The sequence below is a fragment of the Cricetulus griseus genome (assembly GCF_003668045.3).
Source record: "Cricetulus griseus strain 17A/GY chromosome 1 unlocalized genomic scaffold, alternate assembly CriGri-PICRH-1.0 chr1_1, whole genome shotgun sequence".
Lineage (NCBI taxonomy): Eukaryota > Metazoa > Chordata > Mammalia > Rodentia > Cricetidae > Cricetulus > Cricetulus griseus.
In genome coordinates this window covers 78034756-78178934 of record NW_023276807.1, presented here as the reverse complement: position 1 = coordinate 78178934, position 144179 = coordinate 78034756, and the positions used below count along the sequence as shown (strand labels likewise).

Genomic DNA, 144179 nt, shown 5'->3' with positions numbered 1-144179 from the left:
ATAGCAAACTGAAACTCCATATCAACTCAAGCTTAATCCATCAGAAGCCAACTATCTTCTAACAAGGGACTTTCGTTTTAAACAATAAAATATTTTGTCTCCTTTTGGAAGAGGGGTAGTTGATACAAAGCCTCACACTATGTAGCTCTGTATGGTCTAGAACTCAACATATAAACCAGGCTGAATTTGAACTCACAGACATCCTCCTGCCTCTGTCTCCAGAGTGCTGGGATTAAAGGTGTGTATCACCATGCCAGACCCTTTCTTTGTCTTCTTTCCATAAACACCTTACAAAAGTTTTCCCTGGCAGCCCTTCACCCTCAGTGATTTGTGATCTGTGCCACAAACCTTTCCTCAAATAAATCCTTCACAGTCTGAATGCATCTGAATCTATCTCTAAACACAGCAACCAAGTTTAACAAATGATAAAAACTAAAACCAAAACTTTCCATAAGAAAACACCAGGAGACTGGATAGTTGTAAACTTCAGTGCCTTTAGGCTTACAAACAAAAAGATGAGAAAATACCAAGTAAATTAGGCCAAGTAAAATTAAAGGAACCTTGACAACTGAGTAGGAGAGTGATCCCTGTCTACCTAGTGTCTGTAGGTGTTAGTCCATGGAAGTCCCTATTTTAAGCGATTAAATGTAAATGATTTGCTTAAGAAACTACGCATGTTTCCTCATGTTGTGGTACCAATCCCACACATGCTTATTGATGATGATAATGGTGGAAAGGGGGGGAGGAGAGCTCTAAAAACAGAACTGCCAGACGCGAATGCTCAAACAAAATTTACATATATATATATATATATATATATATATATATATATATGAAAATGAAGGTAAAAGAAGCCATGGGCCTGCCCAGCACCATTAGGACCAGGTGAGTGAAAGAGACCCACATGCCTGCCTGAGGCTGCTTGTCCTGGGAGAGCAGAAGAAATGACCGGCCTGCTTGGCACCTTGTGGAGCCAGGTGGTTAGGTACCATTGTGGTAAGCAAATATATGGTGGAGTATGGGAAAAAGAAAGAGGCTGGCAGAATGGTTTGTATCCTGTAGAGCAAGACAGATATGAAGAGGCAAAGGCAGTGAGGAGTGGGCTGAGGTGGATGGCCTGCTTGCCACCCAGATCCATGGTGATGTCCAGGCCTAGCCCTACGGCACTTGTGGTCTGTGTTAATGTCTGTGGCTATGTTATCATTGAAGGCTGTGAGGATTGAGCTAAACAGAATTGGTCCTGCCCCTGCTAGCTGAGGTACTAGAGAGAACAGGCCCTGCATCTGCTCTGGGCAGCAAAGTACAACTGGCTATGGTGGTGTGAGTGCAAGTGAGCCGGGCACCAAGGGCAGGAGAGTAGAACTGGCCCCACCCCTTGCTACCTTGCTGCCTTCGGTGAGCTAGGCTAGCAATGTCGGAGAGCTCTCCCTCATCGTGAGGATGAAGGAGAGCTGGCAGGCTGACCAACCCAGCTACCACCCAGGCCGAGAACCAGGGCTATGAGTTAGTCACTCCAACATCCAACCCAGCATGTGAAGAAATGGGATGTAGGGAGAGACCCCGATACCTATACCGATAACCACGCTCAACTGGGCATGGTCACAGGTAGGTAGAAGGGTAGGATAAAGGGTGAGGAGGAGCTGGGCTCACTCTCTCTTGGGGGTTCAGCCAGCTCTTGGAAGCATCTGGGACAGGACTTCTCGGAGTGCCAAATCTGGTTACTGATTCCTCGTGTGAGTATATCTTCCCAATAAATTACCAGTTAATAACCTGTCACAGGTTCAATCTTGTTCCTCATCATCAGGTCCTGCAGATCCAAAGATGCAGGGTCTCCATGACACAGGGCCACAACAGAATATCCAAGAGGAGTACCGGTGAGGGCCCAGTATCTTCAGTGTAGCAGAAACCGGAGATCTCAAACCAGACCAATAAACATTTGCTAGTAAATATGTATGGACTAAAGGGCATACTGTGTGCCCCATTGTGTTACATACACTACAGCTTCCACAAGATTTTTCTTTTAAATTTTATTTTATTCTGGAGGGGAGGTTGCAAGGGCAGACATGAAGGGACAGGAGATGAATGGGATCAGGATGCATGATGTGAAATCCACAAAGAATCATAATATATATATATATATATATATATATATATATATATATATTTTAGTCATATATATATGACTAAAAATACAAAAAATAGTAAAAACGTTAATGCTCAATTTTAAGGACTGTTTCTTCCATTTGTTTATCTGGTATTTGTGGAGTGTAGTTGGGGTGAGGCTGTGCAGCCCTTTTCTACAGGGTTGAAGCATTCTATCCTTCAGGGACGCTCCTTCATCCAGAAGGGAAACAACTCAGAAAAGCTTCAGGAAGTCCCTGAAACTGATAAGATTCCCTATGCCCCTTCCTCCCAAGAATAAACAATAAAGACTGCTGAGAGTCACTCTCAGACAAGCCAAGCTGCAAAGATTCTGAGACCAGACCACAGCTCCCTGGAAGAAGCAAACAATACCCTAGCTGCCTGGAAGAGGTTCAGATCAACTTTGGTCACTTGGAAAGAAAGCACTCCAAGTGTTGAGCTGCCTGCAGGTGGTGCAGTGTGCTCTAAATTCCTAGCTTTCACAAGTTGGGACTGGCCTTCTTGATACAAGCTGCCTTCAAGTCATTTCTGTTCCTTTTGGTAACTTTTCACCTATATTCTTTTAAGTAATGCTGATAAAACTCATTCCTTTACCAAGTTGGACTTCACTGGTATGTGTACTTTGATCAATCATGGGCTCTCAATATGGGGTAAGTAGACATGTATGTTGTGTCTCCCCAGTAAGAGTCTTTGATATGATATATGGTGTGAGGGAACTTTGGCAGATCCCACAGTGGGGGACAAACACACCATCAGGCAGAACTTACATGGGAAGGAAGTTTATTAGGGAAGGGAGGACAATGAGGGGAGAGAGAAAGAGGAAGACAGAGAGACAGAGTCCTGCCTCCTCAGAGAAATGGCAGAAAAGAGAACAAAAGTAGGCAAGCTTGTCTCTAAATAGGACCTTTGCACCTGCATACAGAGCCAGGGTACTGCCTGCCATGCAAGCAGGAGTGGCACATTCTACCAGGTGCCCAAAGGGTGGGGTCAGGTTTGCCTGGATGATAACAGTCTTGTCACCCAATGGGGAAAGGTGTGGCTTGCATATATGCTCTGACCAGCATTTGAGGATCGGAGGCTAGAACTCTGGCATCAGTCTGAGCAGCAAGCACCTTTGCCTGCTGAGCCATATCACAGCCTATCCTAAGCCTTGTTTTTATAAGTGATGTCTATAATAACCACAGAGAAGCTTTAATTTACATACAAGCATTTCAGAACATTCCACATAACCTTGGATACATAGGATTGTATGTATGTATGTATGTATGTATGTATGTATGTATGTACAATCCTATGGAAACATAGGATTGTAATGAAGGTTAAGAGAGACAGAAAAACTAGGACCTTTGTATACAGTAGTTCATCTGGTCCCAGCAGCTTTGCCTATCTGCTGAGCAGCTGCTTCATTCATGTCCCAGACACAGTGAGTGCATTTCAGCACAAAACCTTAAGTTACTCCAAGACCACTTAAGTGTGGATCAACGTTATCAAGTTATGCGACTAGTCCAAATCCAAATGTATGATTTCCTTCCCTCCTGACAACCCCTTGGGTCAAATGTCAAAAGGATCTAGAAAAAAGAAAAAAAGATAGAGGACGATTTTCACATTCTCCCTTGGCAAACTTTGAAATGAGCCTACACAGAAAATCAGTTAAAAGACATCTTTATTCTGTTAAGAAAACAGAGCAAGTTTAAGGAGGAAGAGAAAATGTTAATGTCATCTGAAATTCCCTCTAGCATCATCAACCCAGAACAACTCCCAAAGTCTCTTCCAGATTTCAATGCACATTAATTACAACTGTCAAACATAGTTACTATGAACTGTAATTGTCTAAGCTCATTTGACTGAGCGTGCAGTGCAGGGTTGGCAAAGAGGACTTGTGCTCAATCGCTGCTCATTCATGTTGACTTGAAAGAACTGTTTTGTTTTGTCAAAGGGAACAACATCCAACTATCCTAAAAACAGTTAACCAAAGGTGAACGTTTAAACAGCAGTCCAATGTTGTTCATTTCTTTGGAAACCAACACAAGTACAAACACTAATTAAAGTCTATTTTCAGAGGACTCTGGTCATTGCAAATCTGTAAAACTTTCTCCAAAACAGTGTGTGACAAGGCGTGAAAGCATGAGGACTGTGATCAGCAAGGAAATACATGTGTAGGAAAAAATGACAACTACTGGTGCCAGCAAACCAGTTCAAAAAGTAACAAAGCAACCACTAAAGTGGTGATTGGCAGCACCATGGCACAGAGAGTACCAAGAGGATATAGATATTACACGCAGCTGTTACAAGACTTGGGAAATAGGCCAGTGCCCACTTTGGGACAAATGCCTTTCTGATTCTCTTATTGAACTGAAGAAAAAAATGTCATACCAAGGTACACACACACACACACACACACACACACACACACACACACACAACACACACACACACACACACACAAAGTTTAAGGGGACTTTAATTACCCTTTATCTTTCAAAAAGAATAGAGCAGCTAGAATGATCCAGGCAATACCTGCTGTTTCCTGTCTTAAGGTGGAGGCTTTCCGCTAGCCTAAAGGTCAGAGCTACCTGCTGCTTGCTTGGTTCTCTAGAAACAAAAGCTATGCCTTCCATCTATACCAGCAAGGCTGGGCAACAATTAAAAACAAGGAAACTGTCCTAGCCACTGTTAGGGTATCCTTCCAAATGGAAATTGCTGAGCAACAGAGGTATCTAGTCACAGTCTTCTTAATGAACCAACAAAATAAAGAAGAGCTGTGTTTCTGTATCCTGTTTTCAAATAATTAAATTTCATTTAAAATTGAAAAATGAAGCAAAGAAGCTCAGTTTTATATACATTTGCTCTTCACTGCTGTGAAGGTGAACACACCTCTTCATCTCTATAATGACATACCTGAGGCAGGTTTCCCTGTAAAGAAAAGTGGCTAATTAAAAGCTGCTTTTGCAAGTTCAGAGGCATCACACTGGCAATGGCCTGATTCAAGAAAGGGCTTTTTTATCTGCATTATGTCACCATAGGAGTACACATGAGGAGAAACACATCTGAAAACAGAAAAGCAGAGAGAAGGTAGAGTCCCACATTTCCTCCCAAAGGCACATCCCCAGTTGTCACTAGGTCCCATCTCTGAAAGGTGCCATACCATCTCCCAATACTGCCAACTTGAGGGTCAAGCTTCCAATGTGTGAGAATTTAGGAGACAAACAACATCTAAACCAAAGAAGTTCTCTTTCTTGCTTGTTCCAGGAATGTAATCCATATTCTGGATAGTACAGCAAGTTGCCCATTATGTACATAATCTTTGTGAAATGTAATGCAATTGGCATTGTTGCATATACACACACTTGCCATGTGTTATTTGTGATTGTTATACACTTTTGAAATGATTCCAAATACTTGCATAGTTTTGGAGATGATGTTTTGTTTTGGAGTGTAGTCTCTCCTCCCTTTGAGAATATAACATCTTATCAGATCCCATATGTGAAAGCCTGCAATGAACTCACTGTCTTCTGGGAATATTATGTCAAATTTTACCGGATTTTCCATATGTGAGTTACTGACCGCAGCCACTGGACCTCAACTGCTAAGGGGCCAGGCATTTGCCTGACATTGATGGCAAAGCTGCACTCTGCCAGCTGTTCCTAAAAATGGAGAGCATTCCTTGTGACAGGCTACACTCTGGGATCAGCTTTTGTAAAACACTCAACTCAGGCTCAGCACTCTAAGGTTTCCCACACCAGCACCAGAAATGCCCACTAACACCAAGGGCCTCATGCCAAATCTCTAAGATAGTCAGACTGCTACTCCTAAGAATCACAACTACAAAGCCACATCTGAAACATTTTGTTGCTTTGTATCTGAATCCACGTCTCCTCTTACAAGGACACTAACTCCACCAGCACCTACTCTGAGGATCTTATTTAACCCTATTCTAAATTCAGTCATACTACCAAGGCTTCAACATGAATTCCCAGGGGTAAGTGACATTCAGTTCTTTGTCCCCCATAATTATCAACCTACATGAGTCTTCTACCATTCATTGCCCCCTACATGGCTTCACAAAGAGGTAAACTAGCAAGTAAAATTCTCTCAATCAAATATGCCTGTTTTCCTCCAAAAGCTTTTCTCAAGAACTGCTAAAGGCACACAGCAATGCTGCTATCTGGTGATGGTGCTGTTTCTCTAGTAGATTCATTCTTCTAGCCTCTAACATAAGTTCCTTCTAAACATCACACACCTTCTCTCCTCCCCCTTACTCGCAGCTACTGTCCTGGCCTCAAAGAGAGGAACCTTCAAATTCATCTGCATCTATGACGAATCTTACACTCTCTCCCTCCTTTTATATGCAAAACAGCATGTTTAATGAGGGTTTTTGCTAAGATATCAAAATCTTCCTTGAGCCTCCAAAACTGAAAACAATTAGTGACCACTGCTTCTAGTCAACTTTGGCTGTCAAATTGACATAATACAGAATCCGAAGGAGTCTCAATTGGGGAATTGCATCTATCAGATTGGTCTGCAGGGAACTTTCTTGATTGCTAATTGATGAGGACCAGGCCCCTGCAGATGGCCCATACCTAGGCTGGTGCTATAAGAAAGCTAACACACACACACACAGAGAGAGAGAGAGAGAGAGAGAGAGAGAGAGAGAGAGAGAGAGAGAGAGAGAGAGAGAGAGAGAGAATGTGTGTGTTCTGTAGACTATACATTTACACCGTGTGGATATATGTCACTATGATTGGTTTAATAAACAAGCTGACTGGCCAATAGCTGAACAGGATAAAGTAGGCAGGAAAGTGAAACTGAGAACGATGGGAAGAAAGGCAGGGTCACAGGAGTTGCCAGCAAATACAGAGAGAAGCAATATGGGATGCCATACTGAAGAAAGGCACCAAGCCACGTGGCAAAGCATAGATAAGAAATACAGTGGGTTCATTTAAATATGAGAGTTATCTAGTAACAAGCCTGAGCTACTGACCAAGCATTTGTAATTATTATTAAAGTCTCTGTGTTTGTTATTTGGGAGCTGGCTGGTGAAAAAGAAACATCCACCAACATGTGGTGCCCAAACATTTGGCAACTACATCCACATAAAACCTGAGAGGCTTGGGAAAGCATTCTAGACACACAGAAACGGAGACAAGACAAGTCTTGTGTCTCTCATGCTGGCCAAGATACAGAGAGACTAGTATCCTAGCTGTTACCTGATGGCTTGAGCCACCAGTGCACCATGAGATAAGATGCATAGAAATCTTCCTAAGTTTCTTATGCTGGTCATGAGCTAAGCCAAGAGTGGGTTCCCATAGTCCCACACATTGGCCGTGAGATATGTCGAGTGGCCAGTTCCATGCAATCTCTAAAACCAGCCACAGTACCAAAAAAAAAAAAAAAATCTCCTGGCAACTGTCTGCTGGAGGGAGCCAGCCACAACTTGCCATGTGCTACAGCCATGTACTAAGCTGAGCAATTCAGGCAGCTGGCATAGCAGTTTAAGATTCACCACATAAGAACAACAACAACAACAAAATTCAGATGCTTGGTAAAACAGATCCAGACAGAAAAAAAAAAGAAATGGGTTACAGTGTGATAAATATATATATATATATATATATATATATATATATATATATATCTCAGTATATATATAGTGTGTGATATATATAAGTATATATATGTAAATATATTATATATATATATATATATATATATATATATATATAGGCTTGGGAAAGAGAAGAGGAAGATTATACAGTCATAGACTTAAAAAAATGTTTCAAAATAATAGAATCCTTAAAAGGGGAGTAAAGTAAGATGGAAAATACACAGAGTCTTGATACTGTATGTTATTATGTTGTCTGAATTTTTTGACTCTTGAGGAAGGAGCAATAGCTACTAAGAGACATTTGATAAAAGCTGGTGGATTAATCCAATCTATAAATTTTTAAAATGCCTTGACTTCAAAATGGAAGTCAAAAGATAGGCTATTTTGGGAAGGATTTTCCCACATTTATTTCCACAGAAAGGGCTGTGGATTCATTCAAAGTTAAGTGTGATCAGGTTTGATGAAGGAAGACCCCCTGAAATCCTGACTAGAGACATAAAGAAATAAACCTAAAAGAACTACAAGACATGTGATATATATATATATATATATATATATATATATATATATATTACTGCTCAAACACATAACAAAAAATCATCTTTAGCTAATTTGTGTACAATGCACAGTCTGTACTTGTATTAATGCAGATATGTATGTTACCTTTGAAAGTTTATGTGTTTTCAGAACAAGGGACTAGACATCAATAAAAATGGATGGCCCAGGTGATCCAACATCCAAAACAGCTTCAAGGATGCTGGCTGAGATGATACAGCCTCAGAGAGAACTATAGATAATACTTAACCATTATCCTACATTTTCTCAGGGCCCAAAGATACAAATGCCTCCAAACAACAGGAAGTAGTCTAGAGAATGATGCCCACATTCCCAAAAGATGGGTTATAGATGTTTATTATGATTTAAGTGGGTTTGGTTACAAGTTGTTATTGGTAATGGTCAGTAACAAAAAGCTGAACAAAGGAGATTAGATTCAGGGATCTTGTTCTGCAAAGAAAAGGGGGGCATATAGAAATAATAGATTAAAAGGTAGATTACTGAATCTACTTTAATCTAAAAAAAACAACTATTAGTCCCAAAATATTTTATATAGGTACAGATTTTGGTTTTATTGATACAAATATAAAGTTATTTTGACTATATGTATGTTTCTACTCTTATTTGGGGTATTGTGCTTTTATGCAAATCTTTTAAAATGTAATGTATAATTAAAAAATACAGGTTAGTAGTTAGTCATCTATAATAATCAAACTTGTAGTCATATTAGGTATGTTTTCAAGGTTAAACAGATATAGATAGATAGATAGATAGATAGTCAGTCTTCAAAGACTTCAAAGACCCAAAGAATATGGCATTTAAAATGTTTTAATAAAATAAGGCGTTTTTTTTTTTTTGACGGTGAGAAATGTCTGCTCTTAGCAGCACCAATTTACTTCAGAGAAGATAACTGGCATAAAGAAACCTCCATATGGAGGTTTTTTCTTTATGGCAAAAGCTAGCCATTTGGGCAAGGAAACTGCCCTTACCTCAGTTACTAACAGTATACTGTCCAAACTGGACCAACAGGATGCAAAAGAAAGCTATTGCCAAACTGTGCCAAGACAATGTAGGACAGTCCTTCAAAATTTCCTGCTTCTCAGAAAAGTCTGTCAGATATTCTAGGCCTATAGGCCAAAGTTGGATGCACCAGTGTCACAGAAGAACCTAGGGTGACTGTCCAGGCACCCAGATGTCCCTGATGTTAGGTAACATTTTACCCTTCTTGGGTCTTTCATGGAGTTGAAGACTAGATAGTCATAGTTAATGTCTTCTTTAGTTATGACAAAAGGTAAATTGGGTATAAAACTTTAGAGTCACAAAGATAAATAATAGAGTATTTCTAAATTTGCCAAATATAAACGGAATGGATATTATAACTGTAATGCTTACTTGATAGCTGCTTTTTTGTTCTATATAATTTTACTATGTTAAAGTTAAAACCTTCCTATTTAATTAGACAAAAAGGGGGAAATGTGGAATATTCCTTTATACTGTGTGAATATATGTGTCTGTGATTGGTTTAATAAACAAGCTGACTGGCCAATAGCTGAACAGCCAAACTGAGAATGATGGGAAGAAGAGGGGAGGGTCAGAGGAGTCACCAGCACACACAGAGAGAAGCAAGATGAGGATGCCATACTGAAGAAAGGTACCAAGCCACATGGCAGAGCATAGATAAGAAACATGGATTAATTCAACTTAAGAGTTAGCTAGTAACAAGCCTAAGCTATTGACCAAGCATTTGTAATTATTATTAAAGTCTTTGTGACTGTTATTTGAGAACTGGTGGGTGAGAAGGAAACATCTACCAACAGTGTTCCTCCATAGTTTCTGCTTCAAGATCCTTCCCTGAGTCCCTGCCCTAACTTTCCTTAATGAAGGATTGTGACCTGGAAACATAGGTGAAATAAATCTGTTCCTTCCCAAGTTGTTTTTGGTCATGGTGTTTTATCACAGCAACAGGAAGCAAATTAAAACACCACTCCCAACATTCTATAAAATACAAAATAGTTGACAGACTCCATAATAAATTCTCAGCACCCATGACAGCTGAATGAGAACATTAATGTTTGCAATGGGATTAAGGAGAACTAAGAAGAGCTGCTACCCTCCCTAGAAATAATGTGCTATTCTACCCACCCCACGAGGGAGACAGGACACACCCAACTATCCCCACACTCAGTCAAACCAAGCAAGAGGCTGGAGAGAACGACTAGAAGAGAAAGGAAAAGGTCAACATTTCCCTCAGATTCACTCCTTTGTTTATCGAGTAATAGCCCTTTCTCTGTTGTCATGAGACAGGAGCTTCTGGAAAGCTGGTATATGCTCCAGAACTGGAGTACTCTTGTCATATGTTTGAGTCCATTTTGATATAGTATTGCTGATTTCTTTTGTTGGTGGTGATGAGGTCTTTTTGTAACATAGGCTGACCTGGAACTCCCTATGTAGCCCATTCTGGCCTCAGACTTGCATAGATCCCCCTGCCTCAGTCTTGTGGCTGCTGGGATTACAAGTGTGCACCACCATGTCCAGTTGGGATTGCTGATTACCTATAAATTTCTTTTTTTTTTTTTTTTTGGTTTTTCGAGACAGGGTTTCTCTGTGGCTTTGGAGGCTGTCCTGGAACTAGCTCTTGTAGACCAGGCTGGTCTCGAACTCACAGAGATCCACCTGCCTCTATCTCCCACGTGCTGGGATTAAAGGCGTATGTGCCTTGGTGTCTACATGTCCATATCCACACAAATATACACAAAAATTTAATTTAAATATAAAAAATGGAAACTAGTAATTGCTTCTTGCATAAAATACGAACAGCAAAGACTAACTAGACCTGCTTTAACTGACAGCAAAACGAGAGGCAAAGCATCAGGCATACTAGCCTTATGTCTATAATACCAGCATTTGATAGACAGAGGCAAGATGATATGTTAAATAGGCACTGTAGCCTGTTGCCCTGGGTTTGAAACTTAACATTTCACTCTTTTTTGCTTATAATAAGTGAATGATCAGGAACAATGAAATCCATCAATGACTACTTCCTGTTGACACTGGGGTGTGGTAGTTGGGGACCTAAACAGCTAGAATGTTGACTAAATCCAGGAAGAGCAGCTGTTTCCCTTGTCCAGGTTTTTGAGGAACTTCTGGAACTAGGAACAGTGTTAGGCAGCTGCTGGAGTAGTGTGTAGTCTTTAATTGATGGGAAATCTGCTGGAACAGATATGTATTAGTGCCAGACCATAAAGTTATTTTTTTTTTCTTTTAGGTGTACATTTGAAACTTCCAGGCCCAGGTCCATGGTCCTGGTAGCTGGGGGAAGGGAGTCCCAAGACCAGGAAAGGAAAGAGTTCCCACCCAGTCAGGAACTGGCAAGTGGGGAAACAGGCTACTGAGAATGCTTATCTGGAGTCCATTTAAGAGGTGGATCCGCCGGGCTTTGGTGGTGCACGCCTTTAATCCCAGCACTCGGGAGTCAGAGGCAGGCGGATCTCTGTGAGTTCAAGGCCAGCCTGGTCTCCAGAGTGAGTGCCAGGATAGGCTCCAAAGCTACACAGAGAAACCCTGTCTCGAAAAAAAACAAAAAAAACAAAACCAAAAACAAAACAAAACAAAAAAAAGAGGTGAATCCAAGTCCATTGCCTGAAGCTTACAAAAACCTTAAGTTTACAAAATGTTTCCAATATGTTAGCAATGCCATTGTTTGCAATCTGTATTGAAATTTATATTGTAGAAAAGTCAGTTAACTGGTATCTGTAAAACAGTTGGAATAGGGCTGGAGAGATGGCTCAGAGGTTAAGAGCACTGACTGCTCTTCCAGAGGTCCTGAGTTCAATTCCTAGCAACCACATGGTGGCTCACAACCATCTGTTATGAGATCTGGTGCCCTCTTCTGATGTGCAGATATATATGGAAACAGAATGTTGTATACATAATAAGTAAATAAATAAATAAATAAATAAAATCTTTAAAAAAAAAAAACAAACAGCTGGAATAGATTCATGCCTTTGAATCCTAGCAAGAGCTACAGCTTTGGGTTAAAAATCTGAACACTTTTTCCTCTGTCCAGAGGACAGGTTACCATGCGTCTGCCTGGGGAAAGGGCAGGGCATCTGATTAAGCACTGAGGCCACCAGACTGACACATAGGAGGGAGGGCACATGTGCGGAGCACACAGACATACAGGCAAAGACTTGGAGGCATGAGAAAAAGTCATACAATGCAAGGGAGCACGTTCAGTTTATTCGGAGTATTATTAAAAGGATATAATAAGAAAATTGATAAATTAAAGTTCATAAAAACCAAGTAGAAAATGAGATGTGTAAACACCATGAGAAACAGGTCACTACTGAAATTTAGTCAGATGAAGATACATTGTATTTGGGATTCAGAAAGCTACCTGGCTATGATGAGATTTTTTTTTTTTTTTTTTGAGACAGGGTTTCTCTGTGTAACAGTCCTAGCTATTCTGAAACTCGCTCTGTAGACTAGGCTGGCCTCGAACTCACATAGATCCCTCTGCCTCTGCCTCTGCCTCTTGAGTGCTAGGATTAAAGGCATGTGCCACCATCAACTGGCAATTTTTTTTAAAGATTTATTTATTTATTTTATACACGATCTGCATGTAGGACTTTATGCCAGAAGAGGGCATTGGATCTCTCTATAGATGGTTGTGAGCCATCTATGTTTTACTTTAGTAAAATTGCCACATAGAGCACACAGTGGTATTATTTTAATGTAGTTTAATTTGACTATGAAAGAAAAAGAGAAAAGGGGACATAGGAAACACTGCTAGTGGATTTAGATGGCATTCTCTCTAATATTCTCCAAGAGTCATAGAGAAACTCCTTTTAAATTAAACTGAAGCTGTGGAACATATTTAGCTGAACTATACATACTTCTAGGACATGAAAACCTCAGAAAACAGCTTCAGTTGCTACAGCCACAAGAATTTAAATTTTTTATATTTCTGGCTCTATACTAACCTAAAGCTGCCTAGCATAAACATACTGTGGGAAAAAAAGCTCTGCCACAGATTTCAATGCTTGCAATTAGCATTTGAGTTTATGACTCAATTACTACTATACTAATTATTTTAGACTGACATAAGGAAGCAAAGATAGACTCCTTCATCCTTTTTTATGCATCTCTACAAAATTTACAATTGGAAAAAAGCTAAATTATTCAAGGGGTTCTCAAAAAGGGGCTGGTTTGTTTTGTTTTCTAGTGTATGTATTATGATATTTATGTGTATGCAAGTTTGCATGTGTATGGATACACGTGTTTGCAGGTGCACAGGCATGTGGAAGTCAGAGATTTACATCAGGTATCTTACCTAAATGACGCTCCACTTACTTTTTTGAGTCAGGGTCGCTTGCTGAACCTGGAGCTCTCAAGCAAGTCTAGCAAGCCCGCTTGGCCGGTGGATTCAGTATGAGCCTCCAAGAGGTGGAATTACTTACAGGCAGCTGTCATTGGGTGAGAAGATTTCTTCCCATGCCCTTCCATAGATATGAACCTAGTCCTTAATTAACGAAACCAAATAATAATGGGTTGTTCAGTCCTTATTTATTGTTACATATATTTATTAAACACGCTGTTCTAAGACTTCCTTTTAAACCGTGGTAAGTTATTTAAAGGGATTTCTTTAATTGTTTTTAATTTTTTTAAGTATTTATTTTTCACTGGTAAGAACATAACAGAAAAAAAGCTGAACAAAAAACTCATTCGGGTGATTTGACCCCCTCGGGTCTACGTAGTAGGCCTCCAAGGCTGGCCCCTGCGGTATGCACGCCCCGCTGAGACGGAAGCTCACTAGGCTCCGCCCACACGCGGACTGGCCAATGAGACGCCGCTCGGGCCGCGCGCGCAGAGTGTCATGGCGGCCTGCAGGCAGTGCTGCTCGTACCTGCGGCTCCGGCCGCTGCGCTGCCGTTCCCTCGCTCCCCTCGGCCCCCTCGGCTGGCCGGGGCGGAGTCGGGCACTCACCTATTTGCAGGTGCGAGCGCTGTGGAGCAGCACCGGGTCCCGAAGGGTGGCTGTGGACCTGGGCCACAGGTAAGGAACGGCGTGAGTTCGCGGACTTCCAGCCAGCTTTGGTAGCCAAATCTCCCAGGGTGGGACTAGAGCTGCCTGGGTCTCTTTTAACCTTTCTGCCCCAAACCTGAGTTCGAGATTTCCTTTTCCGGATTTGAAGCCAGTCTTCCTGGGCCCTCTCCCCTTTCCCACGCTGCCCGCTGGCTGCCCTTTGCTTCTTGATCCAACCCCTAGTGGACTTCCTTCTGAGTCTGATCCTGCCTGTGCCCCTGACTGACATCCTTTCTCACTACTTTCCAAGATCTCGGGCTCTCAAGTGGGAACCCTGCCAGTGAGTGTGTGCCCAGCTCAGTTCTGCCAAAAGCGAGGCCAAAGTGAGAAGGGACCGTCGTTTTGTTGAATACCAGTTATATGATGCAAACAGTCCTGTTAAACTTGTAGTGAAGGTACTATTGCCTTCATTTTGTAGTTAAGACAACAGAGGGTCAAAGGGATAAAAATTTTCTGAGAATTACACAGACGAGAGAGAATGAATGAATGAATGAATGAATGAATGAATGAATATCAGAGTAAACATACTCCCCCCTAACCCCCCTGCCCAAAGCTCCACTTTCTGTGGCAGGCAGCCGCCGCCTGTCCTTCATTGGCATCTTTCTACTCTTCTCATCCCACTATGTCCTACTCTGTTGTGTCATTCTTATTTTTTTTTCCAGAGTGTCACATGGTTTGACATATTAAAACTTTAAAGCTCTGACACTTGTTCCCATAACTCCCAGTCTCAAACCTCAGAGACCACCCATGTCGTATAGATCCTCATGCATTTGGAGTGGTTTTTGTTGTTGTTGTTGTTTGCTTTTTGTTTTATTGAGGCAGGGTTTCTCTGGCTTAGGAAGCTGTCCTGGAACTACTCACTCTGTAGACCAGGCTAGTCTCGATCTCACAGAGATCCACCTGCCTCTGCCTCCTGAGTGCTGGGATTAAAGGCCTGCACCGCCAACGCCCAGCACATTTGGAGATATTTTATACATATAATATTGAAAAGTAAATTGGCAAGAAGCAAAGTGAACAACAACAAAAGAAAAACCCCATAAATTTAAGTTTTCTTGGAAAAGTACATGTTCCCCGAAACATAATCACCCCATCTTTCTGTATCAGAGTTCATGGAGTAACAATACATTCACACTGTTCCAGTTCTGTTAGCCAAAATTTGCCAAGTAGTTCCAGTTTACTTTATGCAAGCTGGCTTTTGGCAAACACAGTTTCTTTTATTCCGCTGGCAGTTACTAATATCAATTCACAGATTACATATTACACCCCACACAGTAAAAATAACTGTTTTAAAAAAATAACTGTGTTTATATACAGGGTGACTACAGAATTAATGATGCTGCATAGTTCAAGGCATTGAAAAAGACTTACTAGACTAAAGGAAAAGAGCTAAGACAGATGGAGAGAGACTATGGCCCGAAGTCTCAGTTGTACAGGTGCTGAAGCCCCATAGGGCCAGAGAGCTGAGGGTCATAACTGAGTCCAAATAAGTGCACATATAGATATGTAGGCCTATGACAGTTTGAGCAGGGCATGCCAGCCAGCTCAGCTGAAGCCTTAGGACATTCACTCCTCTACTGACAGCAGACCAATGGGTTCACCACTAATGGTGTTAGATGTCCTTTGGGGTCCAGATTAGAGTGTTTCACCCTTTGTTGGTTGGCTGAGTTTGATGAGTTCTTACACACCTGTACCCGTGTGTTCATATATATGTTCTCAATATATTTTGATAAATTTATAGGTCATACCTTTTTACTTTTAGAACTAAGTTATTTACACACCCGTGCCTTGTAGACAGTTCTAGACAAGAGCTGGTGTCTACTTGCAGAAGATAATCTTGCCTCTGTATTTGAGCTTTTGATGTCACTTCAAAAAACACATTGTGTAATCCAAGTTTAAGGCAGTTTACTCCTGTTTTTTTTTTTTTTTTCCCAAGAGTTTTGATTTTTTTCTTTTTTTTTTACTCAAAAGAGCTTTACCCAAAAGGAACAGTGTCTATTTTGAGTTTGTATTTTTGTATGGAGTATGTGGCTATCCAGCCATCTCCATACCTTTGACTGAAAAAGACTCTTCTTCCACCATTAAATTGTCTTGGCACAACCGTTGAGCATGAAAGTAATTATTACTAGTATTATTATTTATTAAGTTTTTAAGTTAGCATTAAAAATACTATTATTTATCAGAAGATAGAAGTCTTCATTATTTTTTTGTTTTGTTTTGTTCTTTTTTTGTTTTTTGAGACAGGGTTTCTCTGTGTACCTTTGGAGCCTATCCTAGAACTCAACTCTGTAGAACAGGCTGGTCTTGAACTCACAGAGATCCGCCTGCCTCTGCCTCCCTAGTGCTGGGATTAAAGGCATAGGACACCTCCATCCAGCTGTCTTTATTATCTTTAACATAGCATACAAAACACTGTTATATATCAACATGAAAGTCTTTGTAGTCAATATTCAAAAGTGTCTGTTTTTTTTTTTTTTTCCAGAAAGTAATGGGGAAATTAGGAATCCTGTTTTCTCCCTGACATGCTTTTCTTTCCTCCAGATAAGTCCTTTGCCTTGGTTTTCATCATCTTCAGGCTACACTTTCATCTCCTTTGTGCTTTTGATGATTACAAACCCTGCATACTTTGCTTTTTTTTTTTTCTCTGAAGTGGGGGTGGGGACTTAGAGCCTTTTTTTTTTTTTCTGGATTCTCTAATTATTTTTACTAAGCTAAGACGTGTACTGGTATTTTTTTTTTTTTTTAAACAGAAAATTAGAAATATCCTCTGGAAAACTGGCAAGATTTGCAGATGGATGTGCTGTGGTACAGGTAAGAAATCAGTCTGTGTTTTAAAGTGACAGTGGCTGGGTATCTTTGTGCCATCATAGGTCATCATATGGTATTGGGAATTAGTTCAGATAACACTTTTTCTGTGTCAGAACCATGCTACACTAGCAAAGTCAGTGTTGGGTATATTAAATGGCCTTTAAGATCTCTTCCAACATGGACTTTCTTATATTCTGTTAATAAAATCTATTATGCTTTTTCTAGAAAAGGTGTTTTTATTATGCTTTTCATATTAATTCTTGAAGATTTTTCTTTATAGTCTAAAATTCCTCATAGACTGAAAATGTTATTCATTGATGTGACCAAGTTCTTAGCCATTTCTGCATGTGAAAACCCCAGTGAGTATTCTAATACTGATTATGATCAGATAGAAAGGTTCAAGATTGCACTGGTTATAATCATATGAAATAAGAGCTCTTTCTTTGAGCCAGGCTTGGTAGTGCAAGCCTTTAAACCCAGGGCTCTGGACCTCTGTAGGCAGAAGTAAGTGGATCTCTGTGAGTTTGAGATCCATATAGTGAATTCCAGACCAACCAGGGCTACATAATGAGACATTATTTCAGAGTGAGAGAGAGATCTTTCAGTGACTTTATTTGGAGTAGGGATTCATTCAATTGCTGTTTATACAATGTCTGATTTTAAAGAAATTTACTGGTATTTTTGTGTATGTTCAACCAAGTCAGGCGACACTGCAGTGATGGTTACAGCGGTCAGTAAAACAAAACCCTCACCTTCCCAGTTCATGCCCCTAGTGGTAAGTATTTGCTTATCTGTCTGTAGATTTTGTAGTACCCTATCAACTGTCTGAAGGATTGCCCTTACATGTCTGAGACTCTGTCAGTTAAGAGGATGTAAAGTGATGGCCAATAGTGAGCTCACATAACTTGTCAAGCCTGACAAGCTCCGTGAATTTGTGCAAGTGTGTTGATATTAAGGAAGCAATGATTCATTGTCTTCATGGGTTTTCTTATAGTTTGAGTGTGCAGCTATATGTTAAGTGAAGAATTCATTATTAGGATTTTTGTGTCTTTCTAATATAAGCAGAAGGCAATATGTCTCACCGGGCTGATACACAAAGTGGGGAGGAAGGGGCACTATTTGACTGGATGAAGGTAAGCTACTTTAGAAAGTAGTGAGACTTGGCAGTCACCTGACTGCTAAGTGAATATTTTTTTTCATCAGTTGGTTGAAGCACTCTATATACTCTTCTTCCCCTGAGTGTTTAAAAGAATGCTAAAAGCAAATTATTATCGACTTGTCATCTAGAATATGTTGTCAGCAGCTTCAGGAAAGTTGGAGCTTATGTAGCAGTTCTTGGGATGTGAGTCTTAGTGCTTCATTACTATTGCAGGTTGACTACAGACAGAAGGCTGCTGCAGCAGGTAGAATCCCCACAAACTACCTTAGAAGGGAGATTGGCTCTTCTGACAAAGAAATTCTCACAAGTCGAATAATAGGTAAGAGGAGGCGCTGCCTCTCCAGTGTACCGTTGTTCACATCTCTTCTTTTCCATCTCTGCTCTACAGGGTCTCCTAAGCTCCCTTTCATTGTATGACTATCACTGGCTACTAATTACTATCAGATGCATGCTGCATGAGAAGAAAAACTTGTTTCTTCACTACCAAATCCTTATACCTAGTGTAGAGGCATTCATTCAGTAAATACTGACTAAATGAATCTGTTAAGCATTTGAATTCCCTGCCTTTTCTCTGTTAAATCTATCCCTTGTGGCTTTTTATTTTTTAATTTTTTTTGTTCAATATAGTAACTTCTAAAAGCATTGTATTTGTTACCTATTGAAGTATGTCTATCATCTCCCACGTCTTTCTTAAGAAGGAAGAGGCTTGAGTGGGTGGGTGGGTGGGTGGTGTGGTGATGCTGGTGGGTGGTGTGAGGGCAGATGGTAGTGGTGGGTGGTGGTGGGCTGATGATTGGTGGGAAAGATGATGGTGAGTGACGGTGTATTGGTGACGGTGATGGTAGGTGGGGGGGTGGTATTGATGGTGGTGTGTGGTAGGGGGTGGTCGTTGGGGGTAGTAGTCAGTGGTGGTGGTGAAAGTCTGGATTATTGACATGCTAGGCAACCACTGTAGTACTAAGTAACGTCACCAGCCTAATAATTTTCCAGCTCTTTGACATACACAAATATTATGGGATCATTTGTAGTCTACAGCTTTTCTCCTAATAATTGCTAGCCTGTACATATTTATATGTATTCCTCAGACATAGTAAACCAAATGAAATGTTTTCTATTCGTCTGCTGTTGGTCTTCAGCCTCTTCCTCTGCTCTATAGCTAGGTAATGGTCTGTATTAATGAAAGTGTTGATGCTTACCTGTGTTTTACTTAACACTTGGTCTTTTTGTTTGTGTCTGTGACATATTCAACAGCTGTCTATTAGTTCAGTAGCTTTTAATTCTAAAGCAGCTCTGTCAGAGTCATTTAATATTTTTTTCTTTGTTTTGACAGATCGTTCAATTCGACCTCTCTTTCCAGCGGGCTATTTTTATGATACTCAGGTAAATTCTGCTTTGGCTTGTTATCATATATTATGGTTTTAAACTATTTAACCCCTATAACTCTTTCTAAAGAAAGCTTTATACTTTAAATCACTTTAAAAGGAAGTACTTTGAAAAACTGTATGTGATTAGTGTCATTTTGAGCTAATGCCTAAATTGTGAGTAGGAGTAAGGAACTGTTGGGAACACTCTAGGAAGTTTGGGTGAGAATCTAAAAGGCCCTGTATTAGGAAATAAATGAGTGTATGTAAAAGACAGTGTGAGCCCAGTGTTGGTGACACATGCTTTTAATTCCAGCACACGGAAGGCAGAGGCAGATAGATATCTGTGAGTTCAAGGCCAGCCTGGTCTACAGAGCCAGTTCCAGGACAGCCTCCAAAGCAATACAGAGAAGCCATCTCGAAAAAACAAAAAGACAGTGTGATGGGTAGTAACCAGACTAAATGGCTGGACTTTGTAGGTTACATTTATAATAGCCCATTAGGACTATCAGCATAACTGTTTGTTTTGATTTTGTAAACAAGATTTAAATCTCTATAGCTCTGACTGGCTTTGACCTCTGTATAGCCTAGGCTAGCCTCAAACATGTGGTAGTCTGTCTGCATTGGCCTTCCAAGTGCTGAGATTACAGCAATGAGCCATCATGACCAGTTTATCACAACTAATTTTAATAACACATCTTTATTTGTAGGTCTTTTGAACTTCTATTATATTTTAATGCTTTTAGAATATTCTTTTCTTTCCTTGAGGTGATCATGTGTTTTAGTGAGGTATACTTAATAGCCATTTTATTTAACTGCACTAAATAAGTGTACCTTTGAGAGGACATCAGAGCCCCAAGGAAATTATTCTTTTAAAAATTTAACATGGGTACATCATTGCAATACACACTGATAATAATACAAGTCCATAGCTATCATTTACAGAATACTGTAGCATACCTAGTACAAAAGCAATTCCTTAGGAAGATGAAACAGAACTGGACATGTAACTTGGTAGTAAAAAATGAAGCCTTGTGTTCAACAATGCTTGGTAGCCATGTGCATGCCACATTCCCTTAAGAAAAGAAAATGAGGAAACTGAAGTTTTAAATACCTAGTGTCAAGGATTTAGTTATATGATAGCTAACTTTAAGGGATTTGGATATTGATCACATACCTCTTATATTTTAGGCCAAGTTATTATTTAAATCATAATCTGCCAACATCAAGGGGCTGTTGTTGTCTGTATGTCTAATTTGTTTCCCTTGTTGCCAGGTTATTTGTAATCTGCTAGCAGTAGATGGTATCCATGAACCTGATATCCTAGCAATTAATGGTGGTAAGTATAAGAACACCAGCTAAAATGATCACTGTTAATTTTTTTTAAAGCAATGAAATACTGTAATTTCAGTTGTTTTTTTGTTTTGTTTTGTTTTGTTTTTCTCCTTTTTAAAGCTTCTGCAGCCCTCTCCTTATCAGACATTCCTTGGAATGGACCTATTGGTAAGTTACAATTTGAAAGTATGAGCCCCTACTTATATTCTCTGAATAACAATGAACATATCATTGTGCTGATTTATTACTTCCTGGGAAGCTGAACTAGACAGCAGTCTAAGATCTCTTGCAGGTCTTTCAGGCATTTCCATCCTTGCTTTAGGTTTTGTTACCACTAACACTGTTACAGTGCTATTGATTTTATGGCCCTAGACTTCTTAGTTTCCTTTCTTTACAGTGGGGACTGGCTACAGTATATACTTTTTCAAGATAAAACAAACATGTTTGTAACTTACAGCTCCTGTAAGTGCTAACCATACAGTCTACTAAAGATTTAAATTTGTAACTTTCAAGTGTTCTCAGTGCTAGCAACTGGGCTAAGCACTGAGGGGAAGAGACTGATGTTTATTTACAAAGAGTACTATTATAATGGCACAGACAAGGTGCTTGGGAAATGATATAGAAGGACAGGTTGTCAAATAGGGCTTCTCAAAGTAGCCAGTGTGGAAGTGAAACCAGTGGGGGAGGGGTGCAGGTATTTGCTTTGGATGGAGTAGTCTGGATATAGAGCATCATCAAAAGATGTGCAAAAAAATTTGACTTGAGGGATTTAGAGCATCCCACTGAGCCTGCAAAGAAGGATGAGATAGGGTGCTCTCTGGGCTTCATCAACATGGGAGAGGTTGTCAGAAAGACAGTGGGTTGAAGCTGCTATTGGAATAATATTGTAAACACAGCAAGTTTTAATTAAATAATTGCTAACATTTTACTATGTTTTAGGGGCAGTACGAGTAGGAATGATTGATGGAGAATGTGTTATTAACCCAACAAGGAAAGAAATGTCTTCTAGTACTTTAAATTTAGTAGTTGCTGGAGCACCTAAAAGCCAAATTGGTAAATAATTTAAATATATTCATTCTGGATTTTATTTTAAGTTGTACTTCTTTTGTTATTTGTGTCTTTTGTTTTTCATTTAAAAATATTCTATTTATGAAAGGTTCTCAGTCAGTAGTTGTTCCCTTTCTCTCCCTAACTAGTTATGTTGGAAGCCTCTGCAGAAAACATTCTACAGCAGGACTTCTGTCATGCTATCAAAGTTGGAATGAAGTATACCCAGCAGATAATTCAGGGTATCCAGCAGTTGGTAAAAGAAATTGGTGCTGCTAAGAGGACACCCCAGAAGATATTCACCCCTTCACCAGAGATTGTGAAATACACTCATAAGTAAGAACACCTGTGCAGATGGGTGATTGTCAGTGGGTTCAGTTTCCTCTAAGGAAATGCACTTTATATTGCTTTCATGTAGCCCTTTCCTGCTTTAAGTCATTACCATAAATATCTATCTGATGCCTACAGGAGGATAAACCCAGCATACTGCATAAACTTAATCCAAACATAAATTTAAATCTCAAGTGAAAAGGAGAGGCATTTGTTGTTGTTTAAAAATTAGTTCCTTTAGGCCTCTGCACTCCAGGGAGCCTCTGGTGGTGGATTAGTATTTTTCCCTGGTGCAAGAAGGGACTTTGAGAGCCCATCCCACGTGAAGGGTTACACTCTGGCCCTGGACACATGGGGAAGGGCCCAGGACCAGCACAGGAAGATTTGGTGGACTTTGCAGAGCCCCCGTTGAGGGCCCTACCCTGCCTGGGGAGTGGTGGGTGGATGGGGTGGGGGGTAGGTTGGGGGTGGGGGAGGAGGGATGGGGGTGAGGGGAGGGAGAGGGAGAAGGGACTTACATGTGAAACAAGCTTGTTCCCTAACTTGAACTAATAAATAAATAAATAAATAAATAGATAAATAAATAAAATCAGTTCCTTTGCTGGATGGTGGTGGCATATAACCTTTAATCCCAGTACTTTGGAGGCAGAGACAGGGGGATGTCTGTGAGACGGAGGTCAGCCTGGTCTACAGAGCTAGTTCCAGGACAGCCAGAGCTGTTACACAGAGAAACCCTGTCTCCAAAAAACAAACAAACAAAAAACCAAAATCAGATCTCTTATCTTTTCATATCCAGGGAAAGGAGAATAAAACATAGGATATTTGAATGTCTAGGAAATCGTTGAATTTCTCAAAAAGAAGTGGATTTGAACCAGCCCTATGCCCAGGGCTGAGACAGTGCCTGGCAGTGCTGAGAATAGAGAGGCTCTCAGCACATATGAGTGAATCTGAGTTGGAATTAGATGAACAGTGAAGAGGGGGCATAGTGCCATGTGAGTGGTTTGCCTGAAAAGTGGAGAAAAATCTCTTCTGGGTTATAAAAAGTATGCGGCAGTGACACGCAGCAACACTTAACCTTTCTGAAGTACTAATTATTTAGTTTGTAGTTCATTGTTGTTTAGTATTTGTTTCAGTCATAACTTCATAGTTCAATTAGTGTTTTGCTAACATTTATTTTATACTTATAGAATCACCATGGAGAAACTCTATGCAGTTTTTACAGATTATGAACATGATAAAGTAGGTATACCTTAAATTTGTTTGACAGACTTTTGTTGTAACTCATACAATTGTGTTTGTGCATGTGAGTCTTTTATGTCTTTATGAACTCTCTGGCCAGGACTGGGGATGAGGCTCGGTGGTAGAACAGTTGTCCAACATTCATGAGGCCCTGTGGTGGGTTGGCAGCACTGCAGAGAATAAATAAATCTCTAACAAAACATTAATAAAGCAATTCTCCTTTGAGAGCTCATACCCACGTCCTATGTGTGTCTTGCATCCTTTCTGGTACCTTCATAATCGCTCACATTTCTTTTATACAGCTAAGTCAAACCCTACCTGTTTGTTTGTCTATTCTTTTGTTAATAATTTTAAGGAAATGTGCAAATATAATTTAAATTAAATCAGATTTTAACCTGTAAGGAAGGTTATTGTTCTTACAGTGTGCTATTTGTGTAGCATTGAAAATGGGAAATGAGAATGTTTCATATTTATACCCTAATATCAATGCTGTTATAGATTTCTAGAGATGAAGCAGTTAACAAGATAAGACTAGATACAGAGGAACAACTAAAGGGTAAGTTCTATTTTCATTTTTAAAGAGGTTGAAAGAAAAACATTGATTTGCTTTTTAAAAACATAGACTTGTTTTCAAATATCAATGGTAAGATCTTGAAAACCTCAATTACTCTGTTAGTTCCTCAGTTTTATCTTATATCTGTAATGATGATAGACCATGTGGTGACAGTCATGTTACCTTCTAGAAGTGTGGCTAACACTTGACTTGAGTAGACACCTAGTAAATAATGAACGTAAAATGTTCCTTTCTTCTCTGCTTCAGGATCTTAATGTGCTAGTCCTGTAGCCTACCATTTGAAAACCTAAAAAATATTCTTTAAAATTCTTGAGTCAAAAAAGAAAAAGCATCTGGGCACGGTGGTGCACACCTTTAATCTCAGCAATCAGGAGGCAGAGACCGGAGGATCTCTATTGGTTCTAGACTGCTCTGACCTGCATAGTTCCAGAACAGCCAGGGTTATATTGAGAGAACCTGTCTCAAAAATCAAGAAAAAGAAAAGAAAGGAGAAGAAAGGAAGGGAAAAAGAAAAGATTACAGGTTGAGGATATAGCTCAGTGCTAGAGTGTTTGGCCAGCATGCATGAGGCCCTGTGTTAAATCCCCAATACTAAAAACAAAAAACATTTAACAATAAATTCTTGAGACTATCACCTGAAACATTATAATACCAATACTATCTGATTTATAGATATTGAATGAGTAAGTAATTTGCATCTATACCTGGCACATAGCCACCGTTTAACATGATGCTATTGCTGTTATTCCTCACATTGTCTGGAATCACAAGGGAGCTAACGCTCCACAAATCACTAAGCAGAGTATCTTACTGTATAACATCATTCTTGTAATAACTGAAATATGAGGAAAGACTGACATATAGTTCTTCATAATTTTCCACCAAGAAAAAAGTGCCCTCTTGTGGTAGTGCTTATCAGATTTTAAAATAAAAATTTTAATGTTGCATTTATGTTAATGCCATTACTTGTAATTATCTCCAAATACATTAGGCATTTTTAATTCTTTTTATCAAGAATAAGAAATTATGGTAAGCAAGATGGCTCAGTAGATAACAGTGCTTGCTGTTATCTGGAAGCCTGGAAACCTGAGTTTGATCACTGGAATTCACATAAAGGTGGAAGAAAAGAACTGATGCCATGCAGTTGCTCTCTGTCCTCCACAAGTATACCATGGCATGCCTACCATACACATATATCATGCTTACATACACAGTAATCAAACAATCAATATGTTTTTTAGAGAATAAGAATTTAATCAGAGGTGGTGGTTCAGGCCTGTAATCCCAGCACCCAGGAAGCTAAGGCAGTAGTATTGTGAATTCAAAACCATCCTGGGCTATACAGCAAGACTCTGTCTTGAAAAAGCAAAACTAACAGAAGTATTCTGACCTGGGAGTGTGGCTTCATAGAAACCTGCTTCTCATGTGTGAACCGTGGGTTCTGCCCAGCCCAACCAAAAGAAATGCTTGTTGTATGATGAAGATATGTCTTTCAAATTACTTTAAAGTTAAGTGCATTGCTTAATAAAGCAAGAGACTGGTCCATGGTATTAGCTGAAGGAAATGCAATGACATTTAAAAGCATAAGCCTGTGAGGCAGGCAGATGTATATCATGTCACAGCTGGATGGTCTCTAGAAATGTGCTGTGTGATCTCAGGCAATGGGTTCTTTGTTTCTTTTTCTTATGGTCCTCCACTTGCTAGGCAAGCAGCCCATCACTAACCTTCAACCCCAGCCCCACTTTACTTCTATAAGCTTTTTCTTTCTTCCCTTTTTTACTAATAATAGACTTTTCCTTATAAGCTGTTATGATTGTTAGAGGCAGTCCAAGCAAAACAAGCCTGTAAAGAGCCTGGCTCAGGAAAATAGTTGGTCAATGGTAGCTAAAAAAGGCAGCTAGTAGGGGGCTGGAGAGGTGGCTCAAAGGTTAGGAGCACTGGCTGCTCTTCCAGAGGTCCTGAGTTCAATTCCCACTAACCACATGGTGGCTGACAACCATCCATAATGAGATCTGTTACCCTCTTCTGGCCTGCAGACATACATGGAGACAGGATGTTGTATTCATAATAAATAAATAAATAAATCTTAAAAAAAAAAGGCAGCTCGTAGGGATTTGTAATCAAAGAAAATTGTTTCTCAGTTTGCAGATTAAATATCCACAAAGCAAAAGATAAATGAAGGCCAACTATTAGTTAATCCTCTTCATAATACAGGTATTGATCAGGTAACATGACAGTACCGGAATGGATCATCACGTGTCCTTCTGGTAAAATACACAAGCTAAATTCCTACGACTGGCATCAGAGCTTTTGTTTAATGTTCTTTGTTTGCCCCAGAACTAAGTGTTCCAACATCTCCCTTGGTTTATCCCCACAATACTTGATTTCATGCTGAGAACTTTGGAGAACTTATCTTCCCAAAGGATAAGTGTTTGATTTGTTTTGATTTGTCTCTTTTCTATAGAAAAATTTCCAGACGTCGACCAATTTGAGATAATAGAATCCTTCAATGTTGTTGCAAAGGAGATTTTCAGAAGTATTATTTTGAATGAATACAAAAGGTAAACATATCCTCCTGTGGTAGCACTGAAGCAGGTGCTGTGCCTGCAGGTTGCCTTGAAAGCAGCAGCTTACTTAAAGGAAGGAACTGGGGTGCACTCTATAAATGAGTACCTGTTGAGGGAACTGGTGTTCATCTTATAAGTGAGCACATGTTAACAAGTAGATGGATTCTGTGGCTGTGGTTCTCTCTTGATGTACATACAGATCACAGCTCCAGACGATGACTCAGTGGACTTAGATTGGAACTCATCTATTTATATTACTGTTTACAGTTCTAACAAGTTACTGTATGCAGCTAGTGTTGAGAACTTAATGGCAGATATAAAGATTGTTTCTAACTTCCTATATGGCTTTACTACTTTATTATAGGTGTGACGGACGGGATTTGACTTCACTGAGAAATATAAGCTGTGAGGTAGATATGTTTAAAACACTTCATGGATCAGCATTATTTCAGAGGGGACAGACACAGGTAAAATATGTTTGAAAGTTACTTGTTTAATTATATCTGCAATGTAGATGCTATAAGTTGGGGTGTGTATGTATGTATGTATGTGTGTGGTGTATCCTTGTTTGAAATCAAGGAATCTCTTGTTTTTTTTATAACCACATTTGTTTGGAAAGCTGGACTGTGAGCTTCTACTGTCTCCACTCACTCCACATCTCTCCATAGGTGCACTGTTATTATAAATGTGTAGTACTGTGCCCAACTCTTTTTGTTTGTTTGGTTGGTTGGTTAATTTTTTTTTCTTGGTTTTTCAAGACAAGTTCTCTCTATGTAGCGTTAACTGGCCTGGAACTCACTCTGTAGCCCAAGCTGACTTCTAACTTACAGAGATCTACCTGCCTCTGTCCTGAGTGCTAAGATTGAAGGCATATGCCATCACTGCCTGACTTTTTGGGGGGAAAGGGGAAGACGGGCAGAGTCTAACTTTGTATTGTGTTTTATTTTGTTGTGATAGTGACACTGTAGCCAGGCTGGTCTGGAACTCACAACCTTTGCTTTCTGAGTGCCTAGAGTACAGACATGCATCACTATGCATAGCCTCAATATGTTTTGTTTATTTTATTTTTCTTTCTTTTTTTTTGTGGTTTTTTTTGAGACAGGGTTTCTCTGTGGCTTTGGAGGCTATCCTAGAACTCGCTGTTGTAGACCAGGCTGGTCTCAAACTCACAGAGATTCACCTGCCTCTGCCTCCCAAGTGCTGGGATTAAAGGCGTGCTCCACCACTGCCTGGGATTTTGTTTTTCAAGACAGGGTTTCTCTGTGTAACAGCTCCAGCTGACCATGGAACTCACTTTTTAGTCCAGGCTGGCCTTGAACTCAGAGAGATCCACCTGCATCTGCCTCCCAAGTGCTGGGATTGAAGGTGTGTGCCACCACCACCTGACTCTCAATATGTTTATTGATATCATTTAAATAGTTTTAAGGCAGAATTTCAATTTAGTATACATTTTTAACACATAGAATTTTTGTGTATAGGTTCTTTTTATTTGTTTTGTTTTTGGAGTCCCTCTGTGTTGTTTGTGCTGTCCTGGAGCTCACTCGGCAGCATAGGCTAGCCACAAACTTGTGTTCCTCCTGCCTTGCTACTCTGAGTGCATGGCTTAACCTGATGCCTAAAATGTTTGATTTAATATGTTTAAATGCCATGATTAAAAGAATTAACATATTGGTACAGACCCATAGCTCAATGCTAGGAACCTCCCTATCACGTGAGAAGCCCTGGGTTCAGGCCCCAGCACCATAAAAAGAAAGTACACAAGCTTGATAAACTTTCAGCCACCTCCAAAAGTATTCTCCTGTGTCTTTGTAACTCCTCCTTCTTGCTCTTTCCCTCCAGGAAACTGCTTTTGTTGCTGCAAGTTTACTTCATTGTCCAGGGCTAGTGGGTATTTTAACTTTTGTTTTAATATTAGAACTAGCACAAAACTAAGTTACTTATTCTCCTTGTTCTAGGGTATATTGTCATTGTTCATCCATTCACGATCCTTGTTTGCTTTCTACAGTTACTGTGAACCTGTCATACTCTTTTTTTTTTTTTCTCCACATAGATAGATACCTGTTCTCTGATATTTGCATCAGTCCCACTGTTCACTTGTTCATTTACCCCTGTGTGCTCATTGCTTTCTGGAGGTATAATGTTTGATTTCTCTCTTTCTCACATTAACCACTATTTAAAACCTAGTACGTACACAGTTATATGTTGTTGCTTTCGTTTGTATTTCCCTACTTCCTAGTGAGAATCTCCTATGTAGAACCAGTGAGTGGAATCCCTATCTGAGCCACACCCAGGAAGACTGCACACCCTATTTTCATGCAGATCATCTAGAGTTCTGTGACCTGAGAAACTGGTTCAGATCAACTTCTGTCTTTCTGTCCAGATTTCTTGACCAGCTTTTGGGTTAATTTATTTTTTTATTCTTAATATTCCGTACAGTAATTATCTGCTGTTTTGCAGTTATGTCTTAGATGTTTTGTATGTTAATCCTTTTCAGTGACAAACCACACTGTATGCACATGACTTCATCTTTATCTTCATTTTACTTTTATTACAATAGCCTCTAGGTGTATAGAGTTAGCCTGTAAAATCTCGAGTTCTGATGTGGTTACTCCATTTCCTTTTTCCTTTTTTTTTTTTTTTTTTTTTTTTTTTTTTTTTTTTTTTTGAGCGTCATTCCTTACTCCCAGAGTGACAAAATTATACACCTATTATTTTCTTTCTTTTAACTTTAAGGTATTAACTATTAAATTTAGACAGTTAATTTATCTTAGAATGTATTGCTGCGTATGGGTTAGAGTTATTTTTCCCACTAGTTTTTGATAATAACTTATATTCTAAGTTTATAAATACATTTTTAAACTATACTTTCTTCATTGTTTTGTGGATTTTCTGGGCCAATATCAGTTTCATGGTACATTGGTCCTTCATTTGAATGTGAGAATTAGAATTATGTCAGTTTCAAACAGTCCTTCTAGAATTAAATTGGAATTGCACTGAATTAAATATATTCATTTGAGAAAGAAATGGTAGTTGTAGTTTTACAGTTTGAATCAGTGCTTACAATGAAGATAGTGTCTCACCTTTGATTCATTTCTACCTGTGTCTGTCAGTGAAACATTAAAGATAGGTCCAGTTAGATGTTCTGGATACTTCTGTTACCTCTTCTCACAGTCTCTGCTGTTTAACTGGAGAGTGTGGTCAATTTATGCTCAATGTAATGACTAATGTGACCATATTTATGTCTGTTACTTCATTATTTGTTTCTCTTTGACACATCTCTTTTGTTTCCCTGTTCCTCCTGTCACCTTGGGTGTTTACTAGAATTCTGTTTTAGTTTTCTGTTTGCTTCATCGAGGCACCTATCATTATTTCTCTGAGGTAATTAATTACAGGGATGGTAAAATCTTTGGTTTCTCTGAGTCTTAGAGTTAAAATAAGGAAACTTTTGGGCCATTTCCATGGATTTTCACCCCTTTGCATCCTTTATGCTCTAGTTGTGTTGAGTGACATCTATATGTGCCATACGTCCACACGGCAGGACTATAGCTTTTACTTTGACCAGTCATATGCATGTAAAAAAAAAAAGAAAGAAAGAAAGAAAGGAAAGAAAGAAAGAAAGAAAGAAAGAAAGAAAGAAAGAAAGAAAGAAAGAAAGAAAGAAAGAAAGAAAAGAAAAGGATAGTCTTTTATTTTTATGCTGAACCACATATTTGCCATTTCTGGTATTCTTAATACCTTCAAAAATGTGTCAGTGCTACATCAAAGAAGAGTGTTCCTCCTGGAGTAGTTTAGATCAAGAGTGAGCCTAAGTTTGAATTCTCCACTTCCTGTGTCTTCCATCTGCCACTCTTGTCTGTTTCCAACAATGTACTTTGCTCTATACTTATTGAACAGCACAGAAAACATGATATGGGAAAGGAATGGAGAATCTCTTAATCAATTCATTACCAGAATTCACAAGGGAAGAAATTACATCCATGGTTGCCACATACAGTTATGGTGGGTACTTGTTTTCTTTAAGGTTGCTTTCAGCCTATTGGCCGCTGTTAGCAAATGACTATCATAACACACACACACACACACACACACACACACACACACACACACACACACACACACACACACACACAGACACACACACACACACAAAATTCTGGAAGACTCAGAAAGGAAAGACAACGAAGGCATAGTAAGGTTGATTACATTGTTTTCTTTCTTTTTTTTTTTTAAAGAGCTCTGGTAGTTTTATTAAAGGAGGGCTTTTCTGGTTTACTACTTCTCACTAGTCTGTTCTGGCATGCTTCTAATAATACCAGAGTCACCTGGGTCAATGATAGCCAGTGTGCATACTCTGTAGTATTTTCCACATGCTGTGCCCAATTCAGTGTTGTTGCCACTGTCGTGATGGACACCGGTTTTAGCCAACATGGCATAGTATTCTGTTTCAGATTTCCTTAAAGCCAGGCAGTTGTTGTCGAGGATAACCAATTGACTTTGCCCTGCCTGATCATCTTGAACGTCTGTTTGTAGCCCAGCATGTACTTCCCACTTTTCATAACAAGCTGGAGCCTAGAGTTGATAGACTCCAGGGACTTTTTGTCTTCTTTGCGGCCACCATCTTCCTGCCTTAGGTGTGGCACAGCCTCCAACCAAGAGCGGCCACCAAGATGGCTGGGGAGCAAGAAAGGAAGGACTACATTGCTTTCTTAAGGGCTAGTTAAACAGGCTGAATGCATGGTAGAGAAACAGATTGTGTACATAGTTTTAAATGGTCTCAAGGCCTATTATAGACTTGATTGTAAAGTTGAACAGAAATTCAGTTTCTGAAGACGAGGTATTTTCAGAAAAAGCTATTTTGACACCTGGAGATCTGAGTTTTCAGTAATATTTCCATCATTCTGACCAGACTAACTTTAGATAGACTCTTGTTTCTTTGCTAATCTGAAAATGCCTCTGTTTATTATATTTAGTTTTTTTTCTTGATGTAGAATTATGAATTGATTGTGGTGGGGGTGCTTTTTCTTTTTTGAGCAGTTAAAGATGTATTTATTGTTCTTTATCTTTTATCTGATAAGGACTCACTCAAACCATTCCTGTATATTAATGTTTTTATGTGAGTGCTGTCAAAATATGTTCTTTATCTTTGCATTTCAGCAGTATATGAAAAGGTGCTTTTCTTGGAATATGTCATACTTAGAATTTCAATCTGTGAATGTGTCCTTTCATTAAGCCTGACAAGTTTCAGCCATTATTTTTTCAGATATTTTTCCTGCGTCACTTTCTCTCCTGGAATTGCAAGTGCATGTGCCAGACTCTTTCATATTATCCTACAGGACCTGTGAATATGTTCCCTTCAGAGTGCATGACTTCCATTTTCCTTTTCATCCCCTTCTTTGCTCTCTCCATGTTTAAGATTGATCAGGGGACCATGCTACTTAAGTACTCTGCCAGTGGGCTACCACCAACCTCTGGATAATTTGTATCTGTCGGTCTTTACATTGTCTGACTTGGTCATTTATTCAGTGCCCTCCCGAGTAAGTCTAGCTGCAAGAAGTCTTTGGTGTTGATCCAGATTTCAGCTGAGGATCCTGCTCCATTCTGTGTCTTTTCTCTTGGGGTGTTTCCTGCTTGCTGCTGATGCTGGACCTTGGGATGATACACTGTGAATCAATGTCCAAGCTGTGTTCTACATCTGCAAAGATTAACTTTTCTTTAAACAGGCAGTTTTTGTTTGTTTGTTTTCAAGACAGGGTTCCTCTGTGTAACAGCTCTAACTGTCCTGGAACTAGCTCTGTGGACTAGGCTGGCCTCAAATTCAGAGAGAGCCACATGCCTCTGCCTCTTGAGTGCTGGCATTAAAGGTGTGTTCACCACCACCGCCGGGCTTCAGGCAGGTTTTTTTTTGACTGAACCTGTGTTGAGGCTTCTTTTATGGAATAACATTGTTCTTATGAATGTCTCTTCCTCTCTCTCCCTCAGCAGCCCTAGTGAGCTATACTTAGGCTATGTTAACACATGGCCTTTTGGATTGTTGAGATTTACAATCAGCTTGAATGTTTCAGGGTAAATGTATATTTACTGTAATAACTGCTATTGCTAGCTTTATGTTGTATGTATTTATATATTACACCTTTTTTTCTCTTAGAAGAATTAAGTTTGCCAAATAATTTTAGTTTGGGGCTGGTATGCAAGGCCCTCACTTCAGTCCCCAACACACACAGAAAAAAAAAAACCCAAAAAACAAATTAATAGATCAACAAACTACTTCTGAGTGTTTGTATGTATGTATACTCATACCTGAACATTTCCTTTTGATTTTAATCTTTGTTGTTACTATTTTAAAGTTTAAGGAATATTTTGTTCTTTTCTTAGGTGTTCTGTACTGTTACATTTGATTCATTAGAATCCAGTATTAAGTCAGATCAAATTCTGACGGCTATAAAGTAAGTTATATTCTATGTTACATTTTGTGTTCTTTCAATAAATAGTCTTTTTTTGTGTTCACTAGTTCTTTATTCTATTGTCATCACTAGCAAACCCTTAAAGGGCATTGCTGTTCTGTTTGTTTGCTCTTTTGAGATAAGGCCTCAGTCTATAGCCCAGGCTGGCTTCGGGTTCATAGCAATCATCCTGCTTCAGCCTTCTGATGCTGGAATTATAGATATGAGCCACCATAGCTAACTTGGTTATTACTTTTATAGCCTGAATCTCTGCACACTTCACTTTCTGTCTACATAGTCAGAATTGCAAAGAATACTTCTCTGTTGGTGGACCATATTTTCTTCTAAATAGTTGGTTTGGAACACATTTGCAAAACATTCCTTCTGTAATGTGATTGTATTTAGCTTATGTCCTTAAAAACATTCCCCAGGACCAACTTCCCAGGTAATCTTGAACAAGGTTTGTATTACAAAAGAGTGAACAAATACATAAGAGTGAAATCCTGGGTGCTAAAAATAAGCCAGAGACTATTGATGAAAACTGTCTGGTCTCAATTGATAATGTAATTTTGTGCTCCCCTCCTGTTTCTACAAACTCAGCAGTAAAACTGTTCATCTGCTTAAGGTAGTGTCTCCACCAGCCCCACTGCATCATGGTCCTGAGACTCATAGCCTTCCTACCTAACTGATAGGAATAACCCCTAAAGTTTTCAGAATTGCTACCCTCACCCACCCACCCCACCCCACCCCCCGTTTTTCGTGTGCATAATAAATTAACAGTTCAGAGATGTTTGTAGCTCAGTTGGTAGAGTGTTTGCCTAACATAATCAACATCCTGGATTCAGTCTCCATCATCACCTGAATCAGGCACAGTGGTGCACATTTGTATTCAGAGCACTGAGGAGGTAGAGGCAGGAAGAGCAGTAGCCCAAGGCAGTCCTCAACTACATAGCAAATTGGAGGGCAGACTAGATACATGAGACCCTATCTCTGAAGAGCACTAACAAAACACTTTTTTTTCTTTTGAAGAAAAATTGTTTCCACAATCAATCTAGAATTCAATTTTAAGTCCCAGCTGTAGGCAAACATCTCTCCCAGTCACTCAAGGTGCTGACGCAGGAGCATTGCCTAAGTGAGGGGTTTAAGACCAACCTGGACAGCATAGCAAGAGACTATACAAAACCAAAAAAAAAACCCTTTCATCCTCTGTTCTTCAAGTTTTATGTTTCAGACCAATACTCATCAATACTCAGTTGTTTTTCTGAAAGCATAATAAATCATTTTTAGTGATTTATAGAAGTAAATTTGCTTATGTCCTTATAATGTTTTTAATATTATTCCTTTTTCTTGTAGTGGGGTAAAAGATAAAAATTTCATGCTGCACTATGAGGTGAGATCATTTTTCCCCCAAACATTTTTATTGTGAAAAATTTCTAGGATCCATCAAAACTAAAAGAACTTGATTTTGTGCCCACTCCCTTGGTCTTCCCACTAACATTTTATCATTTATATGTGAAGGCTGATTTAGCAATTATTTTATTGCTTAGAAAAGAGATGTAGATGAGTAGCTTTCCAGTCAATAACGCCCTGTTCCCAATCCCCACATGGTGGTTTATAACTACCTCTAACTGCAAGTCCAACACCTTCTGGCCTCCACAGACATCAGGCACACATATGCACAGACGTGCAGGCAAAACAATTATATACATAAGCTAAAAATAAATAGAGATTTAAAAGAAATAAATTTCCAACCCTCCAATCTACTTACACAGTACAAAGAACTAATTTTAGTAATGTAGTACATTGTTTGTTTCAGACATCTTCCAGACAGACAGATACATGGATAGATGATAGATACATAGAAGATAGATAGATAGATAGATAGATAGATAGATAGATAGATAGATAGATAGACAGATAGATAATATACTTTTTAGAACAAAAGTGGGATTCTATTGTCTTGTAATTTGTTTTATTTTGGTACTGTATCTTAGGCATCTTTCCATGTCACTTATGTGTGTGTGTTTTGTTTTGAAGTTTCCTCCTTATGCAACCAATGAAACTGGCAAAGTTACTGGTATGAATAGACGAGAACTTGGGCATGGTGAGTACAATTTTCAGCTTGTGTTGTATTCTTAGAGAGACTTAGTGCATTTTGCTCATCGTTTTATATTCTGATTTAGGTGCTCTTGCCGAAAAAGCTTTGTGTCCTGTTATTCCCAAAGACTTTCCTTTTACCATAAGAGTCACATCCGAAGTCCTCGAGTCAAACGGTACGATATTAAAGTGTTTCTTTCCTAGAGAAGACTAGACTTCCTGAAGCAGTCTTCACCTTTCTAAGGCTGTATTGCCATGATTACTACTACAGAGTCTTAGACCTGCTGTAAGAGAAAATATGTTAAGTTGATCACACCGTTGTCTTGAATCTGTTCTTAGTAGCTAAGTTTTGGTTTTGGGGTTTTTTTGTTGTTGTTTTTGATTTTTGAAACAGGGTTTCTCTGTGGCTTTGGAGGCTGTCCTGGAACTAGCTATTGTAGACTAGGCTGGCCTTCAACTCAGAGATCCACCTGCCCCTGCCTCCTGAGTGCTGGGGTCAAAGGTGTGCACCACCAATGCCCGGCATCAGCTAAGTTTTGAAAGCTCTTTAAAAACAAGTTATTTCTCTTTTTTGCATGTATTACAATACACTTAATTTGGGTAACTTTATTTCTTTGCAAACAAGCAGCAGAGCAAGTTAAGCTTGGAGAGGGATCCATTAGGCAAAGGATAGCTGCCACATATCAGAGATGAATAATAAATAACTGAACACCAAGAGAGAAACAAGGCTAAAAGGTCAAAGTTTGATAAAACCAATTAAGTCCGTGAGTAAAGACTAGGTATCATCACTGAGGTGGAATAGGCAGGATTCTTCAGGGCTAACAGTCATGTCAGGTGGTCACAGATTTCAAGGCAAGACCAAAGTTAACTCAGAGTCTAAATTGAAGACTTTTCTGTTCTCCACTAGTGGCAACTGGACTTCTGGTGCAGTGAAAGAGCACAGAAATGCAACAGAAGTATTACTACTCCTTCTGGGAAGTTTCCTGTGTTCAGAATCTCTGCAGCAAAACTGCACAATAGAGTGCTTCATAATAATGGGGGTCCTGCCGGGTGTTGGTGGCGCACGCCTTTAATCCCAGGCAGGTGGATCTCTGTGAATTTGAGACCAGCCTGGTCTACAAGAGCTAGTTCCAGGACAGCCTCCAAAGCCACAGAGAAACCCTGTCACGGAAAACCAAAATAAATAAATAAATAATAATAATGGAGATCTTATGCAATACTCATTAGAGAAACTAAATTTATTTAAATTAATTTAAGTAACTACTTGTTGGCTAGTGACTACCATATTGTACCATGTTGCTATATACTTTGTAACTTAGAAGAGATTGACTTAAATGTTTTCATGTTATTTATTTATTTGTTTATATATTAGTGTGGGTAGACTTGGCAGAAACTTGCATATACAGCCGCACAGAGACCAGAGAAGAAAATCATATCTCCCGCTCTATCACTTACCACCTTATTCCTTTGATAATGGTCTCTCACTGACCCTGGAGCTAGGCTGGCAGCCAGCAACCACAATGACCCTCCTGTGTCTGTACCTCATGGCACTAGGGTTCCATGTACATACAGCCACACACCCAGCCTTTTATTGTGGGTGCTAGGGATCCAAACTCAGGTACTCATACTTAACACAGCAAGCACTCCTACCCAGAGTCATCTCTCCAGCCCCTTAAGTGATTTTACAAAGAGGGAAGAAAAGACTATTGACTGTTTATGTTCAAGTGTAATATATTGTAAGGAAATGACACTAGTTGTTTTCTGCATTTTAAGAAATCAGTATATTACAAGTGATTTTTTTTTTTTTTTTTACCTTTTTTCCTTTTCCAATAGGGTCATCTTCTATGGCATCTGCATGTGGTGGAAGTTTGGCATTAATGGATGCAGGTAAAAGAATGTCTCAAAACTTAGTATTTTACATACATACATACATACATACCTACATATATTTCATTAGCATAGAATATAAGATTTGTTTAAATTAGATTTAATAAGTCAAAATCAGATGATAGATTACCAACCCAGGCCAGACACAAGATAATTACAAACATCAGAAAGATACTGGCTGAAGTTCTTATTTTCAACTAAAATACTGAATGTTTGTAATACACTGAAAATTATATACTTGCCTTAGTGACCCAGTGAACTTTCTCCCCTTCCAAAAGTGGAGACTTTCCAGAATTGATTCTAGTCAATAAAGCAATTTCAATTAGTAAACAAAACCATTAGAATACATAAGACTAGCCAGATGTTGGTGGTGCCTGCCTTTAATCCAGCACTCGGGAGGCAGAGGCAGGCGAATCTCTGTGAGTTCAAGGACAGCCTGGTCTCCAGAGCAAGTGCCAGGATAGGCTCCAAAGCTACGCAGAGAAACCCTGTCTCAAAAAACAAAAACAAAAACAAAAACAAAAAAAAAAGGATACATAAGACAAAGCAACCCTGTAATCTTTAAGTCAGTGTACAGTAGCCACAGAGAGAGTAGTACTCCAAATGTGCCAAAGAAAAACAGTTCACATTTATGCATACGCTTCCAAGAGCAATATCTGGCAAACAGTTACAATGCTACTCAAAAAGATAGGGCAGAGGCACTCAAAGGCACTAGAGAGGATACACAAGGATTTCTCTAAGTTGTCAAATTCTCAACACAGATAAGAAATGCACAAAGGAGGTTGTCTTAGTTAGGAATTCTATTGCTGTGAAGAGACACCATGACCAAGAAAACTCTTATAAAGGAAAAAATCTAATTGGGTGGCTTACAGTTCAGAGGTTCAGTCCATTATCATTAATGGCGGAGAGAATGGCAGCATGCAGGCAGACATGGTGCTGGAGAAGGAGCTGGGAGTTCTACATCTTGGTCCACAGGCGGTAGTGGGAGACTGTGTAACATTACTGTGTACTTACTATGTCACTTTAGCTGGCATTGGACTCAGAGATCTGCTAGTCTCTGCCTCTGGAGCAGCTTGAGCATATAAGAACTCAAAGCCACCCTCCAGTGAATGACATACTTCTTTCAACAAGGCCATACCTCCTAAGAGTGACTCCCTAAGGGTCAGACATTCAAACACATGAGTCTCTGGGGGCCATGCTTATTCAAACCACCACAGAGAATGAACCAAAGAGGAAATGAAACAGTGAGTATATGCTAATGTTACTTAGAAACATTAGCACTTAAAGCAGGCCAAAACTAAAAGTGCTAATGAACTTTTCCTGGTTCTAGTCAATAGAGGTTACCTCAAATATATTACAGTTTTCTATTGTTCGGCTTCATTTATTATTTTACAAATCTTTACTATGTGATACCTATAAATCAAGCACTGATCTAAGTTCTTGGGACATAGTGGTGAGCAAAACAGTCTTTTGTGTTCATAGAGGTTACATTTCTCAGCCAAGTCTCATATTTAAAAAAAAAAAAAAAAAAATCTAGGCTTCATGTTTTAATTCCAGCATTCCAGAGGCAGAGACTAGCAGATCACTGAGTTCAAGGCCAGCCAAAGTGACATAGTAAGAGCCTATCTCAAAAGAACTCTGGAAAATACTATTTGGAACATAAAAGACTACACTCCCAACCCCCTGCCATCCCTGAGAGTTATGTAGTTCAGGGTAACCTAGAACCTGCTATGTAGACAAGGCTGACCGGATTACAGAATATGCCACCATACCATACAAAAAAAAATCTTAAGACTGTGGACAAAAATCCATCCAAGACAATGGACTCCTGATTCTCTTGCCTCTACTTCCCAAGTCCAGGGATTGCACGCATGAGCCACACCATGTCCGCTTTAAGCAAATTTCTTTGAAATGAGTTGAATAGGTTAATAATATGAGCACTGAATCTCTAGGAACAGCATATATACTGTGTCTATATAAGAAAAGAATCCATCATGGCAGGCAGAAGCATGGCTGCAGGAACAGAAATCTGAAAGAGCACATCTTCAACTGCAAATACAAAACAGAGAGCAAACTGGAAATGGGGCCAGTTTATGAACTCCCAAAGACTGCCTCCAGTAAGGCTAACCACCTCCCAAACAGCACCATAAACTGGGGGCCAGGTGTTTAAATACCAGAGTCTATGAGGTTCATCCAAACCACCCAAATGTCCTAAACAGTTTTGGACCCCCAGCTTGGGGCTAGAGTAATGGCCCATAGATTAGGAGCATATACTAGTTTTGTACGGGACCCAAGTTCAGTTTCCAGCACCCACTTTTGGCTTATAACATCAGCTCTGAAGGGTCTGCCCCCCCAAGTATAGCACACTCATACACATGATTAAAAAAATCAATCTTTACTATAACAAATCTCCAGCTTGCAGGTATAACTGAGTGATGCAGTGCTTGTTTAGCATGCAGAAGCATTTGCTTTCAGCATCCCCATCACCATAACAAACAAACCTGAGAGCAGGTTATGGAGAGCTTAAAGGATTCTCTTTTCTAGTTTTATTAATTTAAAGAGATGGTATTTCAGTAAAGAAATCTAGGAAACAGTTTGTCTAGGCAGACCCAGGCCCTGGCCAAGAGATCCAGGTGGAGGGAATAGGCAGATAAGATACTATTGTAGGAACTACTAGTAAGATGTCTCATTGATTAAGAGCACTTGATGCTCATGCAGAGAACCGGGATTTGGTCCCAGGACCCCATATGGTGACTCATAGTCACCTGTAACTTGAGTTCCAGCGAATCCATTACCCTCTTCCAGCATCCGCTGGCAGCAGGCGGGCACACACCTGGTACACTGACATACATTTAGGAAAAACGTTCATATACATAAAGTAAAATAAATAAATCTTAAAAAAGGAAAGACATCATTGCAGTAGTAGTTAAAACCAAAAGTATAGATAAGATAGCTTGGAGAGAATGAGAAGAGCTATCCATCACATTCCTTTGTTCTGAAATAAATTCCAAGTGATCAAAACTTTAAAGAAAAGAGAGAAAACAAAAGGTTTTATCAAAACTTGGAGAAGAAATGTCTTTGTAAGTAAAATCTAGGAACCATGATTTCATAAACTATAAAAATTCTACTCCCCCCAAACCCTCAAAGTTATCAAAGTGAACAAGCAAAGCAATAACACATTTTAATGTAATAGCAATCCACTGCTTAAAATGAAAGAGCTCCTATAGCATTAAGAGAAGAAAAGGTTTTCAAGAGTTCATACAAGTCAGTACAAAAAGACAAAGCAGAATAAAATTGTGCCACATTAAATAAATCAAAAAGAAACCAACAAATAATATTTCTAAAATAACCATTTTTACTTATTCCAGTTAGCAAAAATAAAAAAGTGGAGGGATTAACAAGAATTATCAAGTAGGGGCTGGAGAGATGGCTCAGAGGTTAAGAGCACTGGCTGCTCTTCCAGAGGTCCTGAGTTCAATTCCCAGCAACCACATGATGGCTCACAACCATCCGTTATGAGATCTGGTGCCCTCTTCTGGTGTGCAGATATATATGGAAGTGGAATGTTGTATACATAATAAATAAATAAAATCTTTAAAAAAAAATTATCAAGTAAAACTTGAAGGGCTAGAGGCAGAAAGAACAGGAGTTCAAAGCCAGCCTTGGCTATGTAACAAATTCTAAGTCATCTTGACCCACATGAGACCCCGTATCTAACACACACAAGCACACACATTAAAGCATAGGTCTTTAGAAGGTAGTTTGACAGTTTGAACAAGTATAAAAGCCCACGCCCTTTTAAGCCCTTTTAACTCTCCTATGGCATATCAGAATAGATGCTCAGTTTGGTGCATAGAGGCCTGATGATGGAAGTTTGATCCCAGGATCCCACAGAGTTGAAGAAGAGAACAGATCTCTAGAGTTGTCCTCTGATCTCCACATGCACACAGTAGAACACATATGTCTGCAGCACAAATTCTAATTGGTATTATTAATAAAAACCCAGAGACAGATATTGGAGTTAAAGCTGAAGATCAGAGAAGCAAAGCGGTACCAGCCACCAGAGAGTTCTCACCTCTACCAATGCTCAGACCAAAATGGCGATCCTGTCCTCAGACTGTATCTCTAGACTGCATCTGTCTCCACCAAACCTCAGACTACACTGAGATCCTGTCTCCTCCCACCTTATATTCCTCACTAATGCTGAGATTAAAGGTGTGGGATCCCAAGTGCTGAGATCACCTTTGTGTGAGTGCTGTTTCTCTTTTAGACAGATTCAGTCTTGTGTAGCCCAGGGTGGCCTTGAACTCACAGAGATCCCTCTGTCTTTGTCTCCTAAGTGCTGGGATTAAAGGTATATGCCACCATTGCCTGGCCTCTGTGGCTAACTAGTGTCGCCAGCTTTGTGCTCTGATCTTCAGGCAAGCTTTATTTGTTAAATCATAAGCAAAATATCACATGTGTCTATACTTACATACACAACATAAAGTAAAAATTTAGAAGTTGTGTTTTATCTGGGAGTGGTGTGCCCTATCTGCAATCCCAGTGCTTTTGAGGCAGAGGCAGACATACCTCTGTGAGTTCAAGGCTAGCTAGGACTACACAGTGAGCTCCTGTCTCAATTTAAAAATTGTTTTATATATGGGAGCCATGTGTGGAAGTACGTACTTCATATTGTAACCATAGCACTTGGGACATTATGGTAGGGAGATTGTGAGTTTGAGACTACCCAGCTACACGATAAAATCTTATGTTAAAATAATAAGGAAAACATGTACTTTAAGTATTTATTCATTACATGTATGGGGATTGGTATGCAATAGGTTTGCTACTAGATAAAAAGAGCAGGGTATCAGATAATGCATATATCATGTTTCTCATGAATAAGAATTTAAAGATTGTGTTTACAATTACAGTTAGTTGTATACAGAAATTCTCTAGAAGGCTCTTGTAATAGTACTGCCATGGGGAAGTAAACCAAAAGGTTCCGGCTTAGAAAATTTACCAAAAATAGAGTTCAAAGAAGGAACAAAAAGCAAAATAGCAGAGTATAGATAACTTAAGAGTTTGCTCTCAGGTTTTTGCTAAATATAGTTATTATCTGCCTCTTTACAAGTCATTATTAAAGGGTCGAAAAGAAGTGAGATAGGACCTTTTCAGCTTGATTTGCTGACTCAGAGAACATTATCGCCTGATATTAAAATATCAACAGAAGAATTTCAGCATGTTTCATGCTGCTACATGCATTATTCACAAACCTTTTGGTTCTTTTTTTAATTATAGGGGTCCCAATTTCATCCGCTGTTGCCGGTGTAGCAGTGGGATTGGTTACCAAAAACAATCCAGAGAAAGGTGAAATAGAAGATTATCGTTTGCTGACAGATATTCTGGCAAGTATATTCCCAGTTTGAAATATTTACAAGTGTATTTAAAAGTACATGCTTAGACCAGTCATGGTGGCATATACCTGTATAGGCTGAGACCGAAAAAACAGTAGTCTTAGTCTAACCTAGATTACTTATCAAGTTCCAGACCAATATGGGCCATGTGAGACCCTGTATCCCCACACACATACACAAGAAAAAGAAACAAAGACAAATATAGAAGCCTTGGTCTAGAATAGTGATTCTCAACCTGTGGGTCTCAAAACCTTTGGAGGGGTGCAAATGACATTTTCACAGCAATCACTTAACATTGTAGATATTTACATTGCAATTCAAAATAGTAGCAAAATTATAGTTACAAAGTAGCAACAAAAATAATCTTATGGTTGGGGTTAGCACAATATAAGGAACTGTATTAAAGGTTCGCAGCATTAGGAGGGTCAGAACCACTGTGTTAAAGGGTTGAGTGTTAGGGAGGCTGAGAACCACTGTGTTAAAGGGTCACAATGTTACCACGTGTGAAAACCACTGGAAGAATGCTTGTATTTGAGTAGAGATGCAGTGTTTATTTTCTCTGTTTGCCATGAATTTTAAAGGATATGTATTACTATATACTTATCCAGAATAGCTCCCTTTGGGATAATTCTAAATTAATTTTTATGTATTTATTAGGAACAGGCATGAGCTAAACATAAGATGATATTTCCAATGACAAGCTTTGTGCACTGGAGCAGCAGCCAAGCAGCAGAGGTGGCTCTTGCATTTAACATTAGAGGATACAGCTTACTTCCAGACTAGCACTTGAAATTCTACAGTGACTATGGGTGAATTTTGGTTGTTTAAAACTTTACCATAATTTCTTGAATTGTTGAAGGGAATTGAAGATTACAATGGTGACATGGATTTCAAAATAGCCGGTACAAATAAGGGAATAACTGCATTACAGGTACCATCTTGTTTCATTTTCTTAAATATTTAAATGGTAGTTGGCCATTATTTACTTACTTATTTATTTGGCTGTTCTGTATTAGGCTGATATTAAATTGCCTGGAATACCAATTAAAATTGTAATGGAAGCCATTCAGCAAGCATCAGGTAAGTCAATGTTATGCTGTTCCCATTTTTGTCTAGTTTGTAATGGCACCTATAGCTTCCACTAAACTTAGTGTAGCTGACTGGAAGAATGTTTGCCTGTGATGTATTGGTTCAGATCCCCAGCACCATCAAAACGGGAAGAGTGGGGCCCTGTAACTTAACATGATCAAGTATTAATTATTGACCACATGACAGACAGACTACCCAAATGAAAGAACAGTAAAATTTTCATTTTTATAAAGTAAGCAACTTTCTGAGCTAGGAGTTTGGAGAAGTGAATGAGGAATAGAAGTGACTTTTTAAGATAATTGGAGTATGAAGAGCTTTCAGTACTGAGCTAAAGTTTTGATTGTACAACAGAAAAACTGAGATTGAAACTATTACAGATCACACTTACTCGATGGAATTACAATTTTTATTCTGTTGCTATTTATTTCTTCTAGTGGCAAAGAAGGAGATATTACAGATAATGAGCAGAGCAATTTCAAAACCTCGAGCATCTAGAAAAGAAAGTGGACCAGTCGTAGGTAAGACATTAAAATTATTACTGATAGCTTGATAAACATTAATGTTTAAACATTTGTTACTATTTTAAACCTTTTTTCTCTTAACAAAATAAAAATATTTAAGTACTTTTATTACTAAATACTTGCAAAGAAAATTCTTTTACAATCATTCATTTATGTGTGTGTACATGTCGGTGGGCAGCGCAGGCCACACTGTGTATCTGGAATCCGAGGCTAACTTGTGGGAAATTGATTCTCTTCTTTCACAGTGTTAGTCCTGGGAATGAACTCAGGTTGTCAGGCTTGGCAGCCCAGGCCTTGACCCACTCAAAAGATTTAAAATGTTCTTTCCATATAGAAATGGAAAAGTGAGAACATATATGCTTACTCGGATTTAAATATTATACTATGTATACAAGTATTAAAACATTACAATAAATACTTAAAATTTCTGTGTTCTCATATATCACTTTGAAAATAAATGTGTTTATATCGAAAGAAAACCAAGCTTTAAATTTGAGAACTTACTTTTGAACGTTTTTTTTTTTTTCAGTAATTTTAATCACAACAGATTTCTCCTATTTCATAATGAAAGATTTGTACATAGGTTCATATATCTTTGGCTTCTTTACATCATTGTCTGTATTACGTTTCAGAAACAGTTAAGGTTCCATTATCAAAACGAGCAAAATTTGTTGGACCTGGTGGATATCACTTAAAAAAACTTCAGGCTGACACAGGTAAACATTGTCTAAAGTTTGGGGGTATTATTAAATGCCAAACCATGTTTGCTATTTCATCTCTAATGTGTTACTCCAAAAAATAATATTTGAGAGATAAGAGAAAGATCAGAAGTTCAAGATGTCTTCCCTGTGAGTTTTCTGTGCAATTCTTTTGTAAGTTAGCAAATCTTTATATTTATTTATTTTCTGATTTGTCAAGACAGGGTTTCTCTGTGGCTTTGGGGGCTGTCCTGGTAGACATGGTAGACCAGGTAGACCAGGCTGGCGTTGAACTCATAAGATCCACCTGCTTCTGCCTCCCAAGTGCTGGGATTAAAGGCATGGGCCACCACTGCCCGGCTGTAAATTAGCAAATCTTAATACTCAACTATATTCAAGAAGGATAAAGCAGCATGGTGGGGCATGCCCATGATCCGAATATTTGATGACAGCCTGGAGGACAAACGTAGCAAGACCCTGTCTCAGAAAAGAGAAAAGATGACAAAAATCCATCATACTCCTTTCACATTTAAAATTGAACATTCCCAAATAATTTTTAGTTTTTGTAACTAAATAACTTGGGTTGTTAAGTACCCCTACCTGTGTAGTATATGCAGAGGCCAGGTGCATTCAGGGGCAGAGGTGGGTGCCTCTCAGTGAGTTCAAGGCTAGCAAGGTATGGGTCTACATATTGATTTCCAAGCCAGCCAGCCATGCCCACATTTATTTGAGACTTTGTTTCAAAACAAGCAAGTGAAAACAAGAGCATATGCAGAAATGGTCACATTTCTTCTAGAAGCAGTGTTGTGATGACCTAGTAGTTAGTTTGAGCTTGTTAAAAGACAAGAGACAGAGTGGTCTTAACCATTGTTAGGAGTGAGAGACTGAAATAATTCATTCTAAAGAATGAAAATAGTAAATTATGATGAAAGTGTTCTGCTATAATTTCTAGTCATAATTAAAGGCCTTAAAAATAAGCCCTGCGGGCTGGAGAGATAGATGGCTCAGCAGTTAAAAGCACTGGCTGCTCTTCCAGAGGTCCTGAGTTCAATTCCCAGCAACCACATGGAGGCTCACAGCCATCTGTAAGAGATCTGTTGCCCTCTTCTGGCCTGCAGGCATACATACAGGCAGAACACTGTATACATAACAAATAGATTTTTAAAAATAATAATAATAAGCCCTGCTTTGCTAGGACGTAGTTCACTGTTATATCCACGGGTCCTAGGAATATGCCAAGTACCTGGCAGGACAGCAGTGTGTGTTTCATGGCATGTGACTCACTTGGAGACAGTCATAGACACAGAAACCCAACCCAGCTGCTTCCAGGTTCCTCCCTGTTCCTACATTCACTCTGTAGATTAGTCTCCTTTGGCATGAGCTTGATTTACATATTAAGTTACCTCTCTTTTGTTCCTCACACCACTCACCATGATGCTGGCTTTATTCTTAAGGTGTAACAATTAGTCAAGTTGATGAAGAAACCTTCTCTATATTTGCACCAACACCTAGTGCAATGCATGAAGCAAGAGACTTCATTACCGAGATTTGCAGAGATGATGTAAGTATAGATCTTAGGATAGATTTTCCCTATTTTTTTCCTGTTATCTTTATTAACCTAATGATTTATTTTTCACTTTACAGCAAGAGCAACAATTAGAATTTGGAGCAGTTTATACCGCTACAATAACTGAAATCAGGTAATTACAAATAAAGAATAGGTTTGCTTTTTACTGCAAACCCAGATTCAATTTGTATTTAGATAAATGTCAATAACTGTGTGTGTGGGGGGGAGAGAATTTATATGTAGATGGGAATGACTGTTTTCTCTCTTTATTCTTATGAGTGTGGATGCTTGTCCTGCATGTATGTCTACCCACCATGCAGTGAGTGCCTGAAGAGGATGTTGAATCCCTGGGGATTAGAGTTAGATGGTTGTGAGCCACTAGGCAGATGTTGGGAATCGAACCTGAGTTCTCTGTAAGACCAAGAAGTGCACCTAACCACTGAACTCCCCTCCAGCCCCCTTTTTGTGTTTTGTTGTGTTTATCATTAGTTATATATATATATATGTGGTGTTTTGCTTACATGTATATCTTGCATCATGTGTCTGGGGCCTACAGAGGCCAGAAGAGGGCATCAGATTCCCTTGAACTACAGTTACAGACAGATATGAGCAACCATGTTGGTGTAGAGACTCAAACCCAGGTGCTCTGGAAAAGTAGCCAGCCCTCTTAATTGCTCATCCACCTCTCCAGCCGACTCTGAACTTTTGATCCTCCTGCTTCCACCTCTGGAATGATGGGGGGTGTGCACCACCATGACTTGTTTTTATAGTGCTGGGATCCATGGGCATGTGGGCCCTCTACATCCCTAACCTCATGTAATTTTGTGTTTTAAGCTAATTTTATTTTCTGTGTCACTGTAGTTTTCAGATTCTTCTGCCAGAATTTTTTTCTTAAACCAAATTTTTTACCATATTTTCTTTCTTTTGGGGGGGTGGGGGGGAGGTTTCGAGACAGGGTTTCTCTGTGGCTTTGGAGGCTTTGTAGCTCTGTAGACCGGGCAGGCTGGCTTCAAACTCAGAGATCTTGGCTTCAAACTCACAGAGCTATGCCTGCCTCTGCCCCTCTGCCCCTCTCTGCCCCTCTCTGCCCCTCTCTGCCCCTCTGCCCCTCTGCGCCTCTGCCTCCCGAGTGCTGGGATTAAAGGCGTGTGCCACCACTGCCCGGCCTGTATTTTATTTTTAAACCACATTTTCTACCAATTTTATTTTCCCCAAAAACTAACAAATTAATGTTTCCTTTTTATGTTATTGTTTCTATAGCTATTATTTGATATTTAATTAGCACATATTTTCAAGTCACTTTCAACCTCAAAGTATTTTTACCAGTTGAAATTATCTCAAAATGCTACTGCCTAAAAAAAAAAAAAGGAAGAAATTATTTAGAATATTTCTTGAAAGTTTTTCAAGACTTAAGGAAAGAGAATGAGATTTAACATTATAGGTGAAAACTAAGCAATAAATTGATTGTTTTCAGACCAGAGAAAAAAGGAAGAGAACTTTTCACAGCCGTCCAGTCATAGCTCCAGTTCCAGGAGATCTGGTGCCTTCTTCTGACCTCCACAGGCACTAGGCATACATGTGGTGCACAGACATACATACACTTACAGGCAAAACATTGATGCATGTTAAATCTAAAATGATAAAATGATATAAATTGTAAAGAGAAACATAGGTGAATATGTATTCTAATAACTTTTCCTTTATCTTTCTTGGTTATTTGAGTCACAAATATTTAAATATAGAGCAAATGTGACTTATTATTAGCGCTCTTATTATGTATGAGGTCCTAGGTTTAATCTCAAGTACTTTGAAACAGGAGAGGGAGGGACAGAGACAAAGAGACAGAGGGGGAGAGGATATGAGAGAAGGATATTTGTTATATAAGAAGCCAGGCCTAGTGGTGCACAGCTTTGGTCCCAGCACTCAAGATGCAGGGGCAGGCACATCTCTGTGAGTTTGAGGATAGCCTGGTCTACATTGAGTTCCAGGGTGAGAGAGAGACAGAGACAGAGAGAGACCGACACTGTCTATAATGTAGTCTAGAGTTTGGTTTGACATCTTGTTTCTGTTAAAGCATCAGTTCTTCTGTTTGTCAGTACAAGTACTTACTGTTTTAACTAAGCTGATGTCTTTTTGTAGAGACACTGGAGTAATGGTAAAACTGTACCCAAACATGACTGCTGTGCTACTTCATAACACACAGCTTGACCAACGGAAGGTAAAAGGACGGATGTGTGTCTGTGTGTGATGAGTGTGCACTGTGTGAGTACAAATGCATATGCTGAATAGAGGAAGGTATAAGGTGTACTATGGGACTCCCCATCTTATTCCCTTGAGATTTGGTCTCTCACAACCTGTAGTTTGCTATTCCTCATCTAGGCCGGTGGCCAGCAAGCTCCAAGGATCTTCCCTCTCTCATTCCCTACAGCACTGGGGTCACAGTTACATGGGTAACTCTTCCTGGCTTTTTATACAGATGCTGGGAATTTGAACTCAGGTCCTCGTTTTCGTGCAGGTGTCCTCATCTTCTGAGCCATCTCCCCAGCCCAGAACTTGATTTTTTATAATTGTTAAAAATAATTACTACTAAAATTACCTAAATTGTTGAGAATTGTGTATTTTGCCTAGTAATAGTTTACCAGCCACTAATATTTGCAATAATGAAATGTAAAGAAATAGAACAGCTCTTTTTAAAGGACTATAGTTTGAATATTCACTTATCATGCTTCAGTTATTCATATGAAAGGACATTCTTAACATATTAACATTATTGAGTGAGCTTCGTCCCCAGCCCATGTTTATCAGTTCACACTAAATAGACATTTGAAGGGCTATACACTGCCGTGGTAACAGTAGTTATCTACATATAGTTTTGGGTGGTTTTCATTTTCTTCTGACTATATTTGTTGTTTTCAATCTTTGTAATTAATAAATTTCATTAGCAAAATAAATATAGCTGTTCACTTGGGGAAAGGTATTTACTTCTGTGGTTACTTTAATTACATATAACTAATTATTATTATTATTATTATTATTATTATTTTAGATTAAACATCCCACTGCCCTAGGATTAGAAGTTGGCCAAGAAATTCAGGTACTTGTGTTCAATATATTGTACTTCAAGTTCCAATTAGTAATTTTGAAGGAATAGAATAAGAATTCCACCTTTACAGTTGTGCAGCTGTGTAGACTGCCATTTGGAGATAGACTTGATAACATGATTAAAAGCCCTGTCATCTTTTAGCAACTGAGACTTTGTACTTGACTTTAAATATTTCTAAACTTACTTACAGTAATGTTGCTGGCGTCTAGAATTCTAATAATAAAACTGGCCCTGTCTTGTAGTCCTTTGTCATTAATAGAAGTTGTTGCTGATCTGGGAGTGTTTAGGTTATACCTGAGTAACAAAGGCCACGAGTTTACTCCCAGTCTGGGCTCCTATTGTTTAAGTAGCTCTGGGGAAAGATGAGGACCATGATAGCATCCCTCCACTAATACTTGTGCTTTACATCCAAGGGGACTTTAAGCCTGTTGTATTTCCCCTTGTTTGCCTTCTTCATGGAAAAGTGTGCTCTAGTGCAATGGTCCCTGAGTAGTAGAGAAAATACAAAGCCCTTATCTGAACTGTGACTTGGTCTTACAGTATAGGGGCCTAGAAATCATAAAAAGACACAGTTTATCAGAAGACACTAATTTGAAAACTAAATGTCTGCTCTCTCTTTTTTTTTTTTTCTGTTTGGTTTGTTTTAGAAAGTAGCTTAAGGTAGCATTAAACTCAGGCCTCCTGCTGAATGCTGGGATTACAACAGGGAATTATGCTTTGATTCTTTTTGTCTTTTTATAACAGTTAACCAGATATTGAGTGTGTCTCTACTTATTACTGAGCTGTGCTTTTATTAGAAACATACAAATATTAATTACTGCTTTATTTGTACAATGTAAATTTAAATGCCTTTGAAATAACATGTCAACTTTAAATTGTTTCTTTTACATAGGTCAAATACTTTGGCCGTGATCCAGCTGATGGAAGAATGAGGCTTTCTAGAAAAGTACTTCAGTCTCCAGCTATAACTGCTGTCAAAACTCTAAATGATAGAAGCAGCATTGTAATGGGAGAGCCTATTTCACAGTCATCATCAAACTCTTCCCCTTGACTCTTTTTGGAAATGGTATTCAACAATGATATTCTGCAAAGCATATTTTAACAGTTCTGTCTAATGTGTAGATTTATATATAATTTAAATATAATTATTTGTTTAATACAAATAAAATGCTTATTTCTACAGGTAGATTTTTCTGTCCCACCAGCCAGCTCCAAAATCATGACATGGAGACTTATTATTAATCATGAAAGCTCTGCCGATAGCTTAGGTTTGTTTTCAGCTACCTCTTACAACTTAAATTAACCTGTTTTTATTAATCTATGTGGTACCTGAGGCTCATTCACCTCGTCTATATACTGTCCGCCCTGCTTCCTCCATGTCTCTCCACTCTGCCTTTCTTCTTCCCAGCATCCTCTGTGCCTGGTAATCCGCCTAGCTATTGGCCATTCAGCTCTTTATTAAATTAATCCAAGTGACACATCTTCACAATGTACAAAAAGATTATCCCACAACACATTTCATGTGCCTTTTTTATTTCAGGAGCAACCTACATTTGCTTTTTTTTATTTAGATTATAAATCAGTAAATATTTATTAATGAAAGTAAGCTATTTTTATATGTTAGGAGAGATTACATTTTGTCCTATAATTGTAAACTAATGAAAAGATCTTTTCCAATCCCTCCCTTCTCTTCATGTGTAGTAATGGCCATTCTCCCCTAGTCATCTTGGGGCTCACATGTGCCCAACAACTATGCTTGCCTACTACTGTTCCACATACTAGAACTTGCCATGTTGAAAGCCAGAACTCTTTTTTTAGAGAAATTATACATTTAATTGGCATTGAGAGAGCTAATTTGATTCCGTTTTTAATGGTATATCTTTCAGTCATAAAGCCATATAGTGGAATGAGTCTTCTAAATGGGATTCTTGTTAGAGATTTTTTTTTTTTTCTTTTGGTTTTTGAGACAGGGTTTCCCTGTGTTAACAGCCCTAGGTGTTCTGGAATTCGCTTTGTAGGCAGGATTCAAACTCACAGAAATCCACCTGCCTCTTCTAGGATTCAAGGTGTGTGCCACTATGACCAATTGCTTTTTAATTACCTAAATATAAAAGATTATGCACCCATCAGATAATACTAGGTCATTCTTTGTGTGTATATAATTGGTGCTGTGTGGATATATATTCTTGGTGTAAGAGCTGGAGGAACCAATCAGATTAGTGATATAATTTCTAGAAATAACTGTCAAGTTCATTGCCATAATTTTTTTTATTTTTTTTTTAGATAAGGTCCCACTATGTAACCTTAGATATCCTAGAACTCATTAGACAAGACTGGCCTGGGACTAAGATCCACCTGTATGACTGTAGAGTGCTGAAATGAAAGGCATGCACCACCATACACTGCCCATTGCTGTAATTTAAACCATGCTATTAATCCACCAAAAAAGTAAATACTACATAGTTTAGACTATGTAATCCATTTACAAATCTTATAAAAATATGTGTGAATTCTTACTCAGGACTAATTCATAAGATATTAAATATCTATCGGTCCAAGCCAAAGACTTTTAAGGTATAATTATACATAAGTCAACAAACATTATTCTTTGTAAAATGCCATATTAGGCAACATTGATACCCTTTCTGAAGTAGTGAACATTAAGTGAAAATTAAAAATTATATTTGTTTATGTATTTGGTATATTGTTATTTAGTAATAGTGACCAACCACCATAATCCTTAGTTTAAGGGACAATAATCCTTAGTGCTTGGATTTCACAATATAATTTGGTTTTCTTAAATTTGCTCTTATTTTTCAAAAGGACTAATAATTTGGGAAGAAAAAAAAAATCCAGTTCTTGGAACTCTAGAAGAGTGCTACAGAATTAAATGGACAACTCACTAGTACCAACAGCAGAAGCAACCTCACTTCTGTATAAACCAGGAACCTACCATTTGAACCAGAATTTCAAATCATGGTAGTTTTTCATAATTTCTAATAAAGCTTTTTTGTTTTTTGGAGACAGGGTTTCACTGTGTAGCTTCAGCTGTCTTGGAACTTGCTCTATTAAGCTGTCCTTGAACTCAGAGGTCCGCCTGTGTCTGCCTCCTGAGTGCTAAGATATAAGGTTTGTGCCACCACCACCAAGCCTTCTAATGAAGTTTATAATCTATGAAGCCTGTCATATGCCAAAAACTAATTTATAGTACATGAATACTAGTATTTGTAAATTGTTCTTTTATGATCTTTTTTTTTTGATATGTCATGAATTAGTGTTCAAATTGTGTGTGTGTGTGTGTGTGTGTGTGTGTGTGTGTTTATCTATTTATTTATTTAGTGCACTTACAAGCCATTGTGCATGTGTAGGGATCAGGACAACTTGTAGGAATTGGTTCTCTCCTACTATGTAGGTTCCAGGAAACAAACTGAGGTCATCAGACTTGACAATGATTATTACACCATATTGCTAAGCCATCTTACCTGTTCAAGTTACGGTTTTTATGTGATTATTTTCCTTCTCTTCCAAAACATTTCAAGTTTCTGGATCTAAGATAGGAACATGAACACCAGCAGCTGTCTTTGTTCAGCTCAGCCAAGCATCACATTCATTCAGTCAATATTTACTGTGGACTAAGCACTATCACATGTACAGGGGATATCAGCGAGCATAGCTGAAGTTCATGTTCACTTCTGTTTGAAGAAATCTGGCAGTACGCAAGAATATAACATATGAAGAAGTAGCAGGTGCTTTAAATTAGAAAGGCCTTGGGGTAAGAGGTTGGAGTGATCTGTCCTACTGCTGCAATATAGACTATGATGAACAAGATCAACTTGGGGAATCAAAGATTTATTTGGCTGACATAGCGCATATCACAGTCTATTGAGAAAAGCAGAGGTCATAAGGAATGCTGCTTACTGGCTTGCTCCCTGTGGCTTACTCTGCCTCCATCTTTTTTTAAAATAAATACTTTATTATTACTATCATTATTATATGTGAGATATAGATAGATGATTGATAGATAGATAGATAGATAGATAGATAGATAGATAGATATAGATACAGACAGACAGACAGACACACATATATATAAATGGGGGGTGTTCTCAAAACAGGGTTTCTTTGTGTATGTAGACCAGGCTGGCCTTGAATTCACAGAGATCGGCCTGCCTCTGCTGGGATTAAAGGAGTGCACTACCACCACCTGGTAGCCCAGCCTGCTATCTTATACCATCTAGGACCACTACACACACACACACCAGTGAACTGGGCCCTGGCATATCAAGCATTAATCAATAAAATGCCCCCATAGACTTAAGTAGAGGCCAGTCAGATGGAAGCATTTTGTCATTTGATGTTCCCTTTTCCCAGATGATCCTGGCTTGAATAAAGTTAACCAATAAATAAATAGCACCAAAAAGCCCAACCAGGACAAGTGATAAGAAGTGATTGTTTGCCGGGCGTTGGTGGTGCACGCCTTTAATCCCAGCACTAGGGAGGCAGAGGCAGGTGGATCTCTGTGAGTTCAAGGCCAGCCTGGTCTTCAAAGAGTGTTCCAGGACAGCCTCCAAACCTACAGAGAAACCCTGTCTCGAAAAACCAAAAAAAAAAAAAAAAAGAAGTTGTTTGAAATGAAATGATCCAAAACCACTTAGGTGAGTAAATATTTAAAAAGAGACCTGAATGAAGTAGAGAAAGGAGATGTGAAGACATTTGAGAAAGAATTTCAGCTAGAGGCCTTCACTTTCATTATTCTGTGTTGAAAAGCAAAAATAACCCTTTCGTTTTATAAACCAGTTTCACAGTTTAGTCGTTTGCTTTTTATTAAGAATACAAAGGGCTGGAGAGATAGCTCATAGGTTAAGAGAATTGACTGATCTTCCAAAAGTCCTGAGTTCCCAGAAACGACATGGTGGCTCACAACTATCTATAATAAAATCTAATGACCCACATGGTGGAAAGAGAAGCAACTCCTTCAAGTTGTTCTCTGACCTCCAAACTTACACCATGGTACTTGAGTACCACTTCCAGGTAAATAAATATAATAACATTAAAAAAAACATAAACAAGTGGAGGTAGCAGGTAATATTTTCAAAACATTTAATCAGGCAAACATATCCTTGGCTATTTCCAAGGAATAAAAGGAATCATAAACAGTTTAACAGGCTTTGACAGATGCTTTCTCATGAAACTTGACAATAGGAAAGGCAGACAGTAGAAACTGGAAAAAATATACTCATGAGTGTCAGAGGTAAGAAAACAGTGTTTATGTCTCATGGGTGGGTATAATGTAGGGTTGGAAGAGGAAGAAGCAGTTACACTGCCAACTTTAGCCTGAGGTTGTGAGGACAATAGGCTCTGGGATCAGTGGAAAACTTGGCTTGGTGTAAGAGTGAATCATCGGGGACTGGAGAGATGGCCCAGCGGTTAAGAGCACTGATTGTTCTTCCAGAGGTCCTGAGTTCAATTCCTGGCAACCACATGGTGGCTCACAACCACCTTGAATGAGATCTGGTGCCCTCTGCTGGCATGCGGGCAGAAGACTGTATACATAATAAATAAAATCTTTGGCCTAGGCCTGGCCCAGGATGATGTGGTAGACTTTGGGGAGCCCCTTTTTGAGGGCCTTACCCTGCCTGGGGAGTGGAGGGGGGATGGCTAGGGGCAGGTGGGATGTTGGGGGGAGGGGAAGGACAGGGAGAAGGGATTGACATCTGAAGCAAGCTTGTTCCTAATTTGAATTAATAAAATAAAAAATAAATAAATAAGATCTTTAAAAAAAAAAAAAAAAGAGTGAATCGTCAACCAGCATATAGATGGCCGTCCTAGGAAGCAGCTGGAGACTGTTGTATGGCTTCTGGGGAATCTATCTAGCCGAGAGAGAAAGGGTACCTAACCAAAAAAAGTATTCCATCCAAGTCAAGCTGATCAGCAAGAGAATTCATTGGGATTGTATAAAGGAACAATGGGCAAAAGACATGTAGCTACCGGAAAAGAAATTGCTACACCAATAGTGAACCCTTGACCCTCCCCTTTTCAACTGGAAAATATTAATAGGCCCTGAATTCAGTTCATGGCAACACACCAAACAAAAATAAAAACCTGCCTTTTATGACTGGTGGTACAATATGATGTACTTTGTTTCCTTTGGAAATTTATTAATATAGCTACTAATTAATGAAAAGTTGATAGACACTCTAGCCAAGGGTTCTTGCAATGTAGCCCTAAGTTCCCCGGAACTCACTATATAAACAGGCTGACCCAGCTTGAAGCTATCTTTTTGTATCTGCCTCGAGTTGCATATATGCATCATGACTGATTTGGAGAGGGGGAGTTGTCTGTTTTTTAAAGTCATGTTAGGGGCCAATAAGATGGTTCAGCAGATATAGGCACTTGCCACCAAGTCTGACAACATAAGTTGAGTCCCTAGACCCAGGTGATGGAAGGAATTGACTCTAACCTCATGCATACTGGCAAGTGAGTGCACACATGCACAATAAATGTAAAAAGGAGTTTTAAAAAAAATGGGCTAGCAAGATGCTTTTATGAGTAAAGGCACTGCCGTCAAGCCCAGAGACCCACATAGTATAAAGAGAATATAGGGAGACACTGTGACCACGGCTCCTAAGGGCTGGCTACAGGTGTGTCAGGGTGTGGTCAAGGTGATGTCAGGATGACGTGGGAGAAGTTTATTAGGGAATGCGCATGGTACCTCTTTTTTTCCCTGCTGCTTTGGCGTGCTCTGCGTGCTTGCCAGTTGGCTAGGGAATTCTGTAAGGCATTTACCTAATAAATATATCCTGACCATTACGGGCTATGTATTAGTAATTAATCGTAATAAGAGAATACTGAGTCACACAAGTCCTGACCTCCATATGTGTATAATGGCACATGTGTATGCATAATCACACGCTAAATGAATAAACTTGTATTTTTAAATTATGTTATAGGTGTGACAGTTTAATTCCCAGAACACACATAAGAAACCAAACATGGTGGTTTGTACTTGTAAGTCCAACACTGATGGAGATAGGTACATGGTGCTCACTGGTCAAGCAACAAAGCCTTACTTGGAAATTCCAAGCTTGTAAGAGACTGCCCCAAAATGAGTAACACACACATACACACAGAGTCGTATTCTACAGTGATGCATCTATAATTGCCAAGCTCCTCAGGCTGAAGCAGGAGAATCCTTTCAGTCCAGATATTTGACCCCAGTTTGGGTAACATAGTGATACTTCATCTTTCGACAACAACAAAAAAAAAAGTTGAGTAAACAGGATAGTAACTAAGAAAAAGGTGAAACTTTTTTTTTTTCAAGACAGGGTTTCTCTGTGGCTTTGGAGGCTGTCCTAGCTCTTGTAGACCAGGCTGGCCTCGAACTCAGAGATCCACCTGCCTCTGCCTTCCGAGTGCTGGGATTAAAGGCGTGCGCCACCACCATCCGACAAGGTGAAACTTTTTAAGAAATGCAATTTGAATTGTTTCTTAATATAGAGAAGTCATACGTTGAGTGTGGCTTTAAGGGATGACAACAAAGGGGAGAGGTAGACTGTTGAGTAGAAGCAGTTTCATAAGCAGATGAAGATAAACAGGATGGACAGTGAAAAGATACAGAATTAAGATGACTTTATTCTGTAATTGCTAGGAGCACTGGAGTGTTTCATGAAAACTAACTGCCTGTTAATATTTTTAAATTGTAGCAATATTCTAATTTTCAAGAATGCATAAACTGAAAGACACAATGCAAAATAAAAAGCACAAAACATGTAGATAATTATCATAAAATATAAAAATTATAATAAGATTTGAGGGGGCAAGTGTATCACCAGATGACAAAGTAATGACTTACAAAATTCAATGTACATAAATAATGCCCTTAATTTTGCAAATATCAGAAGTTAGACTGGAGAGATGACTCAGCAGTTGTAAGGAACACTTTGTGCTCTTGCAGAGGACCTGAGATGGATTCCCAGCACTCAGATGGTGGCTTATAACCATCTGTAAACTACAGTACCAGGGGATCTGACACTCTGTTGTGGCCGAAGCAGGATCCTGAATGCATATGGTGTACACATAAATAAGTCTTCTGAGTATTAGAAACAACACTGAAGGCAGGAACAAAGCAAGCACCACTATCATTCAACACTCTGGTGGTCAATGAGATTAAAAAGGTGTCAGAAAAACAAAAATATTTGCAAATGACCACCTAAACCACTTGTTACAAAACAGGATTTACAAGTGAGCATGTCAAAGGAGTCAAAAGTTGCTATGTAAAAGAGCTGGTCTCCACTTTTCTCAGCCAAACCCACCACCTTTCCTGGCTTTGAAGATCTAAGCCAGCCACGAGTTTGTCCCATCCCTGTAGTCCATATGGAGGTTAAATATCTGCTCCCAAAGAATACAAGTGAGTGAAACCCTCTAACTAAAGCCCTCTAACTGAACACTTTGAAAGCCTAATCCTGTGTACTTCCCAATACCATATGCTAGCTGTTTTAGTTCCTTCAGTGGGTAATCTACCCTCCTTAACAGTCCCCACAGATGGTGCTAAGATTTAAACCTAGTTACCATGGCTTCACAGCTAGAAGAGAAAGTCAGAGCAAATATAGTAAAGGACTTTCAAGAGGGAGGGAAATGCTTTCACAGGGACTTATGAGCTGCTTCTATAAGGTCTGAGGGTCCAGAGGTATCCGTAATACCAAATTCCCTAAGGGACTCTCATCCACACTTTCAGGCTTCTGGTTTCCCGACGAGAGTCTTGATTACATAGCAGGGACTAGGTTGACCATTCGTATATTAAAATATCTTTAAGCAGAGCTCTGTGACCCTCAAATCCCATGTCTACCCTTAAACTGCAAGAAATAAAACTGAGCTCAAGATTATGCCTTCTGACCTAGATTTATTTAGCCTCAGAAATACCATGAATATCTCAATTGCAGTCTCTATTCCTCTGTATTTTTAGGTGCTCCAATTTTTGCAGAGGCAACATGGTTCCCCTCCTTTTTTTTAGCCCAGTAGTGGTGATCAGCACCAAAATGGCCACATTGTGTCAAAGACTTAAGTAGAACCATTTCCCAAATGTTTTTTTTTCTTGACTTAGTTATACCACCTGTGACGGCTATTCTTGGTTGCCAACTTGACTACATGTGGAATTAACTAAAACCCAAGCAGCTGGGTAGGTACATGTGGCAGTTTGAATGAAAATGGACTCTAAAGGCTCATAGGGAGGAGGTGTGGCCATGTTAGAGGAAGTGTCACTGGGGGGGTAGGCTTTGGGGTTTTACAAGTTCAGGCTAGGCCCAGTGCCTACTCTCCTTGCTGCCTGTGGACCCAGATGTAGAACTCTCAGCTACCTCTCCAGCACCTTATCGGCCTGTGCACTGCTGTGACAAGGGACTGAATCTCTGAACTATAAGCCAGCCCCAATTATATGTTTTTCCCTATAAGAGTTGTGGTCGTGGTGTCTCTTCACAGCAACAAAACCCTAAGACAATACACTGGGAATTTTGTTTTTTCAAGACAGGGTTTCTCTGTAGTTTTGAAGCCTGTCCTAGAACTCTCTCAGTAGATCAGGCTGGCTTCGAACTCCCATAGATCCACCTGCCTCTCCTTCCTGAGTGCTAGGATTAAAGGTGTGTGCCACCACCACCTGGCTGGGTTTTTTTTTTGGGGGGGGGGGGCTTTTGTTTTCTTAAATCATTTGAAGACCCATTTTTAATCCAGATCTTTTGAGGTGGAAAGATCCACCTTTAATCTGGGCCATACCTTCTGCTAGTAGCCCGTGAACATGGAAGAAGATTGCTCTTTGCCTACATGTTCCTGCTTTTGCTTTCACTAGCATGTCCATTCCTTCACTGGACCCTACTTCTTTGGGATTCTGTCAAATACGGAAGACCAGCTGAGACATTCAGCCTTGTGGCATGAACTACTGGATTCTTACACCTTCCATTGGTAGAAAGCCATTATTGGACTAGCTGGCCCATAGCATGTAAGCTTTGTGTGTGTGTGTGTGTGTGTGTTTCCCCCCCATCTCCCATCAGTTATGTTCCTCTAGAGAACCCTGACCTTTCTCAGTTCTGGTCCTCAGAGAAGCAAGAGGGATTACAGGCTTCCATATTTATGAGTTTTGCATACATTCATTTGACCAACCTCTTTTTTTTTATTTTTAATTATCCAAAAATGCCTGTGTCTGGCAGAGATGTCTGTGGGTAAATGTGCTTGCCACCAAGATTGACAACCAGAGTTTCATTTCCAGGACCCATGTGGTGAAAGAAGGGAAGTGACTCTTGACATGTTGTCCTCTGACCATGTTGTGGCAAAACCCCTCTCCTCACCAAATGTCATTTTTCAGCCTCTTGGCACTGATGTTTCAGCAGTTAAGAGCTTGCAGAGGACCAGAGTTCAGTATTCAGAACCCACATCGGGCTGTTCACAACTATCTGTAACTGCAGTTCTAGGGTATCCCAACACCTTCTGGTTCTCTGAGGACACCTGCACTCACATGCATACACCCACATGTATTCATGTACATAATGAAAAATAATCTTTTAAAAGGGACTTTGTGCTAAACATATTTTTGTCCATTATTCATTCTCTAAACAATCTAGTATTTATTTGTTCTCTAAACAAGTATTTAAGTAGCATTTGTATTATAATAGTTATTATAATCCAAAGATAATGTAAATCATTCTGCAGAACATGATAGGTTGTAAGCAAAACTTATGCCATTTTATATAAGGTACTTCAGCATACACAGAATTTGGTATTGATGTGAGTCCTGGAATTAATCATTCAAGACACTACACACACACTTGCATATGAGTCTCTAAAATAATATACACCATGAAACCTAATGGAAAAGAAAAATGTTTGAAAATTGTTATTTCAAGATGGTCATAGTGGCATTAAACCAAGTGTATAACTATATAGGCCACACACCGGAAATGGACCCCACTCTAGCATCACACACAAAAGTGGGAGTGAAGGGGTTTCTAATGGGGAATGATATAGTGTTTCCTGGAGAAAAAAAAAAAAAACAAATAGCAAGAAGCAGGAGCTGAAGAGGCCCTGCATTGCAAGTTTCTGTCCCTTTTTTTATGTAAAAAGATATTACTTATAAAAAACAAAGGACAACCAAAAAAAAACCAAAACAAATAAACAAACAAACAAACAAAAAAAAAAACAAAGGACATCAGGGGCTCAGTTGTACTAGAATTTTTTTTTTTTTTTTGAAAAAGACTGTTAGGGAAGGTATGGTTGCTGTGCACTACTTTCTGATTAGAGTGTGCACTGGGCCCTGCACTGTAGATTCCTGCTCTACCTAGCCTTCTGCCCCTGCATTTAGAAGTTCAAAGTATTAATGGAGCCAAAAACACTACTGGAAACCCTGGAACTCCCTGTCATAAAGGCTAAATGGGCTTCCAGAATATGTCCAGTGCTCTTGCCAAGGCCTCTTCTCCTGAGGAGAGGGCAATGGAAAGACGCTTAGAAATCACCCTGGAGTGTCCTCTACACTGGTTTAAAATATGGCCCGTGGAAAGCTTCCTATGGCCTTTCCAAAACCAATTGTATTTTCCCCAGCTCAAAGTACACTTTGTCCTTATCGGTCACAGCAATACCCAGCACGTATGGACAACAATTCTTTTTATCATAGGTAGCTGGACCTCTCAGGTCCTGTCTCAGCGTCCCCAAGTACAGTCATTACCGGCAGGTAGCAGCATGCCAGAGTGTACGTTCAGACAAAAGCAATTATAAATCAAATCCTGAAATTATTTTTACTCAAGATCCACTTTCAGCGCACTGGTGAAGTGTTCAGCCCTAGCTAATCTCGTCCAAACACGAGCACCCACGCTGGCGAGGGCAATGACTACAGCTCCCGACACGCACCGCGGGGTCACCGTGTACACTCAGCCCACGCTTTTCGGGTTGAGGGACCGTCCGGCGCGAGCGTCGCACCCGCTCAAGAGACTTCGCTCTTGGGCACGCCAGGCCAGCTCTCCCCGGGGTGGGCGGCCGCTCGCCCGGCCAGGCTCGGCCCGGCCCGGCCCGGCCCGGCCCGCCTTCGCGCACGGCGTCTTCCCGAGGCGGCGCCAGCTCGGCCTCTCCAAGGCCGGTGAACCACGAGGCCGCGGCGGGAAGCGGAGCCGCCAACGCCTTTGTGGGACGCCGCAGCCGCCCCCTGCTCACGGCGGCCGCGGGACGCCTCCCAGGCAGATTCCGTAAGGGACTCCGGTGGGCGCTCGGCCTCCTCTGCCTGGCTTTGTTCTCCTCCGAGAGCAGCTCCACAGCTGACAGCCCACCACGTGCCCCGCACCCGCACCCGCACCGCTCCGGCCACCGTCTACGGACGCCGCCTCCCGGAGCAGGGAGGGAAGCTCGCGAGAACTCCCCGCCCAGCTGAGATTCCCGAGCCAGCCGCGCAGTCCTCGCGAGAGCGCCAGGTTCGGCTTCTCCGGAAGTGCGTTCTGAGGTGGAGGTGCTTACGCCTCGGACTCGTCGGCCGCCGTAGCCCCTGCTAGGTCAGCCCGTGCGAACCTGAGGGAAGAGGAAGAGAAAGGCAGGGAGAGTCGGGTTACAAGATGGCGGACCTGTAGTAGTTACCGCGGCGGGCGGCGGCAGCGGGAGAGCGAGCGAGTTCCGGGGAGCAGAGGGGAGAGACGGTGGTTGTACGCAGGGCGGAGGGAGGAGGCGTAGCGGAGAGCACGGGCGGAGGGCTCTCGATGGCTCTCGTCAAACCCCTTCTCGCGGCCAAGCCTCTGGAGCCATGGTAAAGTCGGGCCTCTCCGGAGCCGCCGCCGCCGCCGCCGCTACCGCTACCGGCCGTCGGGGGTGAGGTCCCGGCGAGGCGAGCGAGGAGGCGGCGGCCGCAGCGCCGGGCCAGCAGCCACCATGTCGGACACACGGCGGCGAGTGAAGGTCTACACCCTGAACGAGGACCGGCAGTGGGACGACCGGGGCACCGGGCACGTCTCCTCCACCTACGTGGAGGAGCTGAAGGGGATGTCGCTGCTGGTGCGTGCCGAGTCCGACGGTGAGTGAGCCAGCGAGCGAGCGAGCGAGCCTGCCTCCCGGTGGCTCGCCGCGCTGGGAGAGCGTCCGCGGGCCCGCACAGCCCGAGCGAGCGAGAGAGCGAGCGAGCTTCCCGGCGGCTCGCCGCGCTCCACGATAAAAACAAACCACCGGGCCCCGATCCCCCTCCGCCCGGGAGACGCGGACTCCCGGTTCCTCCGCCTCCGTCCCCATTAAGGATTTTTGACTCCTTCCCCTCCAGTCCCTGCCTGGTTGTTGAGCTTTAGAATGTGAAGGGTTAGAAAGTCGGTAGGAGACCAGAGAGGAGTCTCGCTCGTGATATGTGACACCCCCTCCGCGCTTCAGGTAGTCATGTCGTGCGTGCTGTGTCCAGTAAAAAAGGGGTTAGTGAAACTTTCCTGCCTGAGGGCCTCAGAAAGAAACAGGTTTCAGTGGTCGCAGTCGGCAGGTGCTGAGGAAAACTAAAACGGACTTTTTCTTGGAGTTAGTACAGACTGTTGTTGCCACGATACAAACACGAGCACAAACGTCTTACACTCCCCCCCCCTTTTTTTTTCTGATCTCTCCACACTGCCTTTATAGAGAGTGGGGAAAAGTGGGTTCCACGGTCTCGGCAAGTTAGAAAGCTAAAGCAGACTGTGAGGTTTATTTGTTGATTGCAGAATTCATAGAAAACATCCTAATATTAAAAACTGACAGCCATAGTTAAAACAGCTACTTACTTGTATTCAAGAACTGCTGAGGAAAACTAAAACGGACTTTTTCTTGGAGTTAGTACAAACTGTTGTTGCCACGATACAAACACGAGTACAAACGTCTTACACTCCCCCCCCCTTTTTTATCTGATCCCTCCACACTGCCTTTATAGAGAGTGGGGAAAAATGGGTTCCACGGTCTCGGCAAGTTAGAAAACTAAAGCCGACTGTGAGGTTTATTTGTTGATTGCAGAATTCATAGAAAACATCCTAATATTAAAAACTGACAGCTATAGTTAAAACAGCTACTACTTGTATTCAAGAACTGCCCCGTTGGAGCAACTGATACATGTAGGTGTTAGAGGAATAACAATCTTAGATTTTTTGGGGGGAGGCAGATGTTATACTAATGCAGAGTCCCATTTTAGTAGTCAAAAGCATTTATTTATACGTTATGTGGGTTTGTTGTTCACTGTCATAGGAAAAGGGTAAGTGTAATTTGTATGGTAAGTCTCCCCAAGGAAATGCAGTGAAACAGCTTTTGTTAGTCTTCAAATGGTCAACTAGACTTTAAAAGTTTTATTTTAGTTATCTCATATTCTGAATATTGGTTTCACACAATTTTTTCCCCTCTAAAGACATTTGGAGATAGGTTGATCTATAAGTTAAATATGTAGCCTAGATCTGGAGAGAAAATATGAATTAAAATACATTTTGTAGCATTAGATGTTCAGCTGGTGAGAAGACATGAAACGTGTAAGATGTGTACTATTGAAGGCTTTATAATTTGAGACTTACATCCTTTTTTTCTTTTAATTCTTTCAGGATCTCTACTCTTGGAGTCAAAGATAAATCCAAACACTGCATATCAGAAACAGCAGGCAAGTAGTTATTAAATCTTTAATTTGAAAGACTGCATCTGTCATCCAGAAGTTTGGTAACTAAAGCTAGACACTATGTCTTATGCATTTGCCTTTCAGGTTGGGAGAGTTTCAAACTGAAAAGTAGTTTTTATGTTGGCAGTTTAATATTCTTTTTGAATTGAGCCATTGTTTGTATTAGAAAACAATGTATTCTTTGGTCTTGTTTAAAGTAAGGTCTCTCCTATGTGCTCTGCACTAAACCGATTGTTTTTGAGTCACATTTGAAAGAAAAGGCTTAAAAGGAAATTCAAACTGTTGAGTTACTACCATTAAGAAAAAAAATTGAGTGGTGGTGGTACACACGTTTAATCCTACCACTTGGGAGGCAGAGGCAGGTGTATCTCTGTGAGTTCGAGGTCAGCCTGGTCTACAGAGTGAATTCCAGGACAGTCAGAGCAACACATTAAAAAAAAACGGGGAAAAAATTCAAAGGGATACTTTTAAAGCAAGGAAAGCCTGATTGTGGTGTGAAATTGGATCTTTGACCACGGATAGGGGCTTTTAAAGGGGTTTTTTAAGTAGCATTTAAATTCTGCCTTAAATTGTAAGCATATTTTTTAATATGATCAATTGATACTCTATAAATATACATAATGATAACTATGTAACAAATTTCTGTTAATATTGTCACTTTGGAAAAGGAAATCTGTTTTCATATTTCTAATTAGTTAACATGAAGATGATAGCATTTTTCATTTTTGTGAAATACTATCAAAGTTGAGTAGTGTAGAGAATAATAAAATAACCTCTGTTACAACACCTTCAGATTTACTAATATTAACATACTATATCCTTTTCAGTCTTTTATAATGTTTAACATGACTCAAGGTAAAAAATCACCTTTCTATCTATCCCATTTTGTCCAACCTCTATTTCTTCTGTGGTAACTCTATACTAAAATTGCTGTGTATTTTTTCTGTACATGCTTTTATGCCTGTCCTGCATATGTCTTTTGTGTTTTTAAGCTATTACACTATTGATACCATACTTTTTACATGTATTCTGAAATTTGTATTTTCACACTTTTTTGACAATTTGTGTTATTGTAGATAGCTTTTTGAAATGTATTAAATTCTGATGTATGACATATACCTACTAGAAATTGGATTATTTCCTCTCTGTGTATGTGCTGTTATATAAAGTTGAAATGACAGACTTTGTAAGCAAAAGATAAATTATTTTAGGTTTATAATTATAGCATCAAGTCTACCTTTCTTCAAGGTATATGAAAATTTGGATGCTATAAACACTTCAGAGAAAAGTAAAATTATATCTATTGCAAAGCTTATTAATAGTAAAAATTTTGATGTAAATAACCGCTTTATGCATGCAGTACAATCTTAGTTCCTTGAAATATTTTAGTACTGATAGCTTTTTTTCTCTTAGATAATTTTTATATGTGTCTATCTTTTGGTGAAGGATTCAACTAAAACACTTGTCTTGAACATTTGAATGTTTCCCTGTATCTTAGATATGTTTAAGTACATTTAAATAAATGTGATTTCTAACTCAACCATGCAGACAGTTAACTCTGTGTTTGCATTGAGTTTTGTAAGATGAGTTTTTGCTTGTTTGCTTGCTTGTTTGTGGAAAAATATTAATATTTTGTCATCTTTCTTTGTCCTACCTAAATGAATATAAAATGATAAGAACATTTGCTCGTGTGATTCCTAAGTCAAGCAGTTCCCTACATATTTAGTTAAAAATAACAATTCTTGGCTTGTGTAAGTGATCTTTTAGCTGCTATTACAATTGGAAAGTGTGTGCAGAGGCTTATTAATTATAAAACAGTCCTCTACCATTTACAAAATATACGATGGTTCTTTAAATACTTAAGAATTTTGAAGTATACTTTAATGAATAATGTCACTGTCTAGAAAACTAGTTCCAGACAAGTTGGATTTTTTTTATGCTCTTAAGTATGCAAAGCATTGGAGAAAAATCAAATCAAAGCTTTATAACATCTGAAAATGCTTTTTGTAACCAGTCACATTTAAGTATACAGTTCAGGGCTGCATATCTTCATGGTGTTTTCATACATACACGCCACACATGTCACTCTAAGGTTTATAAGAGAATTCTCTGGTAATGAAAGGAATATGGAAAAGCATTGTGTGAATACAGGAATGAAAAAGTGTGAATGGAGTCACCTGATTTTTCTAGTGGAAGTCATAGAGCCATTTGAGGTTATGTTAAATGTACTTTCTTTGTAATATATGCAGTTTTTTCCTATTTAACCAAAGTCTTGCTCAGTTTGCACTTTTTACCAAGTTACACAAGTTGGAATCGTTTTTATGTTTACTAGAATTATTACATTAACAGCATTTGTCAACATGTGAGGTCTTAAATACATTAGTCTAGAAAGTTGTTTCCAAAGTTAAAACAAATATATCATTCATAGATGGATTTTTAATTTAAAATGTTAGCAAATGGCTTGTTTGTAGAATATTTTACTATATTAAAATAATGTTGCATAAACTCAAATAATTATTTAATATCCACGGTTACAGTCTCAAAATTATCCAACTGCTTAAATGTTTCCTCAGAATACGAATTTCCCTTTCACAAAAGCAAAGAATCAGATTAATGGGCTCACTTAAATGTATTAGAATAGGGGGCTGGAGAGATGGCTCAGACGTTAAGAGCACCGACTGCTCTTCCAAAGGTCCTGAGTTCAATTCCCAGCAACCACATGATGGCTCACAACCATCCGTTATGAGATCTGATGCCCTCTTCTGGTGTGCAGATATACATGGAAACAGAATGATGTATACATAATAAATAAGATAAAAAAATGTATTAGAATAAATACAACAGCAGAAAACTGTCAGTAATTCACAGTACTTCCCTACCATGTCCAATACTGAAAAAGGTGATGGATGGGAAGTTGTATTTTCTTAATACACTTGAGTATTTAAGCGGACACATTAGGAAGAAAAGAAAGTGATTAGCATGAAACAAAGTGATACATTTCAGATTAAGTTACTTAAAATCAATCGTACTGATCTTGACTAAATCAAAAGTTAGGGATATAGCTTAACATTTTACATAGTTGTGTGCTCATGAGTGTAAAAGGTCAGTCCTCATCTTGGGAAACAATATAATAAGATAGCTAATGAAATTGTTTTGCTAGACCTCACAGAAAATGAATGAAAGCATTTCCTGTGGAGGCAGCTGAGGTACAGAAAGGTTATGGATGGGAATGTAAAGCAGGTGTATTACAACAACAGTGTTAAAGGCTGGATGGAATCTGTAAGAACTTCCTTCTTGGTGGTGGTGGTGGTAGTTGCTGAAATCAATAATATTCCTGCTTGAATATCAGGAAGTCTGTTCACAGAAGTTTTTGTTTTATTTGAGAGTTCATTACACCAAACAAAAGTAAGCCATTATAAGTTCTTATTGGAGACCTCAAATGATGAAAGTGATACTCTGTTTAAGGAAACCAGTGTGACAGCAACATATTCCTGCACATACCTTTCAGGAAGTCAGAGTCAAAATGATTTGGGCCTTAGATAACTACATAACCAATTTGAATTTTATTCTTCAGTTGTAGTGATAATTAAAAATGGAATATATAGTATGAAGCATGAAGAGTTTAAAGATTTATCTTTGTTTGCATTTTGTTCTTAAGGTTTATTTATTATGTATGCAGTGTTCTGCCTGCATGTATGCCTGCAGGCCAGAGGAGGGCACCAGATCTCATTACAGATGGTTGTGAGCCACCATATGGGTGCTGGGAATTGAACTCGGGACCTTTGGAAGGGCAACCAGTGCTCTTAACCTCTGAGCCATCTCTCCAGTCCCTTGTTTATTTTTAATCAGGGGTGGGAAGTAGGCAGGGGCATGTGCTCATGACTGTGGGTGATCAGAGGCCAGAACTATTGGATCCATCTCTCTTGCCCTATTTGAGGATTTTAAAAGAAACCTGCCTTTTTCCTGGTTTTCTCAAAAGGAGATTATACTTGTAGTTGATGTCTGGTAAGTCACGTGATTGAGTCCTTTCTCTCAAGAGTGTCCTTCTGAATGAAAAATAACATTTCTGTGAGGTGTTTTGCTCATATTGTCAGTTATTGTTGCCTAGCTACCTAACCCTAACAAAATAAATAAACCCTAACAATATAAATACAAATGAAGATAATGGTCAAACTGACATTTAGACTCCTAGTGTTAGCATTTAGTGGTGTGACAAAATGAAAGCTGTAATACTCTGACAAGTTAAGACTCCACAAAAATTTTTAAGTATTAAAAAATATTTTAGCCAGGTGGTGGCGGCACATGCCTTTAATTCCCCAGTTCTTGGGAGGAAGATGCAAGCAGATCTTTGTGAGTTCAAGGCCAGCGTGGTCAACAGAGTTTGTTCCAGAGCTATACAGAGAAACCCTGTCTCGAATAATAATAATAATAATAAATTTCTACTATCATTTGCAGATTTAATATGCAAATAGTTCTAAAAATAGTGATTGTTAATATTAAATAACCATTCAAATATTAAACATTTTGCTTATTTCATCTTTATATAATCCCTTTGTTTCTTTTGTGTGTGTATTGTGTGAGTAATTGTTGCTTTGAGGCAGGTTTGGCCTAGAACTCATATATAATGACCAGACTCTCCTTGAAGTCACAGAGATCACCTGCTTCTGCCTCCTCAAGTGCTGAGATTAACTTGTAGTATCTTTCTTTCTTTTTTGTTGTTTTTGTTTGTTTGTTTGTTTTGTTTTTGTTTTTCAAGACAGTGTTTTCTCTGTATTACTTTGGAGCCTATCCTGGCACTCACTCTGTAGACCAGGCTGGCCTCAAACTCACAGAGATTTGCCTGCCTGTCGCCCAAGTGCTGGGATTAAAGGTGTGCACCATCAACACCCAGCTGTAATATTTTCTTGTATATAAGATATTAATGACTTAAGTCATATAATTAGTGTTTTGGAGACTACTAATCATGAAGCATTCTATAGATGGGTTGTTAAGATGATTTGGACTGAGGGGAAAATGGGGTCCCTGAGTGGGTGCTCAAATACATTAAGTGGATCTGACTATAGTAGCTCTGATATATAAATAATGCACACAGAATTCTGTATACCTGCATGCCAGAAGAGGGTACCAGATCTCATTATAGATGGTTGTGAGTTCCCAAATGCTGGGATTGCAGGCACAGGCACACTCAGCTTATGTGTATACTAGTAAATTTTTGCCAACTGGACACAAACTAGAGTCACATGGGAAGAAGGAACCTTGATTGAAAACTGGATTCTAGACTTACCTAGGCCTTCTGCATTTTGTGACAGCTGTGTAGCTTGGTCTTCTGGTGGGACTCCTAACAGTGAAATAGGGCCTGTTCTTTTGGGACCCTATTATTTTTTTTTTTTTTTCTGGTATTTCAAGACAGGGTTTCTTTGTAAAAAGCCTTGGCTGCCCTAGAATTTGCTCTGTAGTTGAGGCTGGACTTGAACTGCCTCCCTAGTGCTGGGAGTAAAGGTGGGTTCCACCACCGCCCAGCTGAGATGTTTAGTCTTACTGCAACTTGATAAGCCATGTTTTGCTGATATCCATGGGAGGCCTACCCTTTTCTGAAGAGAAACAGAGGGTGGATTAGGGAGATGGTAGTGGAGGCAGTGGGGGGGGGGGTGAACTGGAAGGAAAGCAAGGAGGGGAAACTACTGTTAGGATGTAAAATAAATAAATTTAAAAGGATTGACTCCATCGGTTGGCTGGTGGGCACATTGTAGGGCATTTTCTTGATTACTGATTGATGCCATTCCATGGCAGATGGTCCTGGGTTGTATAAGAAACTGAGCTGGGTAGTGGTGGTGCATGCCTTTAATCCCAGCTCTCAGGAAGCAGAGGCAGGAGGAGCTATGTTCAGAGGCCAGCGTGGTCTACAGAGTGAGTTCCAGGACAGCTTCCAAAGTTACAGAGAAACCCTGTCTCGAAAAACCAAAACAACAACCAAACAAACAAAAATAAACTGAGCAAACCAATAAGCAGCTTTCCTCCATTGTCTTGTGTCCATTCCTACCTCCAGATTCCTGCCATGCTTTCCTATTTTGGCTTCCCTCAGTGATGAAAATAAACTCTCTTCCAGCTGTTTCAATCATGTAGTTTATCATACTAGCAGAAAAATGACTAGGACAGTGTGGAGATGGGGAGGGGGCAGGGTCAAACCCAGGGCTTCATGCCTGCTAGACACAGTCTATCAACTGATCTACATTCCCAGCCCCAATTACCTTTTATAAATTTAAATTTATGTATTTATTGACATAGGGTCTCGTTGTGTAACTCTGACTAGCCTGGAACTCACTATGAAGATCAGGCTGGCCTCGTTCGTACTCACAGAGATCCACCTGCCTCTGCCCCCTGAGTACTGGGATAAAAGGTATGAGCCACTACCACCTGCTGTTATCTTTTAATTTAGGCTCAGGCATATTCTCAGGAAAAGGACAGAAAACAGCCACACACTGCCAAAATATCACAAGACTGGTCTCTAGCTTGGTTGTTACTATTGTCCCTCTTTGAAACCTCTGAGCCAAGTCTCCACAGTCCACATTGCTCTCAGCACTACACTTTCAATCTCCTACTATGATGGTCTATAAAGCTCTGCTTACAGTGTCAGCTATTTTCTGGTCCAGCTTCATAAAGTCTTCTATAGTCTTTGAAAAAAATATAATCACATGATCAGGTTCTTCACAGCAGTAGTCCATTCCCTGGTACCATTGTCTGTATTTGTTGCTTCTCTGTTTCTGTGGCAAAATACTATGACCAAAGCAACTTAGGAAGGGTTTATTTGGGCTTACAGTTCCAGGGTCCATAAGAGTTCATCACTGTTATAGTGGGGAAGAATGGCAGCAGGCAAGCTGCGAGCTCGGGGTCTAATCTTTAGCCACAAACTTGAAGCAGAGAATAACAAACTAGAAATGGTACAGATGTTAGAACTCTGAAAGCCCACCTCCAATGCCAGAAAGGTTTCCCAAATACCACCAACTGGGCACCAAGTATCCAAATGTCAGAGACTGTGGGGCACACTATACCGCCCAAAGCACCACATTCACACATAAAAATAAACCTCTAGATATAAGCCAAAATAGGGTTAAATCTAAATTTGTCTGAAGGTATTTGCATGTTTTTAATCATTTGACAACCAGTTGAAAAGAAAGGGTAGACATGTAGGTTGTTGATGAATGGAATGGCTGACTTTCCAGAAAGTAAACGGTTAGAATGTCTACAGTCTTGCTCAGAAAGGATTAGCTAGAGCCCACTAACTGTTGTCTTTACCAGAGTTTCTCTTTCATTGAGAGTATAGTATAAAACTTTAAAGACATAGCAGAATGTATTTTTAACTGTCAGTACTCTAGTGTGGTAATGAGAAACCTTTTTTTTTTTTTTTTTTAAACAGGATACATTAATTGTTTGGTCAGAAGCTGAAAATTATGATTTGGCTCTAAGTTTTCAAGAAAAAGCTGGCTGTGATGAGATCTGGGAAAAAATTTGTCAGGTAAGGGTTTGTTTTAATATATCTTTATAAATATGATTATACACATAGTTCATTTTTTCTTTTCACTTCAGGAGCATGTGTTAAATATGGGAAGGTAATAGGCTGACATTTTAATACTCTAGCATGAATTTTTATGTGTGTTTTTCTGGTGCCAATGATCTGACCCAGGTCCTGATTTATACTAAATAAATCCTCTCCTCTACTGCCTTTGATCCCAGCACTAGGAAGACAGAGGAAGGTGGAGCCCTGAGTGCAAGGCCATCATGGTCTACATGGCCTACAAAGCAAGTCCCAAGAAAGCCAAGGGAGGGAAAAAGAAGAAGTGCTTTACATTTGCAACTTTTTTCACTTTAAATTAGGAGCAACAACAGCATTACCATAATTTTTAGATTTTTTTTTTTTTAAAGTGAGCAAGACTGTGACTGTAACTCAATTGGTAGAGTGCTTCCCTAGCATACAAGAGGCCCTGGAATCTAACAAGCTAGTTAAGCCTAACAAGCACCTGTAATCCCAACACAGTCAGGAGGTAAAAGCAAGAGGATTAGAAGTCCAACGTCATCCTCAGCCTCGTATGAAACTGTGTCTCAGAAGGAGGACTGGGGCCTGGGGAATGTGCTAAGTAGTTTAGAGTGCCTATAAAACTCCCTCCAGATAATTCTGCACTCAACTCCACCTAATGCAGCAAGATTAGTCTCTTGTGTATTTACAAGAATATTAGAATATTATTAGAATATAAAATATTAGATGCAGTTAATAAACTAGTTTTAAATGTTATTAACTAAAACTCACTCTCTGTTTAGATCTCAGCTGTTTATTAATGTCCATTTTCTTTTCCCGTGATACCACATTGCACCCTTCATGTCTTCTCAGGCCTTTTTTTTTTTTTTTTAAGCTATTGGTCACCCCTGGAATGATCACAAACTCTTGACCCTTTGGCTTCTACCTTCTAAAGCTGGGAAAATGGGTTTTCATCAGTATGTCTGGCTACAGTTTCTTGAAGTATGTGGCACAAATTAAAAACAGCCAAATAAAAATAGTTAAAGTCAGGTCTATAAAACATTTTTTAAGAAGGATGTGTTGTTATCCATGAAGTAAAAGTAGAAACACACTTAAAGTATAAAACTTTTTTTTTTTTTTTCTTTTTTTGAGACATGGTTTCTCTGTATTGCTTTGGAGCCTGTTCTGGCACTCACTCTGTAGACCAGGCTGGCCTGGAACTCAGAGATCCTCCTGCCTCTGCCTCCCAAGGGCTGGGATTAAAGGCGTGCACTACCACTGCCTGGCTGGAATATTTTTAATGGCACATAAAAGTAACTTTTTTTGTTTTCTGTGTATGTTTTTTTTTTTTTTTCTTTTTCCAACTTTTTTTATTTGAATTAGGAACAGGATTGTTTTACATGACAATCCCATTTCCCTTCTCCCACCCGTCCTCCCCTACCCCCCCCCACTAAAACCTTATCTGTCACATATCTTCTCTGCTTCCCCCTGGATGGTGAGGCCTTCCATAGGTTGTCATCAGAGTCTTACATTTCCTTTGAGGTAGGGCCTAGGCCCACCCCCATGTGTCTTGGCTCAGGGAGTATTCTCTATATGGACTGGGCTCCCAAAGTCCACAAAAAGTAACTTTTAAATGATAAATTTCAAAACTTAAAAAGTTAAAAGCCTTTTTTAGAGTTGCAGTGTTGGCTTATCCATCTTCTACAACATAGATATACACAGTAATATTTTTTTTCAGTAAATAACATTATAATGTATGCCTGAGGCTTCATTTATTTGTCCTAGAAAAAAATTTTAAAGTATTAGTTTATTTACTTGTGTGTTTGTATGTTGTATGGGGATGGAGCATGTGTGGAGGAGCACAACTTGACAGAGTCTGTTCTTTTCTTACACCCTATAGATTCAAGGATCAGACTCCATTCAGCGGGGTCAGCAGCAAGTTCCTTTACTTGCTGAGCTATTTTGCTGACCCTGTCAGCAAAGATTTTTACTAAAATTGTCTTTTACAGTTTCACTCAAATAGTTCTGAAGGTTCACAAGACCACTTTTAGGTACAATATGAGTGAAAAGACTCAAAAGAACTCAACAAAGCTGTTTTACTTCTAGTTAGTTTACAATAATAGCACAACAGATTAAACCAAATGGGACAGTCATACAGGCAGCACTTAGTTCTCCCAGCCTTGGTGTGTGACAGCATATAAGGTATTATCCACCAGAGCAGCTTACCCAAGTATTTGTGTCCAGGGGTTTTACTAGAGATGAGTCACTTAAGGTTGGCAGACCTTAGACTCCAGCTCCTCCAGAGGTCCAGGATGCCTCCTAATCTAAGGAACCTACCATATAGAATACTGTATAGCCCTAGGTCGCCACGTAATCAGTCACCTTTTTAAGATGTAGGATATTACAGGTATATAGGAGTTGCCCCTCAGGAACTGGGCAGTAGTCAAACCTTTTCTTTGGGTAGGTTAATGCCTTGGCCAAAATGCCTGTCCAATAATGTGATCATAATTGGGGACCTGAGGGCTAGTAAGATGGCTCAGAGGATAAGGTGCTTGCCACCTCATAAGATGCTGACAACCTCAGTTTGATTTCCCCAGAACACATGGTAGAAGGAAAAAAAAAATCAGCTTGGACAAGCTGTCCTCTGACCTCCACAGTACTCCCCACAAGGAAAAAGTGAAACAGTTCTTTTTAATGATTTTATGTGTATTGGGTATGTGGTGTCCTGGGAGGCTAGAAGAGGGTGTTGGATCCCTGGAGCCAGACTTACAGATGGTTATGAGACATCATGTGGGAATCAAACCTTCGTCCTCTGGAAGAACAGCCAATGCTCTTAACCACTGAGCCATCTCTCCATCCTGTAAAGCAAATTTTAAATGGTAGTATTTGACTAAGCATGTACATTTGGTATAGTACTTAAAATGACAAAACAGTAGAATCAGTATGAATATGCCAGACATTAGAAGGAGCCAGTATAGGGCAGACATGTTAAAACATGGGAAGTGAGATGTCATCCACAGACATACCACTGCACTGCCCATCCCCACTAATTATAATCATAAATATAAAGGAGCTACACTATTATGTAAAATTGGGGCTTTGTTGGCTTTATACTAATTCCATTACTGTTTCCTCCTTGATTTACTGCAGTTTGTACCTCACAGTAACTGTTCAGAACTGTTCCTGGTGACCCTTCTGATTTTAGTCTCTGGAACCCCCACGTGTTGTAAGAACAGAACTGATTCTTTCATTTTGTCCCCTGATCTCTATGTGTACACTGTGATGGGCACCACAAAATGATTTTTTTCAGCAGAGCTGTTTAACATAGAAATTACAAGACAGGCTTGGTGGTGCATGCCTTTTTAATCCCAGGACTAAGGAGGCAGAGGCAGGTGGATCTCTGAGTTGAAGGTCATCCTGGTCTACAAAGTGAGTTATAGGACAACTAGGGCTATACAGTGAGAACCCATGTTTAAAAAAAAAAAGAAGAAAAAGGAAAAGAAATATTGCTCTGTCAGAAGTGGTAGCATATACCTTAAACCCAGCACTGAGGGGGCAGAGGCAAGTGGATCACTGTGAATTTGAGGTTAGCCTGGTCTACATAGATGTTTCAGGCCAGCTAGAGAGAACCTGTCTCAAGAAAAGGAAGGGAAGGAAGAAGGAAGAAATTAGCCAGTCCCTAACAAATCTAGGTCTTCCTCAGGCTGGTCATTTTCTTTTGGCCTTACATCCTCAGGAAGCTCCAGTGTAATTTCCCAATATATTTGTTTATCAGCATTGCAGAATAATACATAAAAGTAGAATCAACATACCGGTGTTGTATGGTAACATTAAAGAATGATGGTAAATATAACTAAAAAGTAAGAGGCAGTATCCTTTCAGGCATGTGGTAAAATTGCGCCAGTATTATTTCTTGCTCTTAGCTTTTGAGGCACACATCATTAGATTTCCCTTACCACGTAGTCATCTAGTTGTTGTTTCTCCTCTTCACTTCCCGACAGCGAGATTACAAAATAGTGTGCCCACCACCATGTCCTGCATTTGTTGGTTTCTGGGTCTCCAGTTGAGTTGAGGTCTTCAGGCTTATATGGCAAATGCTTAACCAACTGATCACTGCCTGGGTCCAGAGAATGTTATTTCTTAACTGACCTTTAATTCCTGGTTCTACTGCCTCAACCTTTCAAGCACTGAGGTTACAGGTCAGCCACTGTGCTCGGTGCTCACAGTATTTTTACTTACATTCGATGGTCAGTCATTAGTTTCCAGAATGTTAAACTATTTTGTATTTTAAGATAACCAGCTGTACTTGGGTATTTTTAGGTTCAAGGTAAGGACCCATCAGTAGAAGTCACACAGGACCTCATTGATGAATCAGAAGAAGAACGATTTGAAGAAATGCCAGAAACTAGTCATCTAATTGACCTGCCCACATGTGAACTCAGTAAACTTGAAGAGATTGCTGACTTAGTTACCTCAGTTCTTTCCTCACCTATCCGTAGGGAAAAGCTGGCTCTGGCCTTGGAAAATGAAGGCTATATCAAAAAACTACTGCAGCTGTTCCAAGCTTGTGAGGACCTAGAAAACAATGAAGGCTTACACCATCTGTATGAGATTATTAGAGGAATCTTATTCCTAAATAAGGCAACTCTTTTTGAGGTAATGTTTTCTGATGAGTGTATCATGGATGTCGTGGGATGCCTTGAATATGACCCTGCTTTGGCCCAACCAAAAAGGCATAGAGAATTCTTGACCAAAACTGCAAAGTTTAAGGAAGTTATACCAATAACAGACTCGGAACTAAGGCAAAAAATACATCAGACTTACAGGGTACAATACATTCAGGACATCATTTTACCTACACCATCTGTTTTTGAAGAGAATTTCCTTTCTACTCTTACATCTTTTATTTTCTTCAACAAAGTTGAAATAGTCAGCATGTTGCAGGTAAGTAAACTGATTTTCACAATTCTATTTCCAGGTGTTGTGTTCCTAGTAATTTAAGCTGGTGATAAAGATTTACTTCGTTTACTTTAAATGTTCTATTAAACATAGGAAGTGTGACTGTCTTTTTTGAATTAGAAACAAGATTGTTTATATGTCAGTCCCAATTCTCTCTCCCTTCCCTCCTCCTCTACCACCCCCCCAACTATAACCCTACCTATCACATACCCTTTCTGCCCCCCAAGAAGGGTGAGGCCTTCCATGGGGGGGGGGTCACCAGAGTCTTATGTTTCCTTTGGGATAGAGCCTAGACCCACCCCCATGTGTCTTGGCTCAGGGAATTTCCCTCTGTGTGGAATGGGCTCCCAAAGTCCACACCTATGCTAGGGTGGATCTACTACAGGAGGCCCCATAGATTTCCGAGGTCTCCTCACTGACACCCACATTCTTGGGGTCTGGATCAGTCCCATGCTGGTTTCCCAGCTATCAGTCTGGGGACCAAGAGCTCCCAGTTGTTCCTGTCAGCTGTTTCTGTGGGTTTCACCAGCCTGGTCTGGACCCCTTTACTCATCATTTGTCCTTATCTGCAACTGGATTCCAGTTCAGTTCAGTGTTTAGCTGTGAGTGTCTGCATCTACTTCCACCAGCTGCTGGATGAAGGCTATGTCATATGAATTAGTCATCAATCTCATTATCAGGGGAGGGCATTTAAGGTAGTATCTCCTCTGTTGCTTAGATAGTTGGTGTCATCTTTGTAGATCTCCAGACATTTCCCTATTGCCTGATTTCTCTTTAAACCTATAATGTCTCCCTCTATTATGGTATCTCCTTTCTTGTTATAAAGTGCTTTTTTATTACATTTATTTATTGTGTTTGTGTATGTGCATGTGTGCTATACCATGTGAGTGATCATGTTAGAGGACAGCTTGTAGGAGTTGGTTCTATCCTTATACCATGTGGGTCCCAAAGGATTGAACTTAGAACATTAGGCCTAGAGTGGGAACCTTACACACTGAGCCATTGCTCTTTGCTGGGTCTCATGAAACCCAAGCTGGCCTTGAACTCACAGTGTAGCTGAGAATAGCTCTAATTCCTGGGATTACACACATGCATCACCAATCCTGGCCCTATCTAGCAATTTTTTTTTAAAGATTTTATTTATTATGTATGTATACAACATTCTGCTTCCATTCTGCACACCAGAAGAGGGCACCAGATCTCATAACGGATGGTTGTGAGCCACCATGTGGTTGCTGGGATTGAACTCAGGACCTCTGGAAGAACAGTCAGTGCTCTTAACCTCTGAGCCATCTCTCCAGCCCTAGCAAATTTTCATTATTCTTCAGTAAGGACATAAGGAAAGTTAAATACGCATATCAGGTTCTTTTGGGGGGCGGGGGTTCAAGACAGGGTTTCTCTGTGGCTTTGGAGGCTGTCGTAGAACTAGCTATTGTAGACTAGGCTGGTCTCAAACTCACAGAGGTACATTTCAGGATGCTGTTTTACGAACTGACCGAAAATCAGTATCAGGAAATTGGAAATGAGATCATACTCTGGAGTTAATACAAAGGATATCATGTTCTCAAATAGCTTTAAAGTGCTTGTTTGACCTAAGGGTTTCCAAATCCACAATAGTAAATCATAACTTTTTTTACTTATCAGTCCCCAGTACTGTCAAAAATAGTTTTAAAAGGTTGTGCAAACTAATCTATAAATATTTGTAAAATTTTGTGTGTCATTTTACATATATTTTATAATTTTATTTGGGAAATCTATGATATAAAGCAAAGTGTTAAAGATTTTTTTTTTTTTTTTTTTTTTAAATTCTGGATCTCACTAGTAGCTTTAGCTGGCCAGAAGTTCATTCACTATGTAGGCCAGACTGGCCTTGAACTCATAGTGATCCACCTGCCTCTGCCTTCTGAGTGCTGGGATTAAAGGCTTGTGCTACCATACCTAGCCAATGATTCGTGAGATGCATTTTCTAAAATTGTTTGTCTAGGATTTACCACTTAGTTATCTCTTGTGTACCTACAGTGACATTGAAATTGGGTTTCAAAAATGGAGGAGGAGGAAAAATTAAGACTGTGGCCAGTAGCCTTTTTAAAATTGATTTGTATTATTTGTAATTGTACCTGTGTGCACACATGCATGTATGGGTGTGCATGTGTACATGCATGTGAGTGCTGAATGCTTATTTTCTAAAACCCAGTTCCAAAACTTCCATGAAGAAATGTTTGGCTAGTTATGAGATGTTCTCAGATACCATTCTAGCTATGTAGTTTGTACACATTTTAAAGTGAGTTTTAATATGTTGCATGAGTTATATAAGGTAAGTGATATTGTACAATTTGTATCTCATCGAACCAAAATGAAGTAGAACAAAGGTACATATAAATAATAGCCTGTTAGGTTAGTTACCTGAGTTTTTATTTATATATATATATATAGAGAGAGAAAGCACTAGTGTGATTAAGGGCTACTAGTATGTATTATATATAATACCTGTTGTGACCTTCTCTTAGTTCATAATAGGAATATAAGACCTTTATTTTCTTTCTTATTTATTTATTTATTTATTTATTTATTTATTTATTTATTTATTTGTTTTGAGACAGGATTTCTGTGTAGCCTTGGCTGTACTAAGAATTATCTTAATGTGAATTTCCTACATACAAATGAAAACCCATGTGCCCAAGATTGAGAAATATACTTTAAACATGTCCTGTAAATTAAAACATGTCTTTAAAACAGCAGCAAGTAAAGTAAGGTTATTTCCATACAAAGTAGCTATAGGATAAGATCACTTTCAGAATAGGAAGTTTACATTTTTCTTTCCTTTAGAATCAATAGAAGACAGTAATGGCAATGTGACAGTTTAACAAATGTTGCATATATTCCGGTGTCTGCTGGTAGGAGTTGAACTTAGAGTCAACCCAGCATGATCTATGGCCTGCCCTCCAGAGTTTATAGACGATGAGGTTTCGACCCTGAGAAATTCCCAGCTTTTCATTATGGTTTCTAGTTAAATGTGTAAGTGTTTCAGATGGCTTTTTAAAGGGAGATAAGCTGTCTGAAGCTAGTGAGTGGCAGAAATAGAGTTGGGACCCAGGTGACTTGAGTAAATGGCTTTTAAAAGGTTACTCCTAGGACTGGTGAAGAGTGTTCAGTGGGTAAGGGTGTATGCATTGCACTTGCAGAGGACAGTAGCTCTCCCTACATCAGGCATCTCCCAACTACTGATAATTCCAGCTCCAAGGAATCCTACACCTTGAACTACAAAAATAATAAAATCTTAAAAATAAAAAGTTACTCATAAGTTCTTAAGTTGCATAAGAGCTAAACGGAAGCAGGACCTAGTTACAGTCTGGAGAGGACCAAATCATAATGAAATGGGTCTAAGACATGCCAGGACAAAACTCACTAGCTTCAGATAGCCTATTTCCTGAGCTCCAAAATTGTACTGTTGTAAAGCCTGGTCACATTTACGTGATTCTAAAAAGATAATTGTTTTGTTTTTACCTACTTTTATATTATTATAAAGAAAATAGTTTGATTCAGACTTCTGTTTTGTTCTTATTTTTGTTTGTGGCACTAAGGATCCATCTCATGGCTAGATAAACACTCTGTCACTGAGCTACATCCCAGCCCTGATTTAGAACCTCTTCCCCACGCATTTTGCTATCTAGAAAAGTAGCCGCATATACAGTTGTTCTAATCTTATTAAAACAAAAGCTTTTTGTTGTTGTTTTTTTTATTTTGAGACAGGGTTTCTCTGTGGCTTTGGAGGCTGTACTAGCTCTTGTAGACCAGACTGGTCTGGAATTCACAGATCCACCGGCCTCTGACTCCCAAGTGCTGGAATCAAAGGCCTGTGCCACCATGTTCGGCTTAAAACAAAAGCTTTTAAGGCTTACAGAAAAGAAAAATTAAAATGATTACTTTCATGGCTTAAAGAAGCAAGGGTTTAGGAAAAAGTATTCCAGCTACAGGCTTTATATTGTTAATCATCTGCTTTCTAGCATGTAGCATGAAATATAATGCTTAGTAGTTTAAAGAAATCACAAAAATGATGCTATAAATTGGGGGGGGGGTCGTGAAATCAAGCCAGGAATCAGGAAGCATTCTAAAGAACATACCCTGAGATTGCCTCTATGAATAGTTGGGGCAATTTTGGTTGTCACCTTCAAAGTGCTGAATTTAAGGGGAAAACTGCATTTGTCAAGTTGGAACTTTCTCCTTTGAAAATATTCTGGAAAAGTTTAAAAATCTTTAGTAGCAAAGTATGAAAGTTTAATCTGAGAGATCTACAGGAAGAAGAAATTTATAAAAGATGTAAGTAGGAAAACATTACAGTTATATTTTTAGAACAAGTCACTTGAAATTACATTTCAAGCATATCAAGCCATGATGATTATGTCTAAAAGGAGTCCATGAAATACATGAAGAAGCACCATTGTGAGCCACTTACTTAAATCCCCATTTTATCTCTTTGTCTTTGAGCACTCCCCATTGATGCTTAGTACTTTCTAACTAGTGAGGACATTGTAGAGATCCTTAGTCAATGGATGAGCCATATTTAAAAGGACAGATATTTGAAATACATCTTTTATATCCAGTGATTTGATTTTACTGTCAGTCAGAGATAGTACCATTACAAGTATTTTAGAACATGTTAATTTAATTTAATAGAAATTATGTTTCAGCTAGGTGGTGGTGCTTGGGAGGCAGAGGCAGGTGGATCTCTGGATCAGCCTGGTCTACAGAGTAAGTTACAGACAGCCAGGACACAGAGAAACCTGTCTTAAAAAGCAACAAGAAAAAGAAATTCCATTTCACCGAGAAGGGTTTTGAGAATATAATGAAAGCTTCCAAAGCAGCATAGTTTCAACAGTTTACTTGTAGCAAATCTCTAAAGTGAATTTCAATATTATATAATTTTACTTTGTCATTTTCTTACTGTAAAAAATAAAAGTAAACTGGAGAAAATTACTTGCCTCACTAAAACAAGCACAATTATAATTTAAGTATCCCTTCTACATTTTAGGCATACAAATTTATATTTAAAAGTCACCAAAAATTAAATTTATAATGAAAATAGAAAGGATTATAAAAATGTATGCCTACTACACTGGGGTCGAAACTCAGTGGATTACTTGCATAAGACCATGGGTTTGATTTCTTGGCTGTATATACTCTAATAAGTGCTAGGGGAATTAATACCTGTCTTTTAATAGCTCCGTGTCATCAGATGCAGTTACCATAGTGGTTTGTCACTTTGGTTGATCTTTGGCTATAGATTAAAGCACTCTGTATAATCAATCTCACATGTTGAAGGCTTCCTGCCTATTGCCATAATCCATCTCCCTTTAGTGCTGCACTTGTGCCCTGCCTTGTTCCTTTTTTCTGGTACATATAAACTGACAGTAAGAGCCTTTGATTTAAAAGTAAATAAAAACTGAGTTAGAAAAGCTATCAGGGGCTGGAGAGATGTCTCAGTGGTTAAGAACACTAGCTGCTTTCCCAGAGGTCCTGAGTTCAATTCCCAGTAACCACATGGGTGGCTAACAACCATCTGTTATGAGATCTGGTGCCCTATTCTAGCCTACAGGGATACATGCAGACTGAACAATAAATAAATAAAAATCTAAAAAAGAAAGAAAAGCTATCAGAATGAAAGGAAATCAATTTGCTGCTTTACCTCTAGAGCTACTGTTAGTTTTGCCTAGTCCTGTGTAGTGAGATTTCTAGTTAAGTGTGTATTAGTGAATAGCTGAAGTGGCAGTTCTAAGTTTCAGAAAACTATAAATATATCCTCAAACTTAAGGTTTCATGATAAAAATGCTTTTGAATTTTGATCTGTTTTTACTTTGTGAAAGGCATATGCATAATGTAACCATACTTTTGCTAATATTTTATAGCAGTTATTTCTTTTCATGCAGGAAGATGAGAAGTTTTTGTCTGAAGTTTTTGCACAGTTAACAGATGAGGCTACAGATGATGATAAACGGCGTGAATTGGTAAGTTTTTTATTCAGTTTCTAAAACCTGTTTTTACATGTTTCAGAAAACACTTTAAGATATTCTGTGTGGGGCCCTGGAGAGAGATGGCTCAGAGGTTAAGAGCACTGACTGCTCTTCCGGAGGTCCTGAGTTCAATTCCCAGCAACCACATAGTGGCTCACAACCATCTGTTATGAGATCTGGGGCACAGATATACATGGGAGCAGAATGCTATATATATAATAAATAAATAAATGAAATATTAAAAAAAATATTCTGTGTCTCATTCCCACACACATATCTGCCCCTCCCCAAGGAAATTTAAATGTCTTATATCATGACAGAACTGCAGACATTTGTTATAGTGGTAGGTATTTACATAATGGAAATTCAGAAACAAAACAACAGAGACAAAAAGAAAACACTTCTAAAATAAATGAATGATAAATAATTTGTTTTTTAAAAAATGCTTACTTTTTAATGTATTTAAAGTTTTAGGAGCCTTGGAGTTGGTTTTGCTTTTGTTTTGTATTTTAGAGGGGAAAGAAATAATTACTGTGTACCAGATGTTTGCTTTCTTCGAAATGTCATCAAATTTGTGTTTTATAAAATATTTCAAGATATTAAAATTGGTGTCCTCTTTTGTAGTTATTTAATGGACTACCTTCTCTGTGAAATTAGTATTTTGAAGTAGAGAATCATCTGTCAGTGTTTTTTTTTTTTTTTTCCTCAGTACCCTTTGTAATCCAGACACAGTTTTTTGCAGGATGGTTTTTATGCAAATGCCTTACATGGCATTTTTTACATTAGGTTTATTGAGGATCAGTGTTTGAGAAATAAAGCTAAGTATACTTTTAATGTGATACTAGAGTTTTGTTGTTTGTGTGTGTGTGTACCACAAGTTGTCCACCTCAAGTTGTCAGGTGTGACAGCAAGTGACTCTACCTACTGAGTCATTTGGCCCACCCCGTGCTTTGTGTTTAAAAGAGAGAAAGCTTATGTATTAACTGTTGCCTACATTGGCCTCAAATACCTGATCCTCCTGCTTCCTGAGTGCTGGGAATGTAGAATAAGCCAGTGTTCTCAGCAATAGCTTGTAATTCAGTTTTTAAATTAGACTCCGAGGAACCAGTATATGTGAAAAGATATAAGGTCCTTCAGAAGGGTGAATTTGTACTCTGTTATCTAACTTTACAGTATGTGCAGTTTTCATGGTGATTAACTTGTCACTGTAACTTTAACCTCACAGGTTAATTTCTTCAAGGAATTTTGTGCATTTTCTCAGACACTACAACCTCAGAACAGGGATGCTTTTTTCAAAACCTTGGCAAAATTGGGAATTCTTCCAGCTCTTGAAATTGTAATGGTAATTAATGTTTGCTTCTTGTGCTTTTGAAGTTGTGAATTTGTCATAGATTCATATTTTGGATGGTAAAGTATTTGCATAGTGCTGATATCATTTAGTCATTTATCTGATATTGAGTCACCACACAAATGATTTCAGTTTCCAAATTATTTATTTATTTATTTTGTTTGTTTGTTTTTGTTTTTTGAGACAGGGTTTCTCTGTGTAGCTTTGGAGCCTATCCTGGCACTAACTCTGGAGGCCAGGCTGGCCTCAAACTCACAGAGATCCGCCTGCCTCTGCCTCCTGAGTGCTGGGATTAAAGGCGTGCACCACCAACGCCCGGCTCATTTACCAGATTTTAAGATTTGTACCATTAGTGTTTGTATTGTTTTTCAAAGACTTGTCTTTCCTTAAGTGACACTGTTTCACAGAATTGGATAAATTGTCTTCGTTTTTCAATCCAGTTAGTAGAGTGAGGACGTATTAAGCTTCCATATGGCAGTAGAATTATAATTCTCAGATTTCATGTATTTGATTCACAGGCGTTCAGATAAAAAATTTAAAAGAGAGCCGGGCGTTGGTGGTACACGCCTTTAATCCCAGCACTCAGGAGGCAGAGGCAGAGGCAGAGGCAGAGGCAGGTAGATGGATCTCTAAGTTCGAGGCCAGCCTGGTGTATAAAGCAAGTTCCAGGACAACCTCCAAAGCAATACAGAGAAACCCTGTCTCTAAAAAACAAAACAAAACAAAACAAAAAAATTAAATGAGAATAAATTTTAAGTATTTTTTTGAATGTTTGTCTTTATTTGAATTATGCCAAATGTATGCCCATGTCATCGGATTACAAGTGAGCACCACTACACTTAGCTCTGTGCTGACTCTTATGTATAAACTCTGAATATTAAGTACTTAGCTGCTCCCAAATATAACAGTCATGGGGGGGGAAATGATATTTCACTTCAGTTTGGTGTCTTAATCTAAAAATTGGGACCTCTCCATCCATCTGGGAAAGGAAGAGGTTCTGCAAGTTGAATTTGAATGTTAATTTAAAAAATCTGAGATTTGAGAGAGAAGAGGGGAAGACAAGAATAACCTTTGTTACCAGTCTCTAACCTGGCTTTCCTTGTATCAGGGCATGGATGACTTGCAGGTCAGATCAGCTGCTACAGATATATTTTCTTATCTGGTAGAGTTTAGTCCATCTATGGTTCGAGAATTTGTGATGCAAGAAGCCCAGCAGAGTGATGATGTAAGTAATGATACTGCAGTTTTATGTATTACCAATGGAGAGGTGCTTACTGTTGTAAAGAAGTCTTAACCATAATCTTAAATTTAAGAATATATAGGACTAATGGAAGACATTTTAATCTCTTAGGTGTACAGATGAAAGTAATTACCCTGTATAACCAAGAATTTGTTTTTACTTACTTTTACTCAGTTCCTGTGTTTAAATGGAAATGAAAGTTGAATAATAAGAAAAATGTTTTATTTCCCCTATATTTGTACAAATTGATCTGGAGTTAGAGACCTACCTGTCTCTGCTTTTGAAGTGCTGTCATTAAAAGGCTTGTGGGCATGTGCACATTGACCAGCTAGCTGCATTATTGGTTTTTTGTTGTTGTTGTTTAGTCTTAATGTCTGTTTATATTTTTACTTTCTGTGTTTCTTATTAGTTGCTTCCAGTGTTTCTTGGCTTAGTTTTTTTGTTGTTGCTGTTTTGTTGTTCTGCTTTCTGTTTTAAGATTTGTGTATGTGCATCAAGCACATGCATATAAGTTCCACCAGGGGCCAGGAGAAGTCATCCGGGTCCTTTGATCTATGATCGCAAGTAGTTGTCGGCCACCCAATCTTGGTGCTAGGAACCAAACATAGTCTTTCTGCTTTTGCTTTGAGATACTTAGCATGTGCACCAGGCTGGCTCTGAATTCACAACTCTCCCTGCCTCAGTCTCTCAAGTTCTGTAATGCAGACATGAATCACCATCACTTTCCACTTTTTACTAAAAGTTTGAATGGTGCTGTAGTTTAGACAATAAAGAAGTAAGGTAGGGTGGGGGAGTGCACGCCTTTAATCCCAACACTTGGGAGGCAGTGCAGACGAATCTCTGTGAATTCAAAGCCAGCCTCGTCTATAGAGCAAGTTCCAGAACAGCCAGAGCTACACAGAGAAACCCTGTCTTAAAAGAAAAAAAAGTAATGTTTTGGTCGTGGAGTCTCATACCTGTCCTAACAGCAGTGGGTTATTCATTTATTTATACCATTATAGTTAAAGTGTGTTGTAAGTACATCATCTAGGTTTGTATAACTGTCTTAAGTTACTTTTCTACTTCTGTGACAAAGCACCCTGACCAAGACAACTTTTTTATAAAAGAGTTTATTGGTCTTTACAGATTCAGAGGGGGGAGTCCATGATCATCATGGTAGTGGGGTGTGGCAGCAGGCAGACAGGGATGGCACCTGACCAGTAAGTAGCTGAGAGATGACATCACATCAAAAGCAAAAGTCAGAGAGTGCTAATTGGGAATGGCATGGGTTTTTGAAGCCTCTGAGCCCATCTCAAGTGACTTAACTCTTCTGAATAAGCCTCATCTAAACCTCAAACAGTTCTACCAACTGGGGACCAAATATTCAAATCCATGAGCTTTTGGGGCCATTTTCACTAAAACCAATATAACCATATGATGCCCATGCAACAACAAAAGAACCTATAACAAATTGTTTGTAATATACTTTTGATGATAGAATGTTTTTCCTTTTATATAGCAATCACTTTTTGTCCTACTGTGATGCTTAGGATTTCTAGGTAAAAGGAGAGGCAGAAAAGGTGGTTCCGTCAGTAAAGTATTTTGTTAGGCAAGCATGAGTGAGTCCCCAGAACCCACGTCCAAAAAAAAAAGCTAGCACGTATAATGTGTCTCAAAAATTAATGTGCAAACTGGGCATGGTAGCGCATGCCTTTAATCCCAGCACTTGTGAGGCAGAGGCAGGGGAATCTCTTTGAGTTCAAGACCAGCCTGGTCTACATATCAAATTCCAGAGTTTCAGGACAGCCAAGGGCTCCATACAGAGAACCCATCTCAGAAAAACAACCAGAAAAAAAGGAATAGACTAGGCTCTTGCACACACAAACACATATACAAAGAGTACAAATTTGTATAGCAGTAAACCTGATACTAAGTCACTTTATGACATTATTCTCAGGACTTGTGAAAAGTTGTGTGCTAAGTTACTGCTTGTGCTTTTTCTAGGAAGAATTTTCTGTTTAAAGTTTGAAATGAGTTTTAGGGTCACATGTTTGATGATCCTATGTGTTTGATCAACCTATTGATTTATACCCAGAGCTAAAAACTAAAAACTAGAATGGCAATAGTGAACAGAGTGTGTGTGTGTGTGTGTGTGTTCACTCTGAATATTATCAGAACTTTGGAAAATGAAACAAAAAAATCTTTTAGTTAGGTATTCTATGCTTTGATTTTTTTTTTCCTGTGCTGATTTTGTTCCTTCAGTTGGTGTGTTTGCCTTATATCAAGGTCTTACAGAAGCATATTTTCTTTCAGGATATACTTCTTATTAATGTGGTGATTGAACAAATGATCTGTGATACTGACCCTGAGCTAGGAGGTGCAGTTCAGTTAATGGGACTTCTTCGTACTCTAATTGATCCAGAGAACATGTTGGCTACAACTAATGTAAGAACTGAATTAAAGATGTGTTGGCCTTATCAGTCTTAAGTGTTTAAATAAGACTTTTAGAATCAACAAATACCTTAATAAGTGTTTGTATTTAAAGACCACACACACACTTGGAGAATGAACGCAAAACCCTACACATATTAGTCAAATGCTTAAGTACCGAAGTACATTTGCCAGTCCTCAGGCTACAATTTTTAAATCACCTAAAGTATTTACAATCATAATCCCAGGGGCTGGAAAGGTAAGAGCATTTGGTCTCTTATAGAAGAACACAGTTCAGTTCCCTGCACCCGTGGTGTAGGTAGTTTACAACCACCACAGAATCCAGTGTTCCTTCTAGCATCTACAGGTGTCCACATACGTATGTGTACACACACACATACATGCAAGTGAATGAAAATACATTTTAAAATCAATCCTCACAGCTTCTAAGTACCCAGTGCATTGCTGTTAGTGTGACCATTATGTTCAGTAGTTTGCTCTGTTCTTCATTACACTTCAGATTGCCAGCATCTTTTGAAAATAGTTGTTCTGTGTTTCCTTGAAAAAACTGTTTCTGCTTTTTTTTTCACTTTACATTTTTCAATGTGTAATATGAATTATTAGGCTTCATATCTGTGGAATTCAGATTGAAGTATATGTATCTAAGTTTGCTACTTTGATTCTAGGTAGTTTGGGATATTCTTTCACAGTATCTTAAAGTACTGTTGATAGAGTATAACCTTCACTGCCAATTCTTGAAGCTGTTTCTTAAATGCAAAGGTAATAAAATGTTCTCTTAAAATACTTTATTTCAGAAAACTGAAAAGAGTGAGTTTTTAAATTTCTTCTACAACCATTGCATGCATGTCCTCACAGCTCCACTTTTGACCAATACATCAGAAGACAAATGTGAGAAGGGTAAGTTCTCTTATTTATTTGCTTATGGTGGCCATAAAGTATTATGTGGTGCTTTATATGACAGGGAAGTTATTATTGAAAGGTTTAAAGTGCAGTATGAACTCAAAATTGTTCTTGTTTGTGTCTTTGGTAAGAACCTGTCAATGTAGAATTTGTGGGACAAAGGTTTTCTTCCTTGTATATATGTAGTTTTTGTTGCTTCTCCATTTGTTGCGCAAGTTACGTTTATAACTTACTTATAACAAGTTCTAGTTTATGAATTAAAGTGGGGTAGAGGCAAAGATAGTTTTGAAGCAGTGTGAGTAAAGAACTGTTCAGGCATTTGTGGCTGTATAGATGCAATTTGGCAGCAATTTTTAGTTTATTAGACTAACCAACTAAGAGGATACCATGGCCAGATGTGGTGGCAACAAGCCAATAATTTCAGTACTAAGAGGTGGAGGCAAGAGGATCAGGAATTCAAAGCTATTTTTAGCTACCTAGTGAATTCAAGGATAGCCTGGGTTATAAGTGCCTGTCTTAAAGGAGATGGGGCATCAGTCAAGACAGTATTTATGAAATTAATAAAAGTTACAACATAAGCATATCCTATTTAGTAACTCTTAATTGCTTCCTGATTATTTGACCTAAAAAGTATTATACATTTACATGATAGGTTCAGTACTGTTACTACATTACTTACAATAGAAAAATGAACAAATTGTAGAGTATCTATATAATGAAAAATTGCAGTTAAAATAATTGAAATGAATTTTGATGTATCAACTTAATTGTCAAAAATGTGAAGTTGTGGGGTGGTGGTGGCATACACCTTTTAATTCCACCACTCAGGAGGCAGAGGCAGGTAGATCTCTATGAGTTCAAGGCCAGAAACTCTGGGGTGGTGGGGAGCAGAGTTAGGTAAGTTTTAGAAAAATAAAAAAAACATGTTCCAGAAATTTTTTATGTAAAATAATGCATTTTCGTGTTCATTTTAACACTTCTGCCATATGTAAATATATAGTTAATACTGTTTAATAGATATTTATGTATTGCCTGTTGGCTTTATCAAAACTAACATACATTTCTGAGTTTTAAAAAAAAAATGTATATTGGAATTTTCCTTGTGCCCCTTCACCTTCTCACTCCCACTATACCACAATCTTAGTTCCTAAGGATATGCCTGAGAGTTTTGTCGTCTGTACTAGCTTCTGTTCTTGTGGTCTGTGTGATGTATTTTATTTTCTATTTCATATTTGATATAAGTTTACTTCTACTGAGATCTATTCGTAGTGATATCCAGATTTCTTAGGTATTTTAAGTCTTGCATAGATAGTATTCTAAATATTAGCAGTTTAACCATTCTTCTTCCTGTGTACATTTGTTTCAAACTTTCCCCATTTGTAAATAATGCTCCTGTGTGCATTCTTGCATTTCCCTGTGCAAATGAGCATATATGTGCTCTAGAAAGTATCCTTTCGCCAGTTACATATTTTTTAAGCATAAATACACTGTTAATGTATGTTACTCTGAAGTTTTTAACATCCAGCATTTTGTGCTTTTAATATGCAATGCAGAAACATATCCTAATTGTTAAATGTTGAATAAAAGAAAGAAAAATAATATGTGTCTGTCTCACCTGTTTTTTTTAATCTCACTTTTTTTTTTTTTAATCACAGTGCTTTCACTGTTACTATTTTCTTTGTCTCTGAAATTTGTGAGACAGGGTTTCTCTGTGTTAACAGCCCTGGCTGTTCTGGAATTCACTCTGTAGACCAGGCTGGCCTCCAATTTAGAAGTCAGCCTGTCTCTGCCTCTAGAGTGTTGGGATTAAAGGTGTGCACCACTATGCCTGGTTCACTACTATTATATTTTAATAATCTACCTCTGCGCCTAATTCTGTAAGAGATATGTAATATTCAACCAAAGCAAGCAACTCAGTGGTTGTCATGAAATTAAAAAGAAATTATGATTGAGGATTTTTATGTATTTTGAAATTTTAGGAAAATGTAAGATATTGTTAACTGAAGTAGTTGATTTTAATTTTTCTTTTAAAGATAATATGCTTGGATCTAACAAAACCAATACAATTTGCCCTGGTAAGTATAAATACATATTTTATGAGTACAAATTATGAGGTTTTTCTTAATTAGTATATTGTGTATGTGTATAGATAAGAGAAACTTTTAAAATAAAAATAAAATCCAAGCATAGACTTGCCCTTTTATTATAAGGAAGAAAGTCTACTTTCCAACTATGAAAGATGAGAAACAGATTTTCCTCTATAAATTTGTTGTTTTGAGTAATCATCATTTGTAAGTTGATAATTTAGTTCTTATATTTTAGAAGTAATTGATTACAATCCCTTAGGATCCACCTCTAGCACAGTGCTCTACTTGTCTATGAGCCTTCATCTTTTACCATTTGCTTCTCTTTAGAATATTCATTGAAGGTATATGTATTTAACATTGCATTCTTTCTACCAAGCTCATCAAGGCCCTGGGAGAAACAACACGAACCTCTAAGAGAGCTTCCACAGGAGAATGTTCAGAGATTGAATTAAAGTGATTTCTTGACTTAAGATAGAAAAGGGAATACAATGTAACTAATAGTACAGATCACTGCTTTAAAATATCCTTTGTGTGGAGCTGGGAAGATGGCTTAGCAGATGAACCTGGAGCCCTGTGTGCATCCCCAGAATCCACATAAAGATGGAAAGGAGATTATCCCACACATCACACTCACACACAATAATACCCTTTAAAACTTTTGTAGAGCTGGGGAGATGGCTCAGCAGTTAAGAGCACATCCTGCTCTTGTGCAGAAGACCTGATTTCACTTTTCCCGCACTGATTGAATAGCCCAAAATGCCAATAACTTAATTTCCAAAGTATGAGGTTCCCTCTTCTGTCCTTTAAAGGCGCCTGCACTCATATGCACAAACCCACACAAATATACATATACTTAAAAATTAAAAATAACAAATCTTACATAATTAAAAATTTAAAAATGAGAAACTTTTATGATTAAAGACTAATATAATCTGCTCTGGTATACTGGCTGTTACAGAACTTATTTGGAACAAGTAAGACTTTTTTCTTGCACTTGACATTAAAATGTTGTTTGAAGTACCAGGGTTTTATTTTGTGTGTTTGAAGACCATTCCGTTAATTAAAAGAATGCTGCATTGTTTCCAGAAGGAGTCGAGATCCATACAAATGTTTGTGTGGTCTACAGAGGCTCTTCTCTTCCAGAGTAACAGAGTTCAGTTCCTAGCACCCACATTGCACGGTTCACAGCTGCCTGGAACACCCGCTCCAGGGGACCCACGTCTTTCTTCATCTGGCCTTCATGGGCTCCTGTACATGTGTGGCATGTACATACACATGGGGGGTGGTGGCGGTGGGAAGACTCAAATGTGTAATGTTCCTGCTTAGATCAAATAGTTGTACTAGGTGGCGTTAATTGTGCTAACTTGATTCTGTAATTTTCTCTCAGGGTAGTGTTCTTTTCTAAAACATAAAATATTATTCATATTAAGTCCTTGGTAGATGTTAAAGTTTGATGTACAGTCATTTCATGAAGCAGGGCATCTGGAAGATTTATCAAAAAGGTAGCTTCAGTGATCTGAATGGCTTGTGCTGGTGTATTCAAGATGGTTACTGATAAAATAGTTTTTGTTTAATACTTAAATAGCAAAAAAATAACATTTTCTTAAAGATGGATTTTGTATAATGTTAAATTGCATTGGGATTGCCAGGCAGCATAGTTGGTAGAGGAGCTTGTATGTAGGCGTCTCTTCTGTTCCCCAGACCCCACTCCTAAGAACTATCCTCTGCAGCCACATTAGCACTCCCATGCACACAAACAAATTTAAAAGAAATTTGCATTCAGCCACTAAGGCAACAACTTTTGAGGCCTTTATTCTTTGTAGTGCCATTTCATGGATTTGCTTGTATTTGCAATGATAGTACTAATTAAGAATACGTTGCTAGGACAAAGTCAATGTGACAGGCTTTATTATCACATTTGTAGATTTATATCGAGCTTTTATTTATTTAATCATCTATTCACTCGCCTATTTATTTATTTGCTGGTTTTTTGAGACAGGGTTTTTCTGTGTAACCCTGGCTGTCCTGGAACTTACTAGGCTGGCTGACCTCAGACTCACAGAGATCAGCCTGCCACTGCCTCCCTCGTGCTGGGATTAAAGGCATGTGCCACCACTGCCCTGCTGAGCTTTTCTTTCTGTTACTACAGTCTACATATATAAAAGCAATATGTATTTATGTACCCTTTTTAAATTATATAAAATGTACTTTCATTCTAAGATATAGGATGTATCTATTCTCTTTGGATGTATTACATTTATTCTCACTAGATATCTTTCTTTTGTAGATAATTATCAAACAGCACAGCTACTTGCCTTAATTTTAGAGTTACTCACATTTTGTGTGGAACATCACACATACCACATAAAAAACTACATCATGAACAAGGACTTGCTAAGAAGAGTTTTGGTGTTGATGAATTCAAAGCACACTTTCTTGGCCTTGTGTAAGTAACAATTTAATGATCACTTTTGTAAAAATGGTTTAAGAAACACTTTTTAGTAGAAGTGCCAGTTCCCCACATAAAGTCATCTGCTTATTAGCATTGTGTGTGATGTTAATGGATGGCTGTGAGAACCCACTGCTTCTGCTTTGTATTCTGTTATCTGAGGAGAGTGGGAAATAGTGGTTTCCTATATGCATATTGATTACATTTAGATTGCATTGAATTGTCCTACTTTTTTTTTGGAATACCAAATGCAGTAACAGTATTGCTTGATAGAACTGTTGTGGTATGTTGGAGCTTCATCCAACTATCATGTTTTACATGTGAGTGGGTGCACCCTTTTACCTCAAACTCATTATGTAGTCAAGGGTGGCCCTGATTTTTCTGATATTGCTTCTTTCACCCCTGAGTACTGGGATTACAGACCAATGTTACTGCATAAGCAGCTCTGGGTATTGAACTGAGGTCTTTGTGCATGCCAGGCAACTCTACCAGCTGAGTGACTATGCCATCCTTGTTTGTTAGTCTTAATCCCCCATCCTCCTTAAAATAGCCAGTGTTGGTAGGGTTTGGTGGCTCACACCTGTAAAACCAACACTTGGAAGGTAGAGGCAGGAGGATCAGGAATTCAGGATCATTCTTCAATACATAGCAATTCAGAAGTTGGTCTGGGACATAAGACCTTGACTCAAAAAGACAAAACAAACAAGCAAAAACAAACAACATTAACAGACTCTGTGTGTGTGTGTGTGTGTGTGTGTGTGTGTGTGTGTGTGTGTGTGTGTGTGTGTGTGTGTTTTATCCCTGTACTAATGTACATAAATTTATTCAGGGTGTTTTACCTTTATGAAAATTAATAGTACTAGTACATTTCTGTCCTTCGCTACTACCAATTATTTGGTCTTAATTTTTTCTTTCTAATGATAGATAAATAACATTTCATAATGTGATTTCCACCGTTTTACCACCTAAAGCATAGCTAACAGAATTGCTTTTGCTTCACCCATTCGCAACTACACTGTATCTAGTACAATAATCTTTTATATGCTAATATATTTCTGTAAGATTATAATAATAGGATTGCCAGGCAAAATGTTTGTGTACTTTTTCATATATTCTTCTTAAAATTTACTATCTACCTACCAACTGGGTTACTTTCCCAAAAGCTGAGGCCCTTGGCAGGTTCCCAGCACCCTATTGTGCCACACTAATAAATAGGTAGGTAGGTTGGTAGGTGGGTAGGTGATTGATTGACAGACAGGCAGGCAAACAGACTGACTGACTTTCCCAAAAGCTAAAGCACTTGGCATTTTCCCAGCATCCTATAATGATGGATGGATGGATGGATGGATGGATGATAGGAAAGTAGAGGCGGGAGGGGGATAGGGCCTCATTCTGAAATCCCAAGCTAGCTTGGAATGTATTACATAGCTCTGACTTATCTTGAATTTATGACAGTCCTCCTAGGGAAAGCTTTACCCTCAGTTTACCTTCCTTTCATTTACGTTTGGAGTCGTGATGCTTAGGAACTTTTCTGTGTTCTAAGATTTTTATGAGTATTCTCTTCCATATTTTTATTATTTGTTTTTTATGTTTGCTTATGTAGTATAGCTGAAATATAATATATCTGAATGTGGTATGAGACAATAGTCTAGATAGCCATCTATGCCAACAACTTCATTAAATAGACTATATTTTTCCATAGAATGATAATGTCACTTCTTCTATGCAGTAAATTAACAACACTTGTAACTTATTTCTGTAATATCTATTACTTAATCTCATCAAATGTAATAATAACAGTGTTGCCATTATATTTCTGTGGAAGGTTAAATGCCTGCCTTTTGAGTTTGCCCCATTAATTTTCAAATTTTTCCTGGTTATCTATAGACATGTATTCTTTAATGGTAACATAAAAGCTGTATTCAGTTCATCTCATTTGGAGTTGCATTTATTTGTATATTAATTTTGAAAGGATTTATGTTCTCATGTTCGGTTTTCCATAAATAATCCTTTAGATGATTGCATATTATACCCATTAATGTCGATATATCCTGATTGGATGAAATTCCAGTATATAAGTCTTTGTATTGTTTCATAATAATGATTCAAAGCTATAGTTTGCAGGTCTTTTGGTTCATTGAGCAGCAGCATAAGAGTCTGTACTCAGACCTTTTCCAATGTGTGTATATGTAAAGGAGAATTTGTAAGTTAAAGTACCAGCACATAAAAATAAAGGATGAAAGTTGCAGTGTTTGTTTTGTATGCATTTTAGCAATAGTATTGCTAATTTCATTTAAGTAGTAAAAGCTAATTAAAGACGGGAATGCTGTTTTTAATAAAAAATGTGAAACACCAAGTTATAGTCCTTAGTTACTACTCTTCGTTTTTATTAGCAGATGCAATCTGATCTACCATAATTCATACATAATTGACAAACAAGGAAATAATTTCATAATGTGAAAGCATATTGATTCACAAGTGAATGTTTTGAGACAAAAGAAGCAAGAGTAGTTGAAGATCTATAGCTTTCATTGAAAAAGTTTAGATCTGTTGTGTTACTTATAGTCTCTTTGATTGTATTTCAGTCAAAATTAAAAGCAAACACCTGCCTCCATACTTCCTTCCCTGGAAATGCAATAGGCTGTACAACATCTATGCCCACTTAGCCCCCCAATTCAGAGCTTTCTGTACTGCACCCACTATCTTTGCTTTATGTGTTACTAGCATTGGCATTCTATAGATTGGCGAGGGGGGGTGGGGGTGGGGGGGACTGGTGTCTTTTTTTTAATTAATTACTATTGTGTGTGTGCATGGTGTTGTAGAGTAAATTTGTGGAGTCAGTTCTTTCTTCCACCTGGGTATTGAATTCTGGTAACCAAGCCGTTATGCACTCAGCCAATCCAGGTATCATTCCTAAACTTTTTGTTGTTGTTTGTCAAAGCTCAATTTTTTTCATGTACTATTTTACTTTTTATTTTGGAAAAATTCATACATTGCTTTATATGAAAAATGGCTGTAAAATAATTTTGGTAAATTCATTAACCCCTTTTTACATTTTTTTTAAATTAGGTGCTCTTCGCTTTATGAGGCGGATAATTGGCCTTAAGGATGAATTTTATAATCGTTACATCACCAAAGGAAATCTTTTTGAACCAGTTATAAATGCCCTTTTGGATAATGGAACTCGGTACAATTTATTAAATTCAGCTGTTATTGAATTGTTTGAATTTATAAGAGTGGTAAGTTTATATTAAAGATCTTAATAATCATTTGTAAACAAGTAATTATTTTATATAAGTAAAATTGTTTATAATCAAATTGAGTTTTCATTCCTATTTTCCTGAAATTGTTTAATCCATATGTCTTAGAATCTATTTCTAATAAACTGAAAATTTAAAGGTCACATACTTTCTTACTCTTACTTGTAAGTGTCTAGTAGTTGAATGACAGTTTTGGGTGGATCTTCAGGATGGGTCACTGTTGGTGATCATGTATAGATTCTATGTCACCACCAAGTCACTCACCAAACCACTATTGAAAATTAGGACATTTAAAAGTGAAATTCAAGTCTTGTGATTCACATTTGCTCATTTTTTCTCAGTGTCATTTTTCTTGGAGAAATGTTTTAGGATCATGTGTGGCATGTTGAACATTACAGTCAAGCAAGACATTCTTGTGATCTATTGTGAAACTGCAGTTTTCTATCATAGGAGTAATAATAAAAAATGAATACAAAAACTAAATTTTTTTCTTTAGTAGAATTTTTTACAAAATGTCTAAACAATGGGATGGAATTTTAAAATTTTGAAGATGACAGAATTGGAAAGTTAAAAGTAGTCCAAATGCCTTTTGTTACAGTTGAGGGAACTGAGGCAGCAGAAATGAAATTATTTTTCTAAGAGTGGCCACTTGCCAGGAGTATAATTTTGAAAAGGTGAAGTGTAGTTTAGCCTTGGAAGACAAGCAGCATAGTCAATTACCCTAGCTGTTGTCTGTTCTGCTGCCTCTCATGAGCTTTCTATGGACTTAGATCATTTTCCCTTTAGCATTTTGGTGAGATACTGATAAAATGAATTGAGTTCACACCACCCAATGCCTTTGATAGAGTTTGCAATTTTTTTTGGAAATTGATAAGCTTAATACACTGAATCTTCAACCTTAACATGTGTTTGTTCCATTTACAACAGTTTACTGCCAAAATAGAAAATGTGGAGTTACAGTTAAGTAGTTGATCCAGTTTGTATATACAATATAATCAAAGGAATCTGTGCTTATTATCTATTTAGATAAGACTTACACTATTTTGACAGCAGTTAAATAGGAAATCATTAACAATTACTGAACATATGGGCTTAACATTTGTTTTCTAATAAGCTCTCAAGGCTTACATTTTGTCTTTTTGTAAAATGGGTGTAACTTCATGATTGTGAGAATTATATGTAAAATTGTGGAAGTGTTCTTTGAAATTATGAAGTACTGTATAAAGCATTAAGACATAAACTAAATCCATTGCTTTTCAAATGTTCCTTATAGCCCCCTAAAGGGCTCCAGTGAATTGCCTCTCCTTGTTCCAAGTTTTCTGTGGAGTCCTGTCCTGGCTCATGTATAAGGAATCTAGGACATTTATTTTTAGAAGGTGATTTTGAAAAACCTTTTTTGATCAACTTTGGAACTATTCAAGTTTTTTTTTTTTTTAATTTTTTTCTCAACAAGTATTATATTGTTTTGTAAATACGAATTTTGTGCCTATACAGGAAGATATCAAGTCTCTTACTGCACATATAGTTGAAAACTTTTATAAAGCACTTGAGTCGATTGAATATGTTCAGACATTCAAAGGATTGAAGACTAAATATGAACAAGAAAAAGACAGACAAAATCAGAAACTGAACAGGTATTGTTTAAGTGCATTAACATTTGTAGAAAGCAAAATTAAGTATGAGATGGTCCAGTTGAAATCTTAGTATGTGAAATTTTCTATATTAGCATAGCCTTTTATAAGAGGATCAATTGTCCTTCTTGCCCCATCCATTATAGATAACTTACTTGATAGTGCATATATAGTAACTCAAGATGGATTCTTAATTTAGTGTACCACATGCAAAAACATTTGATGAGTTCTCTGACTACATTGTACATGGTGACATCATAGCTTAAAAGTATGTTAGTTCATCTTGGTTTATTTATCCTTCCCAAACTTATCTGGTCATGACCTTGTAGTCATTATTCAATATCTGTAATATATTTCTTACAGTGTGCCGTCTATATTGCGTAGTAACCGATTTCGTAGAGATGCAAAAGCCTTGGAAGATGATGAAGAAATGTGGTTTAATGAAGATGATGATGAAGAAGGAAAGGCAGTTGTGATACCAATTGAAAAATCTAAGACCGAAGATGATTTTCCAGATAGTTATGAAAAATTTATGGAGACTAAAAAAGGTACTAAGATCCTGAATGTTCATATAATACTGACTTTCTTAGTAAAACAGTCAGACTGCCTGAGTTTGATCCTGAGCACCATGCACACGCACGCACGCACGCACGCACGCACGCACGCACGCACGCACGCACACACACACCCATAAAAAATAATAATAATAAACTTTTACCTGTTTGGGAAAGTCTGGCCAAGGTTTGTAAAACAAACATAAGAATTTTATGCTGAGTCATACCCTTTTAAAATTTTCCACTTCCCAAGTGTTTTTTTGTTGTGTTTTTTTGTTTTGTTTTTTAAATTTTTTTTGGTTTTTCGAGACAGGGTTTCTCTGTGTAGCTTTGGAGCCTATCCTGGCACTCACTCTGGAGACCAGGCCGGCCCCGAACTCACAGAGATCCACCTGCCTCTGCCTCCCAAGTGCTGGGATTAAAGGCATGCACCGTCAATGCCCGGCCCAAGTTATTTTAGGTGTTCATATTTAATTAGTTTTCCTTGAAAGATGATGTCTTTGATGCTATTCATTTTGGGCTCAAATTTTTTCAATTTATACTATTATTTAAAGCCAGGTCTCAATGTGTATCCTTGTTCTAGCCTAGAGCTTACAGTTTCCCAATCTCAGCTTCTCACTATATGCTATAGTCACTGTACGTGCCACCACACCTGTCCTCTGTTAGCGATTTGTTGTCTGTCTATACGTCTCTGAGCAGACCAGTCTTGGCTTTGTTTCTTTATGACAATTTCATAGAGGATTTTTGTTATGATTAAATTGTTTGAGTGTTTCTATTATTAAGTAACGGAGACTATAACTAGAGCAGTCCACCTCTCATGTTTACAGCTGAGAAAGAGAGCTCAAAGAAGTAACTTTGAAAGTTCAGCTTTTATTAAAGTTGCTTAAAGAAAGATATAATAGGGAGAAGCTGGGCATGGTGGGATACACCTGTAATCTCAGCATTCTTGAACTAAGGTCATAGAAGCACTGTGAACTTGGCCAGGCATAGGAAGACCCAGTCTCCAAAAAAAAAATAAATAAATAAACCAAATAAACCCAGGTGTGGTGGCCCCCTCTCCTAACCCCAGCACTCTAGAGGTGGAGACAGGAGGATTAGAAGTTGAAGGTGATCCTCAGCTACAAAGCATATTTGAGACTTAGCCGAGGTACATTAGATACTACCTCAAAGGGGGAAGGAGGAAGTTTTCCTACTTGTTGTATAGAACTAAGATATTGCTTGTATCTTTCAAGAGAAATAATCAGTGTCCTAAAGAAAATCCGACCTGCTAATACTCTGTGAATGTTTAATAGAAATTTATATGTTGTAAGGCAACATTATCTCTTGGACGTATTTTTAATGTGGCTTATCCTACAGGTATTTCTTCTTTCTTAGAAAATTCATTCAGTTGACTAGTACCTTTTTTTCAGCCATTCCCCAATCTAACTTATTTCCTATTCATGAGTACCATGGATTCCACCCAAGAAGGGCAAAGAGATTATTGGAGTTCTAAAGAACATTATTTACTTTTTATTTATGTAATTGCTAGAGCCTAAACACGGGGCCTTGAATGTGCTTGGCTTAGTGATCTACCACTAAGCTATATATCCACATCCTAAAGCATGTGCTTTTCTTCTTCTTCTTCTTCTTCTTCTTCTTCTTCTTCTTCTTCTTCTTCTTCTTCTTCTTCTTCTTCTTCTTCTTCTTCTTCTTCTTCTGGCAAACTCTTTTTCCTTCAATCAGTAGATACTATCCTTAATTTAAAAGAAGCAGAAAGGTCATACTTAAGTATTACATCTGTTGTTGGGTGCGTGCTGTTAGGGAATGTGTTAACAAATTATTAGCCAAACTTGAAAGGGGTTTGGACACTTATACTACCAAAGAAATAAAGTGGGCACTTATACTCTAGAAGAATTAAGTAATGGAATTTGGAATTTTTAGGCAGTAAGAGACTAGGATACTCAATAGTTGTCTTGGGGCATTTGAAGTGGTGACTTGTGATAGTTCAAGAACTACAGAATCAGTAAGTGGGACAACAGTAACAGAAAGCAGACTGCTTATAACTTTCCAAGTAAACATTGAGATAAAGCAGTAGACCTTCTTTTTGTAAGGCTGGTTCTGCTCTTTGAGGTTCCTAAGATCCTGATCAACAAGAATATGTACATATCTTGTACTCTCAGAAAGCAAAGCAAAGTTGTATGTTGTCACTTTGACAAATACTTTGATTTAGCAATATTTAATACAGGTTCAATTTTACTTTTGCTTTAGCAAAAGAAAGTGAAGACAAGGAAAACCTTCCCAAAAGGACATCTTCTGGTGGCTTCAAATTTACTTTCTCCCATTCCCCCAGTGCTGCTAATGGAACAAACAGTGCAAATAGTAAGTCTGTGGTGGCTCAGACAACATCAGCAAGTTCTAATGGGTCATCTTCCAAAACTACAAACTTGGCTGCATCAGTGACAGCCACTAAGGTACGTGAAAGAAGCCCTACACACAAACTTTGCCTTTTCCATCTGTGAAACTACTGTTTACTGAAGATGATTTAGATAAAAATTTCAAAGAATGAAAAAAGTTGTGTTGTCCTCAGAACCTGACTCACAACATTATTTGCAAATTTTTGATACCTTGCATATCTCAGAAAGTTTAGAATATTTTTTTCTTCTATTGTTAGAACTTTTGTTTTTTAAAGCACTGTTAGTCATTTTATTTAACTAAAAGCTATAATATATGTGAGCATATTTCCCCTCCCTCCTCATCCTATGTTGTGGCATTTAAATTGTTTCCATCACTTCACTAATCTATAAGTGTTATACTTTAAAATGTTTTGTTGAATAAATTATTAATGGAATATCTTCATACACGTTGTTAAATTCCTCTTCAAAGGTCTGTTCCTATGAACAGTGTATGAATATACCTTGTGTAGGACAACATTAACAGTACTATTAAAATTATTTTTCATCTTCACCAGTTGGATAAGGGTATATCTATAATATCTCTTTCCCCATTATGTATCTATTAACAGTAGTAAGGTTGAATTTGCTCTTCTGTGTTTTGTCTCTTCATAGTGCCATTTAAAATTGTTTTAAATTTTTCTTGATTTGAATGATTTTCTTCAGTTAAGGGTGTTAGACTTTCTATAATTTTCATAACAAATGTATTTCTCATTGGTTTAATGTTATAAACAAGTTTTAAACTTTATGGTTTTCATTATATGAGACCATCCTTTTCCCCCAGAAAAGGCATGACTGGCTTTAAAAAGTATAAATATAGGACAGCTTCTGCTATAGGGGTAGATGAACTCAGAGAGATCCTCCTGTCTCTGCCTCCTGAGTGCTGGGATTAAAGGAATGTGCCACCACCACCCAGCCATGTTTTGTGTTTTCTTCTAATAATCCAGCATAACAGTCTCATAATCTCAGCACTTTGACCAGTTTCCATTCTGTTTTGCAGCTTGATTTCTTACAAAGTATGTGGTGTCTGGATCAATAGGGTAGACATTCAATAGCATGATAGGTGGTGTTGGTGGGGAAAAGTCATTTTCCTAGTGACATTTTGTTAAACCCGAAGAACAGGGGAAAGTCGAGGGTGGGACTGCCACCAGTTAGTACGCAGTAAATGAGCATAACTTAAGCAATTCTCTCTTCAGTTCAAATGTCTTAATATCAGATATTTTATCTAGAAAAATGGCTTCTGGGGGTTAGAAAGATGGCTCAGAGGTTAATGGCTCAGAGGTTAAGAGCACTGGTTGCTCTTCCAGAGGTCCTGAGTTTAATCCCCAGCAATCACATAGTGACTCACAGCCATGTTTAATGAGAAGGCATACATACAGACAGAACACTGTTTACATAATAAATAAATCTTTTAAAAAAGAAAGTGGCTTCTAATATCTCTTACTGGGTACATTTGTACCAAGCTGTTTTTCATGCTAATTTGGGTTTTGTTGTTTTAAGGTTACATGTACTAAAATAGATTTTTCTTCAATAGGGAAGTTTGGTTGGCTTAGTGGACTATCCAGATGATGAAGAGGAGGATGAGGAGGAAGAATCATCTCCCAGGAAAAGACCTCGCCTTGGCTCATAGATACTTGCTGGGGCACTCCCAACACATGGTCTTACTAAAGTGCTGCAGCTACTCACTGAGCTCAAGTCTGAATCGGAAAGCTTTCTCATGGAACTTAACACACATGGAGTAGCAGAGACTCAGTTATCAGGTAGAAAAGTGTAGTTGTGTAAGAAACCAGGCTCCCCGAGAACTTAATTGTTTCCTAGTGATTAAAGGGTTTGCCTTTTGAACTGTCCAAAATAAGAACAAGAAATGATTGTTGGAGCCTGGGTGTAAGCTTCCCAGAGCAGAAAGTCTCAGGTTTGGGGGAGGAAGGGTTGTTAATGCAGGGTTGGTTCCAGGGAGAGACTTCAGTACCCAATAACATTGCTTGTATAATGGTGCTGGCCATGTTGTTGTTTTAATCCGTTGCCTCTTTTTAAAAGAAATTTTTATGGAAAACAAATTGAACTGTCATTAGAAATGAAGTTATGCTGTTGGGACCATTTCTTTCAAGAGTTCACAGAAGTCAGCCTTTGGTGTTTGACAGGACATATACCCTAGGTAACAGCACATACCAGTTTCTCTACACCAGAGACTTCTAGTACATAAAGAAAACAAACAAGGTTCCAAATGAATAGTTTTCTTAATAGAACTTTTAAAATCAGCACTTTAGGGGTAACAGCAGCCAAGAAACACAACAGCAGTATTCTGAACTGGTCCTCTTCACTACTCAGGAGTGGCTGGCTGTACTTCCCCCAGTACAGTCACTTTCTGCTTTCTCACTAAAGTTAGGTGTCTGGGTCTTCTTGGCTGCCGACAGCATTTATAAAGACCAATAAAGAATGGTGCTGAATTAAGTGGCATTTACTATCTAGAAGCCATTTTATCCTAGAGGTTATAGAAGTGTCAGAGTCATGCAGCATAGCACGGGGAGCTTTTCCACAGACAAGGGTGTAACATGAAAGCTGCTTTTTTAAGAGAGTAAAAAGCACATTCCATGTTGTACGTAAATGAATTTAAAATAATTGAGGCAAATATTAAGAGATTTTATTTTTAGAACAGCAAGTTAATTGTAAATATTTTAATGTTAGTTTGCTCATCTATGATCTGAGATCATTGCTGAGATGAGAAAAATGACCCCAAACTACAATTTAATGCATTGGGAAAAAAAAAAATCTAAAACATAGTAATTCCAGCTCCAGTCTTGCGATCAGCTCTGTAATGTGTTGTGGGTCCATTTTTCCTGGAATAGCTTAAAAGCAGTTTCCTGTGTTGGAGATTTTGGAGTTAATTTTAATTTTGGCTATTGTTTGGAAAAGATGGGCTGTCTGTGTAGATATGAAGTATAGTTTTTCCATAAAACAGATGTTTATTTTGTATTAAAAATACCACTGTACTTGTTTTACACCATTTGTATACATGTGGTGATATTAATGTAAAATTCAGGAATTAAAATGTGACCCTGTAATTCCATGATTGAGGCTTGTGTTTGTTTTGTTGTAAATATAAGTAAACTCTATTTTTGAGAGATGTCCAATTTATGTTGTTTTATAAAATCTATAAAGACTTGTTATAAACCACTAAGTCAGAAAGTCAACCATCAATACTGCTTATAGGAGGTAAACCTTGATCAAATATAGCAGCATCAGAGTACCACAGCATGAAGCCATTCTCACCTCTGAAAAAAGGTGCACACAGCAAGCCTCCACTTACATTAAAGTGAACTGGACACTTTGAACTAGCACCATGGAGTTACTGTATGAGTAGGCATTCTTCCAAGCAAACGCATCAAGCCTCTTCCATCTAAGCGTTATTCTTTTCTTACATAACTTAAAATTCAAAGTAATATCTCTCTACCTTATAAAGACTCCTTTGATTTTCCTCTCTGAGGAACTTCACACTTTCAAGTCATTATTATGAGAAGTGTTTCTTACAGCAGAAATGATTGTTTTCATAAAATACAAGGCCAACAGTTGGGTAATGTGTAAACTAACCAACAAGATGAAAGGATCCTTGGAAGGAAGGCACAACTAGGAAGATCCCACATTAACTGCTGTTCTATGTGAAGACCCTCATGCAGGCTGGGGTGCTTATAGCATTATCTCCAATCAGTTAGTTCAGGTCAGAGTACACATTTGTATGCCTTAGGTCTCAAAACATATCTGTAAACATGTACCTAATAAAAAGCTATTTTTAATAAAAGTTATGTGAACATATTAATGTGTTTTCATCACTGGTTTTTCTGAAGGTTGAAGTTGGTATAATTTTAGATTCAAGCAGGTAAGATGAAATTTTAGAGAAACCCCAGTTGAGGCCTGCAAGATTGCTGTGGGTAAAGGAGCTTGCTGCTAATCCTGTTTGATCCCTGGAACCCAACACAGTACAAATTGTTCCTGACCTCCACAGGCACAGCGGCACATGCATGCCCATATGCACACAGAATGTTTGTTTAAAAAAAGAATATTTGGTAAACCAGAAAGGGGTGGGGATAAATTATAATTGCAAGTTTTTGAATGCAAGATTATTCTGATTACCTTTAAGCAAAATACTAGAATTTTTTCCAGGGCCTTATAAAGACCAACACTCTGTGGTAGGTAGCATTTTTCTCAGCAGGTTCAGTCAGTTACAACTTTTATAGAAAAGGCTACAATTTTGTAGCTACATTTCCCACATTTATTTTCCAAGTCAAATATAACGCTCTCTTACCTTTGTCCAAGATACTGCCTTTGGGTTGTGTCATACCAGGTAAACCCAAAACTACACTAGTACACCTGTCTGTCTTGCTACAGCAGCCACACCTTTAAAAATCAAAGTTTCCAGTTCCCCACAAGGATTTTCTCATTAACCTTACCTCCTGCCACCTCTCACATGTTCCAGTTCAGCGTCAAAGCATGTTTCTAAACTACTATATACCCTCTTCTCTGAAATCACCTGACAGCTCACAGCTTACTTGCTCAAGGCAGCACAGCCAGCCTGCCGTCTTATCACTGCACTTTCCTCTTCTAACACTGTTCCTTGGGCCTTCTATAGCCCTATTAAAGCGGGACCCTGTCAGTCTAACAAACTGTGTCTAGTAAGAATGAAAGCATGCACTATCAACTAATTTCTTTCTGTGACCCCCTTTGAAGAGAAAGCACCCAATTCTTTGTTTTATTATTTCTTTATTTGAGTTATTTGAGACAGGTCTGTGTAACCTAAGCTGTTTTCCCCATTTGCTGTGTCACTGAGGATGACCTTGAACTCCTGACCCTCCTGTTCCAGGGTCCTGGTACTAGTACTATAGGCATGCACCACCATACCTGGTTCTATGCAGAAATTTCTGCCTTTCCTCTTGCTCTTTACCTGTTTAAAATAATAATAGTGAGCTTATAGTTGCATTTGCTTGAAACTAACAGTCTTTGTTTAAGGATTAAATAATTTATTTTTAAGAAAATGTGGGCTTCTGTTTTGCTATCTCTTCATATTACTTATTAATAACTTCTTCTTTAAGTTTCTCTGCAAGCAATCGCCTCTTTAGTAATGTTTGTTTCTCCTCTGCTGTCATTTCTGGCTTCTCTGTCATTTCCTTTAAAAAAAAAAAAAAAGAAATTGGCTACAATTAAAAATTAGCTTTGTATATCTAAAATTCTCAACATGCTCTCTCTAAAAGAACAAAAACTAAAGGCATTTTCAGTAAAATGTTTAAAAGTCAACAACCAAGTTTCTTAGATCTCTTCCTGGAGAAGCATTGGGAAGCATGGGTTATGAGCAGAACACTGCAAACATTTGAAATGGTAAGACAGACCACTGATTCTAAGGAGCTCAACCTAGAAAGTCAACAAAAATATAATGAAATAATTATTTCCACCTTAGAGAATTCTCATTTAAACTGTCCCGAGAGAAGACTTAGCAGCTGTTTCACTAGCAGATGATTAATTTGAGTGGATCAAGCAACAAAACTCATCGGAGACTTTCTTGCACAAACTAAAAACTTTTCCCCTGGTCTGCAATTAACACATTAAAGCTAGCCATACCTCCACCTCCCTGGAAGGCTTTCCTTTTTGCTCAGTATTCTGGATCTGTTTTGCCCTCATGTCCTTTCTCATGGACATCAGCTTGTCTCTCTTCTGCTTGAGATAGTGCTCTCGTTGCCGTAACTCTTCTGTTCCAAGTGCTGACAAATTCTGGTTCAGATAAGAAAAGGAAATATCTATATTCAGATCTATACAACACATGACAAAGACATGTACTGGATCAGTTTTAAGTTCCAAGACCCTAAAAAAGACAAAAGTGTATGACTGCATGGCTCACAGTGCTTGCTCACATTAAGTTAGCTCTTACTTACTGCTATTGGTCCTTCCATGCTTGAATGTTCTAAACCAGGGATCTTCAGACTTTTTTGTGGGAGGGAGGAAGTTTCAGGCAACAGCTCCATCTTTCTTGCCATGGGTTGTACTGACTGATTAGCAAAATGCACTTTAACTTCTGGCAGTAAACAGTGAGACCAATTAAAATATTATATTTTAAAGAACAACACTATTATGAAAAACATAGATATTTCACAAATAACATCTTTGGTTTCCAAACTTGCTTCTGAGTATGTGACTATACACTTGGGGAACAATTTTGAAACTGATTTTCTATCATACAACACTAGCTGTCAACAGCAATGACTTGTTTTCTATTACACTCTAAAAATAACTACCAATGCACTAAGAAAGTATAACCATTTCTAAAGCAAGGAGAAACTGCAAAGCACATATAAGCATTCAGTACTTTGTTAACTGTACCTTAAGGTATGATTAATATTCTAGCTTCTTCTGTAGTCTATACCCTACAAGCCTAGCAAGATGACTCAAAAGTTTCTCATGAGTTTGATCCCAGGACCCACATGGAGGAATGACAGAATCAACTCATGCAAGTTGTTCTCTCTCTCTCTTTAGTTTTTTGAGACAGGGTTTCTCTGCATAGCTTTGGAGGCTGTCCTGGGACTCACTCTGGAGAGCAGGATCACAGAGATCCGCCTGCCTCTGCCTCCCGAGTACTGGGATTAAAGGCGTGCGCCACCAACGCCCAGCATGCAAGTTGTTCTTGACCACACGCACACAGACCACAGTGGCACATATACATGTACATATATATGTATACACATACACACAATCAGATCTCTCGGTCTCTCATGTACACACACACACATAAGTAAATCATCATTCTTGATGGGTGGGGCTTAGGAGATGGTTCAGTGGGAAAAGAGCTGAGAGAGACAAGAACCCTATTCTGGGTCCCCTCACTCATCTAAAACGCTACGCCTGGCAGAGGACATCAACCCCAGAGACAGACAAATGGATCTCAGAGGCTTGCTGGCCAGCCAGCCTTGCCAGTCATTAAATTCTGGGTTCAGTTAAGAGACCCTATCTCAATAAAGTGGGGAGCAACAGAGGAAGTACATAAGCCACACATGCACACTAAAAAATAAAAGGTAAAAACATTTTTAACTTAAGTACATGGGCTATGAATGAAAACAGTAAGACATGGAAAGACATTAAAATGATAGAAGTAAAATTATGAGAAAAGACCATGGTACATATCCCAAAGGATTAATAATCCTGCCAGATATGTATAACCAGACAAACTTGACAAGGGTCACTTTTGTGGTACTGCCACGGATACTAGAAGAAATCCTTTGCAGACCTCCATAAAAAGACAAGTTAGGGTGGCACTGCCAAAGAGTCTAGGCAGAAGCAATAGAACCTAATAAGTTTAAACAAGCTGTTGCCAATATTGGGATTAAATTAGAACAGCCATTATTAGAGTTTGTTTTACTAGACTAGTCTTGGCACCTCAAACATGGAGCCATAGAATTGGAGAAGGAAGGGGCTCATATACATAAGTATGTCTATTCAACTCATGCACATTCTCAGACACTCCAGGCTTTGCATATGTTAGATATTGACATACACTCTCTCAAACTGCAAAGGGGGAAGTATGTGGAGTCAAAACACCTTTAGTTTTCCTGATTTTTAAAGGAAGGGTTAGAAAGCCTAATGAAACATCAACCCATATCTGGCAACTCTATCAGAAAACATGATGCTATTATTTTTAGTGGGAACCAAGAAAAGGTGGGAACAAAAGGCCAAAAAAACACAAATCAGTGCTCGCTTCGGCAGCACATATACTAAAATTGGAACGATACAGAGATGATGAGCATGGCCCCTGCGCAAGGATGACACGCAAATTCGTGAAGCGTTCCATATTAAAAAAAAAAAAAAAAAAACACAAATCAAACACCTTGATTATTTTAAAAGTAGGACTTCTTACTTAAGGTCCCATCACTTTACATGAAGTGATCCTAAAACACCAGACAGCAACTGTACAATAACCCTGAAAAATTAAAAAACATTACTACTAATAATTAAACATCTAGAGAAATTGGCTGTCTCTTATTTTCTAGTTCTACTTTACGGTGATTTTTTAAAAGTAATTTTCAATATTAACCCTCCAAGTTAGCTTCCAGCTCAAAAATACAAATGTTATGCTGTTGAGATTGTACAAAAGCTGGTGGCTCCCTCAAAGAGAATTATCTGTTACTCTATGGATTCCAAGCTTCTCTTAGAAATGTGGAAATGACATTCACTTTCAGCTGGCTATTTTCTACCTGCAAACAAAGTAAACTTGGAAAGAACCTTTAAGTACCAAAGCCACTCAATGTTCCAAGGCTTTTTAGGGTTAAATATGTTCTGAAGGGCAATGTACTCTCAGGGTTTACATGTTAAAGTGCAGTACACCTCAAGCTTACCTGTGGGTGGCTGTACAAAAGGTTCACCATCTCCTTGGGAATTACTCATTTTTGCAGCTTCATGAGTATACACTGGTGGTTCTTCCATTTTAGCCTCTGATGACTTCAGGATTCCATAACACAATTTAAAAAGGAGGAAAATTTTTTTAATGTTGACCAACCAATAGTTAAGGGACCAAAGATGTTATTTTAAACATCACTATGCTCAGAACTAAAAAATGAACAAGTTTTCCCAGAATTTTAAACATGTTAATAACATTTTATAGCTCCTACTTTCTTCTTTGTTGTTGTTGTTTCGAGACAGAGTTTCTCTGTGTAAAAACTCTGGCTGTCCTGGAACTTGCTCTGTAGAACAGGCTGGCCTCAAACTCAGAGTTCCATCTGCTTCTGCCTCCCAATTGCTGGGATTAAAGGCATGCATCATCATGCCCAGCTAGCTCCTACTTTGTTATTTAAATTTTTAGACTTCCTTTGATGTGACTTTGCCTGCTTGCATGCATGTGTGTATCCTGCATGCATGCCTACCGCCCACAGAGACTGGAAGAAGGCATCATATTCCCTGGAACTGGAGATTCAGATGGCTATAAGCCACTGTGTGGGTGCTGGAACTGAACCTGGGTCCTCTGCAAGAGCAGCAGGTACTCTTAACTGCTGAACATCTCTCCAGCTCCTATACCTCCTACTTTTTGAGGAAGTAATACTCTGTTTCAGACCAAGCAGTACTAATGATAACCAATGCAGTAGGATTTAGGATATAGGAAGAACTATACTGAAAGCCATGCTTGCTATTTCAACATAATAAAGGGGTCAAGAAAACAAGGAAAGTAAAAATTTTCTCTTTTCTTTTAATACTGAAAACTAAGTTTATTAGTTTATTTATTTATTATTTATTTAGGTAGAGTGAACATGAATAAATGAAAAAGAACTCCAAAGAGCAGGAGGAGCTTTGAGGTGATCTGAAGGAGAATTGTCCAGCATGGGCTCCTGTCTGAACACTCGGTTCCCAGTTGGTAGACTGTTTAGGAAGGATTAGGAGGTGTGGCCTTGTCGGAAGAGGTGTGTCACTGGGGGTAGACTTTGAGGCTTCAAAAGCCCACACCAGGCCCACTCTCGCTCTCTGCCTGCTGCCTATGGATAAAATATAAACCCAGCTACTGCTCCAGTCTGCCTGCCTGATGTCATGCTCCCCTCCATGATGGTCATGGACTCACCCTCTGAAACTGTAAACAAGGTCCCAACTAAATGCTCTCTTTGTAAGTTGCCTTGTTCATAGTGTCTCCTCACAGCAGTAATAAAGACAAGCTCCAATAGTGGGCTACTATTGACTTTATAAAGAATTCCCTAGTATAGTGTATCAGTGATATTACCACTTTTGATGTAATGCGTGGTCTTTCCCATGAAACTTAAAAGACAGGTTACTGAACTAATTATATAAAGTGAACAAATTTGAACTGAGAATTCTGAATTTGGGTGTAGGACAAAAGGCTAGGGATTAACCTAAGACACATGTATTGAAAATATGCTGTCATGAGCTACAGCCCTATCACCAATACCTACTTTCTAAGAATTTATAAAGTATACTCTTGTAAGAAAGTATATATTGAGCCAGGCATGGTGGTACACACCTTTAATGCCAGCATTTGGGAAGCAGGAGCAGGCAGATATCTATGTGTTTGAGGCCAGCCTGGTCTAAATAATAAGTTCAGTACCAGCCAGGGCTACACAGTAAGAACCTGTCTCAAAAAGCAAAACATAAACAAAAAACAAGTAGTCTCTTACCCAGCTGTGAACTCTGAAAACTGCAATACTGACCTGCCAGACAGGATAAGCACTCTGGTGAAACAGACATGACCATTATGTTTAAAAACAACTGCTTTCTCATTGGATCTGAGGCCCACTCCACAGGGACTTCATACATTGTGCAATAAACTTCCTTCAAAGCCCACAGCTGGGGAGGTTCTGTTTCGGGGGAAGCTTCCTGCTGTTGTAGTGCTGCTCTCGGTCACAAAAGCCTGTCTTTTGTTCTTTTAGGGATTCATTTTGATTTTCTGTGTGTAAGTATTTTGCCTGGAGTATTTATGTATACTGTGTGCCTGCCCAGTGCCAGAAGAGGATGCCAAACTGGAGCCATGAACAGTTGTGAGCCATGTATGGGTGCTAGGGACTGAACTTGGAACCTCCACCAGAAAGTGTTCTAAACCACTGAGCCACCTCTTGAGCCCTGGGGTTCTTTCTGCAATGGGCAGTATTAGTGTAGAGATGTATAACTGGTCCAAGTACTGAGAATAGGTGACTGTTGAGTGTTCAGCCAGAAACATTTGTATCAGTATCCCCATCCCAAGGCTCAAAACATCACAGAAGATGGGGCAGAAAGAATGTAAGGATTAGAGGGTGGGAAAGAGTGCTATGAAACACTGTCTTCTGGACGAAACATGACTGCTGCAACTGTGGTCACTTGTACAAGTCTTCACAAGATGAAATCAATATGCCAGCATCAAGAGGGAAAGGCTCATGAGGCCCAGCCCTAGATAAGGGGCTATTGACAGTTAATCACTGCTGGGTATCATTTTTCTTTTCCCAGTGGTGTAGCAATAAGGAGCCCATGATTCAGAAAACAGCCCCACACAAATGTACATGTAAGCGACCCTAATTAAATGCAGTGGGTCATAAAACCAGCATGAAAGCAGGAGGGGGCTTCCTGGGAAGAGGGTAATGAGAATATGGTCAAAATATATTATATACATGACGAAACTGTCAAAATTTTTAAAAGAAGACTGTGAAGATGGCCCAGTAGGTAGTTACTGCCACACAGCATGAGGACGGGGGTTCTCAGATCTCTAGAACAGCACATATAAAAGCCAGGTGGGCATGCCAGCCTTTAATACCTGCATTCAAGATGAAGATGGTATTCTCTGGGCAAACTAGCTAAGACAGACTAGCCAAAACAATAGAATCTGGGTTCAGCAAGAGACCCTGCCCTCAATACAATGTGGAAATTTTGAGGGAGTCACCTGAAACCAGCCTTGGGCACACACAAGCTCACATGTACATGCACACACAGGCATGTGTGCTTACACACATGCAAACATGCATACATTCACACAAGGCACACCTAGTACTTGCACCAACCAACCAAAAGGAAAAGGTATTTTTCATCTTTAAAAAAAAAAACAATAAAACGTAAAATATACTCTGACTTGCCAAGAAAATATGACTAATCTGAGGAGTTCTATAGAAACCTAAATATTAAAAGTAAAAGACAAGTGTAAACTCAGTGAGAAAGAGGCAATGCCAATGAGATATACTTCTGCATTCACATCCTGCATTCACCTGCTTTTTTCGTTTCCTTTCTTCCTCCTGGTCATATTCTTCTTTTGATTTTCTGAAAAGTGAGAAAGTTAAAAATAAATCTGTGTTGTTTTGTTTTTGGTTTTTGAGACAGGGTCTCATTATGTAGCTTTGGCTGTCCTGGAACTCATTCTGTATACCATGCTGGCCTTGAAGTCACAGATATTCACCTGCCTCTGGCTCCCAAATGCTGGGGTTAAAGGCCTATGTCACTACCCAGCTAAAAAGTAAATTTCATCAAAGAACAGATATGCAGCATATTAACCTGACATTATTATAGTACGGACAAGGTATTTTACCACAGAGATGGAGAACAGCCACCTCTACACAACTGCTCTACAGTCACTTGTAACAGACAGCAAAATACAGCTATTAATAGACCATTGGGTTTACTAATGAGTCCTATCTGAATAACTACTAACAGATTTGAAACCCTAAACCTTTTTTTTTTGTTGTTGTTAGCATACAAATGAGTGATCTAAACCCACATTTCTTTTGTTTGTTTGTTTTTGTTTGGGGGGGTTGTTTTTTGTTTTTCAAGACAGCGTTTCTCTGTGGCTTTGGAGGCTGTCCTGGAACTAGCTCTTGTAGACCAGTCTGGTCTCGAACTCACAGAGATCCGCCAGCCTCTGCCTCCCAAGTGCTGGGATCAAAGGTGTTTGCCACCACCGCCCAGCCTCTAAATCCATATTTCAATGGCAAACTCCATTAGGAAAAACTCATTCTGGCCAGGAGTAGTGGGCACATGCCTATAAACCCAGTACTTGGAAGGTGGCAAAAGATTTAGAGATTTAAGATCATCCTCGGCTACAGTTCAAGGCCAGCCTGAACTACAGAAGACTATTTCAAAAACAAAATTACAAACTTTGAATCTCTTAGAAATGTTACATCCTTCCTGACAAGAGTGGTTTTCCTCTCATTCTGGTCTGTCCAGTGGCACCTGAGCTATCACAGAGTTGACCTGCCACATACCCATTTCTTTAAGCAGTTCAGAGGTGCTCTGTCTAGGAAACAGCTGAGGCCAATTATCTTACATGTCCATAGCTAAGCTTTGGAAATTAAAATCTAGAAGTACTAACCCCACCAAAATGGTTTGTATTATGTCAGCTCTAGTTGGAGGAACTCTAAACAACCTTATTAAGAGTCAGGAAATGGCCACAGTACAGGAAGAAGCCAGGCTGCAGGACACACCACTTGACAGTTTCAGGGCAACCATCAGTCAATGCAACCAGTCAAAACTACCAGTCCTTGAGACAAACACCCCTCCCTTTGCACACCTGAAAACTCAAGCTCCCATCTGCCCCTGCCACAGGGCAGAATCTGGCAGGAAAGAGCTATGTCCACCACCCACACTCAGTCCCCACAAGTACTCACAGTCCCTAAAATTAAGCTCTAAGCTTTGGAACTCCTGTTATAGTTTCCCACGAGGTCCATCTTTCTAAACAGTGACTACAGACATCCTTTCCCTCTAAGCCAAGCACATTCTTGCAGATTTAAAAATTACTGCAACAATGGCTCCCCACTTTCAAAGATCCCACAAGAGGAAAATAATGCTCACTAGCCTTTTTTGCTTAAAGGGTTACACTCCCCATGTCAAGCATCTGGCTGAAATGGGAAGAAGCGATTGGCAAGATATTTATCTGAGATCAAGACCTCCCACTCTCCTTCCTTGTAGGCTACCTGGGCAGCTGGGACAGGTAGGTACAGATGCCCAGACTCCAACTTTGTAACACCAATATGAGTGGCCTCTAATATTGAGACACAGCAGGAGAATCCTGCTCAGCCCAGGTCATACTCTATTTACCCTTCCCCATTAATCTGTGGAGTATATTGCAGCTTTTTTCCCCATTGATAGCTAGTTCCTTAGTCCTATGGTAAAGGACATGTGGACTGATGCAGGATATTTTTCTACAATTAAATATAATACAAATTCGACATCTAACATAAAAATCCAAAATGCTCTAAAACAAAAAGCTTTGTTTGGCATATCAACAAAATGCTCAAAAGGTTTTAAATTGGCAATGTTTGGATTTCAGGTTTTTGGATTAGGGATGCTCAGCCTATCTGTGATCTGTGCAAATATTCCAAAATCTGAAACACTCCAGTCTTATCATTTGGATTAGGGACACTCAAGCTCTGTATTCATAGCTAAAAAATAAAAAATCATGTTGATCTTGCTAGTTGGTCATATTTTCTAGGAAAAGTTTATATCCATTCAGATCATATACAACACTGTTAACAGTTTATTTGGAAGCAGAGGAAGCAGCTCACCTGAGGACCTCCCTCAGGATTTTCATCTCTTCCTGTTCAAGGTCACTGACTACATCGGCACCATCAGTTAAGCAGTCTGGTAACACACCTGTTCAAAACCAAACACCACACGAAGACCATCAACTCAACTGAAAACACTTCTCACTGTTCTGGTACATCAGGTACAAATTAAGTTTACAATTTATCATTTAAAATTTTTTCAAGCCTTATGTTTTTAATTGTCTTAACTTTCTCACGTTTTAGGGACTAAGTCCCACAAAAGCCAGTCACAATTTTAGCTAGAAATATATTTTGTTGTTTTTTGTTTTGTTTTTGAGACAAGGTTTCTCTGTGGCTTTGGAGGCTGTCCTGGAACTAGCTCTTGTAGACTTGGCTGGTCTCAAACTCACAGAGATCCTCCTGCTTCTACCTCCCTGAGTGCCGGGATCAAAGGCGTGTACTACCACCGCCTGGCTTAGCTAGAAATATTTTGTAGTTAAGACTTGTGTTGACTATCTAAAATAGCAATGACTGGGACCAATATGTAGCTCAGTAGTAGAGCCCTTAACTAGCATGCATGAGCCCTGGGCTCAATTCCCAGCACAAAGAAAGAAAGAAAGAAAGAAAGAAAGAAAGAAAGAAAGAAAGAAAGAAAGAAAGAAAGAGAGAAAAAAAGAGAGAGAGAGAAAGAAGGAGGGAGGGAGGGAGAGAGGGAGGGGAAGGGAGGGGAGGGAGGGAGGGAGGGAAGGAAGAAAAAGAAAGAAAGAAAGAAAGAAAGAAAGAAAGAAAGAAAGAAAGAAAAGGCTGGAGTGATGGCGCCATGGCTGTACAGGTAAAGGCCCTAGCTAGCATCAAGCCTGATGACCTGAGTTTGAGTCCTGGGATCCACAAAGTAGGAAGGGAACTCTACAATTATACAAGTTGTCTTTGACATCCACATGCACATCATGTAGCTCCTGTGTGTGTGTGTGTGTTTGTGTGTGTGTGTGTGTGTGTGTTTGTGTGTGTGTGTGTGTGTGTGTGTGTGTGTGTGTGTACCTATATCACTATTTGTCTCTCATACAATTAAAACATTTAAAACTTGAAAAAACTGTATGACAATAGAAATAACAGTCATCACAGTCTTCCATTATAATACAATATCTACTACTGATATCACTTAGCCAGGGTTAATGAAATGCTTTTAAAGGTAAACCTTAAGTGGGAAAGTTTACTAAACAAAGCGATGTTATGTTAGAGGACCATCAGATGGTCTCCATTTGAACTGCAATGTTAGTGAAAGGGCCCTGCTTACTATGTGCAATGACAGCATGGGCTCAACCCTGGGGATATGAAGATCAATAACATTGTCTCTACCCTTGAATCATTTGTTCAGATACTGGCAATGGCTTTAAATCACTATTGTGCCAATTTCCATCCCTCACCGCTCCCAACACAAATTCACAGGAAGTAATTTTAACTGTTGGTTTGATTTACTTATATCTCCTGATAAGGGAGGTTGGTAAAGAGTGGTTTGTTCATGTCCATATTCTATAGCATTGGCAGAGTGTACCTTTATTTTACCTTCAATCTCTTTATGCAAATGTGCACTGTGGGATTCTGGATTAGCTCTAAAGTAGTTTTATTATTCTAATTTCCTTGATGTTCATATGCATTTTGACCTAAACATTCTGTTAACTGCAGCCATTTGTAAAGAAAGAGCATGCAGGAACACGCATGCACACCTCACCCACCAGAGAATCCCACCTGTAAACACATCTGTAGTATAATTTTGCTCAGTCAAAAGATATCAAATAATTCTCCTAGCAACTTTTCTAAGGAGAATTAAAAGCAGGAACAAAGCAACAGTATGAGATTCTTCCAAATCATCAAAATGTATTTTCTCCAAATTATCTGATCAAATACAACCAAGAACCCCACTGTATCGCACTGTTTGGGGTCAGGGTGTGTTCTGACCTCAACTCGATGACTGGCTATGAAGAGCAGCTTCACTGTAAAGCAAGGCAGCTAGCTAGTGGCTCTCTGAAGAGGAAGGCTCGACTCAAACAGCCCATAAAACATCTACAGCATTCAGCTATTTGTCTTATAGCAAGATAAGTGCTGCTTGCTGGGGCTGGTGCCATGGCTCAGTGGGCAAAGGTGCTTGTCGCTAATCCTGATGAGCTATGTTTGATTCCTAGGATCCGATACTGACCACTGTCCTCTGACCACCGCATGTGCTCCATAGCACATATGCTCCTCCCCTCAAAATAAAAAGCCCGATCTTTGCACATCCCACACCCTTAAGGGCAAACAGCACATCTGAAATACTTCTCTCATACCTTCACAAAACAACCAAAGAGCAAGTCTTGCTCCAAACTAGTCAAGTACTGGTCCCTGTGTCCCAGGACCAGCAGCTTAAAGATGCAGAGGACCAGGCCCTACCCCAGACCCACTAGGGCACAAAGTGGAGCCTGCCAGTTGACTCCATGCTTACTGGAACCATTTCCTACTAAGGTCTTAATAGCGCCAAGCCAGAAGAGTAGTACCCTGTTCTCAACAATAACCACAGCCACTCAAAACACTAAACTTAACACAATGGCCTGACAGAAAAGCAAGCCTCAAAAAGCTAAAGCATCATTCAATTTGTCTTTTGTTGAAAGGTCACATGCCAAATTAGGAAATATACATCCTTCAATCTTTGACATTAGCCAAAGACTTTCAAATGTGAAATAACTGCATAAAAGGTAATTACATTTAAGACAGTAGGAATAATAAATAAATAAATACAAGAAAACAATCAAACTTCCAAAAACATGCACTTAGTACTCAGGCGCCTAACTTTAATGCTTTACCATTCCTCTCCTGGATTATCCGGATAGCTTGAAGCTGCATCTCAATGTTCTTCTGGACCATCATTGCTTTAAAGATAGTAAAGTCCTCTGCTGCCAGTACGGGCTGCAAAATGGCCTGTGGGATGAAGTCTGGGTGTTAAAGGAAGGCTCAAGTTTGAAAATATTTGCCCCACATTCAAATCACCATTTCCACTAAAAAGTAGCACATTAATTCATGGATATTGTTCATGGTTAGAGAACTCACATGGACAATCATAAGATAAAAAACAGCCAGAGTTTCACTGTGTAGCCCTAGTTGGCCTCAAACTCCTAATTCTCCTGCCTTGGCCTCCCAAGTGCTGGGATTGCAGGGTGTATACAGCTACACCCTGCTAAGAGTTTTTACAGCCTTTAAAATAGGGTTTTCAGAGCTAACTCACTCAATCCCCAGACCCCCAGGGGTCAGACAGGCTGCCTCCTTTCCCAAATCAGCCACATAATGGCTTACAACCATCTGTTAAGTCCAGTTCCAGTGAATCCAACACCCTCTTCTGACATCTGCAGGTTCTGCACATATGGTACACAGACACACACATAAAATACAATCTTTTGTTCTTATACAATCTTTAAAAGGCACTTTAGCTTCTGAATAAAACAAATAGAGTAATAACTGTCTCACAAGAGTACTAAATGAATTACGTAAAATTTTATGATCTAAAAAGTAAATATAAAAGTAATTGTTCTGTTCCTTTTTAAAGTTTTATTTTTATTATTTGTAATTATGTGTCTGTTTGTGAGAAGTGAGATTCCCCTGGAGCTGGAGTCACAGTTGGCTGTGAGCCACCTAATGTAGGTGCTGGGAACTGAACTCAGGTTTTCTGAAAGAGCAGTGTGTGCTCTTAACTGCTGTCCCAGTGTTCTGGTCCTTTAAATACTTGTTGAAATTGATAAACTGTTAACCCAGCTAAGAAAGAGCCAGCCTGGGCTAGTTTGAGGCCAGCCTAGACTACTTAAGACTCCATCTCAAGAAAACAAAAGATAAATAAAAAACACAGCTATCATCATACTTCAGAAGCTTATGATCACTCCAGGGAGTGGTGGTATCCACTTTTAACCCCAGCACTGAGGAGGTAGAGGTAGGCAGATCTCGGTGAGTTCAGGCCAGCCTGGTCTACAGAGGGAGTTACAAGATAGGCTTCAAAGTTACACAGAGAAACCCTATCTTGAAAAAGAAAAAAAAAAAAAAAAAGCTTATGATCCCATTATGATCAGATATAAAAAATGTATAAAAAAGGGACTATCACTATTGATCTTAAGAACATAGAAAAGATAATGGAGAATACGTAAAACTCTGTGCCCACAAACTTGATGACCAGTGTGACAAAACTCACACTATAATAAGATGATATGAAGTCTATTCATTATGTCTACTTAAAAGGTTAATTAATAATAAATTAGTAACTCTACAAAACAGAAAACACAAGGTCAAGATGGCTTACAGGCAAAACCTACCTAACATATGAGGGAGAAATTATACTACCTCTTGACAGCCTCTCCCAGAATACTGAGGCAAAGAAAATACCCATTAATTCATTTCCTGAGACCAATGCCACCATAATTCCAAATCAGACAAGATTTGACAAGAAAAGAAAACCAAAGAAAGGACAGAGATGCAAAAATACCCAAAAGAATTTTAGAAAACTTAATTCAACAATGTATAAAAGGAATTACATAACAAACTGGAAATTTTTCAATTATTCAAGTGGATTCAGCATTTGAAAATAACTCATTTTATCAGCCATCAACAGACTAGAGACTACCATTTAACCCTATCAATAAATATGGAAAATTAAGAGTCCAAGAATAAGAATATAAAAATGTAGGTCCCAAAAATAGGAATGTAGAAACATAGGAATATAAAGTTGTAAGCCTCGGAGAATTATAGCAGACTGTAAGCAACCTTCTCAGCAACTTAAGGATTGATTATTAACAATGAGTTTCCTTGCTTTTAGGCCTATAGCTCTGTCAGCCTTGCAGAGCTGAAATGGCTCTCTGCATTAGACACTACCCCCCCCCACACACACACACACATCCAGGAAATTGACGTGAGCTGAGTTAACTTTTAAATGAGGAGATATACGTGGCTTTTGGTTGTGCATTGTTCCATACTCTTCCCAGCTACACAAACCTGGCAGTATTAGGGGGGTGCAGAGTTTCAGTAAACACCATCAGAAAATGCCAGAGAGAAACAATGGACTAGATACAAACACTAACCTGAAAACCCCTATTAATGAAAATTGTAAAAAGCAATTTGTAACTGAGTTTTACCTCAAGATTGTAAAAATTCTTTTATTTATGACTAATGCTTGCTTCTTACTATAAAAAGGAGAGTTTGAAGACCTCCCAATTTGCCACAGTTTCAGAAGCTCAAACTCTGGCTGTGGTCTCAGCTATAACTGATAAGCTTTTGTGCTTTTTTTTTTTTCTTTTTCTGGAATAAAGTTTGCTTCTGGTTTAATAGACTATGGTGGTCTGTCCTCCATCATCGCATGACCCCAGACCCAACAGGAAAAAGCCTTTGACAAAAACCTAATACCTATTCATGTTTTATAAACATTAAAAAAAAGTTAACTAAATGATGGTGGCACACACCTTTAATCCTAGCACTTGGAAGGCAGAGGCTGGTAGATCTCTGTGAGTTCGAGACCAGCCTGGTCTACAAAGAGAATTCTAGGACAGGCTCCAAAGCTACACACAGAAGCCCTGTCTTGAAAAACAAACAAAACCAAACCAGAAAAGAAACTAGAATCTTTCCCATGTAGATTAGCAATGAGTCCAAGATGACACCTCACAATTCCCATTCAACCCTGTATACAAGTCCTGGATAATCAAAGAAGTTGGGCTTTAGGTTTTTGATTTGTTTTTTTACTTGCTGCTCTTCCAGAAGACCCAAGTTCGGTTCCCATCCCCCATCTAAAATATCTGCACATACATCTATAACTGCCCCTAGGAGTTCTGACACCTCAGCCCCTGAGCACTCTTGGACTCACATACTCACACCCTCATGCAGACACACACCTACACATAATTACAAATAAAAAAGAGTTTAAACCAAAGCGCTTTGCTCAGAGATGACAATGAATGTAGAAAATGTAAGGGGAAAGGTTATCTGTTTTGCAATGTACCAGCAATGAACAATTAGAATTTGCATTTCAAAACAACAGCATTCACATTAACAATGCAAAAAGGAATGGGAAGAAACTTAACAAAATTATCTACATCAGGGCTTCTTAAACTTTGTCTGCTTACAAACTCTTTCACCTAAGAAATGGTCATGTAATAAAAGATTTCAAAAAATGAAATATTTGTTCCATTTTCTGTAAACCTAAAATTGCTCTAAAATACTCTATTTTGTCTCTTAATTAACATTCATATATAATAGTGTCTATTATCATGTACTCATTGAGAAATTAAATGGAATACTATATTATATAATATTCTCAATAGTGTTAGTTACTAAAAATAAGCATAATTTCCCCAAATTATTTTTATTATATAAGAAATGCTTCTACAATTATCAGTTTCCCTCTGAAAATAGTGAAAATTAATAAAATATCAAAACAAAACAAATTTCTGTTCTTTGCTATACTGAAGTCCCTGGTTTTGCTATATTAAACTTAATTATAACCTGTACTCTCTCTCTCTCTCTCTCTCTCTCTCTCTCTCTCTCTCTCTCTCTCTCTCGCACACACACACACACACATATCACAAGTTTTTACAAGTTATACATAACAGAAAAGCGAGCTGTTAAAAGGTGAGCTAGATAAAAGCACCTTTATAGAACCTGACAACCTGAGTTCAATCCCTGGAGAGAACTAACTCCGCTCCATTGTACCATGACCTCCACTCACACATTCACACACACAAATGCAAAAGAAAAACTATCTACTAGAGCTGTGCTTCTCAACCTTCCTAACACTGCGACCCTTTAATACAGTTCCTTATGGTGTAGTGACCCTCCAACCATAAAATTATTTTCATTAATACTTCATAACTGTAATTTTGCTAGTTATGAATCATAACATATCTGATATGTGACCCCCAACAGGGTCATGCCCCCCAGGTTGAGAACTGCTGTACTAGAGGGAAGTACTTTTTCTTTTTGATTTTGCTTTTTTTCAAGACAGGTTTTCACTGTGTAGCCCTGGCTGCTCTGGAACTCACTCCATAGACCAGGCTGGCCTCGAACTCAGAGATCCACCTGCCTCTGCTTCCTGAGTGCTGGTTTTTAAGGGTGTGCACCACCACCACCCAGTTTTTTTTTTGAAGGGGAGTTGTTTTTCTGGTGTGTGTGTGTTTATTATAACACTTCACCTGATGTACTGTTTGGCACTTTTGCTGGCTTTAAAACATGAGCATGTCAGACCTAATGAAGACAAAAACATTCTGCAAGTCTCCCTTAGCAGCGCAATTCAATGAAAGCAGCAGCTAGTCTAGAAAATCAATACCAAAGCAACGGAAACAAAAAATACCCCTAAACACCTCATGTTTGTTGAGCTGGATTTTAAGCACCCCAGTTGGCACACTAGAACCCACATTCTAATTTGCATGTGTGAAAATGAAATTACTGCAAAGCAATCAATAATGTGCTTCAAGATACCTTTCAGGAACACTGACAGGCAGGCCAGTGCTGGTTCACTGCTGCCATTCAGCAGCTGCTAACTAAGAACTTGTTCTAGATACAGTAATGCTAAGGGACCCATAACCCTGGCCTGTCAGCACACAGCTAATCAACCACCAAAATAGCGACTGCTAATTAAGAAGTGATTCAGTTTACTTAGAGACCAGTTAACACACAACAGGCATTATACTAAGTGTTTGCTATACATTATCACTTAAAGCTTCACAAAAACCCTTCAAAGGAAATACTACTACTTTTATACAATGTGTAATTTTGTTTCCTGACTCTTTCAATACTGGCTGAAAGATGATGAGCAAAGACTGCTTTGCAGTTATACCTGTTTGATTCCTCTGGGCTAAGAAAGGGACAGTGGAGTGTTGGGAAGAGGGCTGTTACATTTTAGAGTAAGGAATATGGTATAAACAAAGCCAATTGCTTGTGAGGGGCCTTCACCGATGACAGGACACAACATACCGAAGAACTGTACAGGACACAAAGACGAAACTAGAACCGACGATGGCATAACAAGCAATCTTGCTAAACAAATATAGGTTATTTAGTAGAGAACAGGAAACAAAGAGAGCTTTTAAGATCACCATTTGGTAAGAGTGATAGACCCCTCTCCTGAGCCTCCAAGCAAGGGCTTCCAGGTGGACTGCCTGGACTGGCAAGTTTGCTCTCCTATTGATGTAGCTGCAGACTTAGGAGTGGCTGTGTACTATTTCTCTGCTTTACTTTCTTCATTTATAGGTGGAAGCTGAATGGTACCAAGAAGATAAAATGAGATATGTATATGTATGTGTGTGTATGCATGTATGTGTGCATGTATTTGTGTATGTGTGTGTATATGTATATGTGTGTGTGCATGTGGGTATGTGTGTGCAGATAATACCAATAAAATGTCTAAAACATCAACTAGGGAACTGAGTAAGGTGGTTCACCCTTGTGAGTTTGAGGCTGGCATGGGTTATACAACAAGGTCCTGTCTCAAAATAAATAAAATAAAAACAGCTTTAAAAAGCATATCAAAAAACAAACAAACAAACAAACAAACAAGCTGGACGTTGGTGGCGCACGCCTTTAATCCCAGCACTCAGGAGGCAGAGGCAGGCGGATCTCTGTGAGTTCGAGGCCATCCTGATCTCCAGAAAAAAAAAAAAAAAAAGCATATCAATTCACAAGAACTCTCCATAAGCATTATGTATTATCCAGTCAGCCCAATAGTGCATAATTAAAGAGACAATAAAACCGGTTTCATGAAGGGCGAGAGAGATGGCTCAGGAGTTAAGAGCACTGGCTGCTCTTCCAGAGGTCCTGAGTTCAATTCCCAGCAACCACATGATGGCTCACAACCATCCGTTATGAGATCTGGTGCCCTCTTCTGGTGTGCAGATATACATGGAAGCAGAATGTCGTATACATAATAAATAAATAAAAAATCTTAAAAAAAAAAAAAGTTTCACAAATAGTCCCCAAAACTAAAAACTGCATTTGCTACAAATAGAAAAAAAGGGGACTACAGAATTATCAGAGTCCTACAGAAATGAAACCATATCAGGATAAATTCTGTGATCTTAACTATGACATCGGGAAGTTTATTTTTAGTGCCATCAGTTCACAATCTTTCTTAAGGTGGTTAAAAATGAACATCAGGTGATGTTTTCACCTCTCACACAATGTCTAATTCGTTGATGTCCAATACCACAACTCTTCTACCTCCACAATCAAACATACTAAGTTTAAAGAAAGCCCTGGAAAACATGAACAGAGTAACCCAAAAGCTAAAACCTGTGATGTTCGTGTCTTTGCCAGAGGAGAGGTGCATGCTTCTTGAAACTGATCTTCATTAATTCCAATTTCTTTGAGGTAACTTTCTAACAGCTTTTCAACCTAAAAGGAAAAAGTTTAACTTTTAGAAGTTACATAGGAAAAGTCTAAATGACATTCTGCCTGTTTAGATGTTCTTTGTAATTAGCAGAAACACTATTATATAAGACATAGAAGTAATAATGTCTTTCACCAATAAACTAACAGCAAAGTTTTTTTCTCTTGCTAAGAATCACATGGAGTTAATTTCCTCTATTAGAGGTAGGTCAGGCTTATGGAGGTGAACATGGTACAACTCCTCTACCCAATGCCTTTTTAAAATACTCAGAGGCTCTTAAAATTCCTAAGACAACTATGAGTAAGGGAAGCAATTACCTAGAGGCACCAGCTAAATAAGAATTAAATTACAAATAAAGGATCCCCAAAGCTACAATAAATCATGACTTAGAGTCTAAGACAGAAAAGATACAACATCATTTGAAAAGATTCCCACAGAGACCATGAGCCTGAGAACACTGTCAGTGCACTGGAGCAGGACGAACCATGATGCTGAAGAATTCAATGGAGGCTGCAGAGGACTTGGCAGTAAGAGCAGCTGCTGATGTCCAGAAGACCCAGGTTCGATTCCCAGTAAACACACATCCATCCATATGGATGGCTCACAACCATCCATAACTCCAGTTACAAAGAACCCAACCCCCTCTTTTGGCCTCTGTGGGTACAAGAACATATATAGTGCATATGCATGCAGGCAAAATACCCATACACATAAAGTAAATAAATCTGAAAAAAAAAACAACTTTAAATAATTTTAATTTTAGAAAGCTTTTTTTTTTTTTTTTTTTGTTATAAACTACCTATTAGCCAGGTGTTAGTGGCACATGCCTTTAATCCCAGCACTCGGGAGGCAGAGGCAGGTGGATCTCTGTGAGTTCAAGGCCAGCCTGGTCTACAGATCGAATGCCAGGATAGGCTCCAAAGCTACACAAAGAAACCCTGCCTTGAAAACAACAACAAATAAACAAATAAGCAAATAATAAAATACCCCTTAAAATCAGTGAAAAAAGCCAGCATTGTGGTACACACCTTTAGTCCCAGCACTGGGGAAGCAGAGGCACAGAAATCTCTGAGAGATTGAGGCCAGCATGGTTTACATGGTAAGTTCCAGGCCAGCCAAGGCTTTCATCTCAAACAAAACAAAACAAAACAAAACAAAACAAAACAAAACAAAACAAAAATCAGTAGCAAAAATACTCACCAGCTCTTTGTACTCTTGATGAATTTCTGTATAGGTCAACTTGCTTTCTTCTTCATCATCAAAAACTAAGTTAAAAGAAAATAGGACAGTATAAGAAAAACAAATCATTTCATTAAGTATAAACATAAAAACTGACTTTCAGGGGCTCGTTCTTCCTTCCCACCATGTGGGCTGTGTCTTCCCAGCTCCTTTATCTTTAACACTTATGAACTTGTACTTGCCACTTTATATTTCACTGTTTATATGTGTGTCTTCTCTTAGTAGGCTACAAACTTCTGAAATATAGGATTTCTATCCCCAGTTTCTGGCCCAAGGTAACTCAATAAAGACTGAAATGGTGACACCACAAAATGTCTAAATTAATCTTTAAATTGTCTGAAGTAGTGAACAGCCCATTGACAGCCCCACATCAGTGAGGTATAAACAGTTATCTGGAGTGTTCCTGACATCACTTCTCTTTACTTTCCATTTGTCCTGTGTGACATTGCACACACATTCAATACAAATGTTATTTAAACTCTTTCGGACAGTTCTGAAACCACATCACTGTAACATGTCTGGAGGCCCCAGTTTTGCTTCTCTGTTACTAGTGAAACGAACCCCCTCTTGACACCTGAGGATAGTAGATAAACCATGCTCACTCCCTTTCCATTCAGCATTTAGTCTCAGTATTGTAAATGAAATCAGTGGGTTAAATAATCTCTTGGGTCGGGTGTTGGTGGCATACACCGTTAATCCCAGCCCGCTCAGGAGGCAGAGACAGAAGGAGCTATGTGAGTTCAAGACCAGCCTGGTCTACAGAGTGAGTTCCAGGATAGGCTCCAAAGCTACAGAGAGAAACCCTGTCTTGAAAAAATCGCTTGTAAAGGAGGTCAGGCTTCTCCCAGGCTTCATCAATCTTTTAACAGCATTTTCAAAGGGATACAGGTAAATTACTTTGCAAATTGAACCTCCTTAAAAGTTACCTGCAAGCCCGGTGGTGGTGGCTCATGCCTTTAATCCCAGTACTTGAGAGGCAGAGGCAGGTGGATCTCTGTGAGTTCGAGGCCAGCCTGGTCTACAGAGTGAGTTTCAGGACAGCTAGGATTGTTTCACAGAGAAACCCTGTTTCGATAAATAAATAAATAAATAAATAAATAAATAAATAAATAAATAAATAAATAAAAGAAAAAAGTTACCTTAACTGGTGTTTGAATTTTAACAGTTAAAAAAATAAAAAGGCTCAGTGATCAGACAAAATTCTTTCTTTACTAGATCCTTGAAATCTCAGGGACAAAGAAATCTTGCAAGACAATTTAGGATAAGAACCCTCTGTTAGCTGAATCTCAGGCAATCTGCATTAAGCCTAGGAACCCATTACCCTTTCAGGCGGGTCAACTCATCCTGGAAAAGTATATAAAACATTTCCTTCACTAAAAGTTGCCCTGCAGCTTGCACTAACTAACCCCAGCTCTACCGCACTGATCTTTACAAACAAGTCTAATCCGTGTAGCCTATGACACAAGTTCAGAAGACTGATGGATATTGCTATCCTCCAAGTACTTCCTAGGTAAATAACCACGATAAAGGTTGGATGTGGCGTCGTTTGTGGTCCTTTTCTATGAACAGAGTTCACTTTGTCTTTACGATATGAACTCGGATATGAAACGATCAGAAAGCAGAGATGCTGTTTCTTTGAAAGTATTCCACATTAATACGCCTCGTTTGTTAGAAAGGTCTTTCTCCCCATCGTCTGCTTTGGTTCTGCTGGAGGAATCGCATGCCCTTCTTTGCAGATGAAACGGCCGGAGTAACTTAAGTTTTCATTTCATAGAATGAGCCCACAGGGAAACATCCCAGGGGCCAAAAGAAACTCGAGGAAAAACGACCCTTCTCCCAAATAACTGGGGAAGATGCTGGTTACTCAAACAGTCGACTTAGGAACGTGCAGGATGAAGTGGCAGGCAGAACAGGGTACTATGTGTTCAGGTCGTGCGCTCAGGCCGGAGTGGGAGGCAGGTCTCGTCTCGGTGCCCACTTTCAGGTCTGCAAAGGAACCCTCCCACCCCGGGAAGGAGAAAATATGCACTTCCTTCTGCAAAACTAACCCTAGGACCCGGCGGGTGATATTCGGCTTGTTCAGGGTCTGATTTTTTACCTTCGCATTTCTGCTCCACAAAGTCCAAGATGGGGATGGACCAATCCGGGCCCCGCAGGAACCCAGCGATGCTCTCCACCACCCATTCCACCTCGTCCTCTTCTTCCGCAGCCATCCCGCCCGCACCGGGCGACACGGACGTCTAGGCCAGACTCCCCCGGCCGCTCGGGCCTTTCGGCCGCAAGAAGCCTACGGAGAATGCAGGCAGAGCGGCCCGGCAATCGCCAGGCCCCCGGCTGGACACTACAAACCAGTTAACGTAAAATGGTCGCTATGACAACATACGCAGCGGCCCGGAAGTGAAGCCTGAGTCCCCGGCCTGCGAGCCTGGAGGGGGGCGGGGCTATGAACGTTTCCTATTGGCTGGGAGAGAACGGTGGCGTCGCAAACAACAGCCCTCCGCTCATTGGCCCGGGATTGCTAGGCTCAGCGCAGGAGGGCGGGCATTGGCTGCAGAGCCTGGAAACGGCGTTTGCGGTTCGGAGTGGCGCGGGAGGGCGTGGCTCCCTCGGACGTCATCCCGTCTCCTCCCATCTCAACCCTAAGGGTTTGTAGACCCTCTGGCCCACAAGCTTATGTAACTGAAAGATGCTTTGGCAATACAAAGCTGAGCAAAGCTCCGTGAGGTTTACGGATTCATTCTGCAGTCCGATTGCTTGGTGTAGTTCTCAGAATGGTTCTTTATCCACTAATCTTAGGTAGCAACAGCTAAGTTTAAGACAAGAACACAACCAACGTTAACCTTCATTTAAATGGGCCTTTATAACTAGTTTTTAATTTAAAGAGTCGTGAGGTCCCGCTCCGTTCGTACTTCAGAGCCAGAGGACTCACAATCACACAAAATCTTATAACTAGGTGTGGTTGCCTACACCTTTAAAAGCAAAGGCAGGCGAATCTCTGGGTTCCAGGCCCACCAAGGCTAACCTGTCTCATAAATCTTGACATTAAGTTCACAGCCAAAAGCCCTGGGTACTGAAACTTAACAAGAGCCCTTCCTACTTTGAGGTCTAGAGAAGCACAGTTCCAGTCTACTAGTGAGAAGTCTTTGCCCTCAGCACAGACTGGTTTAGTTCTCCCACATTCCTCTGAGAGTGGTGAGGAGCTGAGAGAGCAGAGAATACAACCTCAGTTTCATGAGAAAGGGAGTGGATGAATAGTCAGAACTAAAGGTGAATGTGTGGTTGGCCAACAGCAGAGGACCACGTCAAGCCAGAGGCAGGAGCTCCTTGCTGGAAGACTCAGTAGGAACCAAGTGAGTATTAGAGACAGCCAGGGGACCCTGAGGACCAGTCCCAATATATATAAAGATATTGATACAGACAGGACGCAGCTTCAAGTTGGCAATTGGCATGTTAATCAGTTCATCCTTTCTTCTGTTCAGATATATAGCCGGGTGGTGGTAGCACAGGCCTTTAGTCCCAACACTCAGGAGACAGAGGCAAGTGGATCTCTGTGAGTTCGAGGCCAGTCTGGTTTACAAAGCTAGTATCAGGACTTCAAGGGCTGTCTCACCCCCCCCCCCCCGCCCCGCCAAAAAAAATTCAGTTATAGACCAGGAGGTTGTATCTGTATCTGGGGATTTTTCTTGTTGCCCTGTCTAATGGTCATGTAGCTGCAGAGATTAGAGAGGTCTTTATCCCAACCAATTGTAATTTGATAATAAGGTCACCACTCTAGTCCCTATGTTCACTGGGAAGCCATTCATCTTCAAATACTCATCAGGACAAGCACTGAGACCCAAATTCTGAGGGTAATGAGGGCTATACCCTAACTTGTTCATGGCAACTGAAGGGGTTAAACTCTCCCACTTTTTACAACTGAGTTTAAGTTGAAGCTCTATGAGAAGGGCAAACAGGTGTCTCTTCCACCAAAGGGCCATTTATCCACAATGCCCTTACACTCAGGGTCTAGAGTAAGGACAAACACAAAGCCTAAGTCAGTCTCACAGTGTCTCAAGGACAAATCCAGCAGTCCCTTCTGAGTCACATTCAGACATGCCCAAGTTTGTGCAGATATGTCCAAAAATGATCAGACTGAACCTCAGCCAATTAGAAATATACTAGTGTAACTGCTGCTTGCTTAACAAATTATGTAGCTGACCCTGCAACTCCCCTTAGCTGTGTTTAAAAGGAGCCTGCATGCCCACCTTAAGGTCACCATTTTGTATAGGTGTCGACACATATTATTTGAATCTGGGATCTTCCTTCAGCATTTCCTTGGACCTTACACAGCAGCAGCATGGCTCCTGGGAGTCATCTACTCTGGTGTTGTGAATGAGAATATCTACCATAAACTCAAATGTTTGAATATTTGGTCTGCAACTCATCCACCGTTTGGGAGGGTTAGGAGGTATGGCTTTGTTGGTGGAAGTATGTCCCCAGAGGCAGGCTTTGAGAGTTTGAAGAGACATTTTGAGTCAGCTGTCTCTGTGTTCTGCTTGCAGTTCAAGATGTGAGCACCCAGTTTCTGCTTCAGGTGCCACATCTGCTTGCTGTCATGCTTCTCTGGCATGGCAGACTCTTGCCCTTCTGAAACTAGCTGTAAGCCAAATAAACCCTCTGTATATTGCATTGATCTTAGTGTTTCATCACAATAATTGAAAAGTAGCTGGTACACCTACATCCAGATTATGACCACTTTCTGGCAGGAGGTCCATATCATGTAAGAACTGACAGTCCCACTCTTCATCACACAAGGCACCTCAACATTCTGTAGTTTTGCCTTGTTAAATGTCCCATTTCCAGCCTGGTGGATGCCATGAATGCTCAGTGTGAGCTGCTGGTGATGCAGGAGGTACAGGGGTCAAGCAGCAGGCACAGGCAATGTTCCTGTCCAGAATGGAGCAGCAGTAATGGCAGTGGGCTTCATACCTGCCCTCTGGATCCACCTGGGACTCAACTAAACAATCTATGCTAGTGATGCCACTGGCTTCAATGATGCAGACATGGGGCTCACCAAGAAAAGAGATTATTCTGGACAGTGGAGCAGGTGACTGAGCTGAAGTAGTATAGATTCAAAGAGATGGTGATAATATTGGTCCCTTCATTAAGCCTTTAGAAGTCCCTCAGTAACAGATGCATCATGATGGCCAGCTGGATGCTCACAAGAAGGGCCAACATGCCATGACTTTCCAGCAGCCTCCACAATTTCCTAAGTTATAGTCTAAGGCTAGAGAGGGTTCTGAGTTAAAGCTATCCTCCTTTCAAGTCATGGATGTGTTTAGGGGTTTTCAGAGAACAGAGATGTGATAAATGATAAAATTGAAAATGCACGGAAGAGAGAGAAAGATTACATCCAGCATATCAACAGTGAGTCTAGAGATCAGCCAGAATAGATATACTCAAAGCACCACTCACCTGGTCTGCTCCTGTCGTCACCACTGCCTGAACATCTTCAAAGGTCATTGTCAAGGTACCAGAAGCTCCAGAGTATCCCTGAGCAAAGTTATTTATACTCACATAAATGGAGTCACTATATGCATAGTTATGAATTTTTTCTTATAATTTATCTTTTATGTTTGTTGTGATTTTGTCTTTAAGGAAGAGTCTCATGTGATATAAACTGGTCTTGGATTCCTGATCCTTCTGCCTCTACCTTCTAAATGATGGCATTACAAATGTGTACCACCACACCTGGCTCTTTTATATAAAATATAAAAGTGAATAATATTCTAATAAATCAAACCTTTATTTTGTGTATTACACAACAGCTTGCTTGTAAACATATACATGACCATTAATGTATAGATTTTATTTTCCTCACTTTGTAATTTGTGTGTACCATAAATTAATCAATTTTTACTTGAAATCAACACCTTTGTGTCTATAAGAAGAGTTGGTTTTATTTACAATGCCAAGGGATTGAGAAGAATTGAATAAAAATAAAAGGATGTGGATGACTAATGGATAGATGGATAGCTAGAAGGTTAACTAATTAACCCTCATGGTAAATTAAAGTATGAGTGTAGATCTAAAAGTCATTGCAATTATAAAATTTGCTACATGAGGTTTTTGTTTTGAGGTTTGTTTTGCTCTGCTGTGATATTTTAAGAGCTTACATTTTATCTGCTCCCTTGTATGAGAATTTAAATTAAGCTTCCTCCTCTCCTAAGGAACTCAAGCAAACTTCTCCCTTATTAAATACCATCTCTTCCTATATGTGAGTTCCTGACCAGCACTTTGGAAGTGGTGGTAATGCTTGGAAGACAAGCCACTTCTCCACACACTGAGAGTTCTGCATCAGGACCTTGGAGTGTTGACTCCAGCATCAACACATCCCTGCAGCATGAAGGAACATCTTGGGTTGTCACATCTCTTCAGTCTTTTGTCATCTTACTAGTAGCAGCAAGAACAGGAGACACACCTAATGCTTGTCCCATTGCAGTCTGAATAGTTCTTTTGAAAGACCTCTGTTGGAGTGAAGCAAAGATTCTTCACTGCAGAAAAGAATTTCACAACAAGTGAGTGTGGAGTAAAATTAGCTTATTAAAACTGGTCTCGATATAGTCATTAAATGTGGGTTTCATATACACAAGCAAGCAGTCTACCACCTAAGCAATGTCCCCAATCCTTTTCTCAATTTTGTTTGAGATGGGACCTCAATAGCTTACTTGGGCTGGCCTTGAACTAACTCTGTAGCCCAAGCCAGACTTGAGTTTTTGTGGTCCTCCTGCCTCAGACTCCCAAACAGCTGGGACTACAGAGCAGGTCTATTTTACTCAGCCCAGCTTTGGTGACTTCTGAAGTGGCATTGTTCAAAAGATCTCTAAGAGAATTTTTTTCTCAGCAAATTAAATCATAATGTGGTTTTTGAAGAGCACTGGACAGGAATACAGGCTGATAAGATAAAAATATAGATTATGCTAGGCAGTGGTTGTGCATACCTTTAGTGCATACCTCAGGAGGCAGAGGCAGGTAGATCTCTGTGAGTTCGAGACCAGCCTGGTCTACAGACTGAGTTCCAGGATATCCAGGACTGTTTCACAGAGAATCCCTGTTTCAAAAAACTATATACAGTCAAAGGTATCCTTGAGGGTACAAGCTCACAAGGAATTCAGGGTATTTTTGTCATAGGGAATGATGAGCTGGAGGGTGTGGGGGGTAAGTATTTACCTGATCAAAGTTGCCATTTAAAATGTTTAAGCATGGGGACTCAGAGGTTAAGAGTACTGGCTGCTCTTCCAGAGGTCCTGAGTTCAATTCCCAGAACCTAGATGGTGGCTCACAACCATCTATAATGAGATCTGGTGCCCTCTTCTGGCCTGCAGGCACACATGCAGGCAGAACACTGTATACATAATAAATAACTCTTTAAAAAAATAAAATAAAATGTTTAGGCAGAATGAATACTAAGCCAGTGTTATGGCTCAGTTGGTAAAGGGCTTGCCAAAAAGCCCCAGTTCAACTTGAGTTCAATACCAGGAACCCGTGTGAAGATGGAAGGAGAGAACCAACTCCACCAAAGTTGTCCTCTGACCTCCACAGGCAATATGGATCATCTGTGCCTCCACACATGCCCCCCCCCCACTTCATACATATACATGATAATCAATAATAACAATACATGAAATTTTAAAAGAATATTGCTATAAAAGAGACAGAAACACAGCAGACAAATTCTCCAAGCAGATCACTACACCCTAACCCCAGAAGGAATAAAAGTACCTTTATGGTGGACACAGATATTATCTTGAGTGACACTCCTGTAGAGTCATACCTAGTTAGATAAGTAGGCATTTCATTATCTTACTAAGTAGTAAATGTCACACTATTATTTGTCCTTCTTAAGGCTGGCTACTGGAGTGAGGCACCACATATCATTAGAAGTTAGGCTTTGGGCAGGGCGATGGCGGTGGACACCTTTAGTCCCAGCACTCGGGAGGCAGAGACAGGTGGATCTCTGTGAATTTGAGGCCAGCCTGGTCTCCAGAGCAAGTTTCAGGACAGGCTCAAAAGATACACAGAGAAATCCTGACTCAAAGAAAAAAATTAAAAAATAAAGTTAGGTTCTGTATTAGTTACTGTTGTCAAGAGAATATACATGGCAAAGGCAACTTAAGAGGAAAGGATTTATTTGGGCTCGCAGTTTGAGGATACAGTCCCTCCCACATGTTGGTAAAGGCATGGCAGCAGGGCACAAGACTACACTGCATCTACAGTAAGAAAACAAAGATTGGTGAATACTGATGCTACTATCCTCACTTTGTCCATTTATTCAGTCTGGAACCTGGAGACCACTTGTACTGGCCATATTCAGGGTTGGTCTTCCTGTCAAGCGGGCAGTCAAGATTTACTATTGCAGTATCTAAGAAGCCAGGGTCTGGTGTTAAAGAGTAGGGATTTTTGTTTTTACTTTGGGAATTTTTTGTCCCCACAACAAAAGAGCAATGGACAAGGGATGGAGGTCCTCTTTATTCTAGAGCTGCTTGGGGGCTGAGAAGAGGTGTCAAGGGACTCTGGTTGGCGGTTTTGATGTCATAGACTGGTATAGAACTATAAGGAAGAGAAGTCTTGAGCTGTTCCTTGGAGAGGGGATGGAGTGCTTATCATAGATGTCGAAGGGCAGGGTATGGCTTCACTTGGGGTTAAGAGGTCCTTGATAAGAAGCAAGCACCAGTGTGTATGGCAATTACTTCTATCCCTGAAAGAATATCTGATTCTTTCTAGAGGCCTCTAATACAGAATGAGGTAAGGAAAGTAAGGGATGAGAAGAGGGAAAAGAAAATATGTCAGTGAACAGAATAGTGAGAGACCAGCAAAGCCAGCTCCATGTGCCCTTCATGGAGCCATCATTGGGGGTACTCTGTTAGATTCTGTTCTTTTAGTCTTTCAGCTGTCTTTTGTTTTATGCTCAATTGACTGACAAAGATAAAGCATTCCACTTCAAAGGACATTCTCCTGTGGCCTGTTACACTTAAAACCTAGGCCTGGTTGACAGGCTGAGTTCTGACAAGAGTGCGTTCTCAGTGGTGAACAAGGGCATGTGAGAAGGCAAAATTTGTATTTATATTTGGCAGTGAGAGTGTTGGAATCGGAAAATCCAGAGAGATGGGGGATCTATTTGAAATGTGTATGGAAGGAGACAAATCAGGTTCATTCAAATGGAGTGGCTGTGTAAGTGTCACCAGTCTAATTAGTGGTTTATGACATCCCAAACCAGCAGCTCTCTGCAAGAAGTGAGTTAGGTTGCTTAAGGCGATCCTGGGCTGCTAGAGGGTCTGGTAACGGGAGTAGCAGAGTCATCAAAACCATAGCGTTTAAAGTGAAGCCAAATAGCAGAGGTTCTCAATCTGTGGGTCACGTGACCCTTTCACAGGAATTGCATATCAGATATCCTGCATATCAGATATTTACAACTCATAACAGTAACAAAATCACAGTCATGAAGTGACAACAAAAGTAATTTTATGTTTGGGGGGGGTCACCACAACATGAGGAACTGTTTTAAAGAGTTGCAGCCTTAGGAAGGTTGAGAACCACTGCCATCAAATGATTTTAGGAAGGCAGGTAAGAATTTGCATTGGCTACTTTTGTTTCTGTGATAAATCTTCCTGAGTAAGGCAATTTACAGAATAAAGAGTTTATTCTGACTTATGTTTCCAGAGAGTGAGAGTCTGTCATGTCAGGGCAGAGGCAGTAGGCAGGCATGGTGGCTGGAGCAGGATGCAAGCACATAGCAGAACTAGTAAACTGGGAGTGTGGCGAGGCTCTAAACTCTTAAAGCCCACCTCCAGTGACATACTTCCTCCAGAAGGCCACACATGCCTCCTAAAACGCCCTCAAACAGCATCACCAATTGAGTATCCAAATGTTTGAGACTGTGGGGACCAACACAGAAATACAATACTAGTCATAGTGAGGAGGAGAATAAGCTATGTCTGCTATAACAAGACAGTGACTTTAGCCTACGGAGATAAGGATAGGGTGATAACTGAAGGCAAATGGTGGCCGCAGATTAGGAATACCCTAAGGTTCCCTGAAAGAATAGGTGTAATACAAATTTCCAAAGCTGGAGTGGGTCTTACATAACATGGAGGGAATAAGAGGAGAAAGAGCATCTACTAGCATACCATAGAACTCCAAACAGTGAGAGGGAGAGAAAAACCTCATGAAGGTCCTGGAGGTCTCTGTGAGTGAGCTTCACCTGAGTCTCAGTTGAAGGAGAGGGAAGACACTCAGAGGAATAGGCTGTTTGTGGTTCTGGGAGTGGAACACCCTTGATTTTGTGCAGGTAAACCAGGGTGCTAGACCTTGCAATTTGACTGTAATTGGAGGCATGAGCAGGACTTGATAGGGACAGTTACCACAGATTTCAGTGGCCGTTTATCTTGTAGAGGGTTTTAAGATAAACCCAGCCCAGATGTTATAATACTGATGGAGGATGTCCTGTATGCTGTGAATATATGTTTCTCTTATTGGTTGATGAATAAATGCTGATTGTCCAGTAGCCAAGCCAGATGTATAGGCAGGGCTACCAGGTTAGGAGAATTCTGGGAAGAGAAAAAGGTAGAGCAGGAGTCGAGAAGGAGTCACCAGAGAGATGTCATGTAGCTGCTGATGAAGAAAGAGACCCAGGCTTCACCAGTAAGCCAATACTAGTTGGAGATAAACAGATTAGTTGAAATGGGTTCATAATTAAGAGAGGGCTAGCCAATAAGAAGCCCAAGCCATCAGCCAAACAGTTTATAATTAATATAATCCTCTGTGTGTGTATTTGGGTATAAATGGCTGCAGGGCCAGACAGGAGAGAAACTTCTGTCAACATAATACTCTGAGACAGATAATGAATCTCTGGACCTAGGAAGAACTCAGTCCAGCTGTGCTCACAGTGGCAGATATGGGCTGACCAACTCAGCTACCATCCAAGTCCAGATCCAGAGCTTTAGTGGGTCCACACAACATCTACTCCATCTATGAGCTGCTGGAGTGTGTGAAGGAACTGATCCTGCAAAACCAGATGTCATTGCTGAATAGGGCCAGCCAGCCCCTAGCATGGAGCTGTTGTGGCTCCAGCCTATGTTGCTTGCCCTGCTGGGAGATGGACAGCACCGGGCATTGGTGCTGCCTGGAGTCCACAAGTTCAGAGGGTGAGCCTCAGAGCATCTGACTTTGAGGACAGGGAGGTGTGTGGCAGCCTGGAGCTTGATTGGAACCTGCCCCCAGACACCCTGCCTAGCCTAAACATCACCCTGACTCTGGGTACCAGCAGTATATCTGAGTGGAATCTCAGCAATAGCCCAGTATTTATGTTGCTTCAGAAACCAGAAACCTTGAACCAGACCAATGACTTGTCACTGTTCAGTTGGAACCTCCAGCTTGCCCATGCATGATCCAGAAAGCCCCATTCCTGTCTCTGTCTCCAAACCCCACTCTCTCAGAGTCTTTGAACAAAGGAAAGGTGCCAAAAAGCCCAGTTCCACATTCTTAGTGGCTACTGCAGCTTTCTTCCCTGAGGTTGACAACCACCCAAGTCCTCCTCCCCCCACTACAGCACTCAGTTTTCACCATACTTGGGCACAAACCCAGATTGTGGCAGGCATGGCATCACCCCTCATCTATAATCTATAAAGTCTTCCTGCTTTCAACGTATAATGTATCCCTGCTTTCCTTTGTGGGCACAGCTTCTCTGCCCTCGATCTCTGGAACTGGAGAACTCGCTAGGGAGTTGCTTTACTCAAATAAACCTGTTGTTAACTTTTCTCAGTTCAGCTTGATCTGGCTTACTGCATCAGCAGAGAAACCTGTGGTGGGTGTCGGGGAGTAGAAAACCTATTAGTTGCAATGAATGTTTGCATGTAAAGCTGTTTGGGCAAAAGATATATACCATGTGACACACTGCAGTTTCCAATGCAACTGTGATGAATGAACATGTGATGGAGAAGTAGGATAAAAGGAGAAACAGAAGTGAGTATGCAATGGAGAGAGGTGGAACGAGAGATGCCACAATGGTGACAGATGTGAGAGGCGTCTGAGGTAGACAGGGACATGCTGTGTTGCTGAGTAGGGCAGGGCCAACAGGGTGGGGTGCAGAAGCCTGGAGCTTTCACAGACTCAGCCCCACCCCCACTCCCCACCCTGAGCATGCTGTCCAGCCATGGTTCAATTGCCCTGGTTCTGACTGAGGGCAGGATGTTGGAGATGAACAGGTTCATTTTCTGGATTGGACCTCTACAAAGGCTCTCTATTGTCCTGCTGTCCTTGTTGGTGGTCTGTTGCTCCAGTCCATGTGGATGTCTGTGGTATGGGCACTAGAGGTCATATGGATGTCCAGAGACCATGCAACTGCTGGACCAGATGGACAGTCCATAGTCTGTGTTACCACAGGAAGCTATATTTGTTATGCCCAGACCTCGTACATAGTTCCCCAAAGACCACCAAGGAGTCTGAATCTGTATGTAAAAGCGAAGATCCTCTGCCCCCCCCCATATGTCTGACAGCAGTACAAGTTCAGAGTGCATTGAGCTCAGTTGGGGTGGTTTTTTTTATCATAGCAGAGGTTGGGGTAAGGGTATATTTAAGGTTCAGGACCCCTGATTGGCTGACATTCATCTAGGGGTATCTTGGTGAAAGGGGATAGGCGTGTGTTGGGCTAAGGGACATCTGATGGTATCTAAATGGTTGGAATGTTAGGTATTGCCTTTGGAACATTAGGTATTTCCCCTTGGATGTTGATTGGACTGTTCCTGGGTGGTGCCAGTTTGTGGTTTTTCCTGGTGTTGCCTGCCACTAAACCAAAACTCAGGCCTACTGCCTGGCTGGTTTTTATTAAGCCTACCATGGCAGCTGTGTGGCTAAGCTGCCCTGTGATCCAGATTGCCACTAGAGGCACACTGATATGAGCACCCTGAACTGCTTCCTGAGGCTATGTTCACATCAGTTCATGGTCCATGCTATCCGTCACCTAGGGACAAGTTGGGACCTATGGTTCTGCTGCAGCGGGGGCCATATTGATGTCCATGACCATTGTTACCACCATAGACCATGCTGATATCATGGGCTAGGTTACCATTGAGGGCCATATGGATGTACATGGTCTATGCCACCTTCTGAAACCATGTTGATATTTGTTTTTTTCCTGGAATTGGGTGTTGCTACCAAGGGTCATATTGATGTGAATGACCTGTGCAGGAACCTAAGGCCATGTTGATGCCAGGGTCCATGCTGCCACTGAAGGCCATGTCTGGGTCTATGGTCCTATTGCAGCTGGGGACCAGGTTCATGTCTGTGACCTGTGTTACCACCAGAGGCCATATGGATGTCGGTGGTCTCTGCTGCTACTACTAAGAGCCAGGCAGATGTCCATGGTGGATGTTACTACCTGGAACTGAAGGCGGCGTTTGAATGAGTCCACCAGACCCAAAATAAATGATAAATAGGTATATATTAGGGAAACACACAGATAAGACTAAATAACCACCAAGGCCTTCATGCTCCAGAAGATGCAGTCTCTGCCCTTTGATGCTCTCCACAACCCAAGAGTGAGCCAGCCCCTCCTCTACCTTATAATGGGTCATGTCTGCACCTGAAACAACGCCCAAAGGGTGTGACCACCACTGCAAGTTCACTGGCAAGGCAAGATGCTACTAGAGGGAGCCATATTGGGGTCTGTGGTAGTTTAAAAGAAAATGGTCCCCAAAGGGAATGGCACTATGAAGGAGGTGTGGCCTTGGAGGAAGTATGTCACTGTGGGGGCAGGCTTTGAGGTTTCTTTTTCTCAAGCTTCCCTCAGTGTGACTGTCAGTCAATTTCATGTTGCCTGCAAGTTGTAGCACTCTCAACTCCAGCACCATGTTGGCCTGCACACCACCATGCTCCCCTTTATGATCATAATGGACTGAACCTCTGAAACTGTAAGCAAGTCACCCTCAATTAAATGTTTTCTTTATAAGAGTTGCTGTGGACAGGGTCCATGGTCCTGATGTAGATGGAGGTTATGCTGATATTCATGCTACCCCCGAAGGCCATTTGGATGTCTGTTCTGGCACCTGAAGCCATGTCGATGGCCATGGGCCACATAAGAGGGGTTTTTTGGTTGGATTTTCAAGGTAGGGTTTCTCTGTTTCCCTTGCTATCCTGGAACTGGCTCTGTGGATCAGGCTGGCCTCAAATTCACAGAGATTTGCCTATCCCTTCCTTCCTTCCTAGTGCTGGGATTAAAGGTGTGAACCATCACTCTCAACTTGAGGTGAATTTGGGAATCCAAGTTCTGAAAATCATTGCTACTTTCTCTGTTATTGGTGGATCTCCAGAGTTAAAATGAGGTTATCACAGTGACACAGAGGCTCCCTGCATCTGGAGTTAGTTTGGGTCCCAAGAACCCCACATTTTGTAGAGACATTTGGGCCTCTGAAGATAAAAGTATCTTCATGAGACTGGCTTTTGGAAAATTAGATGTGAAGTGGCTTTGTCTATTTCCTGAATGAGGCCGCTCCCAGAGAGTAATGTAAGAAGTGGCCCATTCCAAAACCCCAAGGAAAGACAGTCCAGATGAACTGCTGAGTAACTTAAGTGGAGGCTCCTGTCATTCAAAGGCAAACAAGGACCAAGAATCTGGATGGACTAAAATACAGTGGAACTTGAGACCCATGCCTTTAATCCCAGCGCATGGAAGGAAGGAGCAGGTGGATCTCTGTGAGTTTGAGACCAGCCTGGTCTCTATATAGTGAGTTCCAGGACAGCCAGAACTACTTATTGAGATACTGTCTCAAAAAAAAAGTATGAAACAAATTGCCCTTAGGGTCTAAAACTATGAGCCAGGAGGTACTGGAAGACTCTGTCCGGGGGGGGGGGTAATAAGGACTGGCAACTTTAATAGTTGTTTTTCTAATTCTCATTATTGTGACTAAATACCTGAAGAACCTCAGGGAGAGATGGTCTCTGTTGCTTTCAGCTCCAGGAAACACAGCCCACCCTGACTGGAGAAGGGTGAGAGACAGTCACATTGCCTCAGAAGTCAGTAGGTAGAGATATACGTAATTGCAGCTAGCTAGCAGTCTCCTTTTTAATCAGTCAAAGACCCAGTTCATGGAATGATACCGCCCACACTTAGGGTGGGGCTTCCCCCTCAGCTAGCCCTGTCCATAAATTCCCCCCACAGGCATGCACAGGGCTTTGTCCTCTTGATGAGACCACATCCTCTCAACTTGACCATACAATTCACAGGGTGAATTGAGACCACAGCCTATTCATGACCTTCAGATACCAGACATTTCTGTAAGAGCCGTCTGTCCTCATTATTGCCAAAATAGGATGTTGCATAGAGAGTTAGTAGCCATGAGTTTGCCAATGATAGGCTTTAAATTTTTTTGTGTGTCAGGAACATTGAAGAATGTTGTTGGGGGTCTTTAAGGACAACTGTAGTATGAGTGACTCTACTGAATTCATAGCAATGGATGTATTCCAGGTTCTGGAAGAGGGTGAAGGCTTGTCAGGTGATGTAAGGATCATTGCAGAGAGATAGTGGGGACATCTTTGGCTGAGACAGCTCCAAGCCACTATAGGACAGAGCACATGATGTCAGAAATGCTATAAAATTCCCCTGGAGTCAGCTGGCCTGGTGGTGCTACATCTCAGGAGTCAGAGGCAGGCAGATCTCTGAGTTCAAGGCTAGCCTGGTCTACAGAACAAGTTCTGGGACAGCTAGGACTCTGGCTGTCCTGTCTTGGAAAACAAACAAACACAACGTCTCTGGAGTCCCAAAATGCCTCAAACAGGTCTGAAGTTTAAAAATAATGTCCCTTCCTGGGAGGGGAATGCAGCACCTAGGTACAACCAAAAAGGAATGAGCGAAGAAATATTTGTCTGTTGCACATATTCAGAAGGTTATGGGCTGGAGAGATGACTCCATGGTGAAGAGCACTGGCTGCTCTTTCAGAGGACGTAGGTTCAATTCTCAGCACTCATGTAGAGACTCACAACCCTCTGTAACTCCAGTTCCAGGGAATCGTATGCCCTCTTCTGGCACCGGGCATGCATACAGTGAACTTATATACATCCAGGCAAAAACATTCAAATAATTTTTTAAAAATTCAAAATGAAAAGAGTCAATTAAGAAGAAGTGGTGGAGGAGGAGAAGGTTGTGAAAATGGAATGATTAGGTTGCTATCAATACCAATGAGAAGGACCAGGGGTCAGAAGTTTTAACAAGAAGTGGTCAAGGTGTTATGATAAGGCATGAGAGGGACCTTGGTGGGTGAGAGACAGATACACAGCATTCATGTGAAGAGTTTTATTGGGAGTGAAGGGAGCAAGGGGAGAGAGAAAGGGGAAGGCAGATGGAAGGAGGGAGGGAGAGAGTGACAGAGATAAGAGTCCAGCCTGCCTCTTCAGAAGAGCAGAGGGAGAGAGAGAGAGAGAGAGAGAGAGAGAGAGAGAGAGAGAGAGAGAGAGACTGGGCAGATGTAGTCTCTTAAAGGGGTCTTTTGCACTAGTGTACAGAGCCTCATGCAACCACACAGTGCTTGTGCACAGAGACCACACAGCAGGCCAGGGTACTGCCTGCATACTGGCAAATGCATTGGTATCGGGGTGATGCACTCTGCCAGATCTCCAGGGGCAGGCCAGGTGTGTCTGAATGGTAACATGGGGTAGAAAAAAACCACTTCCATGTTGATAAGAAATACAATTTTTGTCCCTGCCATAGCTAGTCACCAGGGGCTTATTCATGGAGATGAAGAACACAGGCGCCTCAGGAACCCATCAGTCCTCAAAGGGAGAGGGACCTGTTTCTCTCTTGTCCTTTTGTCTGGGAACAAAGTCGGAGCATTTTGTTTTTGTTTTTGTTTTTCTTTTTGTTTTTGAGACGGTTTGGAGCCTGTCCTGGAACTAGCTTTGTAAACCAGGATGGCCTTGAACTCATAGAGATCTACCTGACCATGCTTCCTGTGTGCTGGACTAAAGGCGTATGCCTCCACAGCCCGGTAGGGCATTTGTTCTTTTCCAGGACTGAACTGAGTATGAGGTCCTTGGGTGGAGAGGGTGACTTCTCTTCCAGTGTATATCCACTGTGAAAGACTGGATATGGTCCTGGATGTGGCATATAACCCAGTAGATTTGGCATGGTTGTGGTACAGTGAACCAGACAGCCACTAGATGGAGCGCTAGGATTCCCTGACATGTCAGGGACCTAAGAGAGGTCCTGCCTGACACACTGGCCTAGTCTTTCCTCTCCTCTCCAGTTAGTTCAGCCATGTGGGCAGGCAGGCTCTTATAGTTCCTTCCTGGTTTTTAAGGACCTTGAGGGCCATGTCTAATGAAGTGGTGAAAGGACCCAGGGGTCAGGGGGAGCTCTTCACTTCATCTTTGAAGTTTTTGCCTCCTAGCTGGAGAGTCATAGCTTCAAAGATGATAGCTAGGATGGGTTTAACTTTCCAAACTCCCTCAGTCAGATATACCTGCATTATTCAGCCACTTAGATCGGGAGAGAACAGTGTTTTCTGAAGCTTCCATGTTTCTACCATCATATATTAGAGATTTCACACTAGCCCTTTTCATACCCTCTAATAGTTTTAGAGAGTCTTTCTCCCATCATAACCTTTGTCATGTGGGCTAACCAGGAATCTGAGTCAGGCATGGGACAGAGATTGTCCAGGCCATAGCTGAGTTGCAAGTGTGAACCTCACCATCCCAGGCATACACAACTGCTCTCCACACATGAAGCCGGTGGTGATGATGGCACAGATGTCTTGCCAGATTAGATCAAATGCCAGAGTGAGCTCTTCTGATTCTGTAATTAAGGTGGAAGGATGCTGGCTAAGTGACCATAGTTTGGGTTATATTATTGACAAGTCAGACACCGGGAAGGGGATATTTACTCAGACGATGTCACTGTCCTCATTTGCCACCTTCCAAAGGGAAAGGGTGTTCTCTAAGGAAGAAGGAATAGCTTGTAACTGTTCCTATACAAAGTTCAAGAATGAGAATGTGAGCAAGAGGGTTTATCTGTGTATGCTGAGGCAGTGTTTGAAGAAAGTTCCCCAGGTGCAAAGGACAGAGGAGGAGAAGAAAAAAACAAGAAGGGGAGGGGGAGGGAGGAGCAGAGGTGCTGGCAGAGAAGCCAGAGTCTGAGCAGACTGTGTGTGCAGAAAGGAAGGAACATCAAGATGACATCTCAGGCTTCGGCTCTGGGAGAAGGGCTAGTGTAAAGAGAGTCTAGTGGGATTCACAGTATCCCTTTCACAACTGTGTGTCAAGGCCATAAAGGCTTGGATATAAGGAAGCTGAGTCCTTTCCAAAATCCTGACAAAGAGGTCTAATTGTAGGGTAAAATTATAGCTTGGTGTGCCATGAACTAGGCAGTGATCTTGATCTGGAGTGCATTTAAAGATCAATTTTGTTGCAAATGAAAAATGAGCCTTTTCCTTTTGAGAAACAAAGTCTTGAGGGTACATTCCAGGGGTCACATGAATCAGAGGAAATAGAGACCATGAAACCATCATGTGACTGTTACCTGAGAGTCAGTATTCCCCCA

At 39.6% G+C, this 144179-nt stretch overlaps 3 protein-coding genes, 1 non-coding gene and 1 pseudogene across 10 annotated transcripts; 3 read left to right on the top strand and 2 right to left on the bottom strand.

Moving 5' to 3' along the window:
* Window positions 1–14177: 14177 nt before the first annotated feature.
* Window positions 14178–52626, top strand: Pnpt1 (polyribonucleotide nucleotidyltransferase 1). Of its 4 annotated transcripts, XR_004772329.1 has the most exons (30): window positions 14178–14356; window positions 17134–17194; window positions 17892–17966; window positions 18564–18669; window positions 19681–19730; window positions 20987–21050; window positions 21167–21214; window positions 21986–22099; window positions 22243–22429; window positions 23611–23662; window positions 24161–24218; window positions 26701–26797; window positions 27168–27270; window positions 33176–33246; window positions 34597–34633; window positions 35281–35347; window positions 35427–35516; window positions 37174–37227; window positions 42511–42617; window positions 43486–43557; window positions 43643–43706; window positions 44150–44233; window positions 44869–44952; window positions 46389–46495; window positions 46579–46634; window positions 48641–48719; window positions 49548–49595; window positions 50497–50670; window positions 50788–50872; window positions 52428–52626. XR_004772329.1 is itself a non-coding variant. In XM_027387976.1 (29 exons), the coding sequence occupies exons 1-28, from the start codon at window positions 14178–14180 to the stop codon at window positions 50653–50655; spliced, it is 2373 nt and encodes a 790-aa protein (XP_027243777.1). In that variant the 3' UTR covers window positions 50656–50670; window positions 52428–52626. The 4 variants fall into 4 exon arrangements, 3 of the variants coding, with proteins under 3 accessions (XP_027243777.1, XP_027243778.1, XP_027243776.1); XM_027387976.1 differs by lacking the exon at window positions 50788–50872; XM_027387977.1 differs by lacking the exon at window positions 52428–52626 and having other exon boundaries at window positions 50788–52299.
* LOC107979976 lies at window positions 30913–31421 on the bottom strand (annotated as a pseudogene).
* A 9482-nt stretch (window positions 52627–62108) lies between the features above and the next one.
* Window positions 62109–104839, top strand: Ppp4r3b (protein phosphatase 4 regulatory subunit 3B). Of its 4 annotated transcripts, none has more exons than XM_027387972.2 (16): window positions 62109–62634; window positions 64154–64209; window positions 71639–71737; window positions 76055–76678; window positions 82618–82695; window positions 83927–84043; window positions 85158–85274; window positions 87582–87713; window positions 88514–88616; window positions 90653–90694; window positions 92994–93152; window positions 96225–96394; window positions 97910–98049; window positions 98410–98594; window positions 100848–101050; window positions 102564–104839. In XM_027387972.2, exons 1-16 carry the CDS (start codon window positions 62493–62495, stop codon window positions 102657–102659), a joined length of 2463 nt encoding a protein of 820 aa, XP_027243773.1. In that variant the 5' UTR covers window positions 62109–62492; the 3' UTR covers window positions 102660–104839. The 4 variants fall into 4 exon arrangements, with proteins under 4 accessions (XP_027243773.1, XP_027243772.1, XP_027243775.1 ...); XM_027387971.2 differs by having other exon boundaries at window positions 82597–82695; XM_027387974.2 differs by lacking the exon at window positions 90653–90694.
* Window positions 104840–106020: 1181 nt separating this feature from the next.
* Window positions 106021–128002, bottom strand: Cfap36 (cilia and flagella associated protein 36). The gene is made up of 10 exons (XM_027387979.2): window positions 127713–128002; window positions 125576–125640; window positions 124279–124380; window positions 117831–117945; window positions 115018–115105; window positions 112729–112780; window positions 109399–109501; window positions 106948–107087; window positions 106637–106786; window positions 106021–106188 (listed from the first exon to the last, which is right to left on the bottom strand). Exons 1-10 carry the CDS (start codon window positions 127825–127827, stop codon window positions 106087–106089), a joined length of 1032 nt encoding a protein of 343 aa, XP_027243780.1. The 5' UTR covers window positions 127828–128002; the 3' UTR covers window positions 106021–106086.
* LOC113832405 lies at window positions 108754–108860 on the top strand. The gene has a single exon (XR_003479681.1). It is a non-coding gene; the product is annotated as a U6 spliceosomal RNA (small nuclear RNA).
* Window positions 128003–144179: the final 16177 nt, after the last annotated feature.

What these genes read in the sequence shown, in the direction of transcription:
- Pnpt1 (XM_027387976.1), top strand. Translation starts at nt 14,178, where the DNA reads ATGGCGGCCTGCAGGCAGTGCTGCTCGTACCTGCGGCTCCGGCCGCTG. An exon ending in ATTGTGAAATACACTCATAA is followed by an intron (nt 22,430 to 23,610) that starts GTAAGAACACCT and finishes TTATACTTATAG; the next exon opens with AATCACCATGGAGAAACTCT. An exon ending in CACAGCTTGACCAACGGAAG is followed by an intron (nt 48,720 to 49,547) that starts GTAAAAGGACGG and finishes TTATTATTTTAG; the next exon opens with ATTAAACATCCCACTGCCCT.
- Ppp4r3b (XM_027387971.2), top strand. Translation starts at nt 62,493, where the DNA reads ATGTCGGACACACGGCGGCGAGTGAAGGTCTACACCCTGAACGAGGAC. An exon ending in ATGATAAACGGCGTGAATTG is followed by an intron (nt 82,696 to 83,926) that starts GTAAGTTTTTTA and finishes TTAACCTCACAG; the next exon opens with GTTAATTTCTTCAAGGAATT. An exon ending in ACATGTTGGCTACAACTAAT is followed by an intron (nt 87,714 to 88,513) that starts GTAAGAACTGAA and finishes ACTTTATTTCAG; the next exon opens with AAAACTGAAAAGAGTGAGTT.
- Cfap36 (XM_027387979.2), bottom strand. Translation starts at nt 127,827, where the DNA reads ATGGCTGCGGAAGAAGAGGACGAGGTGGAATGGGTGGTGGAGAGCATC. An exon ending in ATCAAGAGTACAAAGAGCTG is followed by an intron (nt 124,381 to 125,575) that starts GTGAGTATTTTT and finishes TTTTCCTTTTAG; the next exon opens with GTTGAAAAGCTGTTAGAAAG. An exon ending in CAAAGACACGAACATCACAG is followed by an intron (nt 117,946 to 124,278) that starts GTTTTAGCTTTT and finishes TTCATCCCACAG; the next exon opens with GCCATTTTGCAGCCCGTACT.